Genomic DNA, 144,179 nt, shown 5'->3' on the forward strand with positions numbered 1-144,179 from the left:
GCCGTTATTGCCCCCTCTCCCCCTCTCCCTATCTGTGTCTCACTCCCGTTATTGCCCCCTCTCCCTCCCCCCCTATCTGTGTCTCACTCCCGTTATTGCCCCCTCTCCCCCTCTCCCTCTCTGTGTCTCACTCCCGTTATTGCCCCCTCTCCCTCTCTCCCTATCTGTGTCTCACTCCCGTTATTGCCCTCTCTCCCTCCCCCCCTATTTGTGTCTCACTCCCGTTATTGCCCCCTCTCCCTCCCCCCCTATCTGTGTCTCACTCCCGTTATTGCCCCCTCTCCCTCTCTCCCTATCTGTGTCTCACTCCCGTTATTGCCCTCTCTCCCTCCCCCCCTATCTGTGTCTCACTCCCGTTATTGCCCCCTCTCCCTCTCCCCCTATCTGTGTCTCACTCCCGTTATTGCCCCCTCTCCCTCCCCCCTATATGTGTCTCACTCCCGTTATTGCCCCCTCTCCCTCTCTCCCTATCTGTGTCTCACTCCCGTTATTGCCCCCTCTCCCTCCCCCCCTATCTGTGTCTCACTGCCGTTATTGCCCCCTCTCCCTCTCTCCCTATCTGTGTCTCACTCCCGTTATTGCCCCCTCTCCCTCCCCCCCTATCTGTGTCTCACTCCCGTTATTGCCCCCTCTCCCCCTCTCCCTCTCTGTGTCTCACTCCCGTTATTGCCCCCTCTCCCTCCCCCCCTATCTGTGTCTCACTCCCGTTATTGCCCCCTCTCCCTCCCCCCCTATCTGTGTCTCACTCCCGTTATTGCCCCCTCTCCCCCTCTCCCTCTCTGTGTCTCACTCCCGTTATTGCCCCCTCTCCCTCCCCCTATCTGTGTCTCACTCCCGTTATTGCCCCTCTCCCTCTCTCCCTATCTGTGTCTCACTGCCGTTATTGCCCCCTCTCACTGCCGTTATTGCCCCCTCTCCCCCTGCAGTTGCACAGGAGTTTGGTCCCAGTCCGGCAGAGCCGCCGGCCCCGGGGGGCTCCAGCACTGTCCATATCCTGTCCCTGCTGCTCCGTCTCCGGCAGTGCTGCGGTCACCTGTCCCTGCTAAAGGTGGTAAGTCCCCCTGACCCCAGGCCGCAGTCTGCCGTCACCGGGGGCCATGCAGTCTGCCGTCACCGGGGGCCATGCAGTCTGCCGTCACCGGGGCCATGCAGTCTGCCGTCACCGGGGGCCATGCAGTCTGCCGTCACCGGGGGCCATGCAGTCTGCCGTCACCGGGGGCCATGCAGTCTGCCGTCACCGGGGGCCATGCAGTCTGCCGTCACCGGGGGCCATGCAGTCTGCCGTCACCGGGGGCCATGCATCTGCCGTCACCGGAGGCCGTGCTGTGTGTAAGGGTAATGCAGAGCAGTGAGAGTTACAGGGGGAGGTCGTCACCGGGGGCCATGCATCTGCCGTCACCGGGGGCCATGCATCTGCCGTCACCGGGGGCCGTGCTGTGTGTAAGGGTAATGCAGGGCAGTGAGGGTTACAGGGGGAGGCTGGCACTGCCGCTGTCTGCCGTCACCGGGGGCCGTGCTGTGTGTAAGGGTAATGCAGGGCAGTGAGGGTTACAGGGGGAGGCTGGCACTGCCGCTGTCTGCCGTCACCGGGGGCCGTGCTGTGTGTAAGGGTAATGTAGGGCAGTGAGGGTTACAGGGGGAGGCTGGCACTGCCGCTGTCTGCCGTCACCGGGGGCCGTGCTGTGTGTAAGGGTAATGCAGGGCAGTGAGGGTTACAGGGGGAGGCCGGCACTGCCGCTGTCTGCCGTCACCGGGGGCCGTGCTGTGTGTAAGGGTAATGCAGGGCAGTGAGGGTTACAGGGGGAGGCCGGCACTGCCGCTGTCTGCCGTCACCGGGGGCCGTGCTGTGTGTAAGGGTAATGCAGGGCAGTTAGGGTTACAGGGGGAGGCTGGCACTGCCGCTGTCTGCCGTCACCGGGGGCCGTGCTGTGTGTAAGGGTAATGCAGGGCAGTGAGGGTTACAGGGGGAGGCCGGCACTGCCGCTGTCTGCCGTCACCGGGGGCCGTGCTGTGTGTAAGGGTAATGCAGGGCAGGGTGGGTTACAGGGGGAGGCCGGCACTGCCGCTGTCTGCCGTCACCGGGGGCCGTGCTGTGTGTAAGGGTAATGCAGGGCAGTGGGAGTTACAGGGGGAGGCTGGCACTGCCGCTGTCTGCCGTCACCGGGGGCCGTTCTCTGTGTAAGGGTAATGCAGAGCAGGGTGGGTTACAGGGGGAGGCCGGCACTGCCGCTGTCTGCCGTCACCGGGGGCCGTGCTGTGTGTAAGGGTAATGCAGGGCAGTTAGGGTTACAGGGGGAGGCCGGCACTGCCGCTGTCTGCCGTCACCGGGGGCCGTGCTGTGTGTAAGGGTAATGCAGGGCAGTGAGGGTTACAGGGGGAGGCCGGCACTGCCGCTGTCTGCCGTCACCGGGGGCCGTGCTGTGTGTAAGGGTAATGCAGGGCAGTGAGGGTTACAGGGGGAGGCTGGCACTGCCGCTGTCTGCCGTCACCGGGGGCCGTGCTGTGTGTAAGGGTAATGCAGGGCAGTTAGGGTTACAGGGGGAGGCTGGCACTGCCGCTGTCTGCCGTCACCGGGGGCCGTGCTGTGTGTAAGGGTAATGCAGGGCAGTGTGGGTTACAGGGGAGGCCGGCACTGCCGCTGTCTGCCGTCACCGGGGGCCGTGCTGTGTGTAATGGTAATGCAGGGCAGTGTGGGTTACAGGGGGAGGCTGGCACTGCCACTGTCTGCCGTCACCGGGGGCCGTGCTGTGTGTAAGGGTAATGCAGGGCAGTGAGGGTTACAGGGGGAGGCTGGCACTGCCGCTGTCTGCCGTCACTGGGGGCCGTGCTGTGTGTAAGGGTAATGCAGGGCAGTTAGGGTTACAGGGGGAGGCTGGCACTGCCGCTGTCTGCCGTCACCGGGGGCCGTGCTGTGTGTAAGGGTAATGCAGGGCAGTGGGGGTTACAGGGGAGGCTGGCACTGCCGCTGTCTGCCGTCACCGGGGGCCGTGCTGTGTGTAAGGGTAATGCAGGGCAGTGGGAGTTACAGGGGGAGGCTGGCACTGCCGCTGTCTGCCGTCACCGGGGGCCGTGCTGTGTGTAAGGGTAATGCAGGGCAGTGGAAGTTACAGGGGGAGGCTGGCACTGCCGCTGTCTGCCGTCACCGGGGGCCGTGCTGTGTGTAAGGGTAATGCAGGGCAGTGGGGGTTACAGGGGGAGGCCGGCACTGCCGCTGTCTGCCGTCACCGGGGGCCGTGCTGTGTGTAAGGGTAATGCAGGGCAGTGAGGGTTACAGGGGGAGGCTGGCACTGCCGCTGTCTGCCGTCACCGGGGGCCGTGCTGTTTTTAAGGGTAATGCAGGGCAGGGTGGGTTACAGGGGGAGGCTGGCACTGCCGCTGTCTGCCGTCACCGGGGGCCGTGCTGTGTGTAAGGGTAATGCAGGGCAGTTAGGGTTTCAGGGGGAGGCCGGCACTGCCGCTGTCTGCCGTCACCTGGGGCCGTGCTGTGTGTAAGGGTAATGCAGGGCAGTGAGGGTTACAGGGGGAGGCCGGCACTGCCGCTGTCTGCCGTCACCGGGGGCCGTGCTGTGTGTAAGGGGAATGCAGGGCAGTGGGAGTTACAGGGGGAGGCCGGCACTGCCGCTGTCTGCCGTCACCGGGGGCCGTGCTGTGTGTAAGGGTAATGCAGGGCAGTGAGGGTTACAGGGGGAGGCTGGCACTGCCGCTGTCTGCCGTCACCGGGGCCCGTGCTGTGTGTAAGGGTAATGCAGGGCAGTGGGGGTTACAGGGGGAGGCTGGCACTGCCGCTGTCTGCCGTCACCGGGGGGCGTGCTGTGTGTAAGGGTAATGCAGGGCAGTGAGGGTTACAGGGGGAGGCTGGCACTGCCGCTGTCTGCCGTCACCGGGGGCCATGCTGTGTGTAAGGGTAATGCAGGGCAGTTAGCGTTACAGGGGGAGGCCGGCACTGCCGCTGTCTGCCGTCACCGGGGGCCGTGCTGTGTGTAAGGGTAATGCAGGGCAGTGAGGGTTACAGGGGGAGGCCGGCACTGCCGCTGTCTGCCGTCACCGGGGGGCGTGCTGTGTGTAAGGGTAATGCAGAGCAGTGAGGGTTACAGGGGGAGGCTGGCACTGCCGCTGTCTGCCGTCACCGGGGGCCGTGCTGTGTGTAAGGGTAATGCAGAGCAGTGAGGGTTACAGGGGGAGGCCGGCACTGCCGCTGTCTGCTGTCACCGGGGGCCGTGCTGTGTGTAAGGGTAATGCAGGGCAGTGAGTGTTACAGGGGGAGGCCGGCACTGCCGCTGTCTGCCGTCACCGGGGGCCGTGCTGTGTGTAAGGGTAATGCAGGGCAGTGAGGGTTACAGGGGGAGGCCGGCACTGCCGCTGTCTGCCGTCACCGGGGGGCGTGCTGTGTGTAAGGGTAATGCAGGGCAGTGGGGGTTACAGGGGGAGGCCGGCACTGCCGCTGTCTGCCGTCACCGGGGGCCGTGCTGTGTGTAAGGGTAATGCAGGGCAGTGAGGGTTACAGGGGGAGGCTGGCACTGCCGCTGTCTGCCGTCACCGGGGGCCGTGCTGTGTGTAAGGGTAATGCAGGGCAGTTAGGGTTACAGGGGGAGGCCGGCACTGCCTCTGTCTGCCGTCACCGGGGGCCGTGCTGTGTGTAAGGGTAATGCAGGGCAGTGAGCGTTACAGGGGGAGGCTGGCACTGCCGCTCTCTGCCGTCTCAGGGGGCCGTGCTGTGTGTAAGGGTAATGCAGGGCAGTTAGGGTTACAGGGGGAGGCCGGCACTGCCGCTGTCTGCCGTCACCGGGGGCCGTGCTGTGTGTAAGGGTAATGCAGGGCAGGGTGGGTTACAGGGGGAGGCCGGCACTGCCGCTGTCTGCCGTCACCGGGGGCCGTGCTGTGTGTAAGGGTAATGCAGGGCAGTGAGGGTTACAGGGGGAGGCTGGCACTGCCGCTGCCCTCACTGGGCAATTCGTAGAATAACTGTTGCACCTTCCTAGAGACATAGAAGGGGTTAAAGAAATGCAGATTCACTCTATAACTAAGTCAGAGGCCATGTATTTATTATACATACACAGGTACATGCACATGGTGTGTATATGCGCACATGCACATCCTCCACAGCTTGGGATCAGCGTGTGCGTGCGGCAGGGAGATACCATGTATTTATTATACATACACAGGTACATACACATGGTGTGTATATGCGCACACGCACATCCTCCGCAGCTTGGGATCAGCGTGTGCGTGCGGCAGGGAGATACCATGTATTTATTATACATACACAGGTACATGCACATGGTGTGTATATGCGCACATGCACATCCTCCACAGCTTGGGATCAGCGTGTGCGTGGGGCAGGGAGATACCATGTATTTATTATACATACACAGGTACATGCACATGGTGTGTATATGCGCACACGCACATCCTCCACAGCAATAGATCTTGAACTGGGAAGAAAAATAAATCAAAATCATCGTTGAATAGCGGCGTCTCGTGATTTGTGCATCGTACCGCCGTGATTACGAGCACGGATAAGCGTGTTCACGTCTGTGAGGCAGGTCCTACCTGTCCTACCTCTCAGTCACACGTCGTTCCATACTCCCACTGCAGCCAAGGATTCTGGGTAACGACATGCGAATGAACACTCTGAGTCACTTTTTCATGCATCCGTATATATGGTCTAGGACGTTTGCCCGTGACATAAACATCAGTATCCCTCACACAATAGGTCTTAAAGCTGTGGCACATTTTCTCAGATCAAGAAGTGAACTTTATAAGACTCGCAATGAGTTTGTCGACAAACTACTTAATTTCACTCTCACTCGCAATAACTTTTTGTTTAGTGGCCGTTATTACCATCAAATCAGGGGCACTGCCATGGGGACTACCGTCACCCCCCACCTACGCCAGTCTCTATCTGGGCTGGTGGGATGAGACGGTGGTCTTCAGTGACATGATGGCATCCCATACTGAACATATTGAGTTTTGGGCGAGATACATCGATGATGTGCTTCATCAATGTACTCAATATCAACACCCACAATCTCAAGCTTACCTATCAGTACCACGGAGAACACATGGATTTTTTGGGATCTGACCATCAGAAAGAATAAAGAGAGCCACATATAGACTTCTGCCGTAAGCCTTCATCAACTAACAGTCTGCTGAGGGCTGAGGGCCAACATCCCAATCATATGGTAAAAAACATATCGACTGGACCATTTGTACGACTCAAACGTAATTGTTCAACTCACAAAGAGTTTCAAGAAAAATCTGTCGATATGAAACACCGTTTTCAAACACGGGGGTACAGTAATAACAACATTAAAAAAGCATACCATCGAGCTCTCCGCACACCTAGATCCCAACTAGTAACAAGGGCCGAGAAGCAAAAGGAATGATGATAACATCTTTTTCATAGGTATCTAGAACAATCAGTGGACCTCCATCCGCCACATTATGAATAAATATTGGTACCTCTTGTTAGAAGATAACAATCTCAAAAAGATACTTAAACAGACCCCTAATATGGTGAGCCAAAGGTCCAAGAAGCTTCGTGCCCACCTCGTACACAGCCATTTCCACGACCTACCAGTCAGGACATGGCTGGGGGAAAATCCGAATGGCTGTTACTCACGCGGGGGATGTAAGGCCTGCCCGGTCATTAGAAAAACAAAAAAAATGTTGTCACTCGGCACAGACGCAGACTTTTGTTATTCGCGATTTTATAAATTGCCTCACGAAGGGGGTCATCTATCTGGTCGATTGCAAATGTGGTAAATTATACGTGGGAAAAAACCATCGCCAACTCAAGGTTAGAGTATTAGAACATGTTGGCTCAATAAGGAACGCTCTTGATACACCCGTGGCACGCCATGTGATGACAGCACACAATGGCGGTGATAGCGTATTACGCTTCACAGGTGTGGAACACGTTCCTTTTGGGCCACGTAAAGGCAATTGGGACCAAGTACTTTTGCAACATGAGACCAGATGGATCTATAAACTTCAAATATTGAGCCCCTAAGGTCTTAACGAAAGGCTTATGTTCTCCCCCTTCTTGTGACATTAAGCAGGTTCTACTCACGGCTCTCTTTCTTACTACCCTATCAGTAAGTTTTGGGGATCCAGGTATATAGTTTTAATACATAGTGCAATACTGTGAGAAAATGTGCAAATGAGTGATTAGGACACCTAATGAGTGCACACTCACACTTTCACAGGAAAAGTTAAGCGATGTGCCCTTCTAGGGTTGCCTCTGGATAATGGTGGGGTAGGTGGTAGTTGTAGGAGTTCAGATGATGTATCAGCTCCAAGGTGAGCGTGTAGATGACGGGGTATGCAAACAAGAAGAAAGAAAAAGCAGAATCTAGCCCCCATATACTGTAAATTGTACGAAGTCCGCCAGGGTGGATACCATATACTGTGCATTGTACGAAGTCCGCCCAGGTGGATACCATATACTGTGCATTGTACGAAGTCCGCCCGTGTGGGTACCATATACTGTGCATTGTACGAAGTCCGCCCGTGTGGATACCATATACTGTGCATTGTACGAAGTCCGCCCGGGTGGATACCATATACTGTACATTGTACGAAGTCCGCCCGGGTGGATACCATATACTGTGCATTGTACGAAGTCCGCCCGTGTGGATGCCATATACTGTGCATTGTACGAAGTCCGCCCGTGTGGATGCCATATACTGTGCATTGTTCGAAGTCCGCCCGTCTGGATACCATACACTGTACATTGTGCGAAGTCCGCCCGTGTGGATACCATATACTGTGCATTGTACGAAGTCCGCCCGTGTGGATACCATACACTGTGCATTGTGCGAAGTCCGCCCGTGTGGATACCATATACTGTGCATTGTACGAAGTCCGCCCGCGTGGATGCCATATACTGTGCATTGTACGAAGTCCGCCCGTGTGGATACCATATACTGTGCATTGTACGAAGTCTGCCCGTGTGGATGCCATATACTGTGCATTGTACGAAGTCCGCCCGTGTGGATACCATATACTGTGCATTGTACGAAGTCCGCCCGTGTGGATACCATATACTGTGCATTGTACGAAGTCCGCCCGTGTGGATGCCATATACTGTGCATTGTACGAAGTCCGCCCGTGTGGATACCATATACTGTGCATTGTACGAAGTCCGCCCGTGTGGATGCCATATACTGTGCATTGTACGAAGTCCGCCCGCGTGGATACCATATACTGTACATTGTACGAAGTCTGCCCGCGTGGATACCATATACTGTACATTGTACGAAGTCCGCCCGTGTGGATGCCATATACTGTGCATTGTACGAAGTCCGCCCGTGTGGATACCATATACTGTGCATTGTACGAAGTCTGCCCGTGTGGATACCATATACTGTGCATTGTACGAAGTCCGCCCGTGTGGATACCATATACTGTGCATTGTACGAAGTCCGCCCGTGTGGGTACCATATACTGTGCATTGTACGAAGTCCGCCCGTGTGGATACCATATACTGTGCATTGTACGAAGTCCGCCCGGGTGGATACCATATACTGTACATTGTACGAAGTCCGCCCGTGTGGATACCATATACTGTGCATTGTACGAAGTCCGCCCGTGTGGATGCCATATACTGTGCATTGTACGAAGTCCGCCCGTGTGGATGCCATATACTGTGCATTGTTCGAAGTCCGCCCGTGTGGATACCATATACTGTGCATTGTACGAAGTCCGCCCGCGTGGATACCATATACTGTACATTGTACGAAGTCTGCCCGCGTGGATACCATATACTGTACATTGTACGAAGTCCGCCCGTGTGGATGCCATATACTGTGCATTGTACGAAGTCCGCCCGTGTGGATACCATATACTGTGCATTGTACGAAGTCTGCCCGTGTGGATACCATATACTGTGCATTGTACGAAGTCCGCCCGTGTGGATACCATATACTGTGCATTGTACGAAGTCCGCCCGTGTGGGTACCATATACTGTGCATTGTACGAAGTCCGCCCGTGTGGATACCATATACTGTGCATTGTACGAAGTCCGCCCGGGTGGATACCATATACTGTACATTGTACGAAGTCCGCCCGTGTGGATACCATATACTGTGCATTGTACGAAGTCCGCCCGTGTGGATGCCATATACTGTGCATTGTACGAAGTCCGCCCGTGTGGATGCCATATACTGTGCATTGTACAAAGTCCGCCCGTCTGGATACCATACACTGTACATTGTGCGAAGTCCGCCCGTGTGGATACCATATACTGTGCATTGTACGAAGTCCGCCCGTGTGGATACCATACACTGTGCATTGTACGAAGTCCGCCCGTGTGGATGCCATATACTGTGCATTGTACGAAGTCCGCCCGCGTGGATACCATATACTGTACATTGTACGAAGTCTGCCCGCGTGGATACCATATACTGTACATTGTACGAAGTCCGCCCGTGTGGATGCCATATACTGTGCATTGTACGAAGTCCGCCCGTGTGGATACCATATACTGTGCATTGTACGAAGTCTGCCCGTGTGGATACCATATACTGTGCATTGTACGAAGTCCGCCCGTGTGGATACCATATACTGTGCATTGTACGAAGTCTGCCCGTGTGGATACCATATACTGTGCATTGTACGAAGTCCGCCCGCGTGGATACCATGCAGTATACTGTACATTGTACGAAGTCCGCCCGTGTGGATACCATATACTGTGCATTGTACGAAGTCCGCCCGAGTGGATACCATATACTGTGCATTGTACGAAGTCTGCCCGCGTGGATACCATATACTGTACATTGTACGAAGTCCGCCCGTGTGGATGCCATATACTGTGCATTGTACGAAGTCCGCCCGTGTGGATACCATATACTGTGCATTGTACGAAGTCTGCCCGTGTGGATACCATATACTGTGCATTGTACGAAGTCCGCCCGCGTGGATACCATGCAGTATACTGTACATTGTACGAAGTCCGCCCGTGTGGATACCATATACTGTGCATTGTACGAAGTCCGCCCGAGTGGATACCATATACTGTGCATTGTACGAAGTCCGCCCGTGTGGATACCATATACTTTGTATTGTACGAAGTCCGCCCGCGTGGATACCATGCAGTATACTGTACATTGTACAAAGTCCGCCCGTGTGGATACCATATACTGTGCATTGTACGAAGTCCGCCCGAGTGGATACCATATACTGTGCATTGTACGAAGTCCGCCCGCGTGGATACCATATACTGTGCATTGTGCGAAGTCCACCCGTGTGGATACCATATACTGTGCATTGTGCGAAGTCCACCCGTGTGGATACCATATACTGTGCATTGTACGAAGTCCGCCCGTGTGGATACCATATACTGTGCATTGTACGAAGTCCGCCCGTGTGGATACCATATACTGTGCATTGTTCGAAGTCCGCCCGTGTGGATTCCTTATACTGTGCATTGTGCGAAGTCCGCCCGTGTGGATACCATATACTGTGCATTGTACGAAGTCCGCCCGTGTGGATTCCATATACTGTGCATTGTGCGAAGTCCGCCCGTGTGGATACCATATACTGTGCATTGTACGAAGTCCGCACGGGTGGATACCATATACTGTGCATTGTACGAAGTCCGCCCGCGTGGATACCATATACTGTGCATTGTGCGAAGTCCACCCGCGTGGATACCATATACTGTGCATTGTGCGAAGTCCACCCGTGTGGATACCATATACTGTGCATTGTATGAAGTCCGCCCGTGTGGATGCCATATACTGTGCATTGTACGAAGTCCGCCCGCGTGGATACCATATACTGTGCATTGTGCGAAGTCCACCCGTGTGGATACCATATACTGTGCATTGTACGAAGTCCGCCCGTGTGGATACCATATACTGTGCAATGTACGAAGTCCGCCCGTGTGGATGCCATATACTGTGCTTTGTACGAAGTCCGCCCGTGTTGATGCCATATACTGTACATTGTACGAAGTCCGCCCGTGTTGATGCCATATACTGTACATTGTACGAAGTCCGCCCGTGTGGATACCATATACTGTGCATTGTACGAAGTCCGCCCGCGTGGATACCATATACTGTGCATTGTACAAAGTCCGCCCGTGTGGATGCCATATACTGTGCATTGTGCGAAGTCCGCCCGTGTGGATATCATATACTGTACATTGTATGAAGTCCGCCCGTGTGGATACCATATACTGTGCATTGTACAAAGTCCGCCCGTGTGGATGCCATATACTGTGCATTGTACGAAGTCCGCCCGCGTGGATACCATACCATATACTGTACATTGTACGAAGTCCGCCCGTGTGGATACCATATACTGTGCATTGTACGAAGTCCGCCCTGCGTGGATTCCATATACTGTGCATTGTACGAAGTCCGCCTGCGTGGATTCCATATACTGTACATTGTACGAAGTCCGCCCGGGTGGATGCCATATACTGTGCATTGTACGAGGTCCGCCCGTGTGGATGCCATATACTGTGCATTGTACGAAGTCCGCCCGTGTGGATGCCATATACTGTACATTGTACGAAGTCCGCCCGGGTGGATGCCATATACTGTGCATTGTACGAGGTCCGCCCGGGTGGATACCATATACTGTGCATTGTGCGAAGTCCACCCGTGTGGATACCATATACTGTGCATTGTACGAAGTCCGCCCGTGTGGATACCATATACTGTACATTGTACGAGGTCCGCCCGGGTGGATACCATATACTGTACATTGTACGAAGTCCGCCCGTGTGGATACCATATACTGTGCATTGTACGAAGTCCGCCCGTGTGGATACCATATACTGTACATTGTATGAAGTCCGCCCGGGTGGATACCATATACTGTACATTGTACGAAGTCCGCCCGTGTGGATACCATATACTGTACATTGTACGAGGTCCGCCCGGGTGGATACCATATACTGTGCATTGTACGAAGTCCGCCCGGGTGGATACCATATACTGTGCATTGTGCGAAGTCCGCCCGTGTGGATACCATATACTGTACATTGTATGAAGTCCGCCCGTGTGGATACCATATACTGTGCATTGTACGAAGTCCGCCCGGGTGGATGCCATATACTGTGCATTGTACGAAGTCCGCCCGCGTGGATACCATATACTGTGCATTGTGCGAAGTCCACCCGTGTGGATACCATATACTGTGCATTGTACGAAGTCCGCCCGTGTGGATACCATATACTGTGCATTGTACGAAGTCCGCCCGTGTGGATGCCATATACTGTGCATTGTACGAAGTCCGCCCGTGTGGATGCCATATACTGTACATTGTACGAAGTCCGCCCGTGTGGATGCCATATACTGTGCATTGTTAAAAAGTCCGCCCGTGTGGATGCCATACACTGTGCATTGTACGAAGTCCGCCCGTGTGGATGCCATATACTGTGCATTGTACAAGGTCCGCCCGTGTGGATACCATACACTGTGCATTGTACGAAGTCCGCCCGTGTGGATGCCATATACTGTGCATTGTACGAGGTCCGCCCGTGTGGATACCATACACTGTGCATTGTACGAAGTCCGCCCGTGTGGATGCCATATACTGTGCATTGTGCGAAGTCCGCCCGGGTGGATACCATATACTGTGCATTGTACGAAGTCCGCCCGAGTGGATACCATATACTGTGCATTGTACGAAGTCCGCCTGCGTGGATTCCATATACTGTGCATTGTACGAAGTCCGCCTGCGTGGATTCCATATACTGTGCATTGTACAAAGTCCGCCCGGGTGGATGCCATATACTGTACATTGTACGAAGTCCGCCCGGGTGGATACCATATACTGTGCATTGTACGAGGTCCGCCCGTGTGGATACCATATACTGTGCATTGTACGAAGTCCGCCCGTGTGGATGCCATATACTGTGCATTGTACGAGGTCCGCCCGGGTGGATACCATATACTGTGCATTGTACGAAGTCCGCCCGTGTGGATACCATATACTGTACATTGTACGAGGTCCGCCCGCGTGGATACCATATACTGTGCATTGTACGAAGTCCGCCCGTGTGGATACCATATACTGTACATTGTACGAGGTCCGCCCGGGTGGATACCATATACTGTACATTGTACGAAGTCCGCCCGGGTGGATACAATATACTGTGCATTGTACGAAGTCCGCCCGTGTGGATACCATATACTGTACATTGTACGAAGTCCGCCCGGGTGGATACCATATACTGTACATTGTACGAAGTCCGCCCGTGTGGATACCATATACTGTACATTGTACGAGGTCCGCCCGGGTGGATACCATATACTGTGCATTGTACGAAGTCCGCCCGGGTGGATACCATATACTGTGCATTGTACGAAGTCCGCCCGTGTGGATGCCATATACTGTGCATTGTACGAAGTCCGCCCGTGTGGATGCCATATACTGTACATTGTACGAAGTCCGCCCGTGTGGATACCATATACTGTGCATTGTACGAGGTCCGCCCGTGTGGATACCATATACTGTACATTGTACGAAGTCCGCCCGGGTGGATACCATATACTGTACATTGTACGAAGTCCGCCCGTGTGGGTATCATACACTGTACATTGTACGAAGTCCGCCCGTGTGGATACCATATACTGTGCATTGTACGAAGTCCGCCCGGGTGGATACCATATACTGTGCATTGTACGAAGTCCGCCCGTGTGGATACCATATACTGTGCATTGTACGAAGTCCGCCCGTGTGGATGCCATACACTGTGCATTGTACGAAGTCCGCCCGTGTGGATGCCATATACTGTGCATTGTACGAAGTCCGCCCGCGTGGATACCATATACTGTGCATTGTACGAAGTCCGCCCGTGTGGATACCATATACTGTGCATTGTACGAAGTCCGCCCGTGTGGATACCATATACTGTACATTGTACGAAGTCCGCCCGGGTGGATACCATATACTGTACATTGTACGAAGTCCGCCCGTGTGGATACCATATACTGTACATTGTACGAGGTCCGCCCGGGTGGATACCATATACTGTGCATTGTACGAAGTCCGCCCGGGTGGATACCATATACTGTGCATTGTACAAAGTCCGCCCGTGTGGATGCCATATACTGTGCATTGTACGAAGTCCGCCCGTGTGGATACCATATACTGTGCATTGTACGAAGTCCGCCCGTGTGGATGCCGTATACTGTGCATTGTACGAAGTCCGCCCGGGTGGATACCATATACTGTGCATTGTACGAAGTCCGCCCGGGTGGATGCCATATACTGTGCATTGTACGAAGTCCGCCCGTGTGGATGCCATATACTGTGCATTGTACGAAGTCCGCCCGCGTGGATACCATATACTGTACATTGTACGAAGTCCGCCCGCGTGGATACCATATACTGTGCATTGTACGAAGTCCGCCCGGGTGGATACCATATACTGTACATTGTACGAAGTCCGCCCGCGTGGATACCATATACTGTGCATTGTACTGATTTGGATAATTTGGATCAGACCAAAACGTCTTCAGAGTATCTGTCCCCGTCCAGATTGATTTCCTACGTAGGTAGTGTGCTGACAAAAATCACACTGACACAGCAGTTCAGAATGATAATGTCTGACTTTATTCCTACACAGCCTGCGTTCATATACAGGGGCTGTAGGGGAGGGGGTTTGTATGCAAAAGAGCTGTCTCAGGTTCTTTGGTAGGTCTTGTCCTTGTATGGTCTTGTTGTTATGATTTATGGTCTTGTTATTGCAGTTTTTTAACACATCAGCATTGAAGTGGAATTCCTCGGTGCCATCTTCCTTACTTGAAGGGAGGGGTAGTTGCGGTAGCCATTTTGAGTAAGGAATCATAGCAAAGTACACATTACAGATGAAGAAATAGGCATTTTATCCAATCCATCACAGCCCCCCCTTGAAATGTCTATTTCTGAGTCTGTCCCTAGATGTATACTAACTCATCTGTCCAGATGTGCCTGGGAACTCTTTTGTGCTGTACATTAGACGAGTCATGGCTTGTCCATGACCCCCCTTGCCACAGACTTTGCACATAAGGAAGTCAGATGCTGTCCCTATGGGTTTATACTATTGTACTTAACTGGGAGGGACTGTAACGGAGTAAATGGACCATCTTCCGAGAGTGGAGTATTATTATCTGACTGCAGAAAAAAGGTAGGAGTGCTATTGTCAACAGCTTTGGTCATGAACTTTTTAAAACATGGGAGAACACAGCAGACAATAATCACAAACAAAACTAAAATAATAACTATTGCGATGCCTATTTGGGCAAGAATCTTTTGCCATCCTGTCTTTCCTTGCTAGACCATTTTGTGGTCGGTATCCCCAATCTGTTCCCGTGTTCCATCCTACTGCTCCCCAGTAATCACATTCCTGTCCCCAGTAGGAATCCGTTACGCATATATAAGTAGACCTGAAACCGATATTGCTGTATCGATTACATTGCCAACGTGTTGAGGGGCAGCGGACTATATTACAATAATCAAAGGAGAAGGTAGCTACATGAGTATTGGATGAATTATACCAAAACGTGACTACCCCTTCATGTTGGGTGATAGCAATCTCTTGTGCCCCCCCTAGACTCAACAAGCAAAAGATATATAGAATCATTTTCCGTCTGAGGTGTCCTCGTTGGGAGCTGGAACCTTCTTGCAATGAGAGGCGTGTATCCAGGTGTTCTTGCCAGCTAGTTTGACTGATGTGGCTGTAGTCAACAGAAGTTGGAAAGGACCATCATATCTGGGCTCTAGGGAGTGTTTCCTTACAAATTTCTTCACGAGCACCCAGTCTCCAGGCACGAGTTTGAGTCCCGGTATCTAGATCTGGATCTGGAATAGAAGAAAACACTCGACCATGCATATTGGTTAGTTCTTGCGCTAGGGCAGTTACATATTTGGTCAAAACATCAGACTGCATTTGTAACTGCTGTGGGTAGTAACAACCAAGTCTGGGGGCAGTACCAAACAGTATCTCAAATGGGGATAGAGCATGTTCCCCTCGTGGGGTGTATCGAACACTGAACAAAGCAATTGGTAGACTATCTGGCCAGGGCATATTTGTTTCCTGGGCCATTTTCAACATTCTAGTTTTCAGTGTGCCATTCATTCTTTCTACCTTTCCGCTACTCTGGGGATGGTATGGGGTGTGGAAAGCAAGGGTGGTCTCTAGCGCGGACCAAATTTCTTTAGCTAGCGTAGCAGTGAAAGCGGGGCCTTGGTCGCTTTCTATTACTTCAGGTAACCCATATCTACAAACCACCTCTGTCAGGAGTTTTTTTTTCTCCTGTTGTTTTCGCAGTGAGATGGGTGACAGGGTAGGCTTCTGGCCATCCTGAAAACATATCTACAATTACTAACGCATATTCAAAACGGCCTGACTTTGGCATCTGAATATGGTTACGCTGGAAAGGGTATAAGGGCCTTGCAAGGTGTTTCTGCGGTGGTGTTTCCACACGTCCTGGGTTACACTTTGCACAAATTGTACATGATTTGCAGAAATTACTAGTCATTGGGGTAATTCCAGGCGCCACATAGTATTTGTCGATCAGTGCATTCATAAGACTCTTTGAGAGATGTGCTGCTCCATGTGCCCATTGTACCAGAGCAGGATACAGTGCCCGTGGCAGACAAAGTTTCTTTTTGTACTCATAAATTCCTTCTTGGGGCGATGCACCTCTTTTCTTCCAGCTTTCCTTTTCTTCCTTTGTTGCAGATTCTTGCAACTTATTCAGATATTCTCGATTTACTGGGAGGTTCTGCATTAACGGAACCATCCTTGTCGTGTCCACTCGATCTTCCACTTCTCGTATTCCGCTGGCAGCTTGTTTTGCCGCAGCATCCGCCAGATGGTTTCCTCTGGCTTCTTCTGTGTTCAGTTTCCCATGGGCTTTTACCTTTAGGATGGCCACATGGCTTGGAAGGAGTAGGGCGTCCATCAGAGCTTGTATGGCTGAGCTGTGTTTCACTGGTGTTCCTGCTGCTGTCAGAAATCCCCTGGTTTGCCAAATGACGCCAAAATCATGTGCTACACCAAAGGCATATCTAGAGTCAGTGTAGATGTTCGCCGTTTGTCCTTCTGCCAGTTTACACGCTGCAGTGAGGGCTTGTAGTTCGGCTTCTTGTGCAGATGCTGTTGACGGTAGTGTGCTTGCCAGTAGGACCACAGAGTCTGTGGTGACCGCATAACCCGTATGGTAGGTGCCTTGTTGATCAGCATATCGAGAACCATCCACAAACAGGATTAGATCTGGGTTCTGTATCGGCGTTTCACTCACCGTGGGCAGATGAGCAGTTTCTAGCTTCATGAGTTCGAAGCAATCATAGGGTAGGTCGACTCCAACTGTGCTTTGTTCTTGTTCGTGTCCCTGCACATCTCCCCCCTCGGGAAGTGGAAGAAGAGTGGAGGGGTTAAGCACTTGGCACTGAAGAAGGGTGACATTGTCTGGAATGAGAAGCAAGCATTGCAACCTGAGGTGTCTGGCAGCGGACAGATGTTTTGGCTGTGTCTGATTAAGAATAGCAGCAATGTCATGTGGTGCCAGGAGAATGCCCTAGAACAATGTCCGAAGTTTTATCCAGCAGTGCTTGAGCAGCAAAGACAGCACGAAGACAGGACGGTCCACCACGAGCCACAGCATCAAGACGGCTGGAGTAATAACCAATAGGTCTACATCGGCCAGCGTGTGGCTGTGTTAACACTCCAGTTGCATGTCCATTTCGTTCTGATACGAAAAGCTTGAAGGGTAAATCATAGTCTGGGAGGCCCAAGGCAGGGGCAGAGGATATTACCTGTTTGAGAACAGTGAAATTCTTGGAAGCCTCTGGGGTCATCTGAAAGGGATTTGTTGTTAAGACATCGTACAATGGTTGCATCATTTACTGCTCGAAGATCTTGAACCATTCTATACTTATCAGGTTCACCCTTCGCGGTGCGTTTCTTTACAAGGAAAAGAGGGGTATTGCAGGGTGAGGTGCAAAATATTAATGCGCCATTTGCAAGGAGAGCCCTGTTTCGTGATAGCATCAGCTTGTGCTATCTTTAGTGGGTATTGCGGTTTACGGGGAAGCGGGGCCCCTTGTTTGAGCTGTACAACAATGGGTGGTACCGTTAGGTGCCCGATATCCTCAGGGCCTGTGGACCATAATTTGGATGGGATCCTATCCATGACAGCGGATGGTATACTGGCGGCTAAGGGTTTGTCCGCTAATGCCAAAAGTATTGGAAGGGAACAAAGGGCAGAGACATCTGACTCCCAGAGCGGGGAGGTTACATCAATGGTGCCGTCCTCGGAGAATATTATGGAGGCCTGTAACCTGGATAAAACATCAGCGCCAAGCAGATTAAGCGGGCAAGTAGAGGAAACTACAAATCGTGCAAATAGTTCAGGTTAGGGACCTATCTGCAGGGGTCGTGTTAATGGGCTAGAGCGCGGTGTGCCATCTACCCCCACACATGAAACATCAATATCAGACAAATAGGAAGGGTCGGGTATGTCTGCAGCTCTAATTACGCTTCTGGCTGCACCTGTGTCTACCAGAAAGGGGGTGAGGTGACCTTCTATGGGTATTATAACCTGGGCTAGGGGACCCTCTCCTTCCCGGACGGCTACAGCTAGAAGGGGGGTTGACACAGGCTTGCCGGATTCCTAGCAGGGCTGGTTCCCACCATGATTGGTGGGCTGAAGGGGCATTTGGCGGGGAGGTAGCTGGTCATCGGGGTAACGGTTGTCCCTGCTCTGATTCCACTGGGAATTACTGTTTCCGGGGTTATATTGATCCCTGCGGGGGTGTCTAGGTGCCGTACAGTTCCTTTTAATATGGCCGGGCTTGCCGCAATTAAAACAAATGGGAGGTGGCCGTGGCTCATACTGCACATGATTATAACCTTGGCCATAAGTGGGGGCAGAGACATTCTCTGCCAACATAATAGGGATGGTTTTCTTCAGATTCAAGACCTTTTGCTACCAACAAAAGGGTATCTAGAGGGAGTACCCGGAATTCTGGTTGTGCCAGAATTAAACCTTTCCGATTGGGTGCCTCGAGTCCGGCTACAAATGCAGCAGATAACATCTGACTAAGGGCTTTGTTGTAGGTGGTAAAACCTAAATCGGAAAAAACCTGGGATAATCTGGTATGGAATTTCTCCACTGATTCCCCTTTTTCCTGAGTCACATCCTGTATATTGATGGCTTGGTCAGCCAGCTTTTCCCTGGCCCAGTCACGTAATTGATCACAAAAGTCCACCCCGGAGGCATATGTATCATCGCCTGTCACCATAGCGTCCGTCAGGCTTTTTCCATTATGGGCCAGTATGCTTCCCCCGCCTTAATCTCGCATAAGATAACCAAATCCCGTCGAGCTGCTGAATACGTTTTTTGGATCTGGACCACTCTACGATAAAAGGGCATAGGTTGTTTCTCTGGGTCTGGTAGGGTGTTTACCAGGGAGGAAGCTTGGGGGGGGGTGAAGGTGACATACATTATTGGGGCGCCTTCTACCTGCTTGGGCATCTGCCCATATAACCTTGGGCCACGGTCGGGTACTGGGGGGTGTCTGGGGTTAGTATTCCAGGTCATGTTTGCCTCCTGTGCAGCGGCCTGTGACTCACTATCTGAGTCAAAACTACCAGGCGTACTATAGTGGACACTGCTGCTGGGTGTGTGTGCTATTGTTGTGTCAGGGTAGACTTGAATCCCTACCGCTGGGGCAGTGATTGTTTGGGGTGAAAGGGCTGGCATTAGGGGCACAGTCGGGGTGTAATAGGAACCGTCTGTCTGCAGCACAGGATATAGTTCTGCTGCATGAACAGTCAAGGTTGGTTTGTCATTCGTGGGCGGGGTAGTGGGTTGTATAGGTGGGGGTGCTGCTGGAGCTGGGAGCGAAGGTAACAAAGGAGTGGGTATAGGTAAATCAGTCACCCCGTGGCGCTGCGCACCACAATTAAAACAATCTTCCCTGCATTGGGGGTTTCGGGTGCCACGCCTTAAACATATCCAGGGGGGTGAGTCAGCACCAGCATAGGGTGGGGGTTGGTCATTTTCAGGGGGGTTACTTGTACAGTCACCGCAAGGGTGATAAAGAAATACAACCTGCCCTCCCTTTTCTATCTCCTGCTCGGTCCATTTTTCCCTGTGAACAGCCTTGGCAACATTAAACCAGGCTTCCGCTGTCTTCAGCAGGTTGTTATCACTCAAAAATTCCTCTCTTTTCTTTCAATATTTTTCGACACTCTTCTGGTTGTAACCTGCCTTCTGCTGCAGTAATGTCACATACTTTAAACAGCCTACTTGCTTTCTTTTTCACTTGTTATTATATTAACTTCTGTCCTGGCAATGATAAAATTAAAGCAGCGTGACCCTTCTGTCCCTCAACAGAATTCTTTTGACCCATATTAACGTAAGGTATGTTTCCCTGTGGTATTCAAAAACACACAAAATGACGCTCCCTGAGCTTATCAATCCCACAGAAAAAGACCCCTCTTTCATTTAAACATCTGCACAATTTACGTATCTTTTGCACATTCCTTTGGAGGGAAAAAGGGGGGTTTCGGCGCGGTCTGTGCTACTGTTGTTCTGATTCTCTATCTAGTTGCCATTAGAACAGAAGGAAAAATAATATTTTCTGGTTTTAAAAGACCCATTCGTGTGGCCAGTACGAACAAACCTTTTAAATAAATCTTTACCAGTTACAGGGCTGCTCCCATTCTTTTTCGTTCTTTTCTCTCTCTTGCCGCCACTAGGTGGCAGGCTAAGACTCCTTTCTCTGTCTTACTTGCCTGTGTTCCCATGGGGTTTTTTTTTTTTTTAAAGCTACACTGCAATTACTAGCAAAAATTCCCTGCCTTTTTTTCCTCTTCTTTCTTTCACTTATAACACTTTCTTTCCCTTACAAATAATATACACAGTCTCTAATTGTATCCCAATTTCTGCATATAAACCTTTCATAAAAATAACCCTCAATACCAACTTCCTCAACTATTGGTAAATTCACTTGCTATTTCTTTCCTATTCACTTTCTTTTTCACTGCAAAGCGTACCTTAACGCGGAAAAAAAACAGGCGTTCGGGCAGTTTAACGTCTAGGGGTTATCGCCCAAGCACCTATGGGCTATCTCTTCTACTCTCAACAATCCCCACCGTCCTCATGAATTCTCAACACTAATACAAAAACACATTTTGGACATAACATACCACTTGATTACGAGAGAGAGAGGAAAAGGTTGTTCAGGAATCAATCGGCAGGATTCCACGCTGTTACCAACCGTAACGCGCAACTTAACACCCTTCCCTCTGCAACGCGCCTACCACGCAGTCACTCCAGGGATCATGTGTTCCTCTCTGAACCGACTATACATTACTCCCCCTTTACCCCTCCTTCCACCAAGTTTACAACGTACAATGACAAGACCCCTAGTCAGCCGGCAAAAATCCCACTCCACTTTGGGCTCCCACTTGCGGCACTGACTAACATATACAACATGTAAACGTATACCGGGTGACAGATAGTCTAGGTAACAGGTTTGAGTTTAAAACGGGCTCTGGGCAAGATATCTACCTGTCTTTAGGTGACCTTCGGAGAGCCGTACGAGACACAGAAATAGACCAACAACGGAGACAGTGCGTATCGGTAGATAATAAATGTTATCTTACCGTACTCCAGAGGTGATCAGTCTCCTGCCGCGTCCGCACTTGGTCCACCCCGGTCCCTCTGCGCACGGCTGTCTGTTGGTTCACAACCCAGTGCCCCACGTTGGGCGCCAGCTGATTTGAATAATTTGGATCAGACCAAAACGTCTTCAGAGTATCTGTCCCCGTCCAGATTGATTTCCTACGTAGGTAGTGTGCTGACAAAAATCACACTGACACAGCAGTTCAGAATGATAATGTCTGACTTTATTCCTACACAGCCTGCGTTCATATACAGGGGCAGTAGGGGAGGGGGTTTGTATGCAAAAGAGCTGTCTCAGGTTCTTTGTTAGGTCTTGTCCTTGTATGGTCTTGTTGTTATGATTTATGGTCTTGTTATTGCAGTTTTTTAACACATCAGCATTGAAGTGGAATTCCTCGGTGCCATCTTCCTTACTTGAAGGGAGGGGTAGTTGCGGTAGCCATTTTGAGTAAGGAATCATAGCAAAGTACACATTACAGATGAAGAAATAGGCATTTTATGCAATCCATCACAGTACGAAGTCCGCCCGTGTGGATGCCATATACTGTACATTGTACAAAGTCCGCCGGTGTGGATACCATATACTGTGCATTGTACAAAGTCCGCCGGTGTGGATACCATATACTGTGCATTGTACGAAGTCCGCCCGGGTGGATACCATATACTGTACATTGTACGAAGTCCGCCCGTGTGGATACCATATACTGTACATTGTACGAAGTCCGCCCGTGTGGATACCATATACTGTACATTGTACGAAGTCCGCCCGTGTGGATACCATATACTGTACATTGTACGAAGTCCGCCCGTGTGGATACCATATACTGTGCATTGTACGAAGTCCGCCCGTGTGGATACCATATACTGTACATTGTACGAAGTCCGCCCGCGTGGATACCATATACTGTACATTGTACGAAGTCCGCCCGGGTGGATACCATATACTGTACATTGTACGAAGTCCGTCCGTGTGGGTACCATATACTGTGCATTGTACGAAGTCCGCCCGGGTGGATACCATATACTGTGCATTGTACGAAGTCCGTCCGTGTGGGTACCATACACTGTACATTGTACGAAGTCCGCCCGGGTGGATACCGGGAGTTGGAAGACGGATTACAGGTGAATGTCGCTCACTTCAGTTACTGGTGCGCACACAGCAGCCGGTAGGAGCTCCCTGCTTCCGCGTTCCTTAGCAGCGCTGTCGGGCGCTTTGAGAGATGTCACGGATGGTGACGTCACTGACCGGGTCCTTCTGGGCTGGGTTGAAACGACTCTACGCGTTTCGCAAAGTTTTTTGCTTCCTCCTGTTGTTGTTTCAAGCCAGCCCAGGTGGGTGATTTTCTTTACTTATATAGTTTTAATAACAGCAGTGTCCGTATTGTCTTAGAGGCGGACGGATAGGGGCATTCACTCCTGCACCACTGTTCACTGTTACTGAAGCAACCATTTACACTTAGTTTTTTGCTAGTGTCATTAAACCAGAAGTGACTGACTGCCCTGTATGACCAATAAGTGAACTTTCACCTATTTCGCTATATTTAACTCATTGGTATGTTCTAAATCAAGCATCATTATAAGTGTGACATTAACATGTATTTACAATTACTCAATGAGATTTATATATATATATATATATATATACAAATCACCCAAAAACCTACTCGCCCAACCAAAAAATCTACTCGCCACCTAGTCCCGCCCCCAACCCCGCCCCTAGTCCCGCCCCCAACCCCGCTTTAAAATAAAATATATACATAAAATACATTTAATAAATTCCTAGTCAGAACAACATTCATTTTTGACATAAATGTATTTATTGTATTACATTATACTACAATTAGGCCTTGTTACGTGTGTGTGTGTGTGTGTGTGTGTGTGTGTGTGTGTGTGTGTGTGTGTGTGTGTGTGTGTGTGTGTGTGTGTGTGTGTGTGTGTGTATAAATGTCAGATCTAGAAATAAAAGCCAGGTGTGAATGACTAGTTTCCTAAACCTCTTAACCAGTGTCTGGATGTCCCCGCTTCATAATATCTAAAGCAGCAATCCCGCCTGGGATGTTACCTGATCCGCAGTCCCTCAATGTCCAGGTACCCTCATTCCCGCAATGTTATATATTGGAGGGAAGGTGTTCCCTACCTGTCTTCTGGGTTAGGGGGGATTCCGATGTCTTCCGTGTGAAGCTTGAGTCAGATCTGGAAGACAGCAGTATAGGTTATTTCGGTGTAGTATAGGGCAAGTAAGATATATAGGGTATATAAGAGATCCAGAGTGTGGGGGGGAGAGAGAGAGAGAGAGTGGGGAGGGAGGGAGAGAGAGAGTGGGGAGGGAGAGAGAGAGTGGGGAGGGAGAGAGAGAGTGTGGGGGAGAGAGAGAGAGTGGGGGGGAGAGAGAGTGGGGGGAAGACAGAGAGTGGGGGGAAGACAGAGAGTGGGGGGAGAGAGAGAGAGTGGGGGGGGGAGAGAGAGAGTGGGGGGAGAGAGAGAGAGTGGGGGGAGAGAGAGAGAGTGGGGGGAGAGAGAGAGTGTGGGGGAGAGAGAGAGAGTGGGGGGGAGAGAGAGAGTGGGGGGGAGAGAGAGAGTGGGGGGAAGACAGAGAGTGGGGGGAGAGAGAGAGAGTGGGGGGGGAGAGAGAGAGTGGGGGGAGAGAGAGAGAGTGGGGGGAGAGAGAGAGAGTGGGGGGAGAGAGAGAGAGTGGGGGGAGAGAGAGAGAGTGGGGGGAGAGAGAGAGAGTGTGGGGGAGAGAGAGAGAGTGTAGGGGGGAGAGAGAGAGTGTGGGGGGGAGAGAGAGTGGAGAGACAGGTGGGAGACACAGAGGGGAGAAATGGTGGGTGACACACAGAGTGTAGGTAATACACAGAGAGAGAGGTTGGGTGACTGACTGGGGTGGGGGTGACTGACTGGGGCAGGGGTGGTGACTGGGTGACTGACTGGTGCGGGGGTGGTGACTTACTGGTGCGGGGGGTGGGGACTGGGTGACTGACTGGGTTGACGGGGTGACTAACTGGGGTGGCGGGGTGACTGACTGGGGTGATGGGGTGACTGACTGGGGTGACTGGGTGGGGTGACTGGGTGGGGTGGCGGGGTGATTGGGGGGTGGGGTGGCGGGGTGATTGGGGGGTGGGGTGACGGGGTGATTGGGGGGTGGGGTGATTGGGGGGTAGGGTGGCGGGGTGATTGGGGGGTGGGGTGATGTGACACTTCTGGTATCCTACCCACACACACTCCCACGCACACACACACACTCTCCCATGCATGCACACACACTCTCCCATGCATGCATACACACACACACTCTCCCATGCATGCATACACACACACACACACACACACACACACACACACACTCTCCCATGTATGCATATATACACACACACACGCTCTCCCATGCATGCATACACACACACACTCTCCCATGCATGCATACACACACGCTCTCCCATGTATGCATATATACATACACACACACACTCTCCCATGCATGCATACACACACACACACACACACAAACACTCTCCCATGTATGCATATATACACACACACACGCTCTCCCATGCATGCATACACACACACACTCTCCCATGCATGCATACTCACACGCTCTCCCATGTATGCATATATACACACACACACACTCGACAGGGGGAAAAAGAGGAAAGGCCGCGCGACCGAGCACCACCACCACTGCCCCGCTCGCCCCCCCGCGACCATCTCCAGCCCCGCGCGGGTATCGCGGGAAGCCGGGTTAAGCGGGGAACACCCCCAGTACCATCACCCGGGGAAAGCGGGAAGTGACGCGGGAAGCCGGGGGGGGGGGAGGGAGGGGAGAAGGGGGGGACACCTCCGTCCCGCGCGGGAAGCCGGGGTAAGCGGGTGCTGGGGAGAGAAGGGGGAACACCCACGCTACCATCTCCGGGGGGGAAGCGGGGAGTAAGGGGGAACTGCAGGAGGCAGGGAAGGAGCAGAGGGGATGGAGGATTGGAGAGTACGTACTCTCCAACAGATCCCCTGGCAGAAAAAATGGCCATTCGTTGGGGGCGGGCTCATATAGAGCCTGGCCGCGCGCCCACAAAGGCTGGGAGCGCGCGCCAATCAGCTGGCAGGTAGGGGGAGGTTTTTTTTGTTTGTTTCAGCACGAGCGCGGGAAAAACAGCAGCGCGAGCGGGAAATTTCAGCGCGAACGGGGGAAATTTAAAAAAACAAACACGTGTTCTGCATGGGCCAATATTTACTCGCCCGGGGATTAAATCCACCCGCCCCGGGCGTGTAAATGTATAGGATTGTCGAACACTGTATATATATATATGTATATATATATATATATATATATTATATATATTATTTTTCATTATCTGGACGTTAAGCAGCAATTAGACTATTATTATCCCAGGGTATAAAAGACCTGGGTTATACCAGAGAGAGACAACTCCTTCCCCTGATGAAGCGTGACAAGTTCACAGGAAACGCGCGTTGGGTAGCAGTGATGTCATGACGCTGACGTCCAGACAGTGACCGGCCGGACCAGGAGGAGTCTCGAGCGGCGTATGGTTTTGGCATTGTCCAATATGTTTTATTTACCCTCTTTTAGCAGACTATAGCTGCATTTACAGCCACTACTGTGTATATGTATATATATATATATATGCTGAGGGTCCAACAGTTACTTGCATATCGGTAGCAGCTTAGCAAGCGATAGACGGGTACTATATTCTGAGAGTGTGAGCATTTCGCAGTGATACACAGTAACACAGCACCTAGTTACTGGCTGCTGCTGCTGTTGCTGTTGCTGCTGCTGCTGCTGCTGTGCAGACGCTGTGCATATTGGATACAGTTGCAGGAGTTTCATTCTTTGCCTGTTGGTTTGTATCGGACGGGAGGCTGTTAGTGTGACACGGGACAGCACTGCGTTAGTGTAACTTCCCCAATTAGATACCGCTCAATACTATATTCAGCTACGTGTTACCTTTTTACTTATTAGTGCTACAGTCTCCAATTTGTTTCATTCGCTGTATTTTCATCTTCTCAGTGCACCAGTATGCAGCTATAGTAACCATCCAGGGTATGAAGGGGGCAATAAGTCAGGAACACCCCAAAAAAACAAGAAAAATGTGGTGGTGCAATAAAATAACACAAGGATGATGGAACAAATCTTGGCTCATACGAATCGCCTACTTACAAGAAGTAGATGAGAAGCCAGCAATATCGGGGAACAAGGCAACAGGAAATCTGGGGGGCTCTCACTCGAGGTGGAACTCTGGGGGGCTCTCACTCGAGGTGGAACTCTCGGGGGCTCTCACTCGAGGTGGAACTCTGGGGGGCTCTCACTCGAGGTGGAACTCTGGGGGGCTCTCACTCGAGGTGGAACTCTGGGGGGCTCTCACTCGAGGTGGAACTCTGGGGGGCTCTCACTCGAGGTGGAACTCTGGGGGGCTCTCACTCGAGGTGGAACTCTGGGGGGCTCTCACTCGAGGTGGAACTCTCGGGGGCTCTCACGCGAGGTGGAACTCTGGGGGGCTCTCACTCGAGGTGGAACTCTGGGGGGCTCTCACTCGAGGTGGAACTCTGGGGGGCTCTCACTCGAGGTGGAACTCTGGGGGGCTCTCACTCGAGGTGGAACTCTGGGGGGCTCTCACTCGAGGTGGAACTCTGGGGGGCTTTCACTCGAGGTGGAACTCTGGGGGGCTCTCACTCGAGGTGGAACTCTGGGGGGCTCTCACTCGAGGTGGAACTCTGGGGGGCTCTCACTCGAGGTGGAACTCTCGGGGGCTCTCACGCGAGGTGGAACTCTGGGGGGCTCTCACTCGAGGTGGAACTCTGGGGGGGCTCTCACTCGAGGTGGAACTCGGGGGCTCTCACTCGAGGTGGAACTCTGGGGGGCTCACACTCGAGGTGGAACTCTGGGGGGCTCTCACTCGAGGTGGAACTCTGGGGGGCTCTCACTCGAGGTGGAACTCTGGGGAAAACACAACGGAGAGAACCCAATAGTGCAGACCAGTATGAAGTTTCTAAGAATAAAATGAAGCTGCAGCATGTACTCACGTTGTGTACAAATGAAACGGGCAGATTACGTAGAGCAGTGACTCTCACGCCAGAGAGGTGGCTTCCTGTCTGCCCTGTATTGGAGCCATTGAGCTATGGGAGTGTCTCACTCACTGGTCCCCCGCTGGGTTTCTTCCCCCACAGACTCTGGACCAGCTGGAACTAAAGAGTGAGGGTCTGAGCCTGTCCCTGGAGGAGCAGCTGAACGCGCTGACCCTCTGCGAACTGCAGACCCCCGACTCCAGCGCCACTGTCTCCCTCAATGGGACCAGCTTCCCCGCACAGCTGTTTGAGAGCGAGAGCCAGAGCACCAAGGTGAGTGTGAGTGCGTGTGTATATGTGAGTGTGTGTGTGTGCGCATGTATGTGCGTGTGTGCGTGTGTACGTGCGTGTGTGTGTGAGCTCGTGTGTGTGTGAGTGCGCATGTATATGTGTGTGTGCGTGTGTGTGTGTGAGCGCGTGAGTGTATGTGCGCGTGTGTTTGTATGATCTATGCTAAGTGGCTATTTTAGACGTTGCTTTTTCAGTGCCAGAGGTGACCCCGATGCGTTGGTGACCCCCATGCGTTGGTGACCCCCATGCGTTGGTGACCCCCATGCGTTGGTGACCCCCATGCGTTGGTGACCCCCATGTGTTGGTGACCCCCATGCGTTGGTGACCCCCATGCGTTGGTGACCCCCATGCGTTGGTGATCCCCATGCGTTGGTCACCCCGATGCGTTGGTCACCACCAGCTCGCTTCCTCTCAGGCGGTCCGGCTCTGTATCTCTGACCCCCCCATCCCATGAGTCAGACACCTCTAGGACTGAAATACCGTGAAGGGAGCAGGGGTACAGTGCCTGGCACCTCTAGGACTGCATGAGCAATGAGTTGGAGTTGGGGGGGCCAGGCATGTAGCCTCTAGTACTGGAGGACGAATGGGATGGGGGCACCTCTAGGACTAAGCTGTGTGGGGGATGATTGCAGGGATCCTGTGACGAGCGTGGGTACGTCAGACATCTTTGTGACGCCGCCGCCTCATCCTCCTGTCTCCCTCTGCAGGTCTCCTCTCTGCTGTCCGAGCTCCGAGTCATAAGCAGCAGCTCCGAGCCCCAGAAGAGGTGAGAGCGCCACTAAGAAGGCGCCTTCTGTCTTGGCGCCGCTTCGTAACGTTGGGTCTGTCGCCAGAGAATAGCGTGGGCAAGGGATTTCCGGGACAGCCGCACCATCCCTCGGTGTTTCGCTGGTCAAACCCTGGACACAGAGGGTGGTTACTGATCCTCACGGCCGGAGTGTCTCCCCAGTTACACCACCGGATGTCATTGTGTGACATTATTGACTACATCAGTGTGGTCATGCCTCTTGTTTGGCGTGCCTATCTTGTGTTTACGTGTTGGCATACCCTAGCAATTACTGCTGTAGAGCGGTCTGCGCCCCTGCTGTATTGCCCCCTCTCTGGGGGTAGTGATGTTTCCGGCAGTGCCTCTTGTCTGTGCCCCTGCTGTATTGCCCACTCTCTGGGGGTAGTGATGTTTCCGGCAGTGCCTCCTGTCTGCGCCCCTGCTGTATTGCCCACTCTCTGGGGGTAGTGATGTTTCCGGCAGTGCCTCCTGTCTGTGCCCCTGCTGTATTGCCCACTCTCTGGGGGTAGTGATGTGTTTCCGGCAGTGCCCCCTGTCTGCGCCCCTGCTGTATTGCCCCTTCTCTGGGAGTCTCTGGGAGTAGTGATGTGTTTCCGGCAGTGCCTCCTGTCTGCGCCCCTCCTCTATGGTTTCACTTGCTCTTAGCCCCCTCCAGAGGTTCAGTGTCTGGGCCTCCTCAGCAGTACCTACATTCGTGAGTAAGTGTTCCCCCAGTGAAGTGCCAGTCCCAGTAACAATCGTGTGTCCCTGGCAGTGTCATTGTGTCACAGTGGACGAGCATGCTGAGGATCGTGGCCATCCACCTGAAGGCCATCGGACTCTCCTGCGCCACCATTGATGGCTCTGTCAACCCCAAGGTGCGCATGGACCTGGTGGAGGACTTCAACAGCAACCCCCGTGGGCCGCAGGTACAACCAGTCCCACCCGGCACTCGTTTCCTCATGCTGGGGATCCATCCCAGTTAGAAGCTGTTCCTGGTGATCAGAAGCCAGGAATAGGCCTGTACTTGGGGGTCTCTGGGGGTGTGGTGTCCTCGGGTGACAGGGACACTTTGGGTCTCACTCTGTCACTCTCTTCTGCAGGTCATGCTCGTCTCTCTCTGTGCTGGAGGCGTTGGCCTAAACCTGATTGGCGGGAACCACCTCTTCCTGTTGGACATGCACTGGTAACTCTTCCCTTTTCTTATTGGACAGTAGGTGACAGCACCAGTTAACGGGTCGGTGGGTTTCAACGCGTGTTCATTGGAACCGCAGAGTGTGTGTGTGTGTATGTGTGTTTTATCCTCTCTTCAGATAAGCATTATGCACCTTCCAGACTCTTGCGTTCTTCTCAAGGATGTCTTCTTTCTACCCCCCTTTGTATCTAAAGCCCTCTCCCGCCTTAAACCTTTCTCACTGACTGCCCCACACCTCTGGAATGCCCTTCCCCTCAGTACCCGACTAGCACCCTCTCTATCCACCTTTAAGACCCACCTTAAGACACATTTGCTTAAAGAAGCATATGAATAGCACTGTGGATATTCTGAACACATGATACATAAAGCTTGGCCCCCTGCAGACGCCCTTACCAGAACTCCCTCCTACTGTCTCTGTACGTTCTCCCTACCTACCAATTAGACTGTAAGCTCCTCGGGGCAGGGACTCCTCTTCCTTAATGTTACTTTTATGTCTGAAGCGCTTATTCCCATGATCTGTTATTTGTATTGTCTGTTATTTATTTAATTACCACGTGTATTACTGCTGTGAAGCGCTATGTACATTAATGGCGCTATATAAATAAAGACATACAATACATACAATACAATACATTCTAGTACTCAGTGTGAGTGTTTTATCCTCTCTTCAGATAAGTATTCTAGTACTCGGTGTGAGTGTGTTATCCTCTCTTCAGATAAGTATTCTATTACTCAGCCAGTGAACCCACTCGCAGACAGGTGTTTCGACCTTTTGGGTCTCATCAGTGCGAGGTTGGTTATACTGGCTTTGCAATTTTAGACTTAAGACTGGACGGTCATTCTCTCCTGCGACCTTTCTGTGAGCGGCCTGTCCGAGAGCTGCCGTCGGTGTCTCTGAACGAGTGGCAGTAGTTGCTCTGTGCTGTGCATGCCCGCATGTCCCCATCTTTCTCCTCATTCCCAGGAATCCTGCGCTAGAGGATCAGGCCTGTGACCGGATATACCGCGTGGGACAGCGCAAGGACGTGGTCATACACAGGTCAGATCCCGCTGACCTCTGACCGTGTCTCTTCTGCAGCAGTGTGACTGACGTGAAGTGTTTGTGTCCATGCGTGCTCCATTGGCTTTGCTTTTGCTGTAGTGTCCCATTTCTTGTGGGTCTGTCTGTGGGTCTTTGTGTTCCCAGGCGTGTGTGTCTGTTTATTGGTTGTGTGCTTGTTGTTTGCTTTGTATTGTGAGTATACAGTCAGGTCTGTATGTCTGTTATAAACATATAAAGGGAAAGAGCAGTGTAATAAGCGCTGATGCGGTGACTGTGAAAAATGACACAAAATAAGTGACAGTATTATATACAATATGCTTTACATTTAAAGTGAGGGCTGCCTAGGTAAAAGGTTAACACAAACCAGTGCAAATGTACGAAAGAAAAGGGGGAGAACCGGCGCCTCTAAAATATAAAATCTGACCAAATATAAAGTCCAACAGGAATGAAGAGGAGTCCTGGGAGGAACCTTCAACCAAGTCTCAATCGGGACAGACAAACATATAAGACAAAGATGAAAAAGACAAAAGAAAAAAGATCATAGTGTAACTTACAAAACAAACAAAGAGCACTGAAAGGATGGATAAAAGGATTATTACAAATGTAATACAATGTAAAATAAATGAAACAACATACACATGTATGTGGGCTAGAGACACTAATAAAGCTGTAACATCCGGTAGGGGTAACATTGGAAACCTACTTACAGCAATGCTGAAAAGTAAAAGCCCGTAGGGCAAGTTGTCTTTAAATTCGGACCAAATCCTCTGCAAAGGTGGAAACAGCAGCCTTCAGGGATCCACACCGCCGGAACAGCCGCTGCTAAACCACACACAGACCCTGGAGTGAGTGGGATGTATCGCAGAGAACCGGAGCTGCACGCTGTGGAGGGATCGCCTGGCACCGAGCTCACAGACCATCAGGTCGCGCGATGTGTGGGTGACGTCACACCTCAGCGCGAGAGCAGGGGGAGCACCCAGGCGATCCCTCCACAGCGTGCAGCTCCGGTTCCCTCTGCGATACATCCCACTCACTCCAAGGTCTGTGTGTGGTTTAGCAGCGGCTGTTCCGGCGGTGTGGACCCCTGAAGGCTGCAGTTTCCACCTTTGCAGAGGATTTGGTCTGAACTTAAAGACAAGTTGCCCTACGGGCTTTTACTTTTCAGCATTGCTGTAAGAAGGTTTCCAATTTTACCCCTACCGGATGTTACAGCTTTACTAGTGTCTCTAGCCCAGAGGGGGCGCAAACTTTTTTCCCTGCGCCCCCCTGCCGGCTGTCCCCTCACTCCCGCGCCCCCCCAACCCCAACTTACCCGCGCTCCGGCGTAATGACGTCACGTTGCCATAGCAACGTGACGTCACATGACCTCGCAGCGTCATTTTGACGCCGCGATGCAGGGAGGAAGCCGCCGGAGCTTAGGCAAGTAAAGGTTTACAGAGGCCCTGCAGCTCCCCCGGCACTTAATTTAAGTGCCTTCGGGAAGCGCGCGGGGCCTCTGTAAACCCCGCGCCCCCCGCCGGCAGTCTCGCGCCCCCCCTGGAGGTCGCGCCCCACAGTTTGCGCACCGCTGCTCTAGCCCACATACATGTGTATGTTGTTTCATTTATTTTACAATGTATTACATTTGTAATAATCCTTTTATCCATCCTTTCAGTGCTCTTTGTTTGTTTTGTAAGTTACACAATGATCTTTTTTCTTTTGTCTTTTTTTACCTTTGTCTTACAGTATATGTTTGTCTGTCCCGATTGAGACTTCGTTGAAGGTTCCTCCCAGGACTCCTCTTCATTCCTGTTGGACTTTATATTTGGTCAGATTTTATATTTTAGAGGCGCCGGTTCTCCCCCTTTTTTTGAATCTGCTATAAACAGCATAACTGTCTGGGTTCCGGAGGGACTAATTGTGCTTCCTGCGCTGTCCTGAGGCTTGTCTGTGGTGCCTCTCTTCTCAGGTCTGTGCTGTGTGTGTCTTTCCTGTTGTTGTGTGTCAGATGTCCCCCTCACCCTTCTTCAAGGTTTAGTTGTGTGTCCTGCACATAGTTTTTTCTCACCCTGAATTTGTGTGATACTGTTTGTAGTTGTGTGTCTCCGTCTTGAGCGCTGTGATCCCTAAGTGCTGTGCGATGGTGTGTGTGTATGTGTGTGTGTCTGAGCACTGTGCTGTGTTGTCCTTCCTCCAGGTTTGTGTGTCAGGGGACAGTGGAAGAGAAGATTACTCAGCTTCAGGAGAAGAAGAAAGATTTGGCCAAGAAAGTTCTGTCTGGAACCAGTGCCACGTTCACCAAACTCACCCTCGCTGACCTGCGCCTGCTCTTTGGGGTGTAACCTCTGGGGGTCCCGTCGCCATGGGGTAACCTAACCCCAGCACATCCTTGTTATATCCGGTGTGAGAGGCTGTGCAGGGGTCCGTGCTCTGCACATGGGGAATGTCCCCAGGACATCGCTGGGGTCTCTCCGTCCCCCTCCCAGCACAATATCAGATAGACACCGGGCACTGATGGCGTCCCCGCCGGGCAGTTAAAGGGTTAATAACTGGCAGTCACTGCAGAATGCTGTAAAATGTCATTTGAACCTAAAATAAAGTTGTTGTTTTTTAATAGTATTTTAGCCGTCTCTGTCTCGCAGGCTCGCTGCTTCCTGGTACCGAACCAGAAAAGCTTCATTCACAAGCGCAGCGCCGGGCAAAGCGGCAAATAGAATCAGCCCCAAAGCGGCGTTGTATTCTCCGCAGCGCGCTTTGTACGGGAGGGATTTACCCCTTTAAGGCCCCTTAACTTAAGCTGACCCTAAATGTTCAATGAAAAATTAAAAATGACCTTATAGAAAAGTGGAAACTTTTAGGTAATTTGCCTAAAATTGCACAGAATGCAGGTCCCGCAGGCAGGAACGGACCTTTACATTTATAGGAAGGCACCTTAGAGGTCAGGTTACCATACAGGAAACAAGGAGAGGGCAGTGGTCTCTCCCTCAGCCCAAATTAAAAACTAAGGTGGTAATGGCACTGGGTAATTGTGACGGTGAGGGGGTTCCCAGGCCAGTAAATAAAGGTATGGTGCCCGGCCGGGGGCCCCTGACTCATATTGTAGTTGTGAAGTGTCAGCTCTGCAGATCCCTTAGAATTGTCTGTGTGTGCCCGGCTCGGGATTAGCGGATCACACGCGTTAAAACGAGCTGCGCTGAATGACTGCGGTCACGGTTAATGCATTAGTTCCGAGGGCTGCAACCACACGAACCACATCACTGTACTTAGGTCAATTGGATAAGTGGGATTGCGGTTAGGTTAGTTCCGTGCTACACTGAGTCACGGCCTAAACCGCAGGTTAATTGGATAAGTGGGATTGCGGTTAGGTTAGTCCCGCGCATTGCTACCCTGAGTCACAGCCTAAACCGCAGGTTAATTGGATAAGTATGGCTGCGGTCATGTTTTCACTCCAGGCCTTGCAACAATGAGTCACTGCCAAACCGCAGACAGGGAGAAAGATTAAACCGCAGATCACACATAATTAGAAAGCTAACTTGAGTTAGGACATGCGGGAAAGATAAAAATTGGTGTGGGTGCTGCTGGGGTCCCAACAGTAAAGCAGATATGTTTTATGTGTTTGACTTTTATGAAAAGTAGTCAATGAAAGTCCCACTCTTTTTGTGTATTAAAATTATAAAGAGCAAAGGCATTTACATTCAGGCCAGCGGGGCAGCGGATACATTAGGAATTGGCAAGCTCAGTATATGACCGGCTATTCCGGTGAGTAACTCCTGCATATCTTACGTGCGGACATCTAAGGCACCACGCTGAGACGACTTCAGAGTGTCTAGGAAAGTCCGGACTTAAAAAGGTACCGAGATTTTAAAAGTGTTACATGCCGGGAAGTAGCGATAAACAGTTGTGCCTGGCAACTATCCATACGTCAGGGGAGGGGTAGACTTCAGGTCGCATTTATTTATTTATTTATAAAATATTTTACCCGGAAGTAATACATTGAGAGTTACCTCTTGTTTTCAAGTATGTCCTGGGCACAGAGTAAAACAAATAATACATGGTTACAAGTACAGTTACATAAATGAGCAGGGTATACATTATATACAAGACATTGTGTGCATAGTTAAAGAAAATATATATTATGAAACAGTTACAGACCAGGTTAAAATGTGAGACAGCCTTAGATTTGAAAGAACTTAAACTGGTGGTGGATGTGAGAGTCTCTGGTAGGTTGTTCCAGTTTTGGGGTGCACGGAAGGAGAAGGAGGAACGTCCGGATACTTTGTTGAGCCTTGGGACCATGAACAGTCTTTTGGAGTCTGATCTCAGGTGATAAGTGCTGCATGGGCAATGGGCTTGGTTAGGTATGCTAAGAGGCTCAGGTGCGAAGTTAGCGCATGACCGTGGCAAACCTTGAAGCCTCTGCGTGGCTCCCCGAAGTACTGTCAGAGCATGCCAATAGGTGGGATGAATAATTCCCATGCAGTTATTGGCTGCACAGTGTAAGAATAGGCTTTGTGTGTCTATAAAAGTGCGTGCAGTCAGTGGGGACAGTAGATTCAACATGCTGTAACGAGATAGATTCATCAAAGATATACGTTAGAGTGCAGTACAAGGACTTCCATTGTAACTCAGATTTGTACCCTGCTTCAAAAGTTCGTTAGAACTAAGGGTTGGAAAAAGAACTCTGAAAGGGGGAAACGAAAACACTACTTTCGGCGAAGATGCAGGGGTTGCGAGTGGCACCCTTAGCCAAGGACTGTTACATGACTCTTTTTGCGCATCAACCCCGCTCCTGGGAATTGATGCCTAGATACTTGATTTCTGTGGATTTCGTTCCGTGGACTTTTTAATTCGTTTTGTCCCATCCCAGTAAGTGTTTATTCGTATTATTTTGTACTTCAAGCTGTGTGTGTTTCTTGTGTAAATAAATTACAATTTATTTTATCTCACGTTTTGTTCAATCAAAGGAATCGGGTAACTTTTTTGTGTTAAAAGCACTGGTCTCCCGTGACAGTAATGGCGCTGGGTTAGGTAATTGCACTGGGTAATGGTACTAGCCAAAGGAAAGAAGAAAGCCCCCACATGTTACACACTAAGTCAGGAAACATGTATGGAATATACTGTAATAGTGTAATGTGACAAATACCACAATCTAAAAAACTATATATATATATATATACATATATATATATATATATTGTGACAAACGGCTTACTCCGGGGCTCCGTCGTTTGTCCGGGACTGTTTAGAACACGGTCTTTTAGGGTAGGTTAAATGATGAGGCGTCACGTACTGTTCCTTTAAACAGGCTATGCCTGGTTTATTCAGTCCCAGGCACTGAGACTGCCACAGTGCATACAACAGAAAACAGATCAAAACAAAAGCTGCTCATCTGAGCGATAACTTAACTTAGATATCCCTGACTCAGGGTTGGAAGTGGCTTTTCCACTCCCAACAACAAAACAAGGTACTTTTGCAGTCTTATACAAATGAACAGAAAGATTGAACCTGTTAGGGGAAGAGGCTTCTCCCCTCTGTAGTTCAGCAGCCTTCCAGCCTCCTGGCTCTTGTGGAGAGACCAGAGCAAACAGGAAAACAGTCTTACATACCTGATTCCTAATTAGCATGACAGGTGACAGAAATCAGGCAGCAGACAAACTCTGGTCTGGATCTCTCATCCCTCAGTTCCAGCGCTTGCCAAACTGTGGGATGGAGTGTATGTATTATAAGGCTGCACTCCCAGGCCAAACAGGATAGAAACTGTTTAGTATCCTGGGAGCCCTATATACGGAATTTATTACCATCCCCTGGTTTCTGTCACATATCCTCCCCCCCAGCTCAGACCTCGAGGGATGAGCGACCATGGATATTAGGGAGTGCATCCTTGACAACCCGTCAGCATTGCCATGTTTGTGCCCTGACCTGTGTTCCACAGAAAATTTAAAGGGTTGTAGGCTTAGGAACCACCTGGTCACTCTAGCATTCTTTTCCCTGTTTTGACACATCCAGGTAAGGGGTGCATGATCTGTGACCAACCGGAATTTTCTCCCCAACAGGTAGTATTTGAGCGTCTCTACAGCCCACTTTATTGCGAGACACTCTTTCTCTACTATGGAGTAATTTTTCTCCTGGGGATTTAGTTTCCTACTTAAATAAAGGATGGGGTGCTCCTCACCTTGAGACTCCTGGGAGAGTACCGCCCCCAGCCCTACCTCAGATGCGTCGGTTTGGACTACGAACTCTTTGGAGAAGTCAGGTGTGACCAACACTGGTTGGGCACAGAGAGCTTCTTTCAGGCTTCTAAAGGCTTGTTCGGTTTCGGGGGACCACTTTACCATTAGTGGTCCTCTTGCTTTTGTGAGGTCAGTTAGTGGGGTTGCCTTAGTTGCAAAATTGGGAATAAACCTTCTATAGTACCCAATTAACCCCAAAAAGGTCCTTACTTGTTTTTTTGTAACTGGCCTTGGCCAATTTTGTATCGCCTCCACTTTGAGTGTTTGGGGTTTGAGTAAACCTCTGCCAATAGAATATCCCAGATACTTGGCCTCCTCCAGACCAATAGTGCATTTAGCGGGGTTAGCAGTTAGTCCAGCAGACCGGACTGCGTCAAGCACAGCTTGGACCTTTGGAAGGTGGGATTGCCAATCTTCACTATGGATTACCACATCATCCAGGTAGGCGGCAGCATACCGAGCATGTGGTTTTAAAATTTTATCCATCATTCTTTGGAATGTGGCGGGAGCTCCATGTAAGCCAAAAGGCAACACCTTATACTGAAAGAGGCCGTCTGGGGTTGAGAAGGCTGTCTTTTCTTTTGCCCTTTCTGTGAGGGGAACCTGCCAGTACCCTTTTGTTAGGTCTAGGGTTGTGAGATATCGGGCTTTGCCCAGTCTCTCTACAAGTTCATCTACCCTGGGCATAGGATAAGTATCAAATTTTGACACCGCGTTTAGTTTCCGGTAGTCATTACAAAACCTTGTTGTACCATCTGGCTTTGGGACTAAGACTATAGGGCTGTTCCACCCACTTTGGGATTCCTCAATTACACCTAGTTTTAGCATTTTTTTAACCTCTAAACTTATAGCCTTTCTTTTGGCCTCTGGGATTCGGTACGGTTTAAGGTTAACTCGGACCCCCGGTTCAGAGACTAGGTCATGTTCAATTACGCTAGTTCTACCTGGCCGTATAGAGAAGATTTCTTTGTTTCTTCTCACTAAATTCTGAACCTCTCGTTTCTGATGAACAGACAGGGTTTCAGCTATGCTAACCTCTGGGTCAGTTTCTTGATTCTCTGACGGACCTGGGGGTACTAGGGTTAACAAGACTTCTCTATCTTTCCAGGGCTTGAGTAGGTTTATATGGTAAATTTGCTCAGGTTTCCTCCTACCTGGCTGTCTTACCTTATAATTTACTTCTCCCACTCTTTCCAAGACCTCATATGGCCCATGCCATTTAGCAAGGAATTTACTCTCCACGGTGGGAACCAGAACTAGTACCCTATCACCTGGAAAAAAAATTCTGACCCTAGCACCCTTATTATACGTATTCCTCTGTGCTTCTTGAGCTTTCTCCATGTGTTCCCTCACTATGGGTAGGACTGCAGCAATGCGGTCCTGCATCTGGGCAACATGCTCTATTACACTTCTGTAAGGGGTAACCTCGTGTTCCCAAGTCTCTTTGGCTATATCCAGTAAGCCCCTTGGGTGTCGGCCATACAATAGTTCAAACGGGGAGAAGCCTGTGGATGATTGGGGAACTTCCCTAATGGCAAATAACAGGTACGGTAACAAACAATCCCAGTTTTTCCCATCTTTATCAACCGCCCGCCGTAACATGCTCTTTAAGGTTTTATTGAACCTTTCCACTAAACCATCTGTGGATGATAGACTGAGGTTCTGAGATGCTTGATTTTTAGGAGTTTACATAGCTCTTTTGTTACTTGGGACATAAATGGTGTTCCCTGGTCAGATAGAATCTCTTTAGGAATCCCGACCCGGGAAAACCGAACTACTAACTCTTTTGCTATGTTTTTAGCAGACGTGCTACGTAGGGGAACTGCCTCCGGATATCGGGTGGCATAATCTAATATTACCAATATATGCTGATGTCCCCTAGCAGACTTTATTAGGGGTCCTACTAGATCCATAGCAATCCGGTCAAATGGTACCTCTATTATGGGAAGGGGTACCAATGGGCTGCGGTACGCCTTGAACGGGGCGGTGATCTGACATTCTGGGCATGAGGAACAATAATTCGTAATTTCTGCCAGAACCCCAGGCCAATAGAAGCTTCGGAGAACCTTTTCTTTTGTCTTTTCCACCCCTAGGTGTCCCCCCAATGGATGACTATGTGCGAGGTGTAATACTACGTTACGGAATGTCCGTGGTACCAACAATTGTTTAGTTGTAACTGATTTCCTTTTATCAACCCGATATACTAGGTCGTTCTCTACCTCGAAGTAGGGGTAAGCAAGTGACCTATCTGGTTGGCCAGGAGTACTATTCTGGTCCCGTATATTTCCCCTTGCTACCGCTAATGTGGGGTCCTCCCACTGGGCCTTCTTAAAACTCCCAGGACTGACCTCTAGGTCAGCGAGGGTCTTATCCGGTTCTGGAGTGGTAAGTGTCTGCTCAACATCTTGATTTGGGGTATTCCCTACCAAAGTAGTGATGGGGAAGGGAATTTTACAGCACTCCTCCTTTTCCCCCTTCTTATTTGGGCCCTCGTCAACCTCCATTTCTGAAAAAGGGAAAGGATTTGTTTCTTCTAATACTTCGTTATGGTCCGCTATTGAACTCTGGGCGCTATTCTGAGCGGGGGACCACATTTTTAGAAAATGGGGAAAGTCGGTCCCTATTAACACATCATGTGCCAGTTTGGGTACAATACCCACCTTGAAATCTAAAGAACCAAACTCTGTTTCAAAAAAAACATCAACAGTGGAATATTCATGATTATCCCCATGTATACAACAAATTGCCACTCTTTGTGAACTGTTTCCCTGTTTCTTCTTAATGGGCAAGAGGTATTCGGACACTAGTGTGACCATGCTCCCAGAGTCAAGAAGTGCCCGAACCCTCTTACCATTAACCTTTACAAATGCCCACAGATGGTTATTCAAGGGGTCCTCTGGGCTAGGGCCCATACATTGGGACAACAGCGAATAAGGTTCCACGCTGTTGCATTGCATGGGCTCATCATTTAGTGGGCAGATTTTTGCTGTGTGGCCCCTCTCATGACAATTTACACATTTAGGTACATAGTCTGTGTCCCACTTAGAGCCTTTTCCCGGCTCCCCATGTTGGCTATTGCCCTTAGTGTGCGAACCACTGTTGCTGGTGCTGCGTGAAGGTGGTCGCCGCTCTTCAGCGCCCCTTAACCCCGGTACCCTTTTACCGTCTCTGGAAGAGTCCTGGAACCTCGGGTAGTGGGGTTGCTCCACGACTGTGGGTTGCGGGTGCCCTTCTGCTGCATTGTACCTTTCTACGAGGGCCACAAGCTCATCCGCATTGTGGGGGTCACTCCGACTGACCCAACGGCGTAAGGCAGAGGGAAGTTTCCTCAAGAACTGGTCCATGACCAACCGTTCCACGATGTGGCTGGCTGAGTTGATCTCGGGTTGTAGCCACTTCCGGGCGAGGTGGATGAGGTCATACATCTGGCTTCGGGTGGCCTTATCTATTGTGAAGGACCATGCGTGAAACCTTTGGGCGCGAACAGCCGTGGTTACGCCGAGGCGGGCGAGGATCTCGAACTTCAATTTTGCATAGACGTTAGCTTCGGCTGGCTCTAGATCAAAGTAAGCCTTCTGGGGTTCGCCGCTTAGGAAGGGTGCGATTAGACCAGCCCACTCAGCTTCTGGCCATCCCTCTCTCTGTGCCGTCCGTTCAAACGTGAGAAGATAGGCTTCCACATCATCCGAGGGTCCCATCTTCTGAAGGTAGTGGCTTGCCCTGGTCATTTTCGGAACTGGGGCTGCCACTGCCAGTGGAAGGTTACTGATAGTCCCCCTCAGGATCTCGAGTTCCTGCTGTAAGCCCTGAGCGAACCGCTGTTGCTCCTCTCTCAGCAAGCGGTTTGTCTCTTGCTGGTTTGCATTCGCGTTTTGCAGGGCTTCATTCGTCTGTTGCTGGTTTGCATTCGCCTGTTGCTGGTTTGCATTCGCCTGTTGCTGGTTTGCATTAATCTCTTGCTGGGCTATTAGCAGCTGTTGCTGGGCTGCATTCGTCTGCTGCTGGTTTGCATTAGTTTCTTGCTGGGCTATTAACAGCTGTTGCTGGGTTTCATTCGCGTCTTTCTGGGCAGCGACATTGCGTACCAGCGCACCCACCACGTCTTCCATCTTGTTTGCAGAGGATGAAAAAACTTTTTTTTTTTTTTTTTTTTTCTTTCAAAGTTCTTCAACCCGCAGACCTAGTGCTCTGCCCGCATTCTCCACCATATGTGACAAACGGCTTACTCCGGGGCTCCGTCGTTTGTCCGGGACTGTTTAGAACACGGTCTTTTAGGGTAGGTTAAATGATGAGGCGTCACGTACTGTTCCTTTAAACAGGCTATGCCTGGTTTATTCAGTCCCAGGCACTGAGACTGCCACAGTGCATACAACAGAAAACAGATCAAAACAAAAGCTGCTCATCTGAGCGATAACTTAACTTAGATATCCCTGACTCAGGGTTGGAAGTGGCTTTTCCACTCCCAACAACAAAACAAGGTACTTTTGCAGTCTTATACAAATGAACAGAAAGATTGAACCTGTTAGGGGAAGAGGCTTCTCCCCTCTGTAGTTCAGCAGCCTTCCAGCCTCCTGGCTCTTGTGGAGAGACCAGAGCAAACAGGAAAACAGTCTTACATACCTGATTCCTAATTAGCATGACAGGTGACAGAAATCAGGCAGCAGACAAACTCTGGTCTGGATCTCTCATCCCTCAGTTCCAGCGCTTGCCAAACTGTGGGATGGAGTGCATGTATTATAAGGCTGCACTCCCAGGCCAAACAGGATAGAAACTGTCTAGTATCCTGGGAGCCCTATATACGGAATTTATTACCATCCCCTGGTTTCTGTCACAATATATATATATATATATATATATACAGGCATACCCCGCTTTAAGTACACTCACTTTAAGTACACTCGCGAGTAAGTACATATCGCCCAATAGGCAAACTGCAGCTCGCGCATGCGCCTGTCAGCACGTCCTGAACAGCAATACCGGCTCCCTACCTGTACCGAAGCTGTGCGCAAGCGGGGAGGCTATAGAGCCTGTTACACATGCGTTATTTACATCAGTTATGCATGTATAGATCGATTGCAGTGCAGTAATTGCATCAATAAGTGGGAAAAGGTAGTGCTTCACTTTAAGTACATTTTCGCTTTACATACATGCTCCGGTCCCATTGCGTATGTTAATGCGGGGTATGCCTGTATACTGTATATATATTTTTGAAAACATTGTATGTTGACTGTGCTTATGGGCAATCTGATTGGTCCGTCGGTCTGTCACTCAGCCTCTGGCCAATCAGATTGGTCCGTCGACCCACCCACCCTCCCACGGCTCTCATTGGCCGTTGTCTCGTTCCGCCCCCCCACGGCTCTCATTGGCCGGTGCCCTCTAAGCCAGGAGTCCCCAACCCCCGGCCACACTGCTGCTGCTGCCACCTGAGGTGGGGAAATGCTCCCTGGGGCTGTTGCTGGGGGGTGGGAAACGTGTGAGTATTTGCCCCCTGTCATGGGAGAGGGGGTTTGGCCCGGTATTAAAGGGGTTACACCCCATATGGCCACCCCCTGCTCTCACTAGGGAGGCAAGGGGTTAACTGGACTGTGGTCCAGAAGTGTGGTTTTACCTTGCTGCAACATCTAAATGTGTATTTCCCCTGGTATAATGTATTGTCACCATGACAGTGTCTGCACCACACACACACTGGGATCCATCCGGGAGGAGAAGGGTTAATAGTTTGAAAGTGATTATAGCCCTTTGTTCCATGTTCCCGCCTTTTCAGGCTCCATTTTGCAGAGTCCCATAGGTCGCCATTGCAGCTCCATTCATTTCAATGGCGGATCTAGCGGTTTTGGGCTTGTTTCCAGTGAAGACCAGCAGGTGGCGTCCGAGAGGAGGAGCGGCGGTTTGCCATTGACGTCAATGAGGATTCCTCGACACTGACCTCCAGGAACAGGTTGGCAGCCATCAAAACCGCAGAAGCAAACACAATGTCTTTGAAAAGAGCTTTATCACTGAGTTCAAGGTCAACGACAATTGGCGTGGGAATCTTAGGTTCTAGGGCACCCAGAAATAAAATTATTTTTGCCCCTAGCCCCTAGGAACCCCCACACACGACCCCCATTGGGTCCGGGAATGAGGGACCCCCGTAAGGGGTCGTACTCATGAAGCGGGTCGCGCCATTGACTCCAATGGCGGAGCGGAGGTCCCATTAAATCCAATGGCGGCGCTGGCCCATGCATTGTCTATGGCGGCGCCGGCCATTGATTCCAATGGGGAAAAGCCGCGTGGCGTTAAAACGGCTAAGTCCAAAAGTAACAAATGTGTAAGTCCATATCTCCGGTTCTGTGAGGACCAGAGAGCTGGGATTTAGGTCACATGCAGTCACCGTTCCGGCTTGACTGCATGGCCATATCCATCCCTCTCCGAACAACCAGACGGAGTATGGGCAAATGTAAAGAATTGTGGTTTTTCCATAGACTTCAATGGCGGAGTTTCCCTATTGAAAGTCTATGGCGGCGAAGCCCGTTGATTTCAATGGGAAACGAGTGAAACGCAGAGATTCATTTTTGAGCGGAGAATCCTGCATTAAAATAAAAAGGTTTTAAAGTCTTTGTGTATTTTCGAGATTGCTGCATGAATTGCTAATCGTGTAACCAGATTACTTCATCATTCCAACCCTAAGTAAGTGTATATTTTGTCTGTTATTTGTATATCTCGTGTGTTCACCTTTTTCAAGGAATACATTATATTTATCATATCTAGTCGTGTTCAGTTCAACCCAGGTATTTTGGTGTATATTATATCTTGTCATAAGTTACCGTGACACCCCCCAGCTCCGTTTTTGGCCCCACACCACCCCCCCCCCCCCCGGCTACTTTTTTTGGCCCCACATCCCCCAGCTCCTTTTTGGCCCCACAACCCCCGCTCCGTTTTTGCCCCCCCCCCCCCAACTGACACACAGTGACGCACGCACACACAAACCGTGACGCACACAGTGACGCATGCACGCACACATTGACACGCGCACACGCAGTGGCGAGCGCGCACATTGACGCGCGTGCACGCAGAGTGAGACGCACGCGCACGCACAGTGACGCGCACCCCGCAAAGTGGCGCGCGCGCGCACACAGTGACACACCCACCTGACGTCTGCCCTCCCACCCCTGGCTGCCGCACGCCCTCTGCCTTTCACACACCCGCCGCCTGCACTCCCACCGCCGCCTTTCACCCACCCGCCGCCTCACACCCCTGCACACCCGCCGCCTCCCGCACCTACAGATTCACTGTGGTTTGATCTTTGCCTTTATTTACTGACTGTTCCTCTGGGAATTGCACATACTCCGTACTACACAATTAAGTTGACTTTATTCTTTTTACTTTGTGTGGGAGGTTGTTACATTTTGTTTGGGACTTGATTTGATCTTTGTGGGCTGTGGGGACAGGGAAGTACCCCTCTGTTCCTTTGGAGCGAGGGGGAACGGGCCTGACGAAGGGGTGTTGCCCCCCTGTTGCACCCATTTTTGTATTGTCTTGTCCCTCTCTCTTTTGTCTCCTATGTTCCCCTTTTCTGTTCACTGGACTGCCTGTGTTTATTTGTTCGCCAATCTTTTAGTGGTTTTGATTTCTGGTTCTTTTGTGTTTATATTAAATTACCCTATTTCCTCAATTCTAAGACGCACCTTTTTTCGATTTTCACATGTCTGAAATCGGGGTGCGTCTTAGCACCGATGTATTAAATAAAGTGTCTACAGTACTAACCCCCTCTTTTCACCTAACATGTTTCAGGAGAGGTCCCAAGTCAGCGGAGGACGAAGTGTGCGGCGGCAGCAGGAGAGGTCCCACGTCTGCAGATGGTTGAAGACGGGCAGCGGGCGGGAGTGCGGTGGCAGGACAGGTCCCAAGTCCGCAGGTGAATGACGATAAGAAGACAGCGGGCATGCGGTGGTGGAGGCGGCTAATAGATCATAATAGCAGGAGCAGAGCGGCGTAGGGGAACGGCTTGGAAGGTGCCCACTGTAACACCGGAAGTTGCCCGGTGTCTGACTTCCGGTTACAGAGTGCACCTGCCAAGCCGTTCCCCCTATGCCGCTCTGCTCTCCTGCTATTATGATCTCCTGCCGCCGCACCCCACCGCACGCCCACTGTCTTATGTCCATTCACCTGCAGACTTTGTACCTGTCCTGCTGCCACACACCCACCCGCTGTCCGTCTTCAACCATCTGCAGACGTGGGACCTCTCCTGCCGCCGCCGCCCGCTTCATACTCCGCTGACATGGGACCTCTCCTGAAACATGGTAAGTGAAAAAGTCATTTTCCCTCGATTGCAAGTGACATATTGATGGTGCGTCTTACAATCGAAGGCGTCTTACAATCGAGGAAATACGGTATATATGTTTTTTGGTATCATTCCATCTTTGACCCATTATTACTATAGACAGTGAGTGCTGGATAATTTGGATTATTTTATATTATTAGAGAAATTGTATCCTCTTGTATCCTTGGCACCCTGCACTATATATATATATATATATACAGTGTTCGACAAACCTATACATTTGCACGCCCCGGGCGAGTGGATTTAAATTGTGGCGCGCTCCTATTGGCCCAAGCAGCACACGTGTGGTACTAGGTGGCGAGTAGATTTTTTTTGTTCGGCGAGTAGATTTTTTGGTGATTTGTCGACCACTGTGTGTGTGTGTGTGTGTGTGTGTATATATATATATATTACTATTTTGTGAGTGCTGTTTATCAGTATTTTTGTTCTGGGACAAGAAATTAGACACCATCTCCCCTACGCCCTAAGCCAGACATACACACCTGCTCTCACCCGTGCCTCCCTGCCATCTCTTCCCGTGTAAATTGTGTTAACCCTCTCATTTTAATATTGACTAACCTCAAAACTTGCCCCACCAATCAAGTATCCCAACAGCCTGCACTCATGGTTACTGTCCCACACTCAGTCACTCCTACCACCCATTTATTTATTTATAAAATATTTTACCAGGAAGTAATACAGTGAGAGTTACCTCTCGTTTTCAAGTATGTCCTGGGCACAGAGCAAAACAAATAATACATGGTTACAAGTACAGTTACACAAATGAACAGGGTATCTTATTATATATTTGTGAAAGCACTGTATGCCTGTCTGCATCTTCCTGTGTCCCTAGGGGAAATCTCATTGGTCCCTTGGGCCGCCCACCCCCACACACCTCCCATTGGCCTGAGGCGGAGTGATGACCGACACACACACACACACTCTGTTGCTTGGCCTCACTCTCCACCGTCAGTTGGACCGTAGCTCACCTTCCACACCCCCCCCCCTCCTCTCCCGGTGCCCCTCACTATCCCCCCTCCCCACCTCACCCAAATCCCCACGCTCCGCAACATCCCCAGCCGCACCATCACCCTCCTGCTCAGCAGCAATCTCCAGGCTCCTCCCCCCTCGCTCATAATGAGGAAAAGTGCGGCGCGGCCCGGGCCTCCTGCACTCCCCCTCACTTGCGCCGGCTCCTGGAGAGGGGAAGCGTGGCCCTCCTGCTCAGCAGCAAACTCCAGGCTCCTCCCCCCTCGCTCACAACGAGGAACGGAGGGGAAGCGCGGTGCGGCCCGGGCCTCCTGCACTCCCCCTCACATGCGCCGGCTCCCGGACGGAGGGGAAGCGCGGCACGGGCCTCCTGCCACTCTTGCCCCCCCCCCCCCCCGCCAGCTTCCCGAACTCACCTCCTGCCCCAGCCAGATGCCACGGGGTCAAGGTAAGTCACCCACCGTCTCCCACCCACGCACTGTCACCCACACACCCACCCAGTCACCCACACACCCACCCAGTCACCCAGTCACTTTCACCCAGTCACCCACTTTCACCCAGTCACCCACCCACTCACTCAATCACCCACTCACTCAGTCACCCACCCACTCACTTAGTCACCCACCCACTCACTTAGTCACCCACCCACTCACTTTGTCACCCACCCACTCACTCAGTCACCCACCCACTCACTCAGTCACCCACCCATTCAGTCAGTCACCCAGTCACCCACCCATTCAGTCAGTCACCCAGTCACCCACCCATTCAGTCACCCACCCATTCAGTCAGTCACCCACCCATTCAGTCAGTCACCCAGTCACCCGGGGGCAGCCCAACCCTGTCGTCCGCCCCCCAAAATTACATCCCGGGCAACGCCGGGTCTCTCAGCTAGTACATTATATTCAAGACACTGCATGCACAGTTAAAGAAAATATATTATGAGCGTATGAAACAGTTACAGACTAGGTTAAAATGTGAGACAGCCTTAGATTTGAAAGAACTTAAACTGGTGGTGGATGTGAGAGTCTCTGGTAGGTTGTTCCAGTTTTGGGGTGCACGGTAGGAGAAGGAGGAACGTCCGGATACTTTGTTGAGCCTTGGGACCATGAACAGTCTTTTGGAGTCTGATCTCAGGTGATAGGTGCTGCAAGTGGTAGGGGTGAGGAGCTTGTTCAGGTAGCTGGGTAGCTTGCCCATGAAGAATTTAAAGGCAAGACAGGAAAGGTGAACTTTGCGCCTAGACTCTAGTGTTGACCAATCTAGTTCTTTGAGCATTTTTGCAGTGATGTGTGTTGTTGTTGCATTGGAGAACAAAACGACAAATTGAATTGTAGAGGGTGTCAAGTTTGCTAAGGTGGGTTTGAGGTGCCGAGCCATATACTATGTCTCCATAGTCAATAATTGGCATTAGCATCTGCTGTGCGATACGCTTTGACCAGGAGACTTAGGGAGGATTTGTTCCTGTAAAGTACCCCTAGTTTGGCGTAGGTCTTGGTTGTCAGGGTATCAATGTGCATTCCGAATGTTAAGTGGGAGTCAAACCATAAGCCCGGGTATTTAAAACTAGTGACAGGTGTTAGGGTGGTGTTAGCGTTGTTCTAATCAGGAGCTCAGTCACTGGAAGCTTTACAAATTTAGTCTTGGTCCCAAATACCATTGTTACAGTCTTGTCAGTGTTTAAAAACAGTTTGTTTTGGGAAATCCAGTTTTCGAGTCTCAAAAAGTCAGACTGAAGTATGTGTTGAAGGTCAGAGAGGCTATGGCTGTGTGCATATAGGATTGTGTCATCTGCATACATGTGTATTGAGGCTTCCTTACAAGCTGTGGGAAGATCATTAATGAACACTGAGAAGAGTAGGGGCCCCAGAACAGAGCCTTGCGGGACACCACAGGTGATATCCAGGGGGTTGGATTTAGAGCCTGAGATGGACACATGTTGGGATCTTCCTGATAGGTAGGACTGAAACCAGTTTAAAGCATGTTTCCCTATTCCAGAGCTCTGGAGTTTGTTAAGCAGGATAGCATGATCAACAGTATCAAAAGCCTTTGCAAAATCTAGGAATACTACACCAGTGAGTTGTCCCCGTTCCATTCCACACTGGATTTCATTGCAAACTTTTAGCAGGGTAGTTACGGTGGAGTGTTTGGGGCGAAAGCCAGATTGGAATTGGCTAGGGAAATTGGTTTTGGTGTAGAAATCGCTTAATTGGGAGTGGACACATTTTTCCATGACTTTGGATAGAATTGGGAGAAGTGAGATTGGCCTGTAGTTTGAGACAGTGTTTTTGTCCCCACTTTTGAAGATTGGGACAACTCTGTCAGTTTTCCAGGTCTTAGGGATATGGCCTGCAGACAGGATAGAGTTGACTATGGGCGCAATTGGTTTGGCAATGGCTGGGGCACCAAGTCGTAGGAACCTAGATTGTAGTAAGTCGGGTCCACATTGGCTGCTTAGTTTTAGTTTGAGGAGCGCTTGTGTAATCTCCTCTTCAGATACTGGGCCAAATTGAAAATTGTGGGAAGTGTTGGGAGGGGGTGGGACTATAGGGGTACTCCCAGGATGAGATTCAAGTTTGTGGTTTGGGCTGCGTTTCGCTAATAAGTTAGTGGCACACCTCACAAAGTAATCATTGAATGCATTTGCAATGTCAGTGGGGTTTGTGACCACTGCCATCTACTGCACTTAGTCCCTCACCTGCTGTCTTTGTAAATTTCCCATCAAACTTCTTAGATTGTAAGCTCTTCGGGGCAGGGATTTCCTTTCCTATTGTCTGATTTTGCTGCACTTATTGTATTATTATAAATCCCTGTACTGTATTCTTTGTGATGCGCTGAGTACACTTTTGGCGCTACATAAATAAATACAACATAACTCTGTGATATTTGTTGTACGTATTTATTATAACATATCACATTTCAAGGGTTTTGGTGCTTTGAATGTTTTCTTTCGACTTGGGTTCATTTTAAGATTCTCACGGTTTTTACTAATTTTCTCTTTTGGAAAGATCTTCCTTTGTTTAAATTTTTTTGTGTGAAATCTAGTTAATAAAAATACATTTACTAAAAATGATAATTAGGCGAGTTGTGGGGTGGTTACTTCCCGTAAACCCTATATCAGATGGGTAATTATTTAATTACCAATTGTTACAAAAACGACACTGTTACGCCGTTGCAGAGCGACGCGTTTCTATGGGTGATGGAGCTGTATCACTGTTACGCCGTTGCAGAGCGACGCGTTTCTATGGGTGATGGAGCTGTATCACTGTTACGCCGTTGCAGAGCGACGCGTTTCTATGGGTGATGGAGCTGTATCACTGTTACGCCGTTGCAGAGCGACGCGTTTCTATGGGTGATGGAGCTGTATCACTGTTACACCGTTGCAGAGCGACGCGTTTCTATGGGTGATGGAGCTGTATCAATGTTACGCCGTTGCAGAGCGACGCGTTTCTATGGGTGATGGAGCTGTATCACTGTTACACCGTTGCAGAGCGGCGCGTTTCTATGGGTGATGGAGCTGTATCACTGTTACGCCGTTGCAGAGCGACGCGTTTCTATGGGTGATGGAGCTGTATCACTGTTACACCGTTGCAGAGCGACGCGTTTCTATGGGTGATGGAGCTGTATCACTGTTACTCCGTTGCAGAGCGACGCGTTTCTATGGGTGATGGAGCTGTATCACTGTTACGCCGTTGCAGAGCGACGTGTTTCTATGGGTGATGGAGCTGTATCACTGTTACACCGTTGCAGAGCGACGCGTTTCTATGGGTGATGGAGCTGTATCACTGTTACGCCGTTGCAGAGCGACGCGTTTCTATGGGTGATGGAGCTGTATCACTGTTACACCGTTGCAGAGCGACGCGTTTCTATGGGTGATGGAGCTGTATCACTGTTACGCCGTTGCAGAGCGACGCGTTTCTATGGGTGATGGAGCTGTATCACTGTTACGCCGTTGCAGAGCGACGCGTTTCTATGGGTGATGGAGCTGTATCACTGTTTATACAGATGTAACAAGACTTGTGTCTTCCGTGACGGCACCAAAGGATTAACTCTGTCTGGGGTCTATTCAAAAGCATGGAACGGGTCATAGGGTGATCCAGGCTCAGATTGGAGGTGCCCCACCACCTATTAAATGGAGTGGTTGGGCCTGAGGCAGCTTGAGTACGTCGTAGGAGGCTGCTTGAGCCCATTATGTTTAATTGGGGCCCATCTGTCCTCATTTCCCCCGGAAGACAACATCTCGGTCTGCATCAAGAAGTACAGCTTGGTTCTCCGTGCAGCCACGGGATGAAGTGGCCTCTTCGGAGAATGCCTGCTTGCAGATCCACAAATGTGCCGTGGTATTCTCTGGACCTGTGGCAGGCTCTCTAAAGGAAAGAGCGCCAGTGGTTGAGGACCCACCAGGATGTTGACCGGACAACCTTGAAGGTATCTCAACGGGGGTATAAGCGTGCGGTCTTCAGAAAGAAGAAAGCCTACGTCTCCTTTGAGGATAGACCGTGCGGGAAATCCTCCAGTGGAACTATTAAGGATGGTGAGCAGGCTGGTTTATCCAGACTGCTCCTCCATCGTGGTTTGTCTAATTGAGGAGCAATGTGGGGAATTTCATGGACTCTGATGATGAGATCACATGTATCCGTGCCATTATTTGTCCCCCGATGTACCTCAGGGCCTGCCTCACCCCACAGACAAATCTTGTATTGGAAGCTTGTCTGGGAAAATTGGATATTGGATGATAGTTGTCGAGAACATAAACATCTAGACTTACTTTCTACAATGGGATGGACCAGCACCCTTTTCAAGGCCCCTGGCACCTCCTCCCACAGCGAGGGATCTATTGACGTTCTCCACCAACCACTGTATCAATGGTCTCTTTCAGGAGCTATGATGGACCGAGATCTGCTAATTATCTAAAATAAATCCTGTTTTGCATCTTAATTACTAATGTTAATAAACTACATGCTGAGCCAGGAGAGCCTCTGGAAACTATAAATACTTGGAAGAGTTCAGCATCATCTCAGTCCTGGATTTCCTCTCAATGACAGCTGAGATTAACTGGACCACTTGTGACTTGGATCCCTGTCCATCATGGAAAGAGACCATTGATGCAGTGGCTCCGTGGTTGGTGGAGTTCATCAATAGATCCCTTGCTGTGTGGGGAGGGACCAGTGGCCTTGAAAAAGGCGCTGGCCCATCCTGTTGAAGAAAGTGGGTCTAGATGTTGATCTCGGCAACTATCATTCCATATCCAACTTTCCCATGGTCGGAAAGTGTTGGTGGGTGGTTTTAACCCAGCTGGAAGATTGTCTAATAAAGGGCTGGCTTCTACAACCCCACAAAGTCTGGCTTTAGAGCCAGTCATGGAACTGAGTTGGCCCTGGTCTGTGCGGTATCTGACTTATTGATGGCCATGGACCAGGGCTGTGTTCAGTGGTGGAATTCTGCAGGTTCGCACCGGTTTGTGGAAACCAGTTACTAAAATTTCACAAGTTCGTTGAACCGGTGTTTAATTCTCTGGCATGCGGCGTCTACCAGCATCTTTTTCCTGCTTTCACCTCACTCAATATGGTCGCGCGGTGTCAAATGGCGCCGCGTTGCCATGCCAACGTGTACGACACGTGACGGAACCGCCACGGTTACGTCACGGGGCGTTCCAGCTGGCATGGCAACGCGACGTCATTTTGAGGTGAAAGCGTGGCCACATTGAGGTGAAAGCAGGGAAAAGATGCTGGTAGATGCCGCCCGTACAAGAGAAGGTAAGAACAGGCTATTCAAATTTTAGAATCCCACCACTGGGATTCATGTTGGACCTCTCAGCGGCCTTAGACACAATTGTTCTTGGGGTGCTGCTGCTGCACCCCTTGAGGGTCCTTGCTGATAGCGATGGGACAGCATTACAATGGGTTGCCTCGTTCCTGCAGGGCGGATCCAGCAGGTGGCTATGGGGTCAATTAACCAGTCTCCACCTGGCTAATCAGACAATAAAAACTCCTGCTAGAACTACAGGAGATCTCTTGAGCACAGAGGGGCTGTGTTGCCAGTAAAAGACTCACAAAACATTGTCCTGAGCACAGAAGGACAGCGCTGCCTGCAAGACACCCTAAAACCAGACCCACTACATTCAGGGCGCAGCGGACCCTGGAACCCACCAAAGGTCGGACCCCAATGGACACAACCGAGAGACTGAAATAAAGAGCACCCTGATTACAGGTACCACTTTGATCTTTGGGGTCATAGGTTGGCAAGAGGCCTTTCTTCCCAGCCCTGCAGGTAGGGACTGGGACAGTGAGTTAGCCCTTACACAGGGATAGACTTGCTTAAAGCTACAGGCTGAATAAAAGCCATGGTTTCTTTCCCCCCCATATGTCTCCCTGGTTGTTCCTCTGAACAGGTCTCTTACAGGGTCCCTCAAGGATCGGTGCTGTCACCGCGCCTGTTCAATGTGTATGTAAGACCGTTGGGCAATATCCTTCGGAATGATCTGCCAGTATGCTCAGGACACCCAGATCTACATTTCTTCCCAGGGCCGGCTGTTGCCACACTGACGGTGTGTCTACACGAGGTGGTGGCATGGATGGAGATGAATTGGCTGATGCTCAATCCCGACAAACTAATGATTTATGGGTTCGGCAAGACACCCGAGTATGGGACGGGGGGTTTGCAAGCTGCCCCATATCAATGGTGTAAGGCCGCTGCCCATGTCCCAGGTTTGTAACCTCGGCATTCTCCTTGACCAGAGTCTCGGCCTGGGACCCCAGTGGCCGCAGTTGTTAAGTCTGATTTTTTTTTACCTGAGGCCGCTTCGGAGCTTGCGTCCACTCCTATTATCTATGGACCTCCAGCCACTGGTCCATGCCTTTGTGTCTGCGTGGTTGGACTATGGGAAGGCCTTATATGTCAGATTACTGGGGTGCCTGATGCGGACGCTCCAGCTTGTGCAGAACGCCGCAGCTCGGATACGGAGACGTGTTTCTCGCTTTGCGCATATCGCTCCCATTTTACGCGCTCGGCACTGGCGCCCAGTCATATTCTGACTTCGGTTCCAGTAGGTCGTAGTGATCTTTAAGACCTTGCAAGGTCACGGGCCGGCCAATCGGCAGTCTCGTTTGGAGCTGCGGAGGGATACCGGCTATCAGGCCCTCAGGGTGGGGGTCCGCCTCTCTGTGCTAAGGGTACTGCCCCCTACGCGGGGTGGTCCCGCCTTCTCGTGTGCAGCTTCAGAGGGCTGCAACTCTCTACCACCAGAGCTCAGGTGTATATCCACCGTACCACTATATCGGGCTCGGTGTGAGACTGATTTCTTCCTTCTGGCTTTCCCTGTCTAACAAAACAATTGGATTGTTAACAAAACAATTGCTTATCGCTCCCCTCTCAGAGCCCGGAGCGCGGCGCTCCCCTCTCAGAGCCCGCAGCGCTCCCCTCTCAGAGCCCGGAGCTCCCCTCTCAGAGCCCGGAGCGCGGCGCTCCCCTCTCAGAGCCCGGAGCGCAGAGCTCCCCTCTCAGAGCCCGGAGCGCAGCGCTCCCCTCTCAGAGCCCGGAGCTCCCCTCTCAGAGCCCGGAGCGCAGTGCTCCCCTCTCAGAGCCCGGAGCGCGGCGCTCCCCTCTCAGAGCCCGGAGCGCGGCGCTCCCCTCTCAGAGCCCGGAGCGCGGCGCTCCCCTCTCAGAGCCCGGAGCGCGGCGCTCCCCTCTCAGAGCCCGGAGCGCGGCGCTCCCCTCTCAGAGCCCGGAGCGCGGCGCTCCCCTCTCAGAGCCCGGAGCGCTCCCCTCTCAGAGCCCGGAGTGCGGCGCTCCCCTCTCGTGGCGTCACTGCCGCTTAGTATTTCCGTGAGAAAGAGGTGACGTTCCTAATGCAGTTTGCAAACCAGGCCAAACATTAACCGTCCGCGCCCGGCTCCCGCGGCCCTTTATATACCGACGCTTCGGCAAAATGTTGAGCACTTTTGCCAAAATTTCACCAAAACTTTATGTTCTTTAAAGAGAAAACGATGATGCGCAATTGATGAAATTTGGGCATCGATCTCGGTGATTAATGTCCTCGTTTTCTCTTCTGTCCTCGCTCCCCCAGCAGCCGAAAGCATAGTGCGTGACGCCCCCCGGCCTGTGCGTGACGCCCCCCGGCCCTGTGCGTGACGCTCCCCGGCCTGTGCGTGACGCTCCCCGGCCCTGTGCGTGACGCTCCCCGGCCTGTGCATGACGCCCCCCGGCCCTGTGCGTGACGCCCCCCGGCCCTGTGTGTGACGCTCCCCGGCCCTGTGTGTGACGCTCCCCGGCACTGTGCGTGACGCCCCCCGGCCCTGTGCGTGACGCCCCCCCCCCGGCCCTGTGCGTGACGCCCCCCGGCCCTGTGCGTGACGCCCCCCGGCCTGTGCGTGACGCCCCCCCCCCCGGCCCTGTACGTGACGCCCCCGGCCCTGTGCGTGACGCCCCCCGGCCCTGTACGTGACGCCCCCCGGCCTGTGCGTGACGCTCCCCGGCCCTGTGCGTGACGCTCCCCGGCCCTGTACGTGACGCCCCCCGGCCTGTGCGTGACGCTCCCCGGCCCTGTGCGTGACGCTCCCCGGCCTGTGCGTGACGCCCCCCGGCCCTGTGCGTGACGCTCCCCGGCCTGTGCGTGACGCTCCCCGGCCCTGTGCGTGACGCTCCCCGGCCTGTGCGTGACGCCCCCCGGCCCTGTGCGTGACGCTCCCCGGCCTGTGCGTGACGCCCCCCGGCCCTGTGCGTGACGCTCCCCGGCCCTGTGCATGACGCCCCCCGGCCCTGTGCGTGACGCCCCCCCCGGCCCTGTGCGTGATGCCCCCCAGCCTGTGCGTGACGCCCCCCCCCCCCCGTGCGTGATGCCCCCCGGCCCTGTGCGTGACGCCCCCCGGCCTGTGCGTGACGCCCCCCGGCCTGTGCGTGACGCCCCCCGGCCCTGTGCGTGACGCCCCCCGGCCTGTGCGTGACGCCCCCCCCCCGGCCCTGTACGTGACGCCCCCCGGCCCTGTGCGTGACGCCCCCCGGCCCTGTGCGTGACGCCCCCCGGCCCTGTGCGTGATGCCCCCCGGCCCTGTACGTGACGCCCCCGGGCCCTGTGCGTGATGCTCCCCCCCGGCCCTGTGCGTGACGCCCCCCCCCGGCCCTGTACGTGACGCCCCCGGCCCTGTGCGTGACGCCCCCCGGCCCTGTGCGTGACGCCCCCGGGCCCTGTGCGTGATGCTCCCGGGCCCTGTGCGTGATGCTCCCCCCCGGCCCTGTGCGTGACGCCCACCGGCCCTGTGCGTGATGCCCCCCGGCCCTGTACGTGACGCCCCCCCCCCCCCGGCCCTGTACGTGACACACCCCCCCCCGGCCCTGTACGTGACGCCCCCCGGCCCTGTGCGTGATGCTCCCCCCCGGCCCTGTGCGTGACGCCCCCCGGTCCTGTGCGTGACGCCCCCCGGTCCTGTGCGTGATGCTCCCCGGCCCTGTGCGTGACGCTCCCCGGCCCTGTGCGTGACGCTCCCCGGCCCTGTGCGTGACGCCCCCCGGCCCTGTGCGTGACGCCCCCCGGTCCTGTGCGTGACGCTCCCCGGCCCTGTGCGTGACGCCCCCCGGCCCTGTACGTGACGCCCCCCGGTCCTGTGCGTGACGCCCCCCGGCCTGTGCGTGACGCTCCCCGGCCTGTACGTGACGCCCCCCGGCCCTGTGCGTGACGCCCCCCGGCCCTGTGCGTGACGCCCCCCGGCCCTGTACGTGACGCCCCCCGGCCCTGTGCGTGACGCCCCCCGGCCCTGTGCGTGACGCCCCCCGGCCCTGTGCGTGACGCCCCCCGGTCCTGTGCGTGACGCTCCCCGGCCCTGTGCGTGACGCCCCCCGGCCCTGTACGTGACGCCCCCCGGTCCTGTGCGTGACGCCCCCCGGCCTGTGCGTGACGCCCCCCGGCCCTGTGCGTGACGCCCCCCGGTCCTGTGCGTGACGCCCCCGGCCTGTGCGTGATGCCCCCCGGCCCTGTGCGTGACGCCCCCCGGCCCTGTGCGTGATGCGGTCCTGTACGTGACGCCCCCCGGTCCTGTGCGTGATGCTCCCCCCCGGTCCTGTGCGTGACGTCCCCCCCCGGCCCTGTGCGTGACGCCCCCCGGCCCTGTGCGTGACGCCCCCCGGCCCTGTACGTGACGCCCCCCGGTCCTGTGCGTGATGCTCCCCCCCGGTCCTGTGCGTGACGTCCCCCCGCCCGGTCCTGTGCGTGACGCCCCCCCGGTCCTGTGCGTGACGCCCCCCCGGTCCTGTGCGTGATGCCCCCCCCGGTCCTGTGCGTGACGTCCCCCCCCCCGGTCCTGTGCGTGACGCCCCCCGGTCCTGTGCATGACGCCCCCCGGTCCTGTGCGGGACGCCCCCCGGTCCTGTGCGGGACGCCCCCCCGGTCCGTGTGAAGGACGTTGCATATAACAGATTTGAGATCACTAAACAAAGTTATTAGTGGGGCGCCAGAATAATGGCGCTGTTTCCGCTCTTGGCGCCTGTCACGGTGACTTTGTGGCAGGCTTTATGTTACACACATAAATATATAAAAGATAATATATATTTATAACTGGGTCTGAACTGGGACGAGACTTAGATATGATAAAATAGTGCATAGCGTTTCTCTCAGCAATCAAGATGGTATAGAACAGACAAAGGATAAAGGGTTGACCACAGATTATATACCTTTTGTGGCCCTATCCTTAACCTTAAGTACAGGTGATTGGTTTTCAATTACCTCCAGCCACTCGCTAACATGGAAACACATTTTGATCCCTGCCCCCCTGCTAGTTGGTACATGCGCAGTAGCACTCTGGGGTCTCATTTCTGTAATCCCCCATTTGCATCAGGAATGCCAGCCAGTCTACCCCACGGAATATCTGGCAGGAAACCCTTTGTTGTGAGGTGTGAAATGGAACACTTGAAGACTGCTCTGGTTTGAGTAATCTCCGCCTTCATACAAACAGTGGAGGTGACAAAATCCTTTGAAACATACTCAAGTCCTAGACATTGGGTCGCCTTTCTGGCCATATGCTACCCTGGTATGCAAAGGAATTTCCTCTGGGTTTTACCCATACCTTGAAACACAGTATGATAGATAAAACATGAACATATCAAAATATCCGGTTCTGTTAGGTCCAGCAGGTCCAAACTTCCTAGTTCTCAATGCCGGAACTGGGACACCCTATGGTCCAATTTGCGACGTGCTATGACCTTCGGAACCGGAGATACACAAATACACTTAAAACCGTTTCACATTTTAATACACAAATCTCCGCTGTAAATTAAATCACGGTTTTTCACTAAATCCTCATTGAAAACAACGGGCTTCGCCGCCATAGATTTTCAATGGCAAACCGCCACCGTTGGCAGCTATGGGAATCCCGCCATAGACTTTCAACAGGGCGACGCCGCCGTTGAAGTCAATGGGGTTTTTCCGCCGTAGCCGGTCAATGGGGTTTGGCTGCCATTGGAGTCTATTGGAAAAGTCCCGACCCTTCAAGGGGGTCCATACTCCGTCGGGTTGGTCCAAGCAGGTCAAGGATGGTTCTGCAGCGATGCCGGAGCAGTGGCTACAGATAGCCCAAACCCTGATCCGCTGGGCCCTCCGGAACCAGAGCTATGGATTACCAATTTTCAGCTTTTCACACTTAGCCGTTTTCTTGAGCTGTTTCTGCCGCCGCCATTGGAACCTATGGCGCGGCCCGCTCTTCTCAGTTCGACCCTTATCGGGGGTCCAGGATACGGGGACCCGGTTGCGGTCGAGTGGGGGGAGGACTAGTAACTAGGGACAGAAAGAATTTTATTTCTAGGGCCCCCAGAACAGTTTATTCCCACGCCACTTTTCGTTGAACTTGACTTATCAGTGATCAAAGCTCTCCTATTGAAAATGTATCCGCTTTGTGGTTAAGCGGTTTGGACGGCAGCCAACTCGTTCCTGGAAAGTTCTCTCGAGGATTTCTCCATTGAAGTCAATGAGCCCATTGACTTTCAATGGGAAACCGCCGCTCTCCCTCTCGGACGCCATCTGCTGGTCTTCTCAGGAACAGGACTCAATAGCAAGATTCGCCATTGAAATACATGGAGTTCCAATGGCGGCCTATGGGAGCCTGCAAAATGGTGCCTGAAAAGGCGGGAAAGTTACACAAAGGGCTATAATCACTAAACAACCATTAACCCTTGTGCTCCCGGATGGATCCCAGTGGGTGTGTGATGCAGACACTGCTATAACAATAAAACAGGGGAACAGTGGAATATACATTTTCAGGTTATGACAAGGGTTAAATCACACGTCTGGGCCTCAGCCCAGTTAACCCCTTGTCTCCCTGGTGAGGTTAGAGGGTGGCCAATTGGGGTGTAACTCCTTTAATCCCGGGCCAAATCCTCCCCACCGTCACAGCGCCTCTCCATGAGACCCCCGGGCCTGTCTCCGCTCTTGGCGCCTCTCCATGAGACCCCCGGGCCTGTCTCCGCTCTTGGCGCCTCTCCATGAGACCCCCGGGCCTGTCTCCGCTCTTGGCGCCTCTCCATGAGACCCCCGGGCCTGTCTCCGCTCTTGCCGCCTCTCCATGAGACCCCCGGAGCCTGCCGGAGCGGGCAGAGAGAAGGCCCTGCAGTGGTTTCTTCATTCTCCGTATAGAACACAGGTTATTAACGGTGACCTGATCTCGGACGTGGATGCCACACTGACCCCCCCCTCTCCCCCAGTCCCACGCCATCACAATGCCACGGTCCTGACCACGCTCCTCTGGGCCGTGTCCTTCACCCCGCCACACTCTGATTTTTCCGTTGTGCATCCACAACACGACCAGTGTGAGCGGCCGGGGTGGCCTTTGTGCCCGTGGCCACAGCCGTGGTACCCACCTGCAGAAGGGTCAGAGAGGTACAATACACAAATACATGCATTCAAAGGCGCTACTGCCGAGAGATGTGTGCCTGCTGTCTGTGTATTAGGATGTATGTGCCTGCTGTCTGTGTATTAGGATGAATGTGTGCCTGCTGTCTGTGTATTAGGATGAATGTGTGCCTGCTGTCTGTGTATTAGGATGAATGTGTGCCTGCTGTCTGGGTATTAGGATGAATGTGTGCCTGCTGTCTGTGTATTAGGATGAATGTGTGCCTGCTGTCTGTGTATTAGGATGAATGTGTGCCTGCTGTCTGTGTATTAGGATGTATGTGCCTGCTGTCTGTGTATTAGGATGTATGTGTGCCTGCTGTCTGTGTATTAGGATATATGTGCCTGCTGTCTGTGTATTAGGATGTATGTGTGCCTGCTGTCTGTGTATTAGGATATATGTGCCTGCTGTCTGTGTATTAGGATGTATGTGCGCCTGCTGTCTGTGTATTAGGATATATGTGCCTGCTGTCTGTGTATTAGGATGTATGTGCGCCTGCTGTCTGTGTATTAGGATGTATGTGCCTGCTGTCTGGTTATTAGGATGTATCTGTGTCTGCTGTCTGTATTAGGAGGAGGTGAGAGGTACGTGTCCCTGATGCCTGTGTATTAGGAGGGGGTGAGGGGTACGTGTTCCTGATGTCTGTGTATAAGGAGGGGGTGAAAGGTATGTGTCCCTGATGTCCGTGTATTAGGAGGGGGTGAGAGGTGCGTGTCCCTGATGTCTGTGTATTAGGAGGGGGTGAGAGGTACGTGTCCCTGATGTCTGTGTATTAGGAGGGGGTGAAAGGTATGTGTCCCTGATGTCTGTGTATTAGGAGGGGGTGAGAGGTGCGTGTCCCTGATGTCTGTGTATTAGGAGGGGGTGAGAGGTACGTGTCCCTGATGTCTGTGTATTAGGAGGGGGTGAGAGGTATGTGTCCCTGATGTCTGTGTATTAGGAGGGGGTGAGAGGTATGTGTCCCTGATGCCTGTGTATTAGGAGGGGGTGAGAGGTGCGTGTCCCTGATGTCTGTGTATTAGGAGGGAGTGAGAGGTACGTGTCCCTGATGCCTGTGTATTAGGAGGGGGTGAGAGGTACGTGTCCCTGATGCCTGTGTATTAGGAGGGGGAGAGAGGTACGTGTCCCTGATGTCTGTGTATTACGAGGGGTGAGAGGTACGTGTCCCTGATGTCTGTGTATTAGGAGGGGGTGAGAGGTATGTGTCCCTGATGTCCGTGTATTAGGAGGGGGTGAGAGGTGCGTGTCCCTGATGTCTGTGTATTAGGAAGAGGTGAGAGGTACGTGTCCCTGATGCCTGTGTATTAGGAGGGGATGAGAGGTACGTGTCCCTGATGTCTGTGTATTAGGAGGGGGTGAGAGGTACGTGTCCCTGATGCCTGTGTATTAGGAGGGGGTGAGAGGTACGTGTCCCTGATGCCTGTGTATTAGGAGGAGGTGAGAGGTACGTGTCCCTGATGTCTGTGTATTAGGAGGGGGTGAGAGGTACGTGTCCCTGATGCCTGTGTATTAGGAGGGGGTGAGAGGTACGTGTCCCTGATGTCTGTGTATTAGGAGGGGGTGAGAGGTACGTGTCCCTGATGTCTGTGTATTAGGAGGGGGTGAGAGGTACGTGTCCCTGATGCCTGTGTATTAGAAGGGGGTGAGAGGTACATGTCCCTGATGTCTGTGTATTAGGAGGGGGTGAGAGGTACGTGTCCCTGATGCCTGTGTATTAGGAGGGGGTGAGAGGTACGTGTCCCTGATGTCTGTGTATTAGGAGGGGGTGAGAGGTACGTGTCCCTGATGCCTGTGTATTAGGAGGGGGTGAGAGGTACGTGTCCCTGATGCCTGTGTATTAGGAGGGGGTGAGAGGTACGTGTCCCTGATGCCTGTGTATTAGGAGGGGGTGAGAGGTTCGTGTTCCTGATGCCTGTGTATTAGGAGGGGGTGAGAGGTACGTGTCCCTGATGTCTGTGTACTAGGAGGGGGTGAGAGGTACGTGTCCCTGATGCCTGTGTATTAGGAGTGGGTGAGAGGTACATGTCCCTGTGTATTAGGAGGGGGGTGAGAGGTACGTGTCCCTGATGCCTGTGTATTAGGAGGGGGTGAGAGATGCGTGTCCCTGATGCCTGTGTATTAGGAGGGGGTGAGAGGTATGTGTCCCTGATGTCTGTGTATTAGGAGGGGGTGAGAGGTACGTGTCCCTGATGTCTGTGTATTAGGAGGGGGTGAGGTACGTGTCTCTGATGCCTGTGTATTAGGAGGGGGTGAGAGGTACGTGTCCCTGATGCCTGTGTATTAGGAGGGGGTGAGAGGTACGTGTCCCTGATGTCTGTGTATTAGGAGTGGGTGAGAGGTACGTGTCCCTGATGCCTGTGTATTAGGAGGGGGTGAGAGGTACGTGTCCCTGATGTCTGTGTATTAGGAGGGGGTGAGAAGTACATGTCCCTGATGTCTGTGTATTAGGAGGGGGTGAGAGGTACGTGTCCCTGATGCCTGTGTATTAGGAGGGGGTGAGAGGTACGTGTCCCTGATGCCTGTGTATTAGGAGGGGGTGAGAGGTTCGTGTTCCTGATGCCTGTGTATTAGGAGGGGGTGAGAGGTACGTGTCCCTGATGTCTGTGTACTAGGAGGGGGTGAGAGGTACGTGTCCCTGATGCCTGTGTATTAGGAGGGGGTGAGAGGTACGTGTCCCTGATGCCTGTGTATTAGGAGGGGGTGAGAGGTACGTGTCCCTGATGCCTGTGTATTAGGAGGGGGTGAGAGGTTCGTGTTCCTGATGCCTGTGTATTAGGAGGGGGTGAGAGGTACGTGTCCCTGATGTCTGTGTACTAGGAGGGGGTGAGAGGTACGTGTCCCTGATGCCTGTGTATTAGGAATGGGTGAGAGGTACATGTCCCTGTGTATTAGGAGGGGGGTGAGAGGTAGGTGTCCCTGATGTCTGTGTATTAGGAGGGGGTGAGAGGTACTTGTCCCTGATGTCTGTGTATTAGGAGGGGGTGAGGTACGTGTCTCTGATGCCTGTGTATTAGGAGGGGGTGAGAGGTATGTGTCCCTGATGTCTGTGTATTAGGAGGGGGTGAGAGGTACGTGTCCCTGATGTCTGTGTATTAGGAGTGGGTGAGAGGTATGTGTCCCTGATGTCTGTGTATTAGGAGGGGGTGAGGGGTACGTGTCCCTGATGTCTGTGTATTAGGAGGGGGTGAGGGGTATGTGTCCCTGATGCCTGTGTATTAGGAGGGGGTGAGAGGTACATTTCTGTATATAACAGGAGGTGTGTGGGTGGGTGAGATGCCTTTGTATTCATGTGCCTCTTGCCCCTGCCTGCGCCTCTTGCCCCTGCCTGCGCCTCTTGCCCCTGCCTGCGCCTCTTGCCCCTGCCACGTACCTGGCATGGTGCCCCCACACCCGCAGCGAGCGTCCTTTTGCCCCCCGCTGGAGCAGAAGGTGCAGCAGTGGAAGACCCCCGGGTGCTGCCGAGATGTCACCGTCACAGTGAAAGGCGAGCCCTGCGGGGGGGGGGGGAGACACGGAGCACTCAGCCACGTAACATTGCGGGGGGGGGAGACACAGAGCACTCAGCCATGTAACACTGCGGGGGGGGAGACACGGAGCACTCAGCCACGTAACACTGCGGGGGGGGGGGAGACACAGAGCACTCAGCCATGTAACACTGCGGGGGGGGAGAGACACGGAGCACTCAGCCACGTAAAACTGCGGGGGGGGGGAGACACGGAGCACTCAGCCACGTAACACTGCGGGGGAGAGAGACACAGGAGCACTCAGCCACGTAACACTGCGGGGGGAGATATGGAGCACTCAGCCATGTAAAACTGCGGGGGGGGGGGAGTAGAGACACGGAGCAGTCAGCCACGTAACACTGCGGGGGGAGAGATACGGAGCACTCAGCCACATAACACTGTGGGGGGGGGTGACACGGAGCACTCAGCCACATAACACTGTGGGGAGGAGACACGGAGCAGTCAGCCACGTAAAATTGCGCAGGGGGAGAGACACAGAGCACTCAGCCATGTAACACTGTGGGGAGGAGACACGGAGCACTCAGCCACGTAACACTGCGGGGGAGACACGGAGCACTCAGCCATGTAACACTGGGGAGGAGACATGGAGCACTCAGCCATGTAACACTGTGGGGAGGAGACACGGATCACTCAGCCACGTAACACTGCGGGGGAGACACGGAGCACTCAGCCACGTAACACTGTGGGGGGGAGAGACAGAGCACTCAGCCACGTAACACAGGGGGGGTGAGGGGGAGACACGGAGCACTCGGCCACATAACACTGCAGGGGACGAGGGAGACACGGAGCACTCAGCCACTTAACACTGCTGGGGGGAGAGACACAGGGGCACTCAGCCACGTAACAGTGCCCGGGGTGAGAGGAGGCGGGGAGACCAGAGCTCTCAGTCACGTAACACTGCGGGGGAAGGGCGAGGGGGGACACAGGAGCACTCAGCCACGTAACACTGTGGGGGAAGGGCAAGGTGAGGGGGGGACACCGGAGCTCTCAGCCACGTAACACTGCGGGGGAAGGGCGAGAGGGGGACACAGGAGCACTCAGCCACGTAACACTGCGGGGGAAGGGCGAGGGGGGACACAGGAGCACTCAGCCACGTAACACTGCGGGGGAAGGGCGAGGGGGGGGACACAGGAGCACTCAGCCACGTAACACTGCGGGGGAAGGGCGAGGGGGGGACACAGGAGCACTCAGCCACGTAACACTGCGGGGGACGGGCGAGGCGAGGGGGGTTTCCCAGGAGAATGATTGAATATATAATACAATGAGAATTATGAGAATAATATATATAATACAATGAGAATTATTAACCCCTTTAGTGGTGGTTTAACCCTTCCTTTGCTGGGGGTCTGTAAGAAGCGCACACTGGCAGGAGAATCCTCCCCCTGTTCCCCGCTCACCTGCACGTGCCGCCCCTTTATACACACGCCTATGGTGAGGTCGCCAGCCTCCGCGGGGGTGCACGAGATGAGGTACATCTTATCAGTGATCAAAGCTCTCCTATTGAAAATGTATCCGCTTTGTGGTTAAGCGGTTTGGACGGCAGCCAACTCGTTCCTGGAAAGTTCTCTCGAGGATTTCTCCATTGAAGTCAATGAGCCCATTGACTTTCAATGGGAAACCGCCGCTCTCCCTCTCGGACGCCATCTGCTGGTCTTCTCAGGAACAGGACTCAATAGCAAGATTCGCCATTGAAATACATGGAGTTCCAATGGCGGCCTATGGGAGCCTGCAAAATGGTGCCTGAAAAGGCGGGAAAGTTACACAAAGGGCTATAATCACTAAACAACCATTAACCCTTGTGCTCCCGGATGGATCCCAGTGGGTGTGTGATGCAGACACTGCTATAACAATAAAACAGGGGAACAGTGGAATATACATTTTCAGGTTATGACAAGGGTTAAATCACACGTCTGGGCCTCAGCCCAGTTAACCCCTTGTCTCCCTGGTGAGGTTAGAGGGTGGCCAATTGGGGTGTAACTCCTTTAATCCCGGGCCAAATCCTCCCCACCGTCACAGCGCCTCTCCATGAGACCCCCGGAGCCTGCCGGAGCGGGCAGAGAGAAGGCCCTGCAGTGGTTTCTTCATTCTCCGTATAGAACACAGGTTATTAACGGTGACCTGATCTCGGCCGTGGATGCCACACTGACCCCCCCCTCTCCCCCAGTCTCACGCCATCACAATGCCACGGTCCTGACCACGCTCCTCTGGGCCGTGTCCTTCATCCCGCCACACTCTGATTTTTCCGTTGTGCATCCACAACACGACCAGTGTGAGCGGCCGGGGTGGCCTTTGTGCCCGTGGCCACAGCCGTGGTACCCACCTGCAGAAGGGTCAGAGAGGTACAATACACAAATACATGCATTCAAAGGCACTACTGCCGAGAGATGTGTGCCTGCTGTCTGTGTATTAGGATGTATGTGCCTGCTGTCTGTGTATTAGGATGAATGTGTGCCTGCTGTCTGTGTATTAGGATGAATGTGTGCCTGCTGTCTGTGTATTAGGATGAATGTGTGCCTGCTGTCTGTGTATTAGGATGAATGTGTGCCTGCTGTCTGGGTATTAGGATGAATGTGTGCCTGCTGTCTGTGTATTAGGATGAATGTGTGCCTGCTGTCTGTGTATTAGGATGAATGTGTGCCTGCTGTCTGTGTATTAGGATGTATGTGCCTGCTGTCTGTGTATTAGGATGTATGTGTGCCTGCTGTCTGTGTATTAGGATATATGTGCCTGCTGTCTGTGTATTAGGATGTATGTGTGCCTGCTGTCTGTGTATTAGGATATATGTGCCTGCTGTCTGTGTATTAGGATGTATGTGCGCCTGCTGTCTGTGTATTAGGATATATGTGCCTGCTGTCTGTGTATTAGGATGTATGTGCGCCTGCTGTCTGTGTATTAGGATGTATGTGCCTGCTGTCTGGTTATTAGGATGTATCTGTGTCTGCTGTCTGTATTAGGAGGAGGTGAGAGGTACGTGTCCCTGATGCCTGTGTATTAGGAGGGGGTGAGGGGTACGTGTTCCTGATGTCTGTGTATAAGGAGGGGGTGAAAGGTATGTGTCCCTGATGTCCGTGTATTAGGAGGGGGTGAGAGGTGCGTGTCCCTGATGTCTGTGTATTAGGAGGGGGTGAGAGGTACGTGTCCCTGATGTCTGTGTATTAGGAGGGGGTGAAAGGTATGTGTCCCTGATGTCTGTGTATTAGGAGGGGGTGAGAGGTGCGTGTCCCTGATGTCTGTGTATTAGGAGGGGGTGAGAGGTACGTGTCCCTGATGTCTGTGTATTAGGAGGGGGTGAGAGGTATGTGTCCCTGATGTCTGTGTATTAGGAGGGGGTGAGAGGTATGTGTCCCTGATGCCTGTGTATTAGGAGGGGGTGAGAGGTGCGTGTCCCTGATGTCTGTGTATTAGGAGGGAGTGAGAGGTACGTGTCCCTGATGCCTGTGTATTAGGAGGGGGTGAGAGGTACGTGTCCCTGATGCCTGTGTATTAGGAGGGGGAGAGAGGTACGTGTCCCTGATGTCTGTGTATTACGAGGGGTGAGAGGTACGTGTCCCTGATGTCTGTGTATTAGGAGGGGGTGAGAGGTATGTGTCCCTGATGTCCGTGTATTAGGAGGGGGTGAGAGGTGCGTGTCCCTGATGTCTGTGTATTAGGAAGAGGTGAGAGGTACGTGTCCCTGATGCCTGTGTATTAGGAGGGGATGAGAGGTACGTGTCCCTGATGTCTGTGTATTAGGAGGGGGTGAGAGGTACGTGTCCCTGATGCCTGTGTATTAGGAGGGGGTGAGAGGTACGTGTCCCTGATGCCTGTGTATTAGGAGGAGGTGAGAGGTACGTGTCCCTGATGTCTGTGTATTAGGAGGGGGTGAGAGGTACGTGTCCCTGATGCCTGTGTATTAGGAGGGGGTGAGAGGTACGTGTCCCTGATGTCTGTGTATTAGGAGGGGGTGAGAGGTACGTGTCCCTGATGTCTGTGTATTAGGCGGGGGTGAGAGGTACGTGTCCCTGATGCCTGTGTATTAGAAGGGGGTGAGAGGTACATGTCCCTGATGTCTGTGTATTAGGAGGGGGTGAGAGGTACGTGTCCCTGATGCCTGTGTATTAGGAGGGGGTGAGAGGTACGTGTCCCTGATGTCTGTGTATTAGGAGGGGGTGAGAGGTACGTGTCCCTGATGCCTGTGTATTAGGAGGGGGTGAGAGGTACGTGTCCCTGATGCCTGTGTATTAGGAGGGGGTGAGAGGTACGTGTCCCTGATGCCTGTGTATTAGGAGGGGGTGAGAGGTTCGTGTTCCTGATGCCTGTGTATTAGGAGGGGGTGAGAGGTACGTGTCCCTGATGTCTGTGTACTAGGAGGGGGTGAGAGGTACGTGTCCCTGATGCCTGTGTATTAGGAGTGGGTGAGAGGTACATGTCCCTGTGTATTAGGAGGGGGGTGAGAGGTACGTGTCCCTGATGCCTGTGTATTAGGAGGGGGTGAGAGATGCGTGTCCCTGATGCCTGTGTATTAGGAGGGGGTGAGAGGTATGTGTCCCTGATGTCTGTGTATTAGGAGGGGGTGAGAGGTACGTGTCCCTGATGTCTGTGTATTAGGAGGGGGTGAGGTACGTGTCTCTGATGCCTGTGTATTAGGAGGGGGTGAGAGGTACGTGTCCCTGATGCCTGTGTATTAGGAGGGGGTGAGAGGTACGTGTCCCTGATGTCTGTGTATTAGGAGTGGGTGAGAGGTACGTGTCCCTGATGCCTGTGTATTAGGAGGGGGTGAGAGGTACGTGTCCCTGATGTCTGTGTATTAGGAGGGGGTGAGAAGTACATGTCCCTGATGTCTGTGTATTAGGAGGGGGTGAGAGGTACGTGTCCCTGATGCCTGTGTATTAGGAGGGGGTGAGAGGTACGTGTCCCTGATGCCTGTGTATTAGGAGGGGGTGAGAGGTTCGTGTTCCTGATGCCTGTGTATTAGGAGGGGGTGAGAGGTACGTGTCCCTGATGTCTGTGTACTAGGAGGGGGTGAGAGGTACGTGTCCCTGATGCCTGTGTATTAGGAGGGGGTGAGAGGTACGTGTCCCTGATGCCTGTGTATTAGGAGGGGGTGAGAGGTACGTGTCCCTGATGCCTGTGTATTAGGAGGGGGTGAGAGGTTCGTGTTCCTGATGCCTGTGTATTAGGAGGGGGTGAGAGGTACGTGTCCCTGATGTCTGTGTACTAGGAGGGGGTGAGAGGTACGTGTCCCTGATGCCTGTGTATTAGGAATGGGTGAGAGGTACATGTCCCTGTGTATTAGGAGGGGGGTGAGAGGTAGGTGTCCCTGATGTCTGTGTATTAGGAGGGGGTGAGAGGTACTTGTCCCTGATGTCTGTGTATTAGGAGGGGGTGAGGTACGTGTCTCTGATGCCTGTGTATTAGGAGGGGGTGAGAGGTATGTGTCCCTGATGTCTGTGTATTAGGAGGGGGTGAGAGGTACGTGTCCCTGATGTCTGTGTATTAGGAGTGGGTGAGAGGTATGTGTCCCTGATGTCTGTGTATTAGGAGGGGGTGAGGGGTACGTGTCCCTGATGTCTGTGTATTAGGAGGGGGTGAGGGGTATGTGTCCCTGATGCCTGTGTATTAGGAGGGGGTGAGAGGTACATTTCTGTATATAACAGGAGGTGTGTGGGTGGGTGAGATGCCTTTGTATTCATGTGCCTCTTGCCCCTGCCTGCGCCTCTTGCCCCTGCCTGCGCCTCTTGCCCCTGCCTGCGCCTCTTGCCCCTGCCACGTACCTGGCATGGTGCCCCCACACCCGCAGCGAGCGTCCTTTTGCCCCCCGCTGGAGCAGAAGGTGCAGCAGTGGAAGACCCCCGGGTGCTGCCGAGATGTCACCGTCACAGTGAAAGGCGAGCCCTGCGGGGGGGGGGGGAGACACGGAGCACTCAGCCACGTAACATTGCGGGGGGGGGAGACACAGAGCACTCAGCCATGTAACACTGCGGGGGGGGAGACACGGAGCACTCAGCCACGTAACACTGCGGGGGGGGGGAGACACAGAGCACTCAGCCATGTAACACTGCGGGGGGGGAGAGACACGGAGCACTCAGCCACGTAAAACTGCGGGGGGGGGGAGACACGGAGCACTCAGCCACGTAACACTGCGGGGGAGAGAGACACAGGAGCACTCAGCCACGTAACACTGCGGGGGGAGATATGGAGCACTCAGCCATGTAAAACTGCGGGGGGGGGGAGTAGAGACACGGAGCAGTCAGCCACGTAACACTGCGGGGGGAGAGATACGGAGCACTCAGCCACATAACACTGTGGGGGGGGGGTGACACGGAGCACTCAGCCACATAACACTGTGGGGAGGAGACACGGAGCAGTCAGCCACGTAAAATTGCGCAGGGGGAGAGACACAGAGCACTCAGCCATGTAACACTGTGGGGAGGAGACACGGAGCACTCAGCCACGTAACACTGCGGGGGAGACACGGAGCACTCAGCCATGTAACACTGGGGAGGAGACATGGAGCACTCAGCCATGTAACACTGTGGGGAGGAGACACGGATCACTCAGCCACGTAACACTGCGGGGGAGACACGGAGCACTCAGCCACGTAACACTGTGGGGGGGAGAGACAGAGCACTCAGCCACGTAACACAGGGGGGGTGAGGGGGAGACACGGAGCACTCGGCCACATAACACTGCAGGGGACGAGGGAGACACGGAGCACTCAGCCACTTAACACTGCTGGGGGGAGAGACACAGGGGCACTCAGCCACGTAACAGTGCCCGGGGTGAGAGGAGGCGGGGAGACCAGAGCTCTCAGTCACGTAACACTGCGGGGGAAGGGCGAGGGGGGACACAGGAGCACTCAGCCACGTAACACTGTGGGGGAAGGGCAAGGTGAGGGGGGGACACCGGAGCTCTCAGCCACGTAACACTGCGGGGGAAGGGCGAGAGGGGGACACAGGAGCACTCAGCCACGTAACACTGCGGGGGAAGGGCGAGGGGGGACACAGGAGCACTCAGCCACGTAACACTGCGGGGGAAGGGCGAGGGGGGGGACACAGGAGCACTCAGCCACGTAACACTGCGGGGGAAGGGCGAGGGGGGGACACAGGAGCACTCAGCCACGTAACACTGCGGGGGACGGGCGAGGCGAGGGGGGTTTCCCAGGAGAATGATTGAATATATAATACAATGAGAATTATTAACCCCTTTAGTGGTGGTTTAACCCTTCCTTTGCTGGGGGTCTGTAAGAAGCGCACACTGGCAGGAGAATCCTCCCCCTGTTCCCCGCTCACCTGCACGTGCCGCCCCTTTATACACACGCCTATGGTGAGGTCGCCAGCCTCCGCGGGGGTGCACGAGATGAGGTACATCCCATCGTGGTTATCCTGAACCGTGGGCGGCAAGGAGCTGTGTGACAGGGGCAGAGTGAAAGGACAGCAAGTGTAACACACACCAGCATGTGTAACACGCACACCAGCATGTGTAACACGCACACACACCAGCATGTGTAACACACACACACACCAGCATGTGTAACACACACGCACACCAGCATGTGTAACACGCACACCAGCATGTGTAACACACACACCAGCATGTGTAATACGCACACACACCAGCATGTGTAACACGCACACACACCAGCATGTGTAACACGCACACCAGCATGTGTAATACGCACACCAGCATGTGTAATACGCACACCAGCATGTGTAACACACACACCAGCATGTGTAACACGCACACACACCAGCATGTGTAACACACACACCAGCATGTGTAACACGCACACACACCAGCATGTGTAACACGCACACCAGCATGTGTAACACGCACACCAGCATGTGTAACACGCACGCACACCAACATGTGTAACACGCACACCAGCATGTGTAACACGCACACCAGCATGTGTAACACGCACGCACACCAACATGTGTAACACGCACACCAGCATGTGTAACACGCACGCACACCAGCATGTGTAACACGCACACCAGCATGTGTAACACGCACACACACCAGCATGTGTAATACGCACACCAGCATGTGTAACACACACGCACACCAGCATGTGTAACACGCACACCAGCATGTGTAACACGCACACACACCAGCATGTGTAATACGCACACCAGCATGTGTAACACACACGCACACCAGCATGTGTAACACACACACCAGCATGTGTAACACGCACACACACCAGCATGTGTAACACGCACACCAGCATGTGTAACACGCACACCAGCATGTGTAACACGCACGCACACCAACATGTGTAACACGCACACCAGCATGTGTAACACGCACGCACACCAGCATGTGTAACACGCACACCAGCATGTGTAACACGCACACACACCAGCATGTGTAATACGCACACCAGCATGTGTAACACACACGCACACCAGCATGTGTAACACGCACACCAGCATGTGTAACATGCACACCAGCATGTGTAACACACACACACACCAGCATGTGTAACACGCACACCAGCATGTGTAACACGCACACCAGCATGTGTAACACGCACACCAGCATGTGTAACACACACGCACACCAGCATGTGTAACACGCACACCAGCATGTGTAACACGCACACCAGCATGTGTAACACACACGCACACCAGCATGTGTAACACGCACACCAGCATGTGTAACATGCACACCAGCATGTGTAACACGCACGCACACCAGCATGTGTAACACGCACACCAGCATGTGTAACACGCACACCAGCATGTGTAACACGCACACCAGCATGTGTAACACACACACCAGCATGTGTAACACGCACACCAGCATGTGTAACACACACACACCAGCATGTGTAACACGCACACCAGCATGTGTAATACACACACACACCAGCATGTGTAACACGCACACCAGCATGTGTAACACGCACACACCAGCATGTGTAACACGCACACCAGCATGTGTAACACGCACACCAGCATGTGTAACACACACACCAGCATGTGTAACATGCACACCAGCATGTGTAACACGCACACCAGCATGTGTAACACGCACACCAGCATGTGTAACACGCACACCAGCATGTGTAACACGCACACCAGCATGTGTAACACGCACACACACCAGCATGTGTAACACGCACACCAGCATGTGTAACACGCACACACACCAGCATGTGTAATACGCACGCACACCAGCATGTGTAACACACACACACCAGCATGTGCAATACGCACACACACCAGCATGTGCAACACGCACACCAGCATGTGTAACACGCACACACACACCAGCATGTGTAATACGCACACCAGCATGTGTAACACGCACACACACACCAGCATGTGTAATACGCACACCAGCATGTGTAAAATGCACACCAGCATGTGTAACACACACACCAGCATGTGTAACACGCACACCAGCATGTGTAACACGCACACACACACCAGCATGTGTAATACGCACACCAGCATGTGTAACACACACACACACCAGCATGTGTAACACGCACACCCACCAGCATGTGTAACACACACACACACCAGCATGTGTAACACACACACACCAGCATGTGTAATACGCACACCAGCATGTGTAACATGCACGCACACCAGCATGTGTAACACACACACACACCAGCATGTGTAATACGCACACCAGCATGTGTAACACACACACACACCAGCATGTGTAACACGCACACCCACCAGCATGTGTAACACACACACACACCAGCATGTGTAACACGCACACCAGCATGTGTAACACGCACACACACCAGCATGTGTAATACGCACACCAGCATGTGTAATACGCACACACACCAGCATGTGTAACACGCACACACACCAGCATGTGTAACACGCACACACACCAGCATGTGTAACACGCACACACACACCAGCATGTGTAACACGCACACACACACACACACCAGCATGTGTAATACGCACACACACCAGCATGTGTAACACGCACACACACCAGCATGTGTAACACGCACACACACCAGCATGTGTAACACGCACACACACCAGCATGTGTAACACGCACACACGCCAGCATGTGTAATACGCACACACACCAGCATGTGTAATACGCACACCAGCATGTGTAACACGCACACACACACCAGCATGTGTAACACACACACACACCAGCATGTGTAACACGCACACCAGCATGTGTAACACGCACACACACCAGCATGTGTAATACGCACACCAGCATGTGTAACACGCACACACACCAGCATGTGTAATACACACACACACCAGCATGTGTAATACGCACACCAGCATGTGTAACACGCACACCAGCATGTGTAACACGCACACCAGCATGTGTAACACGCACACCAGCATGTGTAACACGCACACACACACCAGCATGTGTAATACGCACACACACCAGCATGTGTAACACGCACACCAGCATGTGTAACACGCACACACACACCAGCATGTGTAATACGCACACACACCAGCATGTGTAATACGCACACCAGCATGTGTAACACGCACACCAGCATGTGTAACACGCACACACACCAGCATGTGTAACACGCACACCAGCATGTGTAACACGCACACACACCAGCATGTGTAACACGCACACCAGCATGTGTAACACGCACACACACCAGCATGTGTAACACGCACACCAGCATGTGTAACACGCACACACACCAGCATGTGTAACACGCACGCACACCAGCATGTGTAACACGCACACACACCAGCATGTGTAACACACACACACACCAGCATGTGTAATACGCACACACACCAGCATGTGTAACACGCACACACACCAGCATGTGTAATACGCACACACACCAGCATGTGTAATACGCACACCAGCATGTGTAACACGCACACACGCCAACATGTGTAATACGCACACCAGCATGTGTAACACGCACACACACCAGCATGTGTAACACGCACACACACCAGCATGTGTAATATGCACACCAGCATGTGTAACACGCACACACGCCAACATGTGTAATACGCACACCAGCATGTGTAACACGCACACACACCAGCATGTGTAACACGCACACACACCAGCATGTGTAACATGCACGCACACCAGCATGTGTAACACGCACACACACCAGCATGTGTAACACGCACACACCAGCATGTGTAACACGCACACACCAGCATGTGTAACACGCACACACACACACACACCAGCATGTGTAACACGCACACACACCAGCATGTGTAACACGCACACACACCAGCATGTGTAACACGCACACCAGCATGTGTAATACGCACACACACCAGCATGTGTAACACGCACACACACCAGCATGTGTAACACGCACACACACACCAGCATGTGTAACACGCACACCAGCATGTGTAATACGCACACACACCAGCATGTGTAATACGCACACACCAGCATGTGTAACACGCACACCAGCATGTGTAACACGCACACACACCAGCATGTGTAACACGCACACACACCAGCATGTGTAACACGCACACACACACCAGCATGTGTAACACGCACACCAGCATGTGTAATACGCACACACACCAGCATGTGTAATACGCACACACCAGCATGTGTAACACGCACACACACCAGCATGTGTAATACGCACACACCAGCATGTGTAACACGCACACACACCAGCATGTGTAATACGCACACACACCAGCATGTGTAATACGCACACCAGCATGTGTAACACGCACACACACCAGCATGTGTAACACGCACACACACCAGCATGTGTAATACACACACCAGCATGTGTAACACGCACGCACACCAGCATGTGTAACACGCACACACACACCAGCATGTGTAACATGCACGCACACCAGCATGTGTAACACGCACACACACCAGCATGTGTAACACACACACACACACACCAGCATGTGTAACACGCACACCCACCAGCATGTGTAATACGCACACCAGCATGTGTAATACGCACACCAGCATGTGTAATACGCACACCAGCATGTGTAATACGCACACCAGCATGTGTAACACGCACGCACACCAGCATGTGTAACACGCACACACACCAGCATGTGTAATACGCACACACACCAGCATGTGTAATACGCACACACCAGCATGTGTAATACGCACACACCAGCATGTGTAACACGCACACCCACCAGCATGTGTAACACGCACACACCAGCATGTGTAACACGCACACACACCAGCATGTGTAATACGCACACACACCAGCATGTGTAATACGCACACACCAGCATGTGTAACACGCACACACACCAGCATGTGTAATACGCACACACACCAGCATGTGTAATACGCACACACCAGCATGTGTAACACGCACACACCAGCATGTGTAACACGCACGCACACCAGCATGTGTAACACGCACACCAGCATGTGTAATACGCACACACACCAGCATGTGTAATACGCACACACCAGCATGTGTAACACGCACACACACCAGCATGTGTAATACGCACACACCAGCATGTGTAACACGCACACCCACCAGCATGTGTAATACGCACACCAGCATGTGTAACACGCACACACACCAGCATGTGTAACACGCACACCCACCAGCATGTGTAATACGCACACCAGCATGTGTAACACGCACACACACCAGCATGTGTAACACGCACACACACACCAGCATGTGTAACACGCACACCAGCATGTGTAATACGCACACACACCAGCATGTGTAACACGCACACACACCAGCATGTGTAATACGCACGCACACCAGCATGTGTAACACGCACACCAGCATGTGTAACACGCACACCAGCATGTGTAACACGCACACACACCAGCATGTGTAACACGCACACACACCAGCATGTGTAACACGCACACACACCAGCATGTGTAACACGCACACCAGCATGTGTAACACGCACACACACCAGCATGTGTAACACGCACACACACCAGCATGTGTAATACGCACACCAGCATGTGTAACACGCACGCACACCAGCATGTGTAACACGCACACACACACCAGCATGTGTAACATGCACGCACACCAGCATGTGTAACACGCACACACACCAGCATGTGTAACACACACACACACCAGCATGTGTAACACGCACACCCACCAGCATGTGTAATACGCACACCAGCATGTGTAATACGCACGCACACCAGCATGTGTAATACGCACACCAGCATGTGTAACACGCACACCAGCATGTGTAACACGCACACACACACCAGCATGTGTAACACGCACACCCACCAGCATGTGTAATACGCACACACACCAGCATGTGTAACACGCACACCAGCATGTGTAATACGCACACCAGCATGTGTAACACGCACACCAGCATGTGTAATACGCACACCAGCATGTGTAACACGCACACCAGCATGTGTAATACGCACACCAGCATGTGTAACACGCACACCCACCAGCATGTGTAATACGCACACCAGCATGTGTAACACGCACACCAGCATGTGTAACACGCACACCAGCATGTGTAATACGCACACCAGCATGTGTAACACGCACACACGCCAACATGTGTAATACGCACACCAGCATGTGTAACAAGCACACACGCCAACATGTGTAATACGCACACCAGCATGTGTAACACGCACACCAGCATGTGTAACACGCACACCAGCATGTGTAACACGCACGCACACCAGCATGTGTAACACGCACACACACCAGCATGTGTAACACGCACGCACACCAGCATGTGTAATACGCACACCAGCATGTGTAACACGCACACACACCACCAGCATGTGTAACACGCACACCAGCATGTGTAACACGCACACACACCAGCATGTGTAACACGCACGCACGCACACCAGCATGTGTAACACGCACGCACACCAGCATGTGTAACACGCACACACACCAGCATGTGTAACACGCACGCACACCAGCATGTGTAACACGCACGCACACCAGCATGTGTAACACGCACGCACACCAGCATGTGTAACACGCACGCACACCAGCATGTGTAATACGCACACCAGCATGTGTAACACGCACACCAGCATGTGTAACACGCACACACCACCAGCATGTGTAACACGCACGCACACCAGCATGTGTAACACGCACGCACACCAGCATGTGTAACACGCACACCAGCATGTGTAACACGCACGCACACCAGCATGTGTAACACGCACACACACCAGCATGTGTAACACGCACACACACACACACACACCAGCATGTGTAACACGCACACACACCAGCATGTGTAACACGCACACACACCAGCATGTGTAATACGCACACCAGCATGTGTAACACGCACACACACACACACCAGCATGTGTAACACGCACACACACCAGCATGTGTAACACGCACACCAGCATGTGTAACACGCACGCACACCAGCATGTGTAACACGCACGCACACCAGCATGTGTAATACGCACACCAGCATGTGTAATACGCACACCAGCATGTGTAACACGCACGCACACCAGCATGTGTAACACGCACACCCACCAGCATGTGTAATACGCACACACACCAGCATGTGTAACACGCACGCACACACCAGCATGTGTAATACGCACACCAGCATGTGTAACACGCACGCACACCAGCATGTGTAACACGCACACCCACCAGCATGTGTAATACGCACACACACCAGCATGTGTAACACGCACACACACCAGCATGTGTAATACGCACACCAGCATGTGTAATACGCACACCAGCATGTGTAACACGCGCACACACACACACACACCAGCATGTATAACACGCACACACACCAGCATGTGTAACACGCACACCAGCATGTGTAACACGCACACCCACCAGCATGTGTAATACGCACACACACCAGCATGTGTAATACGCACGCACACCAGCATGTGTAATACGCACACCAGCATGTGTAACACGCACACACACCAGCATGTGTAACACGCACACACACCAGCATGTGTAATACGCACACCAGCATGTGTAACACGCACACACACACACACCAGCATGTGTAACACGCACACACACCAGCATGTGTAACACGCACACACACCAGCATGTGTAACACGCACACACACCAGCATGTGTAACACGCACACACACCAGCATGTGTAACACGCACACACACCAGCATGTGTAACACGCACACACACCAGCATGTGTAACACGCACACACACCAGCATGTGTAACACGCACACACACCAGCATGTGTAATACGCACGCCCACCAGCATGTGTAATACGCACACACACCAGCATGTGTAATACGCACGCACACCAGCATGTGTAATACGCACGCACACACACACACACACACACACCAGCATGTGTAATACGCACACACACACACACCAGCATGTGTAACACGCACACACACCAGCATGTGTAACACGCACACACACCAGCATGTGTAACACGCACACACACCAGAATGTGTAACACGCACACACACCAGCATGTGTAACACGCACACACACCAGCATGTGTAATACGCACACACACACACACCAGCATGTGTAACACGCACACACACCAGCATGTGTAATACGCACGCACACACACACACCAGCATGTGTAACACGCACACACACCAGCATGTGTAATACGCACGCACACCAGCATGTGTAATACGCACACACACACACACCAGCATGTGTAACACGCACACACACCAGCATGTGTAATACGCACGCACACCAGCATGTGTAATACGCACGCACACACACACACCAGCAAGTGTAACACACACACACCAGCATGTGTAATACGCACGCACACCAGCATGTGTAATACGCACGCACACCAGCATGTGTAATACGCACACACACACACACACACACACCAGCAAGTGTAACACACACACACACACACACCAGCATGTGTAACACGCACACCCACCAGCATGTGTAACACGCGCACACACACCAGCATGTGCAACACGCACACACCAGCATGTGTAACACACACACACACACACCAGCATGTGTAACACACACCAGCATGTGTAATACGCACACACACACACACACGCACACCAGCATGTGTAATACGCACACACACACACACACACACACACCAGCAAGTGTAACACACACACACCAGCATGTGTAACACGCACACCCACCAGCATGTGTAACACGCACACACACACCAGCATGTGTAACACGCAAACACACACCAGCATGTGTAACACACACACACACACACCAGCATGTGTAACACGCACACCAGCATGTGTAACACGCACACACACACACACACCAGCATGTGTAACACGCACACACACCAGCATGTGTAACACGCACACACACCAGCATGTGTAATATGCACACCAGCATGTGTAACACGCACACACACACACACCAGCATGTGTAACACGCACACACACCAGCATGTGTAACACGCACACCAGCATGTGTAACACGCACGCACACCAGCATGTGTAACACGCACGCACACCAGCATGTGTAATACGCACACCAGCATGTGTAACACGCACGCACACCAGCATGTGTAACACGCACACCCACCAGCATGTGTAATACGCACACACACCAGCATGTGTAACACGCACGCACACACCAGCATGTGTAATACGCACACCAGCATGTGTAACACGCACGCACACCAGCATGTGTAACACGCACACCCACCAGCATGTGTAATACGCACACACACCAGCATGTGTAACACGCACACACACCAGCATGTGTAATACGCACACCAGCATGTGTAATACGCACACCAGCATGTGTAACACGCACACACACACACACACACCAGCATGTATAACACGCACACACACCAGCATGTGTAACACGCACACCAGCATGTGTAACACGCACACCCACCAGCATGTGTAACACGCACACACACCAGCATGTGTAACACGCACACCAGCATGTGTAACACGCACACCCACCAGCATGTGTAATACGCACACACACCAGCATGTGTAATACGCACGCACACCAGCATGTGTAATACGCACACCAGCATGTGTAACACGCACACACACCAGCATGTGTAACACGCACACACACCAGCATGTGTAATACGCACACCAGCATGTGTAACACGCACACACACACACACCAGCATGTGTAACACGCACACACACCAGCATGTGTAACACGCACACACACCAGCATGTGTAACACGCACACACACACACACACCAGCATGTGTAACACGCACACACACCAGCATGTGTAACACGCACACACACCAGCATGTGTAACACGCACACACACCAGCATGTGTAACACGCACACACACCAGCATGTGTAACACGCACACACACCAGCATGTGTAACACGCACACACACCAGCATGTGTAACACGCACACACACCAGCATGTGTAATACGCACGCCCACCAGCATGTGTAATACGCACACACACCAGCATGTGTAATACGCACGCACACCAGCATGTGTAATACGCACGCACACACACACACACACCAGCATGTGTAATACGCACACACACACACACCAGCATGTGTAACACGCACACACACCAGCATGTGTAACACGCACACACACCAGCATGTGTAACACGCACACACACCAGAATGTGTAACACGCACACACACCAGCATGTGTAACACGCACACACACCAGCATGTGTAATACGCACGCACACCAGCATGTGTAATACGCACACACACACCAGCATGTGTAACACGCACACACACCAGCATGTGTAATACGCACGCACACCAGCATGTGTAATACGCACGCACACACACACACCAGCAAGTGTAACACACACACACACACCAGCATGTGTAATACGCACGCACACCAGCATGTGTAATACGCACGCACACCAGCATGTGTAATACGCACACACACACACACACCAGCAAGTGTAACACACACACACACACACCAGCATGTGTAACACGCACACCCACCAGCATGTGTAACACGCGCACACACACCAGCATGTGCAACACGCACACACCAGCATGTGTAACACACACACACACACACCAGCATGTGTAACACACACCAGCATGTGTAATACGCACACACACACACACACGCACACCAGCATGTGTAATACGCACACACACACACACACACACACACCAGCAAGTGTAACACACACACACCAGCATGTGTAACACGCACACCCACCAGCATGTGTAACACGCACACACACACCAGCATGTGTAACACGCAAACACACACCAGCATGTGTAACACGCACACACACCAGCATGTGTAACACACACACACACACACCAGCATGGGTAACACACACCAGCATGGGTAACACACACACACACACACCAGCATGTGTAACCAGGGCCGCCAACAGGGAGGGACAAAGGGCACTGGCGTCCCGGGCCCCGGTTATTTAAATAAATTTTTTTTTAAATGGCGGCGATTCCCCGCTCACCCCCCTCCTGCACCCAATGTGGGACGGAGGGGGAAGTACCTGCTCCTCCTGCTGCCCGCAACCCCCCCCCCCCACTCCCAACATGGGAAGGAGGGGGAAATAACTGCTCCTCCTGCTGCCCGCTCCCAACGTGGGACAGAGGGGGAAGTACCTGCTTCTCCCCCCCCCCAGCTCCACACTGCGGCCAGCTTCCCGCGCGGCCCCCGAGCCCACCTCCCGCGCACCCCCTGAGCCCACCTCCCGTGCCCCCCCCGAGCCCACCTCCCATGCTAACCCAGAGCCCACCTCCTGTGCTCCCCCTCCCCGAGCCCACTGTCATGAGAGGGTTTGGCCTGGGATTAAAGGGGTTACACCCCATTTGGCCACCCTCTACTCTCACCTGGGAAGCAAGGGGTTAACTGGACCGAGGTCCAGTAATGTGTTTTTTTCCTTGCTTCAATATCCAAATGTGTATTCCCCTGTGTAACTGTATTGTGTTATCCTGGTGTTGGCACGCACACATACACTAGGGTTGATGCGGGAGGGAAGGGGTTAATGTTATTTTGTGATTATAGCCCTTTGTTCCCTTTTTCCGCCTTTTCAGGCTCCATTTTGCAGCCGTCCATAGGTCGCCATTGAGCCTCCATGCGTTCTAATGGCAGAAGTAGCGGTTTTTGACCTGTTTTCCAGCGACGACCAGCAGGTGGCGTCCGAGACGAGGAGCGGCGGTTTCCCATTGTAAGTCAATGGGCTCATTGACTTCAATGGAGATTAATCAACGCCGACCTCGAGGAACAGGTTGGCAGCCATCCAAACCGCAGACCGCAAAAGTGGATACAATGTCTATTAAAAGAGTTTAATCACTTTGGTCAAGTTCAACGACAATTGGCGTGGGAATCTCGGGTTCTAGGGCACCTGGGAATAAAATTCTTTTTGCCCCTAGCCCCTAGGGAACCCCACACACGACCCCCACCGGGTCCGGGAATGAGGGACCCCCGTAAAGAGTTGAGTGGAGAAGGAGGGTCGCACAATTTAATCCAATGGCGGCGTGCGCCATGCATTGTCTATGGCGGCGCCAGCCATTGATTCCAATGGGGAAAAGCTGCGTGGCGGAAAAACGACTAAGTGTAAAATGTTGAAATGTTTAAGTCCATATCTCCGGTTCTGGAATGCCCAGAGGGATGGGATTTGGGTGGCATGTAGCCAAGGTTCCAGCTTTAATGCATGCCCGTTCCCAGCCCTCTCCAACCAACGAGACGGAGTGTGGACGAATGTACAGATTTGAGAATTTTCTCATAGACTTCAATGGCGGCGGTTTCTCCATTGAAAGTCTATGGCGGGTAACTCCATTGAATACAATGGCGGAGTTGCTCCATTGAAACCCATGGTGCCGGAGCCCGTTGTTTTCAATGGGGATTTAGTGAAAAGCTGAGATTTCTTTTTAGCAGAGATTTTTATAATAAAATATGAAACGGTTTATAAGGTATTTGTATAACTCCGGTTCCGAAGGTCGTAGCGGGCTGAAAATTGGACCCTATAATGTACCACTTCCGGCATTAAGGTCTGGAAAGTTTGGACCTACTAGACCTACCATAACCGGGTATTTTAATATGTGTAGATATTAAAGTGAATATGGGATTTTTGGATCTGCTCTGAAAATGCAGAACCCATCTGCTATGCTAAATAGGGCAGGAAGGGCATCCTGAGGAAATTAACATAGCCCGGTGATCAAAAGGTAACTGTCCTGATTGTTTATGCTCAGGGCAGGAACAAAGGGAGTGAGTGTTTTTAAGTGTCGGTTTTCACACTTACAAGGGAAGCCAAAAATCTCCTTCAAAGAGATTTTTTGAGACAACTCGGCGCCTTGGTTGTAAGAGAGGGGGTTGAAATGGTATATAAGACAGAGTCAGCCCTTACTCAAATGTCTTCATGTATGGTCTGCATGATCTTCATGTATTGCTGTGATGTCTTCATCTGAATCTGAATTATGGAAGAAATGGCCCATCCTGTATCCTGATGGCTTTTCTTGTCCTAACCTTTAAGTAAGTGCTATATTTTGTCTGTTATTTGTATAATCTCGTGTGTTCACCTTTTTCAAGGAATAAATTATATTTTATCATATCTAAGCCTCGTTCAGTTCAACCCAGATATATTTTTGGTGGTGTATTATTTATAGCCTGTCACAAAGCTCCCGTCACACCCACCTCCCGTCACCCACCCAGTCACTGTCACCCAGACACCCAGTCACTGTCACCCAGTCACACCCACCCACCCAGTCACTGTCTAAGTAACTGTCTAAGTCACTGTCTCCCACCCATCCAGTCACTGCCAAGTCACTGTCTCCCACCCACCCAGTCACTGTCTCCCACCCACCAAGTCACTGTCAAGTCACTGTCCCCCACCCACCCAGTCACTGTCCAGTCACTGTCTCCCACCAACCCAGTCACTGTCTCCCACCAACCCAGTCACTGTCTAGTCACTGTCTCCCACCCACTCAGTCACTATCTCCAAAACCCAGTCACTGTCTCTCATCCAAGTCACTGTCTCCCATCCACCCACCCAGTCACTGTCTCCCACCCAGTCACTGGTCTCACCCACCCACTGGCTAAGTCACTGTCTAAGTCACTGTCTACCACCCACCCACTCAGTCACTGTATCCCACCCAGTCACTGTCTCCCACCCAGTCACTGGTCTCACCCACCAACTGGCTAAGTCACTGTCTAAGTCACTGTCTACCACCCACCCACTCAGTCACTGTCTCCCACCCACCCAGTCACTGTCTCCCACCAACCCATCGTCATTAAAACACCCACCCGCCCACCCAATGTCATTCACCCACCCACTGTCATTCATTGAACCCAACCCACTGTCATTCGTTCAAATTGTCATTCGTTCACCCACCCACTCATTCATTCAACCCACCCACCCACTGTCATTCATTCAAACCCACTGTCATTCATTCACCCATCCACCCACCCACTATCATTCATTCACCCACCCACTCATTCATCCATTCACCCACCCACTCATTCACCCACCCAACGTCATTCATTCACACACCCACTGTCATTCATTCACCCAACTGTCAACTCAACCTAGTACCGGCAGCAACCGTACTGCACTCACACACTGTGCCTACTTGTCAGCGCACACCGCATTGTCAGCCGTGACACAGACAAGCCTGCACACTCAACCACACCTCAGGGCAGGGTCCCTAACCTAGGGGCCGTCCCTCAGTACTTACCCACTACCCTGGTGGAGATTGGGGCCTGTCTGGGATCTGGGGAACTACCTTACCTGGTGTAGGAGCCACTTGCTCCCTACACCCTTCCTCCCCCTTCCTGCTCCCAGCTCCAACTGCCGTTGCACTAAGCCCGCGAAATGTATCAATTGCTCCTCTAGGGAATCCTAGCCTCTCATTGGCCACTTGGGGACACCTGGGGTGCTTGGCCCTAAGCCTCCTGGGAACTGTAGTCCCGCAGAGGCTGCAATTACATTGGGGCCACGTGCGCACTTGTCCTGCGCATGCACGAGTCCCTGATGGCCGCCGCAACCCCTGCACCTTACTGCGCATACGCGGCCAACGCTCACGCGCGCGCAACCTGTCATGGCGGCCCCCACTAGCCGGGTGCGCCGCCGGGACTCTGAGCGCTCGGAGAACTCCCTGCTCCGGCCCCCACCTTCTCACCGTGCCGGTGGGTCCGTCGCTGCCTCCGGCGGCACCCGCGACCGCTCGGCACGCTACAAGGGGGGTCTCGGGCTGAAAAGAGACCGGGGCTACAGGGCGATAGCATGATACTTACACACACACACACACAGAGAGGACAGCATATCACACACACACACACACACACACACACACACACACACACACACACACACACACACACACACACGATAGCATGTTACACACACACACACACACACACAGGACAGCATGTCACACACACACACACACACGACAGCATGTTACACACACACACACACGACAGCATGTTACACACACACACACGACAGCATGTTACACACACACACAGCATGTTACACACACACACACACACACACACACACACACACACACAAACACGCAACAGCATGTTACACACACACACAGGACAGCATGTTAACACACACACACACATACCGAGGACAGCATGTTACACACACACACACACACACACACACACACACACACACACACACACACACACACACACACACACACACACACAGGACAGCATGTCACACACACACACACACACACACACACACACACACACACACACACACACACACACACACACACACAGACACACAGACACACACGACAGCATGTTACACACACAGAGAGAACAGCACAGATACCCCCTTACACAGACATACGCACTCCTTCCCACACTCACATTCCCCCTCACAAGCTCCCTCCCACTCTTGCACACCCTCTCATGACATGCTCATACACACGCTCCTTTCAACACTCCCACTCCCTCTCTCACACACACACTCCCTCTCAGGCTCACACTCCCCTCTCTGACATACTCACACACACACGCTCCCTCCCACACTTACACTCCCTCTCATACACTCCCTCCCACACTCACACTCCCTCTCACACACTCCCACACTCCCACTCCCTCTCACACACTCCCTCCCACTCACACTCCCTCTCACATGCTCCCCCTCACACACTCACACTCCCTCCCACACTCCCACTCTATCCCACACACTCCCTCCCACACTCACACTCCCTCTCCCACACTCCGCCTCCCACACTCACAGTTTCCACTGTAAAATACATCCTTCCTCTCGCTTGGGGTCTGGACACAGAGGTGAGAATAAGTGAGCGAGCCCCCTCGGCTCCTGTTACCTCTCCGACTCCTTGTATGTGATGGTGACTCTGGGCCGCTCCCCTCCGTGTCCCAGAGGTTCCCCAGCCGAATCCTTACAGGTCAGCATGAAGCTGCACGGCTGTCCCTGCTGCACACACCGGAGACCTGGGGGGGGGGGAAGTACGTCAACATACATGTATCACGCGCATCACAGCACATGTGTACTACACACAAATCAATGCGCATGTATGTATGTATATCTGTATTTATATAGCGCCATTAATTACATAGCGCGTCACCGCAGTAATACACGGGACATAATAATATAAATAACAAATAATACAAATAACACATAAAGGGGAGAAGCGCTTCAGACATGAAAGTGAAATTTAGGAAAAGGCGTCCTGCCCCTGCCCCTGCCCGTGCTCCTGCCCCTGCCCGTGCTCCTGCCCCTGCTCCGAAGAGAAACACGTTGGGTTCGTATTTTTTTGCCACTATGACATCATGATGAGACACACAGACAAACGTTCTGAAATATACAGTATATCGTTATATTATATACATGGCTCTCTCACCGCACGGCTCTCTCACCGCACGGCTCTCTCACCGCACGGCTCTCTCACCACATGGCTCTCTCACCTTGCACTCGGACCTCGCTCCACTCCGGCTCGGCGCCCCCTACTCTCACTGCCCCGTACATCTGATATCCTCGGCACAGCCCGACTTCCTCCCGTGGCTTGAATTGGATTTCCGTGGCCTCCTCCAGCTCCGCTGTCCCAGGATCCCCCAAGCTCAGCTCCCTGAGGCGGCTCAGCGCTAAGCCCTGTGCCCTCAGCAGGTGCAGGTCCGTCCCGCGGCCTAGTAGGCCCTCCGTGAAGCCTGTGGCAGTATGCAGGTCTGAAAGCCTCTGCTGCAGCCGGGCCCCCCGCAGGCTTAGGGCCCGCTCCCTCCGTTTCACCTCCTCGTCCAGGTCCCTCAGGAGCCGGGTCCTGTGCTCCCGCACCGCTCGCACATAACCCTCTGTGAACGTCTCAACCTCCCCTCGCAGGGCCTCAGCTCTCCGCCTCAGGGCCTCCCCGGCACCGCGCACGCCCTGCAGCGTCGTGTCCAGGAGCCCGAGCCAGGGCTTGGCCTCCCCCAGGGCCCAGCGCAGTCGCTCCCGGTCCCTCCCAGCAGCCTCGGGTGCAGGGTGGAGTGTGTGTCCATGGTGCTTGGTGAGGGCACAGTCCCGGCAAGAGGGGAGGGCGCAGGGCTCGCAGAACAGGCACAGCCCCTCTGAGGGGTGGAGAGCGCAGCACGGTGCCGGGGAAAGGGAAGAGCCGGGGGGCAGGTCCTGCAGGCGGATCACGGGGTGTCCAGTTGTCCGCTTCTGCCGCCTGGGGAGAGGGAGAGAATGGGACAATGACACCGTCTTCTCTCCAACCAACACTGCATTTTATAACGCGTGACCAATTCCTGGTCGCCATTGCTGCTACTGCCTGACCCCATATCTGGACCTGATGTCTCCAACAAGTCCTAAGTCCCTCTCCATCGAGGATTCACATCATTTATTGGTTTTGGTAATAATATATTTAAAGAACCTCTTGGGATTAATCTTAATTCCCATTGCAACATTTTCTTACTGGTATAAATAATGGATGAGTAAGACTGCTCACGTATATATTAATGTTCAAAAGTATAATTGGTTGGAGCCAGGGAGGTAAACATAGTATTATTTTACAGAGAGAACCCAAAGAAACGGGTTCAAAGCCCCCCACTGATTGCACTCAGAACCATAAATCACAAGCTAAATTCTCCTGTGGTCCATCAGCCAGATCCAAGTCAGGGACAGTAAGAGCGACAACAAATAAAAAAAGTTTTATTACATAATTACACACTATCAGTTAAAAAAGGGTTAAAATTCCCCCCGGAGGAGGTAGGGAGAATAGAGAGTAGGGTTATCGGATTGGCTATAATAGAATTTGTCGCCAAATATGTCTCTTTTCTCCTGCGACCCTCAGGTCACGTCATTACCACTGTCCTTGACAGTGGGAGTATATATTACATTGAATGCAGATCACCCAAGACTGTCTGTATTATCTCTGTGTATCCAGCATTTCAGTACCCGGCGGGGTGTCCAAGTCAGAGCTTGTTTAAACCTTATGTTTTCACTATGGGAATGGGTATATATCCCTGTGTACAACAGGTACCTATGCTGGACAATCACTTATATATTAGGACCAAGCAACAGTTAATAGTATATTCACTGTCGGTCGCAACCTAGTTGTTATTCTGGGATTAGTATACCAGAACCTCAAATACAGAAAATACAAAGCCAGTATCCCCAGGCGGGGTGAGGTTCCCCTCGCATGGTATTCTAGACAGTCAGTGTAGTCTTGCCACATAGTATCTTAATGTAATCACCTGTTTCAGAGTTGCAGACACACTGTATCCTCTGTCTCAGATACATATACGCACAAACACAGCCCGTTGCTCATCAAGGATAGATATCATGCAATAGCTACCGTGTGTGTGATGGTTACGCGAACCCAAATGGTAAAGGTGTGCGATACAAGCCGTGTAGTAGAGATCCGCATTGACCGCATGGACCGCCGCTCCTGCGTGACGTCACCTCCGCGACGTGCTACTCAGCCCAACATATGTTTCGCGTGATTCACGCGCTTCTTCAGGGGGAGGAGTCTACTCGTCGGGACCCCGTGGTCCATATTTATCTCCTAAGGTATAGTGGAGTCTGTCTGCTGATTGAGGGATTATTACCAAAGTGATTCTTATGTCATTTTTTTGACCTGACCCGGTCTGACAGGGTATTTAAATTAACTAATTGTACTAACTCCTGGTAAGCCAATCATTTGGAAATGATGCCAAACTAGGGGTACTTTACAGGAACAAATCCTCCCTAAGTCTCCTGGTCAGAAAGCGTATCGCACAGCAGATGCTAATGCCAATTATTGACTATGGAGACATAGTATATGGCTCGGCACCTCAAACCCACCTTAGCAAACTTGACACCCTCTACAATTCAATTTGTCGTTTTGTTCTCCAATGCAACTACAACACACATCACTGCGAAATGCTCAAAGAACTAGATTGGTCATCACTATTATATAGTATATGCAAGTGATCCAATGCTAGGTAAAAACCATATTTGAATGCTGTTTTCTGTCTACCCCTAATCAAATTAAGTGTTGCCACCTAGGCAGGAAACACCCTGTGTAGAAAACCATTTGTTTGAATGTGCCTCAGATGTGCTAATTAAGCAGACAGAACCACACTGTCAGGTGACTTTTTAGGCCTATATAAACCCAGTCAGAACAGCTAGTCTGCTTGCAGCCCATATCCAAGTGGCCCATTATAAGTGGCATGACTACTGAACAACTGAAGTTTAAAAGGAAGTTAGTGGCCCATTATAAGTGGCATGACTACTGAACAACTGAAGTTTAAAAGGAAGTTAGTGGCCCATTATAAGTGGCATGACTACTGAACAACTGAAGTTTAAAAGGAAGTTCTGAAGAAGTGAGGAAGAAGTGGACACCTCATCTGGCCCTGATTCCTGCATTTGAACTACGCTGGAAAGGAGGATATCATCAATACCAGACTGCATCATTACTGCTGTGATGCTGCCTTTACCATTTATATTTGCTGTGACTTCACTTCTTCTCAAATTATGCACTTCTTTTTACCAGCCTCAGTATGTCTCTAACTCCATTCATATATCTCCATCTCTCCTTCCTTCATCACTTCTCAGTTCACATGAACTCCTTTCTTACCTGCGTCCTCTCACACCACACAGCGATATCCCCTGCACTAAAACACACCCCTACAAATCATCCTCACACATTCTCTTTCTATCCATGCTTCTCCTCCTTGCTTCTGGGGATATCTCTCCCAATCCTGGTCCCTGTCTTATTCCTATATGCGCTCGTCCTCGCCTGCCAACTGCAACCTCTACTCCTTCTGGTGTCAATCCCTCCAACCTCATACCCATCCCCTGCCACCCTCCCTCCTCTCTCCCTTTCTCCTGTGCCCTTTGGAATGCTCGCTCCCTCTCTAACAAGTTCCTCTCTGTACATGACTTCTTTCTCTCTCACTCCCTGCTTCTCTTTGCTATAACTGAGACCTGGCTCACTCAGTCTGACTCTGCTCTGGAAGCTGCCCTCTCCTATGGTGGCCTTTCCTTCTCCCACACTCCGCGCACTGATGGCAGGGGTGGAGGCGTGGGGCTCCTGCTCTCCTCTCTCTGCCATTACCGAACCCTTCCTATTCCCCCCTCTCTTGCTTTTCCCTCCTTTGAGGCTCACACTGTCCAGATCTTCTCTCCTCTCCCTGTTCATGTGGCGGTCATCTATCGCCCACCTACCTCTACTCATCCCCCTTCTGCCTTTCTCTCTCACTTTGAATCCTGGCTCTCTTTCCTCCTCTCCTCAGACTCCCCTGTTCTTCTCCTTGGGGACTTCAATTGCCACATTGATGACCCCTCTCTCCCTTGGGCTTCCCGCTTTCTTTCTCTAACCTCTTCTTTTGGCCTTCAACAGTGGACTGCAGCCAGCACCCACAAGGATGGCCACTACTTAGACCTGGTTTTCACTAAGAACTTCTCTATCTCCGATTTCTCCATTTCCCCTTTTCCTCTCTCTGAACATCATCTCATCTCATTCTCTCTATCTCGCTTCTCCCCTTCTCCACCTCCATCTACACCCCGGTTCTGCAGAAACCTGCGCTCTATTCACTTACCTGACTTTCAGTCCACTTTACGCTCCTCCCTCTCCTCTCTCAGCTCTGCTACAGACCCCGACAACCTGGTCAGGAACTACAACTCTGTCTTGTCCTCCTCTCTTGATCTACATGCCCCACTTTCTCTCTGCCGCACTCGCCCTTCTAACCCTAGACCCTGGCTAAATTCCCACACATGCATGCTGCGTTCCTCCACTCGTTCCTCTGAACGCCTCTGGAGGAAGTCTCACACTCTCGCAGACTTCCTTCACTACAAATTTATGCTATCCTGTTTCAACTCTGCCCTCTCGCAAGCTAAACAAGCCTACTTTTCTGCACTAATCAACATGCACAAGTCTAACCCACGCCGACTGTTCTCTGTCTTTGATACTCTACTCAAACCACCCTCAGCTGCCTCTCCTTCCTCCATCTCCGCTCAGGACTTTGCTGACTATTTTAAGGAAAAGGTGGAATCCATACGTCAGAACAACCCCTCTGTTTCTTCCTCCCATCATACACCTCTTCCTAACTCTCCTCCTGCCTTCCTTGACTCTTTTTCCACTGTCTCAGAGGAGGATGTGTCGCTGTTGATCGCCACTTCTCCCTCTACCACTTGCCCTCTTGACCCCATTCCCTCCCATCTCCTAAAACCTCTAGCTCCTACTATAATCCTACTATAAGGTGTATATGCTGCGTGCCCTCTCTGTGCCCCGATATATCACACACGTGTATATGCAGTGTGTACCTCTCTGTGCTCCTGGTATATCACACAGAGGTGTATATGCTGCGTGCCCTCTCTGTGCCCCGGTATATCACACACAGGTGTATATGCAGTGTGTGCCCTCTCTGTGCCCCGGTATATCACACACAGGTGTATATGCAGTGTGTGCCCTCTCTGTGCCCCCGGTAAATCACACACAGGTGTATATGCAGGGTGTGCCCTCTCTGTGCCCCGGTATATCACACACAGGTGTATATGCAGTGTGTGCCCTCTCTGTGCCCCGGTATATCACACACAAGTGTATATGCAGTGTGTGCCCTCTCTGTGCCCCGGTATATCACACACAGGTGTATATGCAGTGTGTACCCTCTCTGTGCCCCGGTATATCACACACAGGTGTATATGCAGTGTGTGCCCTCTCTGTGCCCCGGTATATCACACACAGGTGTATATGCAGTGTGTGCCCTCTCTGTGCCCCGGTATATCACACACAGGTGTATATGCAGTGTGTACCCTCTCTGTGCCCCGGTATATCACACACAGGAATATATGCAGTGTGTACCCTCTCTGTGCCCCTGGTATATCACACACAGATGTATATGCAGTGTGCCCCCTCTGTGCCCCCGGTATCACACACACAGGTGTATATGCAGTGTGTACCCTCTCTGTTCCCCCGGTATATCACACACAGGTGTATATGCAGTGTGTGCCCTTTTTTACAGGAACAAATCCTCCCTAAGTCTCCTGGTCAGAAAGCGTATCGCACAGCAGATGCTAATGCCAATTATTGACTATGGAGACATAGTATATGGCTCGGCACCTCAAACCCACCTTAGCAAACTTGACACCCTCTACAATTCAATTTGTCGTTTTGTTCTCCAATGCAACTACAACACACATCACTGCGAAATGCTCAAAGAACTAGATTGGTCATCACTATTATATAGTATATGCAAGTGATCCAATGCTAGGTAAAAACCATATTTGAATGCTGTTTTCTGTCTACCCCTAATCAAATTAAGTGTTGCCACCTAGGCAGGAAACACCCTGTGTAGAAAACCATTTGTTTGAATGTGCCTCAGATGTGCTAATTAAGCAGACAGAACCACACTGTCAGGTGACTTTTTAGGCCTATATAAACCCAGTCAGAACAGCTAGTCTGCTTGCAGCCCATATCCAAGTGGCCCATTATAAGTGGCATGACTACTGAACAACTGAAGTTTAAAAGGAAGTTAGTGGCCCATTATAAGTGGCATGACTACTGAACAACTGAAGTTTAAAAGGAAGTTAGTGGCCCATTATAAGTGGCATGACTACTGAACAACTGAAGTTTAAAAGGAAGTTCTGAAGAAGTGAGGAAGAAGTGGACACCTCATCTGGCCCTGATTCCTGCATTTGAACTACGCTGGAAAGGAGGATATCATCAATACCAGACTGCATCATTACTGCTGTGATGCTGCCTTTACCATTTATATTTGCTGTGACTTCACTTCTTCTCAAATTATGCACTTCTTTTTACCAGCCTCAGTATGTCTCTAACTCCATTCATATATCTCCATCTCTCCTTCCTTCATCACTTCTCAGTTCACATGAACTCCTTTCTTACCTGCGTCCTCTCACACCACACAGCGATATCCCCTGCACTAAAACACACCCCTACAAATCATCCTCACACATTCTCTTTCTATCCATGCTTCTCCTCCTTGCTTCTGGGGATATCTCTCCCAATCCTGGTCCCTGTCTTATTCCTATATGCGCTCGTCCTCGCCTGCCAACTGCAACCTCTACTCCTTCTGGTGTCAATCCCTCCAACCTCATACCCATCCCCTGCCACCCTCCCTCCTCTCTCCCTTTCTCCTGTGCCCTTTGGAATGCTCGCTCCCTCTCTAACAAGTTCCTCTCTGTACATGACTTCTTTCTCTCTCACTCCCTGCTTCTCTTTGCTATAACTGAGACCTGGCTCACTCAGTCTGACTCTGCTCTGGAAGCTGCCCTCTCCTATGGTGGCCTTTCCTTCTCCCACACTCCGCGCACTGATGGCAGGGGTGGAGGCGTGGGGCTCCTGCTCTCCTCTCTCTGCCATTACCGAACCCTTCCTATTCCCCCCTCTCTTGCTTTTCCCTCCTTTGAGGCTCACACTGTCCAGATCTTCTCTCCTCTCCCTGTTCATGTGGCGGTCATCTATCGCCCACCTACCTCTACTCATCCCCCTTCTGCCTTTCTCTCTCACTTTGAATCCTGGCTCTCTTTCCTCCTCTCCTCAGACTCCCCTGTTCTTCTCCTTGGGGACTTCAATTGCCACATTGATGACCCCTCTCTCCCTTGGGCTTCCCGCTTTCTTTCTCTAACCTCTTCTTTTGGCCTTCAACAGTGGACTGCAGCCAGCACCCACAAGGATGGCCACTACTTAGACCTGGTTTTCACTAAGAACTTCTCTATCTCCGATTTCTCCATTTCCCCTTTTCCTCTCTCTGAACATCATCTCATCTCATTCTCTCTATCTCGCTTCTCCCCTTCTCCACCTCCATCTACACCCCGGTTCTGCAGAAACCTGCGCTCTATTCACTTACCTGACTTTCAGTCCACTTTACGCTCCTCCCTCTCCTCTCTCAGCTCTGCTACAGACCCCGACAACCTGGTCAGGAACTACAACTCTGTCTTGTCCTCCTCTCTTGATCTACATGCCCCACTTTCTCTCTGCCGCACTCGCCCTTCTAACCCTAGACCCTGGCTAAATTCCCACACATGCATGCTGCGTTCCTCCACTCGTTCCTCTGAACGCCTCTGGAGGAAGTCTCACACTCTCGCAGACTTCCTTCACTACAAATTTATGCTATCCTGTTTCAACTCTGCCCTCTCGCAAGCTAAACAAGCCTACTTTTCTGCACTAATCAACATGCACAAGTCTAACCCACGCCGACTGTTCTCTGTCTTTGATACTCTACTCAAACCACCCTCAGCTGCCTCTCCTTCCTCCATCTCCGCTCAGGACTTTGCTGACTATTTTAAGGAAAAGGTGGAATCCATACGTCAGAACAACCCCTCTGTTTCTTCCTCCCATCATACACCTCTTCCTAACTCTCCTCCTGCCTTCCTTGACTCTTTTTCCACTGTCTCAGAGGAGGATGTGTCGCTGTTGATCGCCACTTCTCCCTCTACCACTTGCCCTCTTGACCCCATTCCCTCCCATCTCCTAAAACCTCTAGCTCCTACTATAATCCTACTATAAGGTGTATATGCTGCGTGCCCTCTCTGTGCCCCGATATATCACACACGTGTATATGCAGTGTGTACCTCTCTGTGCTCCTGGTATATCACACAGAGGTGTATATGCTGCGTGCCCTCTCTGTGCCCCGGTATATCACACACAGGTGTATATGCAGTGTGTGCCCTCTCTGTGCCCCGGTATATCACACACAGGTGTATATGCAGTGTGTGCCCTCTCTGTGCCCCCGGTAAATCACACACAGGTGTATATGCAGGGTGTGCCCTCTCTGTGCCCCGGTATATCACACACAGGTGTATATGCAGTGTGTGCCCTCTCTGTGCCCCGGTATATCACACACAAGTGTATATGCAGTGTGTGCCCTCTCTGTGCCCCGGTATATCACACACAGGTGTATATGCAGTGTGTACCCTCTCTGTGCCCCGGTATATCACACACAGGTGTATATGCAGTGTGTGCCCTCTCTGTGCCCCGGTATATCACACACAGGTGTATATGCAGTGTGTGCCCTCTCTGTGCCCCGGTATATCACACACAGGTGTATATGCAGTGTGTGCCCCCTCTGTGCCCCGGTATATCCCACACAGGTGTATATGCAGTGTGTGCCCTCTCTGTGCCCCCGGTATATCACACACAGGTGTATATGCTGCGTGCCCCCTCAGTGTGTGATATACCGGGGGCACAGAGAGGGTACACACTGCATATACACCTGTGTGTGATATACCAGGGGCACAGAGAGGGCACACACTGCATATACACCTGTGTGTGATATACCGGGGGCACAGAGAGGGCACACACTGCATATACACCTGTGTGTGATATACCGGGGCACAGAGAGGGCACACACAGCATATACACCTGTGTATGATATACCTGGGGCACAGAGACTGCAGCCAGCACCCACAAGGATGGCCACTACTTAGACCTGGTTTTCACTAAGAACTTCTCTATCTCCGATTTCTCCATTTCCCCTTTTCCTCTCTCTGACCATCATCTCATCTCATTCTCTCTATCTCGCTTCTCCCCTTCTCTACCTCCATCTACACCCCGGTTCTGCAGAAACCTGCGCTCTATTCACTTACCTGACTTTCAGTCCACTTTACGCTCCTCCCTCTCCTCTCTCAGCTCTGCTACAGACCCCGACAACCTGGTCAGGAACTACAACTCTGTCTTGTCCTCCTCTCTTGATCTACATGCCCCACTTTCTCTCTGCCGCACTCGCCCTTCTAACCCTAGACCCTGGCTAAATTCCCACACGCGCATGCTGCATTCCTCCACTCGTTCCTCTGAACGCCTCTGGAGGAAGTCTCACACTCTCGCAGACTTCCTTCACTACAAATTTATGCTATCCTATTTCAACTCTGCCCTCTCGCAAGCTAAACAAGCCTACTTTCGTCACTAATCAACATGCACAAGTCTAACCCACGCCGACTGTTCTCTGTCTTTGATACTCTACTCAAACCACCCTCAGCTGCCTCTCCTTCCTCCATCTCTGCTCAGGACTTTGCTGACTATTTTAAGGAAAAGGTGGAATCCATACGTCAGAACAACCCCTGTTTCTTCTTCCCATCCTACACCTCTTCCTAACTCTCCTCCTGCCTTCCTTGACTCTTTTTCCACTGTCTCAGAGGAGGATGTGTCGCTGTTGATCGTCACTTCTCCCTCTACCACTTGCCCTCTTGACCCCATTCCCTCCCATCTCCTAAAACCTCTTGCTCCTACTATAATCCTACTATAAGGTGTATATGCTGCGTGCCCTCTTTGTGCCCCGATATATCACACACGTGTATATGCAGTGTGTACCTCTCTGTGCTCCTGGTATATCACACAGAGGTGTATATGCTGCGTGCCCTCTCTGTGCCCCGGTATATCACACACAGGTGTATATGCAGTGTGTGCCCTCTCTGTGCCCCGGTATATCACACACAGGTGTATATGCAGTGTGTGCCCTCTCTGTGCCCCCGGTAAATCACACACAGGTGTATATGCAGGGTGTGCCCTCTCTGTGCCCCGGTATATCACACACAGGTGTATATGCAGTGTGTGCCCTCTCTGTGCCCCGGTATATCACACACAAGTGTATATGCAGTGTGTGCCCTCTCTGTGCCCCGGTATATCACACACAGGTGTATATGCAGTGTGTACCCTCTCTGTGCCCCGGTATATCACACACAGGTGTATATGCAGTGTGTGCCCTCTCTGTGCCCCGGTATATCACACACAGGTGTATATGCAGTGTGTGCCCTCTCTGTGCCCCGGTATATCACACACAGGTGTATATGCAGGGTGTGCCCTCTCTGTGCCCCGGTATATCACACACAGGTGTATATGCAGTGTGTACCCTCTCTGTGCCCCGGTATATCACACACAGGTGTATATGCAGTGTGTGCCCTCTCTGTGCCCCGGTATATCACACACAGGTGTATATGCAGTGTGTGCCCTCTCTGTGCCCCGGTATATCACACACAGGTGTATATGCAGTGTGTACCCTCTCTGTGCCCCGGTATATCACACACAGGAATATATGCAGTGTGTACCCTCTCTGTGCCCCTGGTATATCACACACAGATGTATATGCAGTGTGCCCCCTCTGTGCCCCCGGTATATCACACACACAGGTGTATATGCAGTGTGTACCCTCTCTGTTCCCCCGGTATATCACACACAGGTGTATATGCAGTGTGTGCCCTCTCTGTGCCCCCGGTATATCACACACAGGTGTATATGCAGTGTGTACCCTCTCTGTGCCCCGGTATATCACACAGGTGTATGTGCTGCGTGCCCTCTTTGTGCTCCCGGTATATCACACACAGGTGTATATGCAGTGTGTGCCCTCTCTGTGCCCCGGTATATCACACCCAGGTGTATATGCTGTGTGCCCTCTCTGTGCCCCCGGTATATCACACACAGGTGTATATGCAGTGTGTGCCCTCTCTGTGCCCCGGTATATCACACCCAGGTGTATATGCTGTGTGCCCTCTCTGTGCCCCCGGTATATCACACACAGGTGTATATGCAGTGTGTGGCCTCTCTGTGCCCTGGTATATCACACACAGGTATATATGCAGTGTGTGCCCTCTCTGTGCCCCCGGTATATCACGCACAGGTGTATATGCAGTGTACCCTCTCTGTGCCCTGGTATATCACACACAGGTGTATATGCAGTGTGTGCCCTCTCTGTGCCCCGGTATATCACACACAGGTGTATATGCAGTGTGTGCCCTCTCTGTGCCCCGGTATATCACACACAGGTGTATATGCAGTGTGTGCCCTGTCTGTGCCCCCGGTATCACACACACAGGTGTATATGCAGTATGTACCTCTCTGTACTCCTGGTATATCACACACACAGGTGTATATGCAGTGTGTACCCTCTCTGTTCCCCCGGTATATCCCACACAGGTGTATATGCTGTGTGCCCTCTCTGTGCCCCGGTATATCACACACAGGTGTATATGCAGTGTGTGAACTCTCTGTGCCCCCGGTATATCACACACACAGGTGTATATGCTGCGTGCCCTCTCTGTGCCCCGGTATATCACACACACAGGTGTATATGCAGTGTGTGCCCCGGTATATCACACACAGGTGTATATGCAGTGTGTGCCCTCTCTGTGCCCCAGTATATCACACACAGGTGTATATGCTGCGTGCCCTCTCTGTGCCCCCGGTATATCGCACACAGGTATATATGCAGTGTGTGCCCTCTCTGTGCCCCGGTATATCACACACAGGTGTATATGCAGTGTGCCCTCTCTGTGCCCCCGGTATATCACACACAGGTGTATATGCTGTGTGCCCTCTCTGTGCCCCCGGTATATCACACACAGGTGTATATGCAGTGTGTACCCTCTCTGCGCCCCGGTATATCACACCCAGGTGTATATGCTGTGTGCCCTCTCTGTGCCCCCGGTATATCACACACAGGTGTATATGCAGTGTGTACCCCCTCGGTGCCCCGGTATATCACACACAGGTGTATATGCAGTGTGTACCCTCTCTGTGCCCCCGGTATATCACACACAGGTGTATATGCTGCGTGCCCTCTCAGTGCCCCGGTATATCGCACACAGGTGTATATGCAGTGTGTGCCCTCTCTGTGCCCCCGGTATATCACGCACAGGTGTATATGCAGTGTACCCTCTCTGTGCCCTGGTATATCACACACAGGTGTATATGCAGTGTGTGCCCTTTCTGTGCCCCGGTATATCACACACAGGTGTATATGCAGTGTGTGCCCTCTCTGTGCCCCCGGTATATCACACACAGGTGTATATGCAGGGTGTGCCCTCTCTGTGCCCCGGTATATCACACACAGGTGTATATGCAGTGTGTGCCCTCTCTGTGCCCCTGGTATATCACACACAGGTGTATATGCAGTGCGTGCCCTCTCTGTGCCCCGGTATATCCCACACAGGTGTATATGCAGTGCGTGCCCTCTCTGTGCCCCGGTATATCCCACACAGGTGTATATGCAGTGCGTGCCCTCTCTGTGCCCCGGTATATCCCACACAGGTGTATATGCAGTGTGTGCCCTCTCTGTGCCCCCGGTATATCACACACAGGTGTATATGCTGCGTGCCCTCTCAGTGTGTGATATACCGGGGGCACAGAGAGGGTACACACTGCATATACACCTGTGTGTGATATACCAGGGGCACAGAGAGGGCACACACTGCATATACACCTGTGTGTGATATACCGGGGGCACAGAGAGGGCACACACTGCATATACACCTGTGTGTGATATACCGGGGCACAGAGAGGGCACACACAGCATATACACCTGTGTATGATATACCTGGGGCACAGAGACTGCAGCCAGCACCCACAAGGATGGCCACTACTTAGACCTGGTTTTCACTAAGAACTTCTCTATCTCCGATTTCTCCATTTCCCCTTTTCCTCTCTCTGACCATCATCTCATCTCATTCTCTCTATCTCGCTTCTCCCCTTCTCCACCTCCATCTACACCCCGGTTCTGCAGAAACCTGCGCTCTATTCACTTACCTGACTTTCAGTCCACTTTACGCTCCTCCCTCTCCTCTCTCAGCTCTGCTACAGACCCCGACAACCTGGTCAGGAACTACAACTCTGTCTTGTCCTCCTCTCTTGATCTACATGCCCCACTTTCTCTCTTCCGCACTCGCCCTTCTAACCCTAGACCCTGGCTAAATTCCCACACGCGCATGCTGCGTTCCTCCACTCGTTCCTCTGAACGCCTCTGGAGGAAGTCTCACACTCTCGCAGACTTCCTTCACTACAAATTTATGCTATCTTGTTTCAACTCTGCCCTCTCGCAAGCTAAACAAGCCTACTTTTCTTCACTAATCAACATGCACAAGTCTAACCCACGCCGACTGTTCTCTGTCTTTGATACTCTACTCAAACCACCCTCAGCTGCCTCTCCTTCCTCCATCTCCGCTCAGGACTTTGCTGACTATTTTAAGGAAAAGGTGGAATCCATACGTCAGAACAACCCCTCTGTTTCTTCTTCCCATCCTACACCTCTTCCTAACTCTCCTCCTGCCTTCCTTGACTCTTTTTCCACTGTCTCAGAGGAGGATGTGTCGCTGTTGATCGTCACTTCTCCCTCTACCACTTGCCCTCTTGACCCCATTCCCTCCCATCTCCTAAAACCTCTTGCTCCTACTATAATCCTACTATAAGGTGTATATGCTGCGTGCCCTCTCTGTGCCCCGATATATCACACACGTGTATATGCAGTGTGTACCTCTCTGTGCTCCTGGTATATCACACAGAGGTGTATATGCTGCGTGCCCTCTCTGTGCCCCGGTATAACACACACAGGTGTACAGTATATGCAGTGTGTGCCCTCTCTGTGCCCCGGTATATCACACACAGGTGTATATGCAGTGTGTGCCCTCTCTGTGCCCCGGTATATCACACACAGGTGTATATGCAGTGTGTACCCTCTCTGTGCCCCGGTATATCACACACAGGTGTATATGCAGTGTGTGCCCTCTCTGTGCCCTGGTATATCACACACAGGTGTATATGCAGTGTGTACCCTCTCTGTGCCCCGGTATATCACACACAGGTGTATATGCAGTGTGTGCCCTCTCTGTTTCCCCGGTATATCACACACAGGTGTATATGCAGTGTGTGCCCTCTCTGTGCCCCGGTATATCACACACAGGTGTATATGCAGTGTGTGCCCTCTCTGTGCCCCGGTATATCACACACAGGTGTATATGCAGTGTGTGCCCTCTCTGTGCCCCGGTATATCCCACCCAGGTGTATATGCAGTGTGTGCCCTCTCTGTGCCCCGGTATATCACACACAGGTGTATATGCTGCGTGCCCTCTCTGTGCCCCCGGTAAATCACACACAGGTATATATGCAGTGTGTGCCCTCTCTGTGCCCTGGTATATCACACACAGGTGTATATGCAGTGTGTGCCCCCTCGGTGCCCCGGTATATCACACACAGGTGTATATGCTGCGTGCCCTCTCTGTGCCCCGGTATATAACACACAGGTGTATATGCAGTGTGTGCCCTCTCAGTGCCCCGGTATATCACACACAGGTGTATATGCAGTGTGTGCCCTCTCTGTGCCCCGGTATATCACACACAGGTGTATATGCAGTGTGTGCCCTCTCAGTGCCCCGGTATATCACACACAGGTGTATATGCAGTGTGTGCCCTCTCTGTGCACCAGGTATATCACACACAGGTGTATATGCAGTGTGTGCCCTCTCTGTGCCCCGGTATATCACACACAGGTGTATATGCAGTGTGTGCCCTCTCTGTGCACCAGGTATATCACACACAGGTGTATATGCAGTGTGTGCCCTCTCTGTGCCCCGGTATATCACACACAGGTGTATATGCAGTGTGTGCCCTCTCTGTGCCCCGGTATATCCCACACAGGTGTATATGCAGTGTGTGCCCTCTCTGTGCCCCCGGTATATCACACACAGGTGTATATGCAGTGTGTGCCCTCTCTGTGCCCCCGGTATATCACACACAGGTGTATATGCAGTGTGTGCCCTCTCTGTGCGCCGGTATATCACACACAGGTGTACATGCTGCGTGCCCTCTCTGTGCCCCCGGTATATCACACACAGGTGTATAGGCAGTGTGTGCCCTCTCTGTGCCCCGGTATATCACACACAGGTGTATATGCAGTGTGTGCCCTCTCTGTGCCCCCGGTATATCACACACAGGTGTATAGGCAGTGTGTGCCCTCTCTGTGCCCCGGTATATCACACACAGGTGTATATGCAGTGTGTGCCCTCTCTGTGCCCCCGGTATATCACACACAGGTGTATATGCAGTGTGTGCCCTCTCTGTGCGCCGGTATATCACACACAGGTGTACATGCTGCGTGCCCTCTCTGTGCCCCCGGTATATCACACACAGGTGTATAGGCAGTGTGTGCCCTCTCTGTGCCCCGGTATATCACACACAGGTGTATATGCAGTGTGTGCCCTCTCTGTGCCCCCGGTATATCACACACAGGTGTATAGGCAGTGTGTGCCCTCTCTGTGCCCCGGTATATCACACACAGGTGTATATGCAGTGTGTGCCCTCTCTGTGCCCCCGGTATATCACACACAGGTGTATATGCAGTGTGTGCCCTCTCTGTGCACCAGGTATATCACACACAGGTGTATATGCAGTGTGTGCCCTCTCTGTGCCCCGGTATATCACACACAGGTGTATATGCAGTGTGTGCCCTCTCTGTGCCCCGGTATATCCCACACAGGTGTATATGCAGTGTGTGCCCTCTCTGTGCCCCCGGTATATCACACACAGGTGTATATGCAGTGTGTGCCCTCTCTGTGCCCCCGGTATATCACACACAGGTGTATATGCAGTGTGTGCCCTCTCTGTGCGCCGGTATATCACACACAGGTGTACATGCTGCGTGCCCTCTCTGTGCCCCCGGTATATCACACACAGGTGTATAGGCAGTGTGTGCCCTCTCTGTGCCCCGGTATATCACACACAGGTGTATATGCAGTGTGTGCCCTCTCTGTGCCCCCGGTATATCACACACAGGTGTATATGCAGTGTGTGCCCTCTCTGTGCGCCGGTATATCACACACAGGTGTATATGCTGCGTGCCCCCCTTGTCCCCTCACCTGTGCGCCTGGCAGCAGAACCCGCACATATTCACACTGCAGTCCTGGCACCTCCTCTCTGCCTTCCCATCTCCGCACAGATCACAGGGTACCTCCTGCCCCCCGCTCCGCAGCCGCTCCAGCAGCACCTCCCCCTCTGCCAGCAGGTCTGGTAACAGCTCTTCTACCCCTCCTGGGGGCAGTGCCACCTCTGCATCACACACGGGGCACAGGACGCTCTTCTGGGGCACCTCGTGTTTCCCGGAGACCCCCAGGGTGCTTAAGGGCTCCAGCTTGTGCAGGCAGCTCAGGCACAGGGTGTGCAGGCAGGGCAGGATCCGGGGCCCAGAGTACTTCTCGTGGCACCGTGGACAGCGTGTCTGGATCTGGGCTACTGCCCCGTCTGTGGCACCAGTCTCCGACATCCTCACCGAGGACAGAAACCCAGTAAACTCCCAGGAACTGGCTGCAGCTCTTCTCTAACCAGCAGGGTCTGAAATACTTAACTGGCCTGGTCTGGGTCAGAACCAGAAATCCAGAAACAGATCAGGACATGGATGATGATCCCAGCATCTGACTCAGGACAGAACCAGTGATTCAACATCTGATTCAGGACAGAACCAGTGATCCAACATCTGATTCAGGACAGAACTGGTGATCCAACATCTGATTCAGGGCAGAACTGGTGATTCCATCAGAAGATCTGAACCAGAACCCTAATACCCAGCGGCAGATAAGTCCATAAGCAGGCCCGGTCTGAACTGGTAAATCTGAGTCTGCTTAAATCACACATCTCCAACTCAGTCACAGATCTGCAGCAGAAGTTGCAAATACAGCAAAAGATCTTGGTCAGAACCACTAAATGCAGCTCCAGATCTGGGTCAGAACCACTAAACAAAGCTCCAGATCTGGGTCAGAACCACTAAACGCAGCTCCAGATCTGGGTCCGAACCTCTGATCTTGCAGTAGATGAGTGTGGCATGCTGATCCAGCTGACCTGCAGTGGGGTCCTGAGCCTGGCAGTGGGGCAGGGGGGGGAGGTGTGACCCCTGTAGAGGCCCCGGGCTCCTGCCCCTCCTCCTCTCCCTGCAGGAATGTGTGCAGACTCCAGCCTTGCATTGTACTTACATAGCGCTGTTACCAGCCTCCGGTGAGAGACCCCGCGCACAGGGAGCGCAGCAAGTGCCCGCTGATTGCCAGCTCTTGGGGTTTAGAAAGGGCATTGGGTGTGTAACCCTTCACTGCCAGAGTGGTCTAATAGGCAATGCATTGCTCCAGCAGCGATGGGGTTAACACAGTCCCAAAGTGACCAGAACAGCCCTCCCTCTGCCTCAGTATTGCACATACCTCAGTACTGCACACGCCTCCAGCTCTCAGCAGCTGCTCCAACTTTGTCCAGTACTATTTTGGTGACAGAACCGGGGGAAAGAATACTCTCCGAAACTCCGAAGTAATAAATCAGACATTGTATCCCCCGGGTCTCACCCAGGACTTCTGTGAATAAACCTGTTTTTCGTTCTTGTAATACACAAAGTCGGATTGTATATAAGGGCATCGTCGCTCTCCCACGCAGAGTTTGTTATATTTATGTAGCCCCCTTTCCCCCGTGTCTAGGGTGACCACGTGTGGTGCGCTGTTACCTGTAGGCTCACAGGAGGCCTGATCCTCCGCTGCAGGGAGCCTGGGGTGTACCTGGTTCGTTCGGTGACAGCGCCTCCACCTGTGAGGGATCCTAGTGTAACACACTTTCCCCCACCCCCCTGAGAGATGTGTAGCTACAGCGTATGTGCGGTGCGTTACCTGCGGCTCACAGGAGGCCTGAGCCTCCGCTGCTGGGAACCTGGGGCGCACCCGGATCGATGCTCGGTGGCGCCTCCACCTGTACGGGATTCTATATGTAGAATAACCCCGTTACCGGACACATAATAACGAGTACACACTGGGTCACGCAGAACAAGTTCACTATATGGCGCTTATATATGGTTACAGCTACCCAGCAGGCCTCGCACGGCCGTAACCCCTCACCGTGTCCACACCCCGTAGGGTATACCGTCCCCGAGGTGCTGAGGTGCTCTTGGACACGAACCTCCCCAGTGTCCCGCATGGATTGTACCACCGTATGCAGTGTTTCTTTGTTGCAGGTGTCTGGTCCCTGATCACCTGTGAACAGGAGACAGTTGTGTCCTGTCTGTGTCGCTCACTCTAGTACTACAGGGCAGTGTCCCTATCTATGGGCTTGTCCCCGCAGCAACCACAAGCTGAGGGGAGTCGAGGCCGAATGGGGATTTCTGGCCTAGTGCAGGAGCCACAGACCCCTGCACACACAAACTACCCCTTCCTTGTCCCAACTCCGACTGACGAGCGTGTCCTTTGCCTGTGAAATGTATCCACTCAAGAAGGGGAATGCTGCAGCCCCATTGGCTGTGTGGGGCCATGTGTTTCTGCAGCCCCAGTGGCTGCTGGGGGTTGTAGTCCCCGTGGAGCACCTTTCCTATTAGCCGCCTCGCGCGCTATTGTACTGCGCATGTCCCAATTGGAAATGGCCGCTCCTTCTGCGCATGTGCACGCACATCCAACATGGCCAGCTCACGCCTCCCCGCAATGTCACCTGCTGCAGCAGAGGTGAAACGCTGGCTCTCGCCACGAACAAGGCGGGACCCCGGTACTGAGGTGGGAAAGTATAAAACTGCGCACCCACCGCAGCGGGGGCACGCCTGGAGGGTGGGCGGGGGCACGCCTGGAGGGTGGGCTGTCAGTGTGGGTTAGTTGCGATACTTGCCGAGGTCGTAGGGAGGAGCCCGTGGGGTGGTCAGTGTCCGTAATGCCGAGGTCAGGAATGGGGAAGTACGCATAGTCGGGAGCAAGCCGGGGTCGTTATCCAGAGAGGGGTCCTAAGTCAAGCCGGGTCGTTATCCAGAGAGGGGTCCTAAGTCAAGCCGGGGTCGTTATCCAGAGAGGGGTCCTAAGTCAAGCGGGGTCATTATCCAGAGAGGGGTCCTAAGTCAAGCCGGGGTCGTTATCCAGAGAGGGGTCCTAAGTCAAGCCGGGGTCGTTATCCAGAGAGGGGTCCTAAGTCAAGCGGGGTCGTTATCCAGAGAGGGGTCCTAAGTCAAGCGGGGTCGTTATCCAGAGAGGGGTCCTAAGTCAAGCCGGATCGGTACACGTGAAATCAAGGGAGCAAGGCAAGGCCGAGGCTAGGAACAGAACTTGGAAAGCACGAGGCTACCAGGAACGATGCTCAGCAATGTGGGACTGAGAGAGTTGGCTAGATATAGGAGAGCTGAGTCAATGAGAAAGAGGGGAGGAGCGGAGGCGCGGCCTCCACGGAGGCAGGGATTGGTTGCACGGTGCAGGGGACAGGTGGGAGAGAATTGCCTTGCAGCTGTTCGATGTCACGTGAGTGCGCCGCGGTGACGGACACGCGTCGCTGGGGGCGGTGCCAACTTCCGTGGCCGGGTACAAGGAGCTCCGTGCGTGCGCGCGCTCTGTAAGCGGCGCGGAGGTGTGTGGAGCAGCAGGTAAGGAGGGAACACGCCGGGGGGGACGCGTTCCCCGATTCCTTACAAGAGGTAAGGGGGACAAGGGGAAGACCTGGCTACACTAGCAATGCTGGATAACCCCGTCACAGGACCAATACAAGTTACACGCACACAGTATATGAAAACAGGTTTTACTGAACACATATAAAACTGTACAACGACATGTATCATACAGACCTCACCGGGCCTCACTCCCACATAGTGCCCCACTGTCCCATCACCTTGTACACATCCCCGTGCAGTTCCCCCAAAGTACTGAGGAGCGCTGGGCACCTAAACGCCCGGTGTCCACAGAGCTATGTCCCCCCCAAAGTGTGTGGCAACGCTGCCCACAGTAGGTGTTATAGTTGGTACACTTGTTGGAGTTGTGATACCTGCCGGGTGCTCCAGCACCCGGTACCACCAGCTGATGATAGAACCGTCTGGTACCGCGCCGTTGCCGTCAGCGATGGCGTCCGCCGCCATGTGGGGTGGTTTCCAGCTGGAGAGTCCCACCGTGTGGAGTCTCTGTATCTTGCGTTGGTGGTTTGGTCCAGACCCCCGGCCACAAGTACTGCACGGCGTTGCTGTGTCCCTGACACTATAGATCCTAATTGTGGCAGTGTCCCTATCTAAGGGACCTGTCCCTGCAGCAACCACAATCTGATTAGAGACTCAGGGCCTACCTTGGGCCTAACGGGGCAAGCTAGGCCTAGTCCAGGGAAGCACAGCTATTTTTGTCTAAATAAATAATTTTAAATTTTTAGTAATTGCGCTTGGTTTGTTCCTGTGATCAGAGAGCAGTGACCGCCATTGTTACAGCATTGTTTTCATGGCCTGTGTAAGCCTATCAGGGATCGGTACAGTCCATGAGCCCGCCCCTTCTTGAGGCTCTCTGGAGGGTGTGGAAAAGTTAGCTTCAGTCTGCTTCCTGCTCCGGTGAAGAGAGGAAGATAGAGCTGTGAGTCTCTCCCATGGCGGGATGAGCGTGCTCACCTTCAGTCTTTGGACTGAGGGACCATCAGGCTCAGCCACCAAGGCCTGTAAGACCAGGGCCTGCACCATCTCGAAGTTTGGGACTTCCAAGACTCTGCACCACTGTAGGCAGAACTGCGGTGGATGCCTGTGATGTATACCAATAAAGATCCTTGTTCTACTATACACTCCTGAGTATCAGTCCTTGGGCAGGAGGGAGAAGAATGCAGTAGTGGGGGCTGATTTCCAGACACCCTGGAACCCACTACGGCTGGAGGCGCTGGGCACCAGAGAAAGAACCGCAGAACAAGAACCTAAGCCTGTCCTGGTCTTCAGCACAGCCCACACTGACGCACGGATTCTCCCGGCCCACTTCCGGTACAGCCCACACTGACGCACGGATTCTCCCGCCCCACTTCCGGTACAGCCCACACTGACGCACGGATTATCCCGCCCCACTTCCGGTACAGCCCACACTGACGCACGGATTCTCCCGCCCCACTTCCGGTACAGCCCACACTGACGCGCGGATTCTCCCGCCCCACTTCCGGTACAGCCCACACTGACGCGCGGATTCTCCCGCCCCACTTCCTGTACAGCCCACACTGACGCACGGATTCTCCCGCCCCACTTCCAGTACAGCCCACACTGACGCACGGATTCTCCCTCCCCACTTCCGGTACAGCCCACACTGACGCACGGATTCTCCCGTCCCACTTCCGGTACAGCACACACTGACGCGCGGATTCTCCCGCCCCACTTCCGGTACTGCCCACACTGACGCACGGATTCTCCCGTCCCACTTCCGGTACTGCCCACACTGACGCGCGGATTCTCCCGCCCCACTTCCTGTACAGCCCACACTGACGCGCGGATTCTCCCGCCCCACTTCCGGTACAGCCCACACTGACGCACAGATTCTTCTGCCCCACTTCCGGTACAGCACACACTGACGCACGGATTCTCCCGCCCCACTTCCTGTACAGCCCACACTGACGCACGGATTCTCCCGCCCCACTTCCTGTACAGCCCACACTGACGCACGGATTCTCCCGCCCCACTTCCGGTACAGCCCACACTGACGCACAGATTCTTCTGCCCCACTTCCGGTACAGCCCACACTGACGCACGGATTCTCCCGCCCCACTTCCGGTACTGCCCACACTGACGCACGGATTCTCCCGCCCCACTTCCGGTACAGCCCACACTGACGCACAGATTCTCCCGCCCCACTTCCAGTACAGCACACACTGACGCACGGATTCTCCCGCCCCACTTCCGGTACAGCCCACACTGACGCGCGGATTCTCCCGTCCCACTTCCGGTACAGCCCACACAGACGCACGGATCATCCCGTCCCACTTCCGGTACAGCACACACTGACGCACGGATTCTCCCGCCCCACTTCCGGTACAGCCCACACTGACGCACGGATTCTCCCGCCCCACTTCCGGTACAGCCCACACTGACGCACGGATTCTCCCGCCCCACTTCCGGTACAGCCCACACTGACGCACGGATTCTCCCGCCCCACTTCCTGTACAGCCCACACAGACGCACGGATTCTCCCGCCCCACTTCCTGTACAGCCCACACTGACGCACGGATTCTCCCGCCCCACTTCCGGTACAGCCCACACTGACGCGCGGATTCTCCCGCCCCACTTCCGGTACAGCACACACTGACGCACGGATTCTCCCGTCCCACTTCCGGTACAGCCCACACTGACGCGCGGATTCTCCCGCCCCACTTCCGGTACAGCCCACACTGACGCACGGATTCTCCCGCCCCACTTCCGGTACAGCCCACACTGACGCGCGGATTCTCCCGCCCCACTTCCGGTACAGCCCACACTGACGCGCGGATTCTCCCGCCCCACTTCCTGTACAGCCTACACTGACGCACGGATTCTCCCGCCCACTTCCTGTACAGCCCACACTGACGCGCGGATTCTCCCGCCCCACTTCCGGTACAGCACACACTGACGCGCGGATTCTCCCGCCCCACTTCCTGTACAGCCCACACTGACGCACGGATTCTCCCGCCCCACTTCCTGTACAGCCCACACTGACGCGCGGATTCTCCCGCCCCACTTCCTGCACAGCCCACACTGACGCACGGATTCTCCCGCCCCACTTCCGGTACAGCCCACACTGACGCACGGATTCTCCCGCCCCACTTCCGGTACAGCACACACTGACGCACGGATTCTCCCGCCCCACTTCCGGTACAGCCCACACTGACGGACGGATTCTCCCGCCCCACTTCCGGTACAGCCCACACTGACGCGCGGATTCTCCCGCCCCACTTCCTGTACAGCCCACACTGACGCGCGGATTCTCCCGCCCCACTTCCGGTACAGCACACACTGACGCACGGATTCTCCCGCCCCACTTCCGGTACAGCCCACACTGACGCACGGATTCTCCCGCCCCACTTCCTGCACAGCCCACACTGACGCACGGATTCTCCCGCCCCACTTCCTGTACAGCACACACTGACGCACGGATTCTCCCGCCCCACTTCCGGTACAGCGCACACTGACGCGCGGATTCTCCCGCCCCACTTCCGGTACTGCCCACACTGACTCACGGATTCTCCCGCCCCACTTCCTGTACTGCCCACACTGACGCGCGGATTCTCCCGCCCCACTTCCTGTACAGCCCACACTGACTCACGGATTCTCCCGCCCCACTTCCTGTACAGCCCACACTGACTCACGGATTCTCCCGCCCCACTTCCTGTACTGCCCACACTGACGCGCGGATTCTCCCGCCCCACTTCCGGTACAGCCCACACTGACGCACGGATTCTCCCGCCCCACTTCCTGTACAGCCCACACTGACGCGCGGATTCTCCCGCCCCACTTCCGGTACAGCCCACACTGACACACGGATTCTCCCGCCCCACTTCCTGTACAGCCCACACTGACGCACGGATTCTCCCGCCCCACTTCCTGTACAGCACACACTGACGCACGGATTCTCCCGTCCCACTTCCGGTACAGCCCACACTGACGCGCGGATTCTCCCGTCCCACTTCCGGTACAGCACACACTGACGCGCGGATTCTCCCGCCCCACTTCCTGTACAGCCCACACTGACGCGCGGATTCTCCCGCCCCACTTCCTGTACAGCCCACACTGACGCGCGGATTCTCCCGCCCCACTTCCTGTACAGCCCACACTGACGCGCGGATTCTCCCGCCCCACTTCCTGTACAGCCCACACTGACGCACGGATTCTCCCGCCCCACTTCCTGTACAGCCCACACTGACGCGCGGATTCTCCCGCCCCACTTCCAGTACAGCCCACACTGACGCGCGGATTCTCCCGCCCCACTTCCTGTACAGCCCACACTGACGCGCGGATTCTCCCGCCCCACTTCCTGTACAGCCCACACTGACGCGCGGATTCTCCCGCCCCACTTCCTGTACAGCCCACACTGACGCACGGATTCTCCCGCCCCACTTCCGGTACAGCCCACACTGACGCACGGATTCTCCCGCCCCACTTCCTGTACTGCCCACACTGACGCACGGATTCTCCCGCCCCACTTCCGGTACAGCACACACTGACGCACAGATTCTCCCGTCCCACTTCCGGTACAGCACACACTGACGCACGGATTCTCCCGCCCCACTTCCGGTACAGCCCACACTGACGCACGGATTCTCCCGTCCCACTTCCGGTACAGCCCACACTGACGCACGGATTCTCCCGCCCCACTTCCGGTACAGCCCACACTGACGCGCGGATTCTCCCGCCCCACTTCCGGTACAGCCCACACTGACACACGGATTCTCCCGCCCCACTTCCGGTACAGCACACACTGACGCACGGATTCTCCCGCCCCACTTCCGGTACAGCCCACACTGACGCACGGATTCTCCCGCCCCACTTCCTGTACAGCCCACACTGACGCACGGATTCTCCCGCCCCACTTCCTGTACAGCCCACACTGACGCACGGATTCTCCCGCCCCACTTCCTGTACAGCCCACACAGACGCGCGGATTCTCCCGCCCCACTTCCTGTACTGCCCACACTGACGCGCGGATTCTCCCTCCCCACTTCCGGTACAGCCCACACTGACGCGCGGATTCTCCCGCCCCACTTCCTGTACAGCACACACTGACGCGCGGATTCTCCCGCCCCACTTCCAGTACTGCCCACACTGACACACGGATTCTCCCGCCCCACTTCCAGTACAGCCCACACTGACGCGCGGATTCTCCCGCCCCACTTCCTGTACAGCACACACTGACGCACGGATTCTCCTGCCCCACTTCCGGTACAGCCCACACTGACGCACGGATTCTCCCGCTCCACTTCCTGTACAGCCCACACTGACGCACGGATTCTCCCGCCCCACTTCCGGTACAGCCCACACTGACGCGCGGATTCTCCCGCCCCACTTCCAGTACAGCCCACACAGACGCACGGATTCTCCCGCCCCACTTCCGGTACAGCCCACACTGACGCGCGGATTCTCCCGCCCCACTTCCTGTACAGCCCACACTGACGCGCGGATTCTCCCGCCCCACTTCCTGTACAGCACACACTGACGCACAGATTCTCCCGCCCCACTTCCTGTACAGCCCACACTGACGCGCGGATTCTCCCGCTCCACTTCCAGTACAGCACACACTGACGCGCGGATTCTCCCGCCCCACTTCCTGTACAGCCCACACTGACGCGCGGATTCTCCCGCCCCACTTCCAGTACAGCCCACACTGACGCACGGATTCTCCCGTCCCACTTCCGGTACAGCCCACACTGACGCACGGATTCTCCCGCCCCACTTCCGGTACAGCCCACACTGACGCACGGATTCTCCCGCCCCACTTCCTGTACAGCCCACACTGACGCGCGGATTCTCCCGCCCCACTTCCTGTACAGCCCACACTGACGCGCGGATTCTCCCGCCCCACTTCCGGTACAGCCCACACTGACGCACGGATTCTCCCGCCCCACTTCCGGTACAGCACACACTGACGCACGGATTCTCCCGCCCCACTTCCTGTACAGCCCACACTGACGCACAGATTCTCCCGCCCCACTTCCTGTACAGCACACACTGACGCACGGATTCTCCCGCCCCACTTCCGGTACAGCCCACACTGACGCACGGATTCTCCCGCCCCACTTCCAGTACAGCCCACACTGACGCGCGGATTCTCCCGCCCCACTTCCGGTACAGCCCACACTGACACACGGATTCTCCCGCCCCACTTCCGGTACAGCCCACACTGACGCGCGGATTCTCCCGCCCCACTTCCTGTACAGCCCACACTGACGCACGGATTCTCCCGCCCCACTTCCGGTACAGCCCACACTGACGCGCGGATTCTCCCGCCCCACTTCCGGTACAGCACACACTGACACACGGATTCTCCCGCCCCACTTCCGGTACAGCCCACACTGACGCGCGGATTCTCCCGCCCCACTTCCGGTACAGCACACACTGACGCACGGATTCTCCCGCCCCACTTCCTGTACTGCCCACACTGACGCACGGATTCTCCCGCCCCACTTCCTGTACAGCCCACACTGACGCACGGATTCTCCCGCCCCACTTCCTGTACAGCCCACACTGACGCACGGATTCTCCCGCCCCACTTCCGGTACAGCCCACACTGACGCGCGGATTCTCCCGCCCCACTTCCTGTACAGCCCACACTGACGCACGGATTCTCCCGCCCCACTTCCGGTACAGCCCACACTGACGCGCGGATTCTCCCGCCCCACTTCCGGTACAGCCCACACTGACGCGCGGATTCTCCCGCCCCACTTCCTGTACAGCCCACACTGACGCACGGACTCTCCCGCCCCACTTCCTGTACAGCACACACTGACGCACGGATTCTCCCGCCCCACTTCCGGTACAGCCCACACTGACGCACGGATTCTCCCGCCCCACTTCCTGTACAGCCCACACTGACGCGCGGATTCTCCCGCCCCACTTCCTGTACAGCCCACACTGACGCACGGATTCTCCCGTCCCACTTCCGGTACAGCCCACACTGACGCACGGATTCTCCCGCCCCACTTCCTGTACAGCCCACACTGACGCGCGGATTCTCCCGCCCCACTTCCGGTACAGCACACACTGACGCGCGGATTCTCCCGCCCCACTTCCTGTACAGCCCACACTGACGCGCGGATTCTCCCGCCCCACTTCCGGTACAGCACACACTGACGCACGGATTCTCCCGTCCCACTTCCGGTACAGCCCACACTGACGCACGGATTCTCCCGCCCCACTTCCTGTACAGCCCACACTGACGCGCGGATTCTCCCGCCCCACTTCCGGTACAGCACACACTGACGCACGGATTCTCCCGCCCCACTTCCTGTACAGCCCACACTGACGCACGGATTCTCCCGCCCCACTTCCTGTACAGCCCACACTGACGCACGGATTCTCCCGTCCCACTTCCGGTACAGCGCACACTGACGCGCGGATTCTCCCGCCCCACTTCCGGTACAGCCCACACTGACACACGGATTCTCCCGCCCCACTTCCTGTACAGCCCACACTGACGCGCGGATTCTCCCGCCCCACTTCCAGTACAGCACACACTGACGCGCGGATTCTCCCGCCCCACTTCCTGTACAGCCCACACTGACGCACGGACTCTCCCGCCCCACTTCCGGTACAGCCCACACTGACGCACGGATTCTCCCGTCCCACTTCCGGTACAGCCCACACTGACGCACGGATTCTCCCGCCCCACTTCCGGTACAGCACACACTGACGCGCGGATTCTCCCGCCCCACTTCCGGTACAGCACACACTGACGCGCGGATTCTCCCGCCCCACTTCCTGTACTGCCCACACAGACGCACGGATTCTCCCGCCCCACTTCCGGTACAGCCCACACTGACGCACGGATTCTCCCGCCCCACTTCCTGTACAGCCCACACTGACGCGAAGATTCTCCCGCCCCACTTCCGGTACAGCCCACACTGACGCGCGGATTCTCCCGCCCCACTTCCGGTACAGCCCACACTGACGCACGGATTCTCCTGCCCCACTTCCAGTACAGCCCACACTGACGCGCGGATTCTCCCGCCCCACTTCCGGTACAGCCCACACTGACGCATGGATTCTCCCGTCCCACTTCCGGTACAGCCCACACTGACGCACGGATTCTCCCGCCCCACTTCCTGTACAGCCCACACTGACGCACGGATCATCCCGCCCCACTTCCAGTACAGCACACACTGACGCGCGGATTCTCCCGCCCCACTTCCTGTACAGCCCACACTGACGCACGGATTCTCCCGCCCCACTTCCTGTACAGCCCACACTGACGCGCGGATTCTCCCGCCCCACTTCCGGTACAGCCCACACTGACACACGGATTCTCCCGCCCCACTTCCGGTACAGCACACACTGACGCGCGGATTCTCCCGCCCCACTTCCGGTACAGCACACACTGACGCGCGGATTCTCCCGCCCCACTTCCTGTACAGCCCACACTGACACACGGATTCTCCCGCCCCACTTCCGGTACAGCCCACACTGACGCACAGATTCTCCCGCCCCACTTCCTGTACAGCCCACACTGACGCGCGGATTCTCTCGCCCCACTTCCTGTACAGCACACACTGACGCACGGATTCTCCCGCCCCACTTCCTGTACAGCCCACACTGACACACGGATTCTCCCGCCCCACTTCCGGTACAGCCCACACTGACGCACAGATTCTCCCGCCCCACTTCCTGTACAGCCCACACTGACGCGCGGATTCTCTCGCCCCACTTCCTGTACAGCACACACTGACGCACGGATTCTCCCGCCCCACTTCCTGTACAGCCCACACTGACGCGCGGATTCTCCCGTCCCACTTCCGGTACAGCCCACACTGACACACGGATTCTCCCGCCCCACTTCCGGTACAGCACACACTGACGCGCGGATTCTCCCGCCCCACTTCCTGTACAGCCCACACTGACGCGCGGATTCTCCCGCCCCACTTCCTGTACAGCCCACACTGACACACGGATTCTCCCGTCCCACTTCCGGTACTGCCCACACTGACGCGCGGATTCTCCCGCCCCACTTCCGGTACAGCACACACTGACGCGCGGATTCTCCCGCCCCACTTCCTGTACAGCACACACTGACGCACGGATTCTCCCGCCCCACTTCCTGTACAGCCCACACTGACGCACGGATTCTCCCGCCCCACTTCCAGTACAGCCCACACTGACGCACGGATTCTCCCGCCCCACTTCCAGTACAGCCCACACTGACGCGCGGATTCTCCCGCCCCACTTCCAGTACAGCCCACACTGACGCACGGATTCTCCCGCCCCACTTCCAGTACAGCACACACTGACGCGCGGATTCTCCCGCCCCACTTCCGGTACAGCCCACACTGACGCACGGATTCTCCCGCCCCACTTCCGGTACAGCCCGCACTGACGCACGGATTCTCCCGCCCCACTTCCTGTACAGCCCACACTGACGCACGGATTCTCCCGCCCCACTTCCTGTACAGCCCACACTGACGCACGGATTCTCCCGCCCCACTTCCGGTACAGCCCACACTGACGCGCGGATTCTCCCGCCCCACTTCCTGTACAGCACACACTGACGCACGGATTCTCCCGCCCCACTTCCTGTACAGCCCACACTGACGCACGGATCATCCCGCCCCACTTCCAGTACAGCCCACACTGACGCACGGATTCTCCCGCCCCACTTCCGGTACAGCCCACACTGACGCGCGGATTCTCCCGCCCCACTTCCTGTACAGCACACACTGACGCACGGATTCTCCCGCCCCACTTCCTGTACAGCCCACACTGACGCACGGATCATCCCGCCCCACTTCCAGTACAGCCCACACTGACGCACGGATTCTCCCGCCCCACTTCCGGTACAGCCCACACTGACGCGTGGATTCTCCCGGGCCACTTCCTGTACAGCCCACACAGACGCACGGATTCTCCCGCCCCACTTCCTGTACAGCACACACTGACGCACGGATTCTCCCGCCCCACTTCCTGTACAGCCCACACTGACGCACGGATCATCCCGCCCCACTTCCAGTACAGCCCACACTGACGCACAGATTCTCCCGCCCCACTTCCAGTACAGCCCACACTGACGCACGGATTCTCCCGCCCCACTTCCAGTACAGCCCACACTGACGCACGGATTCTCCCGCCCCACTTCCTGTACAGCCCACACTGACGCGCGGATTCTCCCGGGCCACTTCCTGTACAGCCCACACTGACGCACGGATTCTCCCGTCCCACTTCCGGTACAGCACACACTGACGCACGGATTCTCCCGCCCCACTTCCTGTACAGCCCACACTGACGCGCGGATTCTCCCGCCCCACTTCCAGTACAGCACACACTGACGCGCGGATTCTCCCGTCCCACTTCCTGTACAGCACACACAGACGCACGGATTCTCCCGCCCCACTTCCTGTACAGCCCACACTGACGCACGGATTCTCCAGTCCCACTTCCTGTACAGCCCACACTGACGCACGGATTCTCCCGCCCCACTTCCAGTACAGCCCACACTGACGCACGGATTTTCCCGCCCCACTTCCTGTACAGCCCACACTGACGCGCGGATTCTCCCGCCCCACTTCCGGTACAGCACACACAGACGCACGGATTCTCCCGCCCCACTTCCGGTACAGCACACACTGACGCACGGATTCTCCCGCCCCACTTCCGGTACAGCACACACTGACGCACGGATTCTCCCGCCCCACTTCCTGTACAGCCCACACTGACGCACGGATTCTCCCGCCCCACTTCCAGTACAGCCCACACTGACGCACGGATTTTCCCGCCCCACTTCCTGTACAGCCCACACTGACGCACGGATTTTCCCGCCCCACTTCCTGTACAGCCCACACTGACGCACGGATTCTCCCGCCCCACTTCCTGTACAGCCCACACTGACGCACGGATTCTCCCGCCCCACTTCCAGTACAGCCCACACTGACGCGCGGATTCTCCCGCCCCACTTCCTGTACAGCCCACACAGACGCGCGGATTCTCCCGCCCCACTTCCGGTACAGCCCACACTGACGCGCGGATTCTCCCGCCCCACTTCCGGTACAGCCCACACTGACGCGCGGATTCTCCCGCCCCACTTCCGGTACAGCCCACACTGACGCACGGATTCTCCCGCCCCACTTCCTGTACAGCCCACACTGACGCGCGGATTCTCCCGCCCCACTTCCTGTACAGCCCACACTGACGCACGGATTCTCCCGCCCCACTTCCAGTACAGCACACACTGACACACGGATTCTCCCGCCCCACTTCCTGTACAGCCCACACTGACGCGCGGATTCTCCCGCCCCACTTCCTGTACAGCCCACACTGACGCGCGGATTCTCCCGCCCCACTTCCTGTACAGCCCACACTGACGCACGGATTCTCCCGCCCCACTTCCGGTACAGCCCACACTGACGCACGGATTCTCCCGCCCCACTTCCTGTACAGCCCACACTGACGCGCGGATTCTCCCGCCCCACTTCCTGTACAGCCCACACTGACGCACGGATTCTCCCGCCCCACTTCCGGTACAGCCCACACTGACGCACGGATTCTCCCGCTCCACTTCCGGTACAGCACACACTGACGCGCGGATTCTCCCGCCCCACTTCCGGTACAGCCCACACTGACGCGCGGATTCTCCCGCCCCACTTCCTGTACAGCCCACACTGACGCACGGATTCTCCCGCCCCACTTCCAGTACAGCCCACACTGACGCACGGATTCTCCCGCCCCACTTCCGGTACTGCCCACACTGACGCACGGATTCTCCCGCCCCACTTCCGGTACAGCCCACACTGACGCGCGGATTCTCCCGCCCCACTTCCTGTACAGCCCACACAGACGCGCGGATTCTCCCGCCCCACTTCCGGTACAGCCCACACTGGCGCACGGATTCTCCCGCCCCTCTTCCGGTACAGCACACACTGACGCGCGGATTCTCCCGCCCCACTTCCTGTACAGCCCACACTGACGCGCGGATTCTCCCGCCCCACTTCCGGTACAGCACACACTGACGCACGGATTCTCCCGCCCCACTTCCTGTACAGCACACACTGACGCACGGATTCTCCCGCCCCACTTCCGGTACAGCCCACACTGACGCACGGATTCTCCCGCCCCACTTCCGGTACAGCCCACACTGACGCACGGATTCTCCCGCCCCACTTCCTGTACAGCCCACACTGACGCGCGGATTCTCCCGCTCCACTTCCGGTACAGCCCACACTGACGCACGGATTCTCCCGCCCCACTTCCGGTACAGCCCACACTGACGCACGGATTCTCCCGTCCCACTTCCGGTACAGCCCACACTGACGCGCGGATTCTCCCGCCCCACTTCCGGTACAGCCCACACTGACGCACGGATTCTCCCGCCCCACTTCCTGTACAGCCCACACTGACGCACGGATTCTCCCGCCCCACTTCCTGTACTGCCCACACTGACGCGCGGATTCTCCCGCCCCACTTCCGGTACAGCACACACTGACGCGCGGATTCTCCCGCCCCACTTCCGGTACAGCCCACACTGACGCGCGGATTCTCCCGCCCCACTTCCAGTACAGCACACACTGACGCACAGATTCTCCCGCCCCACTTCCGGTACAGCACACACTGACGCACGGATTCTCCCGCCCCACTTCCTGTACAGCCCACACTGACGCACGGATTCTCCCGCCCCACTTCCTGTACAGCCCACACTGACGCACGGATTCTCCCGCCCCACTTCCTGTACAGCCCACACTGACGCGCGGATTCTCCCGCCCCACTTCCGGTACAGCACACACTGACGCACGGATTCTCCCGCCCCACTTCCTGTACAGCCCACACTGACGCGCGGATTCTCCCGCCCCACTTCCGGTACAGCACACACTGACGCACGGATTCTCCCGCCCCACTTCCTGTACAGCACACACTGACGCGCGGATTCTCCCGCCCCACTTCCGGTACAGCCCACACTGACGCGCGGATTCTCCCGCCCCACTTCCGGTACAGCCCACACTGACGCGCGGACTCTCCCGCCCCACTTCCGGTACAGCCCACACTGACGCACGGACTCTCCAGCCCCACTTCCGGTACAGCCCACACTGACGCACAGATTCTCCCGCCCCACTTCCTGTACAGCCCACACAGACGCACGGATTCTCCCGCCCCACTTCCTGTACAGCCCACACTGACGCGCGGATTCTCCCGCCCCACTTCCTGTACTGCCCACACTGACGCACGGATTCTCCCGCCCCACTTCCGGTACAGCCCACACTGACGCGCGGATTCTCCCGCCCCACTTCCGGTACAGCACACACTGACGCGCGGATTCTCCCGCCCCACTTCCTGTACAGCCCACACTGACGCGCGAATTCTCCCGCCCCACTTCCGGTACAGCACACACTGACGCGCGGATTCTCCCGCCCCACTTCCGGTACAGCCCACACTGACGCGCGGATTCTCCCGCCCCACTTCCGGTACTGCCCACACTGACGCGCGGATTCTCCCGCCCCACTTCCGGTACTGCCCACACTGACGCACGGATTCTCCCGCCTCACTTCCTGTACAGCCCACACTGACGCACAGATTCTTCTGCCCCACTTCCTGTACAGCCCACACTGACGCGCGGATTCTCCCGCCCCACTTCCGGTACAGCCCACACTGACGCGCGGATTCTCCCGCCCCACTTCCGGTACAGCCCACACTGACGCACAGATTCTTCTGCCCCACTTCCGGTACAGCCCACACTGACGCGCGGATTCTCCCGCCCCACTTCCGGTACAGCCCACACTGACGCGCGGATTCTCCCGCCCCACTTCCGGTACAGCCCACACTGACGCACAGATTCTTCTGCCCCACTTCCGGTACAGCCCACACTGACGCACGGATTCTCCCGCCCCACTTCCGGTACAGCCCACACAGACGCACGGATTCTCCCGCCCCACTTCCGGTACAGCACACACTGACGCGCGGATTCTCCCGCCCCACTTCCTGTACAGCACACACTGACGCGCGGATTCTCCCGCCCCACTTCCTGTACAGCCCACACTGACGCACGGATTCTCCCGCCCCACTTCCGGTACAGCCCACACTGACGCACGGATTCTCCCGCCCCACTTCCTGTACAGCCCACACTGACGCACGGATTCTCCCGCCCCACTTCCGGTACAGCCCACACTGACGCGCGGATTCTCCCGCCCCACTTCCTGTACAGCCCACACTGACGCACAGATTCTCCCGCCCCACTTCCTGTACAGCCCACACTGACGCGCGGATTCTCCCGCCCCACTTCCGGTACAGCCCACACTGACGCGCGGATTCTCCCGCCCCACTTCCTGTACAGCCCACACTGACGCACAGATTCTCCCGCCCCACTTCCTGTACAGCCCACACTGACGCGCGGATTCTCCCGCCCCACTTCCGGTACAGCACACACTGACGCGCGGATTCTCCCGCCCCACTTCCGGTACAGCACACACTGACGCACGGATTCTCCCGCCCCACTTCCTGTACAGCCCACACTGACGCGCGGATTCTCCCGCCCCACTTCCGGTACAGCCCACACTGACGCACGGATTCTCCCGCCCCACTTCCTGTACAGCCCACACTGACGCGCGGATTCTCCCGCCCCACTTCCGGTACAGCCCACACTGACGCGCGGATTCTCCCGCCCCACTTCCGGTACAGCCCACACTGACGCGCGGATTCTCCCGCCCCACTTCCTGTACAGCCCACACTGACGCGCGGATTCTCCCGCCCCACTTCCGGTACAGCCCACACTGACGCGCGGATTCTCCCGCCCCACTTCCGGTACAGCCCACACTGACGCACGGATTCTCCCGCCCCACTTCCTGTACTGCCCACACTGACGCGCGGATTCTCCCGCCCCACTTCCTGTACAGCCCACACTGACGCGCGGATTCTCCCGCCCCACTTCCGGTACTGCCCACACTGACGCACAGATTCTCCCGCCCCACTTCCGGTACAGCCCACACTGACGCACGGATTCTCCCGCCCCACTTCCGGTACAGCCCACACTGACGCGCGGATTCTCCCGCCCCACTTCCGGTACAGCACACACTGACGCACGGATTCTCCCGCCCCACATCCGGTACAGCACACACTGACGCGCGGATTCTCCCGCCCCACTTCCGGTACAGCCCACACTGACACACGGATTCTCCCGCCCCACTTCCGGTACAGCGCACACTGACGCACAGATTCTCCCGCCCCACTTCCGGTACAGCCCACACTGACGCACGGATTCTCCCGCCCCACTTCCGGTACAGCCCACACTGACGCGCGGATTCTCCCGCCCCACTTCCGGTACAGCCCACACTGACGCGCGGATTCTCCCGCCCCACTTCCGGTACAGCACACACTGACGCGCGGATTCTCCCGTCCCACTTCCGGTACAGCCCACACTGACGCGCGGATTCTCCCGCCCCACTTCCGGTACAGCCCACACTGACGCGCGGATTCTCCCGCCCCACTTCCGGTACAGCACACACTGACGCACGGATTCTCCCGCCCCACTTCCTGTACAGCCCACACTGACGCACGGATTCTCCCGCCCCACTTCCGGTACAGCCCACACTGACGCGCGGATTCTCCCGCCCCACTTCCGGTACAGCCCACACAGACGCACGGATTCTCCCGCCCCACTTCCGGTACAGCCCACACTGACGCGCGGATTCTCTCGCCCCACTTCCTGTACAGCACACACTGACGCACGGATTCTCCCGCCCCACTTCCTGTACAGCCCACACTGACGCAACGGATTCTCCCGCCCCACTTCCTGTACAGCCCACACTGACGCACGGATTCTCCCGCCCCACTTCCTGTACAGCCCACACTGACGCGCGGATTCTCCCGCCCCACTTCCGGTACAGCCCACACTGACGCGCGGATTCTCCCGCCCCACTTCCTGTACTGCCCACACTGACGCGCGGATTCTCCCGCCCCACTTCCTGTACAGCCCACACTGACGCGCGGACTCTCCCGTCCCACTTCCGGTACAGCCCACACTGACACACGGATTCTCCCGCCCAACTTCCTGTACAGCCCACACTGACGCGCGGATTCTCCCGCCCCACTTCCGGTACAGCACACACTGACGCGCGGATTCTCCCGCCCAACTTCTTGTACAGCCCACACTGACGCACGGATTCTCCCGCCCCACTTCCGGTACAGCCCACACTGACGCGCGGATTCTCCCGCCCCACTTCCTGTACAGCCCACACTGACGCGCGGATTCTCCCGCCCCACTTCCTGTACAGCCCACACTGACGCGCGGATTCTCCCGCCCCACTTCCGGTACAGCACACACAGACGCGCGGATTCTCCCGCCCCACTTCCGGTACAGCCCACACTGACGCACAGATTCTCCCGCCCCACTTCCTGTACAGCCCACACTGACGCACAGATTCTCCCGCCCCACTTCCTGTACAGCCCACACTGACGCACGGATTCTCCCGCCCCACTTCCTGTACAGCCCACACTGACGCACGGATTCTCCCGCCCCTCTTCCGGTACAGCACACACTGACGCGCGGATTCTCCCGCCCCACTTCCGGTACAGCACACACTGACGCACGGATTCTCCCGCCCCACTTCCGGTACAGCACACACTGACGCGCGGATTCTCCCGCCCCACTTCCTGTACAGCCCACACTGACGCACGGATTCTCCCGCCCCACTTCCGGTACAGCCCACACTGACGCACGGATTCTCCCGCCCCACTTCCTGTACAGCCCACACTGACGCGCGGATTCTCCCGCCCCACTTCCGGTACAGCCCACACTGACGCACGGATTCTCCCGCCCCACTTCCGGTACAGCACACACTGACGCGCGGATTCTCCCGCCCCACTTCCGGTACAGCACACACTGACGCACGGATTCTCCCGCCCCACTTCCTGTACAGCACACACTGACGCACAGATTCTCCCGCCCCACTTCCTGTACAGCCCACACTGACGCGCGGATTCTCCCGCCCCACTTCCGGTACAGCCCACACTGACGCGCGGATTCTCCCGCCCCACTTCCAGTACAGCACACACTGACGCGCGGATTCTCCCGCCCCACTTCCAGTACAGCACACACTGACGCGCGGATTCTCCCGCCCCACTTCCTGTACAGCCCACACTGACGCGCGGATTCTCCCGCCCCACTTCCTGTACAGCCCACACTGACGCGCGGATTCTCCCGCCCCACTTCCTGTACAGCACACACAGACGCGCGGATTCTCCCGCCCCACTTCCGGTACAGCCCACACTGACGCACGGATTCTCCCGCCCCACTTCCGGTACAGCACACACTGACGCGCGGATTCTCCCGCCCCACTTCCTGTACAGCCCACACTGACGCGCGGATTCTCCCGCCCCACTTCCTGTACAGCCCACACTGACGCACGGATTCTCCCGCCCCACTTCCTGTACAGCCCACACAGACGCACGGATTCTCCCGCCCCACTTCCTGTACAGCCCACACAGACGCACGGATTCTCCCGCCCCACTTCCGGTACAGCACACACTGACGCGCGGATTCTCCCGCCCCACTTCCTGTACAGCCCACACTGACGCGCGGATTCTCCCGCCCCACTTCCTGTACAGCCCACACTGACGCGCGGATTCTCCCGCCCCACTTCCGGTACAGCACACACTGACGCGCGGATTCTCCCGCCCCACTTCCAGTACAGCACACACTGACGCGCGGATTCTCCCGTCCCACTTCCTGTACAGCCCACACTGACGCGCGGATTCTCCCGCCCCACTTCCGGTACAGCCCACACTGACGCACGGATTCTCCCGCCCCACTTCCGGTACAGCCCACACTGACGCGCGGATTCTCCAGCCCCACTTGATTACTGTAACCTCCTGCTGTCCGGCCTTCCTGCCTCTCACCTGTCTCCCCTACAATCTATCCTAAACGCTGCTGCCAGAATCACTCTACTCTTTCCTAGATCTGTCTCAGCGTCTCCCCTCCTGAAATCCCTCTCCTGGCTTCCGATCAAATCCCGCATCTCACACTCCATTCTTCGCCTCACTTTTAAAGCTTTACACTCTTCTGCCCCTCCTTACATCTCAGCCCTAATTTCTCGCTATGCACCATCCCGACTATTGCGTTCTGCCCAAGGATGTCTTCTTTCTACCCCCTTTGCATCTAAAGCCCTCTCCCGCCTTAAACCTTTTTCACTGACTGCCCCACACCTCTGGAACGCCCTTATTTATTTATAAAATATTTTACCAGGAAGTAATACATTGAGAGTTACCTCTCGTTTTCAAGTATGTCCTGGGCACAGAGTAAAACAAATAATACATGGTTACAAGTACAGTTACATAAATGAACAAGGTATACATTATATACAAGACATTGCATGCACAGTTACAGATAATATATATTATGGGCGTATGAAACAGTTACAGACCAGGTTAAAGTGTGAGACAGCCTTAGATTTGAAAGAACTTAAGCTGGTGGTGGATATGAGAGTCTCTGGTAGGTTGTTCCAGTTTTGGGGTGCACGGAAGGAGAAGGAGGAACGTCCGGATACTTTGTTGAGCCTTGGGACCATGAATAGTCTTTTGGAGTCTGATCTCAGGTGATAGGTGCTGCATGTGGTAGGGGTGAGGAGCTTGTTCAGGTAGCTGGGTAGCTTGCCCAGAAAGTATTTGAGGGTGAGACAGGAAAGGTGAACTTTGCGCCTAGACTCTAGTGATGACCAATCTAGTTCTTTGAGCATTTCGCAGTGATGTGTGTTATAGTTGCATTGCCTTCCCCTCAATACCCGACTAGCACCCACTCTATCCACCTTTAAGACCCACCTTAAGACACACTTGCTTAAAGAAACATATGAATAGCACTGTGGATATTCTGAACACACGATACATAAAGCTTTGCCCCCTGCAGACACACTTACCAGAACTCTCTCCTACTGTCTCTGTACGTTCTCCCTACCTACCAATTAAAATAGAAAGTATTGGGGAGTGACCCCCTTGTATACCTGGGGCTATTAAAACCAAGGCTTTGGATATATCAGTTCATAGTAACCTGGGAGAAAGACACCACTTTATCATAAGATAATGCTATAAAAGCCAGTAAAACTTCATCCGTGTTGTGACCGCCGCGTCACTTTCTTTTTCTCCCTACCTACCAATTAGACTGTAAGCTCCTCGGGGCAGGGACTCCTCTTCCTTAATGTTACTTTAATGTCTGAAGCGCTTATTCCCATGTACTGTTATTTATATTACCTGTTATTTATATGATTACCACGTGTATTACTGCTGTGAAGCGCTGTGTACATTAATGGCGCTATATAAATAAAGACATACAATACAATACTTCCGGTACAGCGCACACTGACGCAAGGATTCTCCCGCCCCACTTCCGGTACAGCCCACACTGACGCGCGGATTCTCCCGCCCCACTTCCTGTACAGCACACACAGACGCGCGGATTCTCCCGCCCCACTTCCGGTACAGCCCACACAGACGCGCGGATTCTCCCGCCCCACTTCCTGTACAGCCCACACTGACGCGCGGATTCTCCCGTCCCACTTCCGGTACAGCCCACACTGACGCGCGGATTCTCCCGCCCCACTTCCGGTACAGCCCACACTGACGCACGGATTCTCCCGTCCCACTTCCAGTACAGCCCACACTGACGCGCGGATTCTCCCGTCCCACTTCCGGTACAGCCCACACTGACGCACGGATTCTCCCGCCCCACTTCCGGTACAGCCCACACTGACGCACGGATTCTCCCGCCCCACTTCCGGTACAGCCCACACTGACGCACGGATTCTCCCGCCCCACTTCCAGTACAGCCCACACTGACGCACGGATTCTCCCGCCCCACTTCCGGTACAGCCCACACTGACGCACGGATTCTCCCGCCCCACTTCCGGTACAGCACACACTGACGCGCGGATTCTCCCGCCCAACTTCCTGTACAGCCCACACTGACGCACGGATTCTCCCGCCCCACTTCCGGTACAGCCCACACTGACGCGCGGATTCTCCCGCCCCACTTCCTGTACAGCCCACACTGACGCGCGGATTCTCCCGCCCCACTTCCTGTACAGCACACACTGACGCGCGGATTCTCCCGCCCCACTTCCGGTACAGCCCACACTGACGCGCGGATTCTCCCGCCCCACTTCCGGTACAGCACACACTGACGCACGGATTCTCCCGCCCCACTTCCTGTACAGCACACACTGACGCACGGATTCTCCCGCCCCACTTCCAGTACAGCCCACACTGACGCGCGGATTCTCCCGCCCCACTTCCGGTACAGCCCACACTGACGCGCGGATTCTCTCGCCCCACTTCCTGTACAGCCCACACTGACGCACGGATTCTCCCGCCCACTTCCTGTACAGCCCACACTGACGCGCGGATTCTCCCGCCCCACTTCCTGTACAGCCCACACTGACGCGCGGATTCTCCCGCCCCACTTCCTGTACAGCCCACACTGACGCGCGGATTCTCCCGCCCCACTTCCGGTACAGCCCACACTGACGCACGGATTCTCCCGCCCCACTTCCGGTACAGCCCACACTGACGCGCGGATTCTCCCGCCCCACTTCCTGTACAGCCCACACTGACGCACGGATTCTCCCGCCCCACTTCCTGTACAGCCCACACTGACGCACGGATTCTCCCGCCCCACTTCCTGTACAGCCCACACTGACGCGCGGATTCTCCCGCCCCACTTCCGGTACAGCCCACACTGACGCGCGGATTCTCCCGCCCCACTTCCGGTACAGCCCACACTGACGCGCGGATTCTCCCGTCCCACTTCCGGTACAGCACACACTGACGCGCGGATTCTCCCGCCCCACTTCCTGTACAGCCCACACTGACGCACGGATTCTCCCGCCCCACTTCCTGTACAGCCCACACTGACGCGCGGATTCTCCCGCCCCACTTCCTGTACAGCCCACACTGACGCACGGATTCTCCCGCCCCACTTCCAGTACAGCACACACTGACGCGCGGATTCTCCCGCCCCACTTCCGGTACAGCCCACACTGACGCACGGATTCTCCCGCCCCACTTCCGGTACAGCACACACTGACGCGCGGATTCTCCCGCCCCACTTCCGGTACAGCACACACTGACGCACGGATTCTCCCGCCCCACTTCCGGTACAGCCCACACTGACGCGCGGATTCTCCCGCCCCACTTCCGGTACAGCCCACACTGACGCGCGGATTCTCCCGCCCCACTTCCTGTACAGCCCACACTGACGCGCGGATTCTCCCGCCCCACTTCCGGTACAGCACACACTGACGCGCGGATTCTCCCGCCCCACTTCCGGTACAGCCCACACTGACGCGCGGATTCTCCCGCCCCACTTCCTGTACAGCACACACTGACACACGGATTCTCCCGCCCCACTTCCTGTACAGCCCACACTGACGCACGGATTCTCCCGCCCCACTTCCGGTACAGCCCACACTGACGCACGGATTCTCCCGCCCCACTTCCGGTACAGCCCACACTGACGCACGGATTCTCCCGCCCCACTTCCTGTACTGCCCACACTGACGCACGGATTCTCCCGCCCCACTTCCTGTACTGCCCACACTGACGCGCGGATTCTCCCGCCCCACTTCCTGTACAGCACACACTGACGCGCGGATTCTCCCGCCCCACTTCCTGTACAGCCCACACTGACGCACGGATTCTCCCGCCCCACTTCCGGAACAGCCCACACTGACGCGCGGATTCTCCCGCCCCACTTCCGGTACAGCCCACACTGACGCGCGGATTCTGCCGCCCCACTTCCGGTACAGCCCACACTGACGCACGGATTCTCCCGTCTCACTTCCTGTACTGCCCACATTGACGCGCGGATTCTCCCGCCCCACTTCCGGTACAGCACACACTGACGCGCGGATTCTCCCGCCCCACTTCCGGTACAGCCCACACTGACGCACGGATTCTCCCGCCCCACTTCCGGTACAGCACACACTGACGCGCGGATTCTCCCGCCCCACTTCCTGTACAGCCCACACTGACGCACGGATTCTCCCGCCCCACTTCCGGTACAGCACACACTGACGCGCGGATTCTCCCGCCCCACTTCCGGTACAGCCCACACTGACGCACGGATTCTCCCGCCCCACTTCCGGTACAGCACACACTGACGCACGGATTTTCCCGCCCCACTTCCGGTACAGCCCACACTGACGCACAGATTCTCCCGCCCCACTTCCTGTACAGCCCACACTGACGCGCGGATTCTCCCGCCCCACTTCCGGTACAGCACACACTGACGCACGGATTCTCCCGCCCCACTTCCGGTACAGCCCACACTGACGCGCGGATTCTCCCGCCCCACTTCCGGTACAGCCCACACTGACGCACGGATTCTCCCGCCCCACTTCCGGTACAGCCCACACTGACGCGCGGATTCTCCCGCCCCACTTCCAGTACAGCACACACTGACGCGCGGATTCTCCCGCCCCACTTCCGGTACTGCCCACACTGACGCGCGGATTCTCCCTCCCCACTTCCGGTACAGCCCACACTGACGCGCGGATTCTCCCGCCCCACTTCCGGTACAGCCCACACTGACGCGCGGATTCTCCCGCCCCACTTCCAGTACAGCACACACTGACGCGCGGATTCTCCCGCCCCACTTCCGGTACTGCCCACACTGACGCACGGATTCTCCCGCCCCACTTCCTGTACAGCCCACACTGACGCGCGGACTCTCCCGCCCCACTTCCTGTACAGCCCACACTGACGCGCGGATTCTCCCGCCCCACTTCCTGTACAGCACACACAGACGCGCGGATTCTCCCGCCCCACTTCCGGTACAGCCCACACTGAAGCGCGGATTCTCCCGCCCCACTTCCTGTACAGCCCACACTGACGCGCGGATTCTCCCGCCCCACTTCCTGTACAGCCCACACTGACGCGCGGATTCTCCCGCCCCACTTCCGGTACAGCACACACTGACGCGCGGATTCTCCCGCCCCACTTCCTGTACAGCCCACACTGACGCGCGGATTCTCCCGCCCCACTTCCTGTACAGCCCACACTGACGCACGGATTCTCCCGCCCCACTTCCTGTACAGCCCACACTGACGCGCGGATTCTCCCGCCCCACTTCCGGTACAGCACACACTGACGCGCGGATTCTCCCGCCCCACTTCCTGTACAGCCCACACTGACGCGCGGATTCTCCCGCCCCACTTCCTGTACAGCCCACACTGACGCGCGGATTCTCTCGCCCCACTTCCGGTACAGCACACACTGACGCGCGGATTCTCCCGCCCCACTTCCAGTACAGCACACACTGACGCGCGGATTCTCCCGCCCCACTTCCTGTACAGCCCACACTGACGCGCGGATTCTCCCGCCCCACTTCCGGTACAGCCCACACTGACGCACGGATTCTCCCGCCCCACTTCCGGTACAGCCCACACTGACGCGCGGATTCTCCAGCCCCACTTGATTACTGTAACCTCCTGCTGTCCGGCCTTCCTGCCTCTCACCTGTCTCCCCTACAATCTATCCTAAACGCTGCTGCCAGAATCACGCTACTCTTTCCTAGATCTGTCTCAGCGTCTCCCCTCCTGAAATCCCTCTCCTGGCTTCCGATCAAATCCCGCATCTCACACTCCATTCTTCGCCTCACTTTTAAAGCTTTACACTCTTCTGCCCCTCCTTACATCTCAGCCCTAATTTCTCGCTATGCACCATCCCGACTATTGCGTTCTGCCCAAGGATGTCTTCTTTCTACCCCCTTTGCATCTAAAGCCCTCTCCCGCCTTAAACCTTTTTCACTGACTGCCCCACACCTCTGGAACGCCCTTATTTATTTATAAAATATTTTACCAGGAAGTAATACATTGAGAGTTACCTCTCGTTTTCAAGTATGTCCTGGGCACAGAGTAAAACAAATAATACATGGTTACAAGTACAGTTACATAAATGAACAAGGTATACATTATATACAAGACATTGCATGCACAGTTACAGATAATATATATTATGGGCGTATGAAACAGTTACAGACCAGGTTAAAGTGTGAGACAGCCTTAGATTTGAAAGAACTTAAGCTGGTGGTGGATATGAGAGTCTCTGGTAGGTTGTTCCAGTTTTGGGGTGCACGGAAGGAGAAGGAGGAACGTCCGGATACTTTGTTGAGCCTTGGGACCATGAATAGTCTTTTGGAGTCTGATCTCAGGTGATAGGTGCTGCATGTGGTAGGGGTGAGGAGCTTGTTCAGGTAGCTGGGTAGCTTGCCCAGAAAGTATTTGAGGGTGAGACAGGAAAGGTGAACTTTGCGCCTAGACTCTAGTGATGACCAATCTAGTTCTTTGAGCATTTCGCAGTGATGTGTGTTATAGTTGCATTGCCTTCCCCTCAATACCCGACTAGCACCCACTCTATCCACCTTTAAGACCCACCTTAAGACACACTTGCTTAAAGAAACATATGAATAGCACTGTGGATATTCTGAACACACGATACATAAAGCTTTGCCCCCTGCAGACACACTTACCAGAACTCCCTCCTACTGTCTCTGTACGTTCTCCCTACCTACCAATTAAAATAGAAAGTATTGGGGAGTGACCCCCTTGTATACCTGGGGCTATTAAAACCAAGGCTTTGGATATATCAGTTCATAGTAACCTGGGAGAAAGACACCACTTTATCATAAGATAATGCTATAAAAGCCAGTAAAACTTCATCCGTGTTGTGACCGCCGCGTCACTTTCTTTTTCTCCCTACCTACCAATTAGACTGTAAGCTCCTCGGGGCAGGGACTCCTCTTCCTTAATGTTACTTTAATGTCTGAAGCGCTTATTCCCATGTACTGTTATTTATATTACCTGTTATTTATATGATTACCACGTGTATTACTGCTGTGAAGCGCTGTGTACATTAATGGCGCTATATAAATAAAGACATACAATACAATACTTCCGGTACAGCACACACTGACGCACGGATTTTCCCGCCCCACTTCCTGTACAGCACACACTGACGCACAGATTCTCCCGCCCCACTTCCTGTACAGCCCACACTGACGCGCGGATTCTCCCGCCCCACTTCCGGTACAGCCCACACTGACGCGCGGATTCTCCCGCCCCACTTCCAGTACAGCACACACTGACGCGCGGATTCTCCCGCCCCACTTCCGGTACTGCCCACACTGACGCACGGATTCTCCCGCCCCACTTCCTGTACAGCCCACACTGACGCGCGGACTCTCCCGCCCCACTTCCTGTACAGCCCACACTGACGCGCGGATTCTCCCGCCCCACTTCCTGTACAGCACACACAGACGCGCGGATTCTCCCGCCCCACTTCCGGTACAGCCCACACTGAAGCGCGGATTCTCCCGCCCCACTTCCTGTACAGCCCACACTGACGCGCGGATTCTCCCGCCCCACTTCCTGTACAGCCCACACTGACGCGCGGATTCTCCCGCCCCACTTCCGGTACAGCACACACTGACGCGCGGATTCTCCCGCCCCACTTCCTGTACAGCCCACACTGACGCGCGGATTCTCCCGCCCCACTTCCTGTACAGCCCACACTGACGCACGGATTCTCCCGCCCCACTTCCTGTACAGCCCACACTGACGCGCGGATTCTCCCGCCCCACTTCCGGTACAGCACACACTGACGCGCGGATTCTCCCGCCCCACTTCCTGTACAGCCCACACTGACGCGCGGATTCTCCCGCCCCACTTCCTGTACAGCCCACACTGACGCGCGGATTCTCTCGCCCCACTTCCGGTACAGCACACACTGACGCGCGGATTCTCCCGCCCCACTTCCAGTACAGCACACACTGACGCGCGGATTCTCCCGCCCCACTTCCTGTACAGCCCACACTGACGCGCGGATTCTCCCGCCCCACTTCCGGTACAGCCCACACTGACGCACGGATTCTCCCGCCCCACTTCCGGTACAGCCCACAATGACGCGCGGATTCTCCAGCCCCACTTGATTACTGTAACCTCCTGCTGTCCGGCCTTCCTGCCTCTCACCTGTCTCCCCTACAATCTATCCTAAACGCTGCTGCCAGAATCACTCTACTCTTTCCTAGATCTGTCTCAGCGTCTCCCCTCCTGAAATCCCTCTCCTGGCTTCCGATCAAATCCCGCATCTCACACTCCATTCTTCGCCTCACTTTTAAAGCTTTACACTCTTCTGCCCCTCCTTACATCTCAGCCCTAATTTCTCGCTATGCACCATCCCGACTATTGCGTTCTGCCCAAGGATGTCTTCTTTCTACCCCCTTTGCATCTAAAGCCCTCTCCCGCCTTAAACCTTTTTCACTGACTGCCCCACACCTCTGGAACGCCCTTATTTATTTATAAAATATTTTACCAGGAAGTAATACATTGAGAGTTACCTCTCGTTTTCAAGTATGTCCTGGGCACAGAGTAAAACAAATAATACATGGTTACAAGTACAGTTACATAAATGAACAAGGTATACATTATATACAAGACATTGCATGCACAGTTACAGATAATATATATTATGGGCGTATGAAACAGTTACAGACCAGGTTAAAGTGTGAGACAGCCTTAGATTTGAAAGAACTTAAGCTGGTGGTGGATATGAGAGTCTCTGGTAGGTTGTTCCAGTTTTGGGGTGCACGGAAGGAGAAGGAGGAACGTCCGGATACTTTGTTGAGCCTTGGGACCATGAATAGTCTTTTGGAGTCTGATCTCAGGTGATAGGTGCTGCATGTGGTAGGGGTGAGGAGCTTGTTCAGGTAGCTGGGTAGCTTGCCCAGAAAGTATTTGAGGGTGAGACAGGAAAGGTGAACTTTGCGCCTAGACTCTAGTGATGACCAATCTAGTTCTTTGAGCATTTCGCAGTGATGTGTGTTATAGTTGCATTGCCTTCCCCTCAATACCCGACTAGCACCCACTCTATCCACCTTTAAGACCCACCTTAAGACACACTTGCTTAAAGAAACATATGAATAGCACTGTGGATATTCTGAACACACGATACATAAAGCTTTGCCCCCTGCAGACACACTTACCAGAACTCCCTCCTACTGTCTCTGTACGTTCTCCCTACCTACCAATTAAAATAGAAAGTATTGGGGAGTGACCCCCTTGTATACCTGGGGCTATTAAAACCAAGGCTTTGGATATATCAGTTCATAGTAACCTGGGAGAAAGACACCACTTTATCATAAGATAATGCTATAAAAGCCAGTAAAACTTCATCCGTGTTGTGACCGCCGCGTCACTTTCTTTTTCTCCCTACCTACCAATTAGACTGTAAGCTCCTCGGGGCAGGGACTCCTCTTCCTTAATGTTACTTTAATGTCTGAAGCGCTTATTCCCATGTACTGTTATTTATATTACCTGTTATTTATATGATTACCACGTGTATTACTGCTGTGAAGCGCTGTGTACATTAATGGCGCTATATAAATAAAGACATACAATACAATACTTCCGGTACAGCGCACACTGACGCAAGGATTCTCCCGCCCCACTTCCTGTACTGCCCACACTGACGCACGGATTCTCCCGCCCCACTTCCTGTACTGCCCACACTGACGCGCGGATTCTCCCGCCCCACTTCCGGTACAGCACACACTGACGCACGGATTCTCCCGCTCCACTTCCGGTACAGCCCACACTGACGCGCGGATTCTCCCGCCCCACTTCCTGTACAGCCCACACTGACGCACGGATTCTCCCGCCCCACTTCCAGTACAGCACACACTGACGCGCGGATTCTCCCGCCCCACTTCCGGTACAGCCCACACAGACGCGCGGATTCTCCCGCCCCACTTCCGGTACAGCCCACACAGACGCGCGGATTCTCCCGCCCCACTTCCGGTACAGCCCACACTGACGCGCGGATTCTCCCGCCCCACTTCCGGTACAGCACACACTGACGCGCGGATTCTCCCGCCCCACTTCCGGTACAGCCCACACTGACGCGCGGATTCTCCCGCCCCACTTCCGGTACAGCACACACTGACGCGCGGATTCTCCCGCCCCACTTCCAGTACAGCCCACACGGACGCACAGATTCTTCTGCCCCACTTCCTGTACTGCCCACACTGACGCGCGGATTCTCCCGCCCCACTTCCGGTACAGCCCACACTGACGCGCGGATTCTCCCGCCCCACTTCCGGTACAGCCCACACTGACGCGCGGATTCTCCCGCCCCACTTCCTGTACAGCCCACACTGACGCGCGGATTCTCCCGCCCCACTTCCGGTACAGCACACACTGACGCGCGGATTCTCCCGCCCCACTTCCTGTACAGCCCACACTGACGCGCGGATTCTCCCGCCCCACTTCCGGTACAGCCCACACTGACGCGCGGATTCTCCCGTCCCACTTCCGGTACAGCCCACACTGACGCGCGGATTCTCCCGCCCCACTTCCGGTACAGCCCACACTGACGCGCGGATTCTCCCGCCCCACTTCCGGTACAGCCCACACAGACGCACGGATTCTCCCGCCCCACTTCCTGTACAGCCCACACTGACGCACGGATTCTCCCGCCCCACTTCCTGTACAGCCCACACTGACGCACGGATTCTCCCGCCCCACTTCCTGTACAGCCCACACTGACGCACGGATTCTCCCGCCCCACTTCCGGTACAGCACACACTGACGCACGGATTCTCCCGCCCCACTTCCGGTACAGCCCACACTGACGCACGGATTCTCCCGCCCCACTTCCGGTACAGCCCACACTGACGCGCGGATTCTCCCGCCCCACTTCCTGTACAGCACACACTGACGCACAGATTCTCCCGCCCCACTTCCTGTACAGCCCACACTGACGCACGGATTCTCCCGCCCCACTTCCGGTACAGCCCACACTGACGCACGGATTCTCCCGCCCCACTTCCGGTACAGCCCACACTGACGCGCGGATTCTCCCGCCCCACTTCCTGTACAGCCCACACTGACGCACGGATTCTCCCGCCCCACTTCCGGTACAGCCCACACTGACGCGCGGATTCTCCCGCCCCACTTCCGGTACAGCCCACACTGACGCGCGGATTCTCCCGCCCCACTTCCGGTACAGCACACACTGACGCACGGATTCTCCCGTCCCACTTCCTGTACAGCACACACTGACGCACGGATTCTCCCGCCCCACTTCCAGTACAGCCCACACTGACGCGCGGATTCTCCCGCCCCACTTCCGGTACAGCACACACTGACGCACGGATTCTCCCGCCCCACTTCCAGTACAGCCCACACTGACGCACGGATTCTCCCGCCCCACTTCCTGTAAAGCCCACACTGACGCGCGGATTCTCCCGCCCCACTTCCTGTACAGCACACACTGACGCACGGATTCTCCCGCCCCACTTCCAGTACAGCCCACACTGACACACGGATTCTCCCGCCCCACTTCCGGTACAGCACACACTGACGCGCGGATTCTCCCGCCCCACTTCCTGTACAGTCCACACTGACGCACGGATTCTCCCGCCCCACTTCCGGTACAGCCCACACTGACGCACGGATTCTCCCGCCCCACTTCCGGTACAGCACACACTGACGCGCGGATTCTCCCGCCCCACTTCCTGTACAGTCCACACTGACGCACGGATTCTCCCGCCCCACTTCCGGTACAGCCCACACTGACGCGCGGATTCTCCCGCCCCACTTCCGGTACAGCCCACACTGACACACGGATTCTCCCGCCCCACTTCCGGTACAGCCCACACTGACGCACGGATTCTCCCGCCCCACTTCCGGTACAGCCCACACTGACGCACGGATTCTCCCGCCCCACTTCCTGTACAGCCCACACTGACGCGCGGATTCTCCCGCCCCACTTCCTGTACAGCCCACACTGACGCGCGGATTCTCCCGCCCCACTTCCTGTACAGCCCACACTGACTCACGGATTCTCCCGCCCCACTTCCTGTACAGCCCACACTGACGCGCGGATTCTCCCGCCCCACTTCCTGTACAGCCCACACTGACGCGCGGATTCTCCCGCCCCACTTCCTGTACAGCCCACACTGACTCACGGATTCTCCCGCCCCACTTCCTGTACAGCCCACACTGACGCGCGGATTCTCCCGCCCCACTTCCGGTACAGCCCACACTGACGCACGGATTCTCCCGCCCCACTTCCGGTACAGCCCACACTGACGCACGGATTCTCCCGCCCCACTTCCGGTACAGCACACACTGACGCACGGATTCTCCCGCCCCACTTCCAGTACAGCCCACACTGACGCGCGGATTCTCCCGCCCCACTTCCGGTACAGCCCACACTGACGCGCGGATTCTCCCGCCCCACTTCCGGTACAGCCCACACTGACGCGCGGATTCTCCCGCCCCACTTCCTGTACAGCCCACACTGACGCGCGGATTCTCCCGCCCCACTTCCAGTACAGCCCACACTGACGCGCGGATTCTCCCGCCCCACTTCCGGTACAGCACACACTGACGCACGGATTCTCCCGCCCCACTTCCGGTACAGCCCACACTGACGCGCGGATTCTCCCGCCCCACTTCCTGTACAGCCCACACTGACGCACGGATTCTCCCGCCCCACTTCCAGTACAGCCCACACTGACGCGCGGATTCTCCCGTCCCACTTCCTGTACAGCACACACAGACGCACGGATTCTCCCGCCCCACTTCCTGTACAGCCCACACAGACGCACGGATTCTCCCGCCCCACTTCCTGTACAGCCCACACTGACGCACGGATTCTCCCGCCCCACTTCCTGTACAGCACACACTGACGCACGGACTCTCCCGCCCCACTTCCTGTACAGCCCACACTGACGCACGGATTCTCCCGCCCCACTTCCGGTACAGCACACACTGACGCACGGATTCTCCCGCCCCACTTCCAGTACAGCACACACTGACGCGCGGATTCTCCCGCCCCACTTCCTGTACTGCCCACACTGACGCACGGATTCTCCCGCCCCACTTCCTGTACAGCCCACACTGACGCACGGATTCTCCCGCCCCACTTCCAGTACAGCACACACTGACGCGCGGATTCTCCCGCCCCACTTCCTGTACAGCCCACACTGACGCACGGATTCTCCCGCCCCACTTCCAGTACAGCACACACTGACACACGGATTCTCCCGCCCCACTTCCTGTACAGCCCACACTGACGCGCGGATTCTCCCGCCCCACTTCCTGTACAGCCCACACTGACGCGCGGATTCTCCCGCCCCACTTCCGGTACAGCCCACACTGACGCACGGATTCTCCCGCCCCACTTCCAGTACAGCACACACTGACACACGGATTCTCCCGCCCCACTTCCGGTACAGCCCACACTGACGCGCGGATTCTCCCGCTCCACTTCCGGTACAGCCCACACTGACGCATGGATTCTCCCGCCCCACTTCCGGTACAGCCCACACTGACGCGCGGATTCTCCCGCCCCACTTCCGGTACAGCCCACACTGACGCGCGGATTCTCCCGCCCCACTTCCTGTACAGCCCACACAGACGCGCGGATTCTCCCGCCCCACTTCCGGTACAGCCCACACTGGCGCACGGATTCTCCCGCCCCACTTCCGGTACAGCACACACTGACGCGCGGATTCTCCCGCCCCACTTCCGGTACAGCACACACTGACGCGCGGATTCTCCCGCCCCACTTCCGGTACAGCGCACACTGACGCACGGATTCTCCCGCCCCACTTCCTGTACAGCACACACTGACGCACGGATTCTCCCGCCCCACTTCCGGTACAGCCCACACTGACGCACGGATTCTCCCGCCCCACTTCCGGTACAGCCCACACTGACGCACGGATTCTCCCGCCCCACTTCCGGTACAGCCCACACTGACGCACGGATTCTCCCGCCCCACTTCCGGTACAGCCCACACTGACGCACGGATTCTCCCGCCCCACTTCCTGTACAGCCCACACTGACGCACGGATTCTCCCGCCCCACTTCCGGTACAGCCCACACTGACGCACGGATTCTCCCGCCCCACTTCCGGTACAGCCCACACTGACGCACGGATTCTCCCGTCCCACTTCCGGTACAGCCCACACTGACGCGCGGATTCTCCCGCCCCACTTCCGGTACAGCCCACACTGACGCGCGGATTCTCCCGCCCCACTTCCTGCACAGCCCACACTGACGCACGGATTCTCCCGCCCCACTTCCTGTACAGCCCACACTGACGCACGGATTCTCCCGCCCCACTTCCTGTACTGCCCACACTGACGCGCGGATTCTCCCGCCCCACTTCCGGTACAACACACACTGACGCGCGGATTCTCCCGCCCCACTTCCGGTACAGCCCACACTGACGCGCGGACTCTCCCGCCCCACTTCCGGTACAGCCCACACTGACGCACGGACTCTCCAGCCCCACTTCCTGTACAGCCCACACTGACGCACGGATTCTCCCGCCCCACTTCCGGTACAGCGCACACTGACGCACGGATTCTCCCGCCCCACTTCCGGTACAGCACACACTGACACACGGATTCTCCCGCCCCACTTCCTGTACAGCCCACACTGACGCACGGATTCTCCCGCCCCACTTCCGGTACAGCACACACTGACACACGGATTCTCCCGCCCCACTTCCTGTACAGCCCACACTGACGCGCGGATTCTCCCGCCCCACTTCCGGTACAGCACACACTGACGCGCGGATTCTCCCGCCCCACTTCCGGTACTGCCCACACTGACGCACGGATTCTCCCGCCCCACTTCCAGTACAGCCCACACTGACGCACGGATTCTCCCGCCCCACTTCCGGTACAGCCCACACTGACGCGCGGATTCTCCCGCCCCACTTCCGGTACAGCACACACTGACGCGCGGATTCTCCCGCCCCACTTCCTGTACAGCCCACACTGACGCGCGGATTCTCCCGCCCCACTTCCGGTACAGCACACACTGACGCGCGGATTCTCCCGCCCCACTTCCGGTACAGCCCACACTGACGCACAGATTCTTCTGCCCCACTTCCTGTACAGCCCACACTGACGCGCGGATTCTCCCGCCCCACTTCCGGTACAGCCCACACTGACGCACAGATTCTTCTGCCCCACTTCCTGTACAGCCCACACTGACGCGCGGATTCTCCCGCCCCACTTCCGGTACAGCCCACACTGACGCGCGGATTCTCCCGCCCCACTTCCGGTACAGCCCACACTGACGCGCGGATTCTCCCGCCCCACTTCCGGTACAGCCCACACTGACGCGCGGATTCTCCCGCCCCACTTCCGGTACAGCCCACACTGACGCGCGGATTCTCCCGCCCCACTTCCTGTACAGCCCACACTGACGCGCGGATTCTCCCGCCCCACTTCCTGTACAGCCCACACTGACGCGCGGATTCTCCCGCCCCACTTCCGGTACAGCACACACTGACGCGCGGATTCTCCCGCCCCACTTCCGGTACAGCCCACACTGACGCACGGATTCTCCCGCCCCACTTCCGGTACAGCCCACACTGACGCGCGGATTCTCCCGTCCCACTTCCGGTACAGCCCACACTGACGCACGGATTCTCCCGTCCCACTTCCTGTACAGCCCACACTGACGCACGGATTCTCCCGCCCCACTTCCTGTACAGCCCACACTGACGCACGGATTCTCCCGCCCCACTTCCTGTACAGCCCACACTGACGCGCGGATTCTCCCGCCCCACTTCCGGTACAGCCCACACTGACACACGGATTCTCCCGCCCCACTTCCTGTACAGCCCACACTGACACACGGATTCTCCCGCCCCACTTCCTGTACAGCCCACACTGACGCGCGGATTCTCCCGCCCCACTTCCGGTACAGCACACACTGACGCGCGGATTCTCCCGCCCAACTTCCTGTACAGCCCACACTGACACACGGATTCTCCCGCCCCACTTCCTGTACAGCCCACACTGACGCGCGGATTCTCCCGCCCCACTTCCTGTACAGCCCACACTGACGCGCGGATTCTCCCGCCCCACTTCCGGTACAGCACACACTGACGCGCGGATTCTCCCGCCCAACTTCCTGTACAGCCCACACTGACGCACGGATTCTCCCGCCCCACTTCCGGTACAGCCCACACTGACGCGCGGATTCTCCCGCCCCACTTCCGGTACAGCACACACTGACGCGCGGATTCTCCAGCCCCACTTGATTACTGTAACCTCCTGCTGTCCGGCCTTCCTGCCTCTCACCTGTCTCCCCTACAATCTATCCTAAACGCTGCTGCCAGAATCACTCTACTCTTTCCTAGATCTGTCTCAGCGTCTCCCCTCCTGAAATCCCTCTCCTGGCTTCCGATCAAATCCCGCATCTCACACTCCATTCTTCGCCTCACTTTTAAAGCTTTACACTCTTCTGCCCCTCCTTACATCTCAGCCCTAATTTCTCGCTATGCACCATCCCGACTATTGCGTTCTGCCCAAGGATGTCTTCTTTCTACCCCCTTTGCATCTAAAGCCCTCTCCCGCCTTAAACCTTTTTCACTGACTGCCCCACACCTCTGGAACGCCCTTATTTATTTATAAAATATTTTACCAGGAAGTAATACATTGAGAGTTACCTCTCGTTTTCAAGTATGTCCTGGGCACAGAGTAAAACAAATAATACATGGTTACAAGTACAGTTACATAAATGAACAAGGTATACATTATATACAAGACATTGCATGCACAGTTACAGATAATATATATTATGGGCGTATGAAACAGTTACAGACCAGGTTAAAGTGTGAGACAGCCTTAGATTTGAAAGAACTTAAGCTGGTGGTGGATATGAGAGTCTCTGGTAGGTTGTTCCAGTTTTGGGGTGCACGGAAGGAGAAGGAGGAACGTCCGGATACTTTGTTGAGCCTTGGGACCATGAATAGTCTTTTGGAGTCTGATCTCAGGTGATAGGTGCTGCATGTGGTAGGGGTGAGGAGCTTGTTCAGGTAGCTGGGTAGCTTGCCCAGAAAGTATTTGAGGGTGAGACAGGAAAGGTGAACTTTGCGCCTAGACTCTAGTGATGACCAATCTAGTTCTTTGAGCATTTCGCAGTGATGTGTGTTATAGTTGCATTGCCTTCCCCTCAATACCCGACTAGCACCCACTCTATCCACCTTTAAGACCCACCTTAAGACACACTTGCTTAAAGAAACATATGAATAGCACTGTGGATATTCTGAACACACGATACATAAAGCTTTGCCCCCTGCAGACACACTTACCAGAACTCTCTCCTACTGTCTCTGTACGTTCTCCCTACCTACCAATTAAAATAGAAAGTATTGGGGAGTGACCCCCTTGTATACCTGGGGCTATTAAAACCAAGGCTTTGGATATATCAGTTCATAGTAACCTGGGAGAAAGACACCACTTTATCATAAGATAATGCTATAAAAGCCAGTAAAACTTCATCCGTGTTGTGACCGCCGCGTCACTTTCTTTTTCTCCCTACCTACCAATTAGACTGTAAGCTCCTCGGGGCAGGGACTCCTCTTCCTTAATGTTACTTTAATGTCTGAAGCGCTTATTCCCATGTACTGTTATTTATATTACCTGTTATTTATATGATTACCACGTGTATTACTGCTGTGAAGCGCTGTGTACATTAATGGCGCTATATAAATAAAGACATACAATACAATACTTCCGGTACAGCGCACACTGACGCAAGGATTCTCCCGCCCCACTTCCGGTACAGCCCACACTGACGCGCGGATTCTCCCGCCCCACTTCCTGTACAGCACACACAGACGCGCGGATTCTCCCGCCCCACTTCCGGTACAGCCCACACAGACGCGCGGATTCTCCCGCCCCACTTCCTGTACAGCCCACACTGACGCGCGGATTCTCCCGTCCCACTTCCGGTACAGCCCACACTGACGCGCGGATTCTCCCGCCCCACTTCCGGTACAGCCCACACTGACGCACGGATTCTCCCGTCCCACTTCCAGTACAGCCCACACTGACGCGCGGATTCTCCCGTCCCACTTCCGGTACAGCCCACACTGACGCACGGATTCTCCCGCCCCACTTCCGGTACAGCCCACACTGACGCACGGATTCTCCCGCCCCACTTCCGGTACAGCCCACACTGACGCACGGATTCTCCCGCCCCACTTCCAGTACAGCCCACACTGACGCACGGATTCTCCCGCCCCACTTCCGGTACAGCCCACACTGACGCACGGATTCTCCCGCCCCACTTCCGGTACAGCACACACTGACGCGCGGATTCTCCCGCCCAACTTCCTGTACAGCCCACACTGACGCACGGATTCTCCCGCCCCACTTCCGGTACAGCCCACACTGACGCGCGGATTCTCCCGCCCCACTTCCTGTACAGCCCACACTGACGCGCGGATTCTCCCGCCCCACTTCCTGTACAGCACACACTGACGCGCGGATTCTCCCGCCCCACTTCCGGTACAGCCCACACTGACGCGCGGATTCTCCCGCCCCACTTCCGGTACAGCACACACTGACGCACGGATTCTCCCGCCCCACTTCCTGTACAGCACACACTGACGCACGGATTCTCCCGCCCCACTTCCAGTACAGCCCACACTGACGCGCGGATTCTCCCGCCCCACTTCCGGTACAGCCCACACTGACGCGCGGATTCTCTCGCCCCACTTCCTGTACAGCCCACACTGACGCACGGATTCTCCCGCCCACTTCCTGTACAGCCCACACTGACGCGCGGATTCTCCCGCCCCACTTCCTGTACAGCCCACACTGACGCGCGGATTCTCCCGCCCCACTTCCTGTACAGCCCACACTGACGCGCGGATTCTCCCGCCCCACTTCCGGTACAGCCCACACTGACGCACGGATTCTCCCGCCCCACTTCCGGTACAGCCCACACTGACGCGCGGATTCTCCCGCCCCACTTCCTGTACAGCCCACACTGACGCACGGATTCTCCCGCCCCACTTCCTGTACAGCCCACACTGACGCACGGATTCTCCCGCCCCACTTCCTGTACAGCCCACACTGACGCGCGGATTCTCCCGCCCCACTTCCGGTACAGCCCACACTGACGCGCGGATTCTCCCGCCCCACTTCCGGTACAGCCCACACTGACGCGCGGATTCTCCCGTCCCACTTCCGGTACAGCACACACTGACGCGCGGATTCTCCCGCCCCACTTCCTGTACAGCCCACACTGACGCACGGATTCTCCCGCCCCACTTCCTGTACAGCCCACACTGACGCGCGGATTCTCCCGCCCCACTTCCTGTACAGCCCACACTGACGCACGGATTCTCCCGCCCCACTTCCAGTACAGCACACACTGACGCGCGGATTCTCCCGCCCCACTTCCAGTACAGCACACACTGACGCGCGGATTCTCCCGCCCCACTTCCGGTACAGCCCACACTGACGCGCGGATTCTCCCGCCCCACTTCCTGTACAGCCCACACTGACGCGCGGATTCTCCCGCCCCACTTCCGGTACAGCACACACTGACGCGCGGATTCTCCCGCCCCACTTCCGGTACAGCCCACACTGACGCGCGGATTCTCCCGCCCCACTTCCTGTACAGCACACACTGACACACGGATTCTCCCGCCCCACTTCCTGTACAGCCCACACTGACGCACGGATTCTCCCGCCCCACTTCCGGTACAGCCCACACTGACGCACGGATTCTCCCGCCCCACTTCCGGTACAGCCCACACTGACGCACGGATTCTCCCGCCCCACTTCCTGTACTGCCCACACTGACGCACGGATTCTCCCGCCCCACTTCCTGTACTGCCCACACTGACGCGCGGATTCTCCCGCCCCACTTCCTGTACAGCACACACTGACGCGCGGATTCTCCCGCCCCACTTCCTGTACAGCCCACACTGAC

At 54.5% G+C, this 144,179-nt stretch overlaps 3 protein-coding genes across 3 annotated transcripts; 1 reads left to right on the forward strand and 2 right to left on the reverse strand.

The window, feature by feature from the left end:
* Positions 1 to 926: 926 nt before the first annotated feature.
* LOC142473343 (transcription termination factor 2-like) lies at positions 927 to 33,606 on the forward strand (the record flags this gene model as incomplete). Its single annotated transcript, XM_075580580.1, has 7 exons — positions 927 to 1,051; positions 27,820 to 27,990; positions 28,716 to 28,774; positions 29,550 to 29,703; positions 29,878 to 29,960; positions 30,934 to 31,008; positions 33,188 to 33,606. Coding segments are annotated over 7 exons (812 nt in total), but the record flags the coding sequence as incomplete, so codon positions are not given.
* Positions 33,607 to 56,999: 23,393 nt separating this feature from the next.
* Positions 57,000 to 64,377, reverse strand: LOC142473346 (E3 ubiquitin-protein ligase TRIM45-like). Its single transcript, XM_075580583.1, has 3 exons — positions 64,300 to 64,377; positions 62,749 to 62,869; positions 57,000 to 59,346 (listed from the first exon to the last, which is right to left on the reverse strand). Exons 1-3 carry the CDS (start codon positions 64,375 to 64,377, stop codon positions 59,201 to 59,203), a joined length of 345 nt encoding a protein of 114 aa, XP_075436698.1. The 3' UTR covers positions 57,000 to 59,200.
* A 690-nt stretch (positions 64,378 to 65,067) lies between these two features.
* Positions 65,068 to 104,090, reverse strand: LOC142473345 (E3 ubiquitin-protein ligase TRIM45-like). Its single transcript, XM_075580582.1, has 6 exons — positions 102,869 to 104,090; positions 86,740 to 87,476; positions 86,139 to 86,265; positions 70,174 to 70,288; positions 68,656 to 68,776; positions 65,068 to 65,222 (listed from the first exon to the last, which is right to left on the reverse strand). Exons 1-6 carry the CDS (start codon positions 103,270 to 103,272, stop codon positions 65,077 to 65,079), a joined length of 1,650 nt encoding a protein of 549 aa, XP_075436697.1. The 5' UTR covers positions 103,273 to 104,090; the 3' UTR covers positions 65,068 to 65,076.
* Positions 104,091 to 144,179: the final 40,089 nt, after the last annotated feature.

Source organism: Ascaphus truei (assembly GCF_040206685.1).
Source record: "Ascaphus truei isolate aAscTru1 chromosome 3 unlocalized genomic scaffold, aAscTru1.hap1 SUPER_3_unloc_6, whole genome shotgun sequence".
NCBI classification, from domain to species: domain Eukaryota; kingdom Metazoa; phylum Chordata; class Amphibia; order Anura; family Ascaphidae; genus Ascaphus; species Ascaphus truei.

What these genes read in the sequence shown, in the direction of transcription:
- LOC142473345 (XM_075580582.1), bottom strand. Translation starts at nt 103,272, where the DNA reads ATGTCGGAGACTGGTGCCACAGACGGGGCAGTAGCCCAGATCCAGACA. An exon ending in TTCTGCTGCCAGGCGCACAG is followed by an intron (nt 87,477 to 102,868) that starts GTGAGGGGACAA and finishes CCCTCTCCCCAG; the next exon opens with GCGGCAGAAGCGGACAACTG. An exon ending in ACATACAAGGAGTCGGAGAG is followed by an intron (nt 70,289 to 86,138) that starts GTAACAGGAGCC and finishes CCTGTCACACAG; the next exon opens with CTCCTTGCCGCCCACGGTTC.
- LOC142473346 (XM_075580583.1), bottom strand. Translation starts at nt 64,377, where the DNA reads ATGTACCTCATCTCGTGCACCCCCGCGGAGGCTGGCGACCTCACCATA. An exon ending in TAAAGGGGCGGCACGTGCAG is followed by an intron (nt 62,870 to 64,299) that starts GTGAGCGGGGAA and finishes CCCCCCCCGCAG; the next exon opens with GGCTCGCCTTTCACTGTGAC. An exon ending in GTGTGGGGGCACCATGCCAG is followed by an intron (nt 59,347 to 62,748) that starts GTACGTGGCAGG and finishes ACCCTTCTGCAG; the next exon opens with GTGGGTACCACGGCTGTGGC.